The sequence below is a fragment of the Anopheles bellator genome, chromosome 1 (genome assembly GCF_943735745.2).
Source record: "Anopheles bellator chromosome 1, idAnoBellAS_SP24_06.2, whole genome shotgun sequence".
In the NCBI taxonomy this organism is placed as follows: domain Eukaryota; kingdom Metazoa; phylum Arthropoda; class Insecta; order Diptera; family Culicidae; genus Anopheles; species Anopheles bellator.
In genome coordinates, this window is record NC_071285.1 from 17,494,036 (window position 1) to 17,633,373 (window position 139,338).

General features: G+C 52.1%; 12 protein-coding genes across 14 annotated transcripts in view; 6 read left to right on the plus strand and 6 right to left on the minus strand.

Annotated features, from left to right (window-relative positions):
- The first annotated feature begins 4,938 nt into the window (after positions 1–4,938).
- LOC131214955 (transcription factor AP-2-epsilon) lies at positions 4,939–42,000 on the plus strand. The gene is made up of 9 exons (XM_058209307.1): positions 4,939–4,983; positions 28,519–28,548; positions 33,888–34,121; positions 34,200–34,364; positions 37,456–37,663; positions 40,940–41,138; positions 41,302–41,566; positions 41,651–41,818; positions 41,890–42,000. The coding sequence occupies exons 1-9, from the start codon at positions 4,939–4,941 to the stop codon at positions 41,998–42,000; spliced, it is 1,425 nt and encodes a 474-aa protein (XP_058065290.1).
- Positions 42,001–44,421: 2,421 nt separating this feature from the next.
- Positions 44,422–47,440, plus strand: LOC131216615 (dihydrolipoyl dehydrogenase, mitochondrial). Its single transcript, XM_058211151.1, has 4 exons — positions 44,422–44,617; positions 44,882–45,019; positions 45,632–46,804; positions 46,870–47,440. Exons 1-4 carry the CDS (start codon positions 44,573–44,575, stop codon positions 47,023–47,025), a joined length of 1,512 nt encoding a protein of 503 aa, XP_058067134.1. The 5' UTR covers positions 44,422–44,572; the 3' UTR covers positions 47,026–47,440.
- Positions 47,441–48,149: 709 nt separating this feature from the next.
- Positions 48,150–54,133, plus strand: LOC131206656 (uncharacterized). 3 transcript variants are annotated; one of them, XM_058199318.1, is made up of 9 exons: positions 48,150–48,986; positions 50,548–50,927; positions 51,446–51,967; positions 52,500–52,670; positions 52,744–52,959; positions 53,045–53,149; positions 53,215–53,374; positions 53,458–53,644; positions 53,720–54,133. In XM_058199318.1, exons 1-9 carry the CDS (start codon positions 48,917–48,919, stop codon positions 53,823–53,825), a joined length of 1,917 nt encoding a protein of 638 aa, XP_058055301.1. In that variant the 5' UTR covers positions 48,150–48,916; the 3' UTR covers positions 53,826–54,133. The 3 variants fall into 3 exon arrangements, with proteins under 3 accessions (XP_058055301.1, XP_058055310.1, XP_058055318.1); XM_058199327.1 differs by having other exon boundaries at positions 51,461–51,967; XM_058199335.1 differs by having other exon boundaries at positions 51,473–51,967.
- A 1,431-nt stretch (positions 54,134–55,564) lies between these two features.
- LOC131211560 (mediator of RNA polymerase II transcription subunit 19) lies at positions 55,565–58,386 on the minus strand. Its single transcript, XM_058205076.1, has 4 exons — positions 57,725–58,386; positions 57,493–57,641; positions 57,165–57,272; positions 55,565–57,085 (listed from the first exon to the last, which is right to left on the minus strand). The coding sequence occupies exons 1-4, from the start codon at positions 57,939–57,941 to the stop codon at positions 56,801–56,803; spliced, it is 759 nt and encodes a 252-aa protein (XP_058061059.1). The 5' UTR covers positions 57,942–58,386; the 3' UTR covers positions 55,565–56,800.
- Positions 58,387–60,172: 1,786 nt separating this feature from the next.
- On the minus strand, positions 60,173–99,099 carry LOC131208351 (dual specificity protein kinase splA-like). Its single transcript, XM_058201468.1, has 6 exons — positions 98,715–99,099; positions 63,504–63,558; positions 63,369–63,427; positions 63,022–63,307; positions 61,734–62,950; positions 60,173–61,640 (listed from the first exon to the last, which is right to left on the minus strand). The coding sequence occupies exons 1-6, from the start codon at positions 98,733–98,735 to the stop codon at positions 60,543–60,545; spliced, it is 2,736 nt and encodes a 911-aa protein (XP_058057451.1). The 5' UTR covers positions 98,736–99,099; the 3' UTR covers positions 60,173–60,542.
- LOC131209249 (probable salivary secreted peptide) lies at positions 73,744–74,308 on the plus strand. Its single transcript, XM_058202663.1, has one exon. The coding sequence runs from the start codon at positions 73,795–73,797 to the stop codon at positions 74,152–74,154; it is 360 nt and encodes a 119-aa protein (XP_058058646.1). The 5' UTR covers positions 73,744–73,794; the 3' UTR covers positions 74,155–74,308.
- Positions 99,100–131,805: 32,706 nt separating the features above from the next.
- LOC131215137 (odorant receptor 56a) lies at positions 131,806–133,315 on the minus strand. Its single transcript, XM_058209522.1, has 4 exons — positions 133,015–133,315; positions 132,162–132,946; positions 131,939–132,091; positions 131,806–131,883 (listed from the first exon to the last, which is right to left on the minus strand). Exons 1-4 carry the CDS (start codon positions 133,313–133,315, stop codon positions 131,806–131,808), a joined length of 1,317 nt encoding a protein of 438 aa, XP_058065505.1.
- An 889-nt stretch (positions 133,316–134,204) lies between these two features.
- Positions 134,205–135,707, minus strand: LOC131216403 (quinone oxidoreductase-like protein 2). Its single transcript, XM_058210886.1, has 3 exons — positions 135,493–135,707; positions 134,798–135,420; positions 134,205–134,736 (listed from the first exon to the last, which is right to left on the minus strand). Exons 1-3 carry the CDS (start codon positions 135,646–135,648, stop codon positions 134,277–134,279), a joined length of 1,239 nt encoding a protein of 412 aa, XP_058066869.1. The 5' UTR covers positions 135,649–135,707; the 3' UTR covers positions 134,205–134,276.
- Positions 135,708–136,280: 573 nt separating this feature from the next.
- Positions 136,281–137,603, plus strand: LOC131205802 (fumarylacetoacetate hydrolase domain-containing protein 2A-like). Its single transcript, XM_058198056.1, has 4 exons — positions 136,281–136,406; positions 136,481–136,880; positions 136,948–137,279; positions 137,350–137,603. The coding sequence occupies exons 1-4, from the start codon at positions 136,321–136,323 to the stop codon at positions 137,507–137,509; spliced, it is 978 nt and encodes a 325-aa protein (XP_058054039.1). The 5' UTR covers positions 136,281–136,320; the 3' UTR covers positions 137,510–137,603.
- On the minus strand, positions 137,504–138,306 carry LOC131205804 (large ribosomal subunit protein bL35m). The gene has a single exon (XM_058198058.1). The coding sequence runs from the start codon at positions 138,118–138,120 to the stop codon at positions 137,656–137,658; it is 465 nt and encodes a 154-aa protein (XP_058054041.1). The 5' UTR covers positions 138,121–138,306; the 3' UTR covers positions 137,504–137,655.
- A 100-nt stretch (positions 138,307–138,406) lies between these two features.
- LOC131205805 (uncharacterized) lies at positions 138,407–138,917 on the plus strand. The gene is made up of 2 exons (XM_058198060.1): positions 138,407–138,545; positions 138,602–138,917. Exons 1-2 carry the CDS (start codon positions 138,449–138,451, stop codon positions 138,817–138,819), a joined length of 315 nt encoding a protein of 104 aa, XP_058054043.1. The 5' UTR covers positions 138,407–138,448; the 3' UTR covers positions 138,820–138,917.
- LOC131205803 (U1 small nuclear ribonucleoprotein A) overlaps positions 138,867–139,338 on the minus strand; it is a 965-nt gene continuing 493 nt past the window's right edge. The window contains exon 1 of the mRNA XM_058198057.1: positions 138,867–139,338. This exon is cut by the window's right edge and continues 493 nt beyond it. Within this exon, the coding sequence (XP_058054040.1) occupies positions 139,096–139,338 (243 nt within the window). The 3' untranslated portion in view covers positions 138,867–139,095.

Sequence of the window (139,338 nt, forward strand, 5' to 3'; positions counted from 1 at the left end):
CGCTAGGGGTCTCTGGTCCCTCGGTCATGTACCTCTTTCTGCGACCCAAGCCATAATTAATAGGAGTTGGCGTAGGTTTCATTCAGAGTCTTAATTCGATTCTTTCATTGCGTCCATTATGGGCCGAGAGTCCCGCAAGTTGGATTCCGTTCCGTTTGTGGTCCTACTCCTGGAGCCTGGAGTCGTCGATCTATGGCCCTGGCGTTATGCTAATGCTATTCCCGTGGCAGCAACCAATGCAAAAACCTAATGACTTTCTGGAGCCATCCCGCATTATGGTGCATTGCTCGAGCCGGACTGACCACAAGATGGGTGCATAACTGCGCATTGTCGTGGCACGCGGCACGTTGTGACGAATTGAATATTAGTTTCTTTAACTGCCGGCAAAAAGGGCGTGTGGTTGCGAATAAAAATATCATCTAGCGGACTGCAAAGACCCCACGTTGGACAATGGAGAGAAAAATCCCGCGTCGCCGCGGTCGATTTTTCGCAAAGGACAACGCGCCCAGAGTGCAGAAGAAAATCCGCATCCGCTTGACCGAGTGGTTTTTCGGACCAATCCGACAACGGTAAAAGATCGGCTTCGATGGCTTGAAAACGGACCCAAAACGGTCGGTCAAACTCTGAAATGCTAAATGATTTGACCCACGTTCGCCTTCGGGCCATCAATACCCGGTATCTGCTAGTGGCCCCCAGGATATGCGAAGGCAAATAGGGAGTGATTTATGCGCTCCTGTGCCATACGCTCCGGCGCTCAATTTGAGTGAAAACGGTGCAATACATTTGTTTGCACAATGGTGTGGCCCGTTTGGGGCCGAGGTACGAAATTCGTTCCCGGTTCGTCGGTCGAATGCCCGGATGACCGATGCTTTCCAATCATGTTCCGTGTTCTTCACGGCCGAGCATAAATCATTTCTCGCACCTCCTCCGTTCCGGGGTGTACCGAGAGAAGATGAGTAGCACCCGGGTCAACGGGCTCAACGGCGTCGGTGTCGTCGTTGGCCAGCGAATCCATTACGAAGCCGGATCACCGGACCTTCCGAAGACGGCTTCACGGTGATCCTCATTCTGGCTTTCTTTCCGGTTCGCCTTCGTCTTGTTCGGTTCGGCCTTCAATTGCGGAGTGGGAAGCGGTTTATTTGCACCACTAAATGTGCCACGATCACGTTTCACGCTGTCTCGGCCCTGACGGCTTCCGGTTTTCGTCTTACGCCCCGCGATATTCCAGGTCAGCCACAGGATATTTTGACGGATGGTTGACTGCGATGCCCATTACCTTGTACACGAACATTACTGCTGTAAACTTGTGGAAAAGGAACTCTACCTAATATGTGCAGACTGAAATAACGACTAACGGTAGAAAGCTTACGTTTTGCTTAATTCCAACCCATGCGGTCACGATTAACCTCGAGTATTTTCAACATTTTACTACCCCAAACTACTAGTGCGCCATAACCGAAGAACTTGGTTCAACATAACAGAATGTCTGCGTAAGTAATTACCGGCAAACGCCAAAGGACACGTCGAATGAGGTCAAGATTTTGAAGCAGACGTGTCATGTCCCGGCGAAAACATAACCAGCAGAGGCTTGACTTCATTATCGCGGGCCTCGCTGACTTTAAATGTCCCGGTTAACGATTTGTGCATTGTTAAGCATAAATCGGCCGCGCTGCGACTTGGATGCTGCTGCTGCTATTCGAACTGAACATTAACGCCCCAACCGAACCGAAGGGACATTTCGCCGTAGTGGCCGTAAGCCAGCCGTAGTCTGGAGCGGGCATATCTTCCCGGGCCACTCTGCCTTCGCTTCTGCCCGGCCACTCGGCAGAATAAATTGAAAGAACAAGACACTAAAAAACAAAACTATTCAAAAATACAATTTCCTGTCCGAGTGCCGTGGCCGCCGCCGCAGGAGAAGGTGCAATGTTTTGAGTGCTGCGTGTCCATTCCGGGCGACTTCGTATTCATTCAACATTTTTCACCGACCGTCCTGGGCCGGGGCTGACCACCTGGACGCCCGCCTGGGCGTCCAAGGGCACAAGCCAAAAGTCCGGAGCACGGGCATCCCGTGTTTGGGGAGCCCACCGCGCGCAAAGTTATTAAATTGTGAAGTACGAAATTAATGACTTTTTTATTTTTTCACCAAAACCCAAAACAAAGCCAAGAGGGAAGCTGGCCAGAACACACCAGGGCATGGGTGTAGTTTGCATGGATAAGCGCGATAAATGGAGATCGCGTCCCGTTCGCTCAACCGATTTCGTAAAGCCGAAGACCCAAGGAGCCAACAGCTGAAATGGAAATGCCACATGAACACGGAACGAATCCATCTCGGCGCGCTGCGAGCCGCGACTTGCGACTTGTCCAAAGGACGTACGCGGCTTGCGCAGCCTCTTCGGAAACGGAACGGAAATGAAAACTCATTAAAATATAGATTAGAGAATGGCATCCCGGTGCAACGACGACGAATTTAAGCTGTTTTCGATTTTTGCATTCATTTTTCGCCCTTCGCCACCAACATTTGTTGCTGTCCGGGGCCATTTTTCGGGCCTGCGAGCACTTTGGAGCGACGCAAGGATCGGGTAACCGAGAACCGAGTTTCGGAGGGACCAAAACGCTGAAGGGTTTGGTGCGCTCCTGGGTACAGCGAAAACAGGAAAAAGGCCCATTCCTCAATCCGGGATCAATGCGCATCATCAGCTTCTCGCGAGAGCGCACGCGCAAACCGAGGGTGTCTAACCGAGATCCGTGGTCCCCCGTTTTAATGGCCGAATACCGATGGGCTTAGGTTTAATGGCCCGGGGTCCGGGCGCGCCGTTGTTTCGGTTCGGTTATGATTTATGTTTCGCTCTCCGCTCAGTCCACTTCCTTGGCTGCCTCGCCGGGCGCGAGTGCGAGCCTTCGACACCCTGGGATGGAAATTTAAACAATCAAATTTAAATTTACGAGCTCATTTGAGCACGAAAAACCATTAGTGGCCGAAAAGTTTCGAAATGTTTCGAGGGCAGTGAAATAAAGAAATCACCGAGCTTTAAAGCGCAGGGGTCTTGCTGTTTTACGAACCCGAGCTCGTATGCTTGATGCGTCTAGCTCCTGACGGAGGAATGCCATTTGCCATTAAACTCGGGCGTACCGTAAGACGTTCGTTGACGATGCCACGCCTCGACCTCGCAGAAGAAGACCCTGGCTGGACCCTGGTCACATTTTCCGTCGCGTGAATCGAACATTCCGCGCGCAAATGACACTGGGCGCGAAAGCGTCTATGTTGCGATTTAATGTCCATTCGGTCTCGCGTGTCTGGGGCTCCGTGCCACCGCAGTGCGCTGATGTGGCCCCGGCGTTGCGTTTCGCCCTTTGTTTTTACTGTTCCGTGCATTTTTAATCTCCATAAATTATACCTCGCATACGTCATGGGCATCCGTGGGTCAACTGCAGCGGCTCCGCGGTTAACAACGGGCTCCACCGCAAGGACTCCCGGGCTCCCGCTGCTTTTGCTTACCGTCTCTCGCTCGCTGGGGCTACAATCATAATTCCCTGTCAGGAGCGAGCCATCGGTACGCCCTTCTTGCTGCCCTTCGCGCACTCCAAGTACGCAGTGGCTCGCCGAGAGAGGAACGCGAATCAAAACACAGCTTCCCGGACGGACTCGGCCGGACGCCCAGTAAAGACCAGCAAGCAACAGTGAAACCGTGAATGAATCGACGGGGTGCAATTATGATATCCTTCCTTTGTGCCTGAAAATACGATCATGATCCAACCTGGCGGACGATCGTGGAGCCCGCCCGCCAGCACCGCCGGACCACAATCGGACTGTAAGTTCGGTAGCATCGCACTAATATGTTAGTTGAAAATTACAACCTGCCCGCGCTCGGTGGGCTGCCTCGTAATCCTTCAGAACCCATCCTTCAAAACCCCCGGCCAGCCACCCGGGGACCGCCAAGCCCGTGGCCATGGCGATAAAATGGGCGAATTACAGTGGCCCAATCAGACGTGTACGGCACGTACCAAAACGGAAGCACCGACAGAAGCCGGACCGGGGATAAAACAATTTATGCCTTCAGCCAGCGCCGGCCGGCGAATGTGCAATTTAACGGGAGCCAGCAGCAGCGGGAGGGTCAGCCTCACCGCGGGCTCAAATTCAATCTGTTTCGATTGGCCGGGAATTGGCTAATTGAGCTGTACGATCGATTTCGAGCATCATCAACATTCTTGGCGCGCCGGGTGCTTGGCAATTACCGGGTTGTAACTAGCACATTTGTCTTGCTTTGGTCTCCCATTGCTGCGGTTCGGATGTGGTCCTTTGGGAGGGTTTGAAAATTAATAACCACAAATAGTCCTTTTTGTTATCCGTTTCATCCTTGCTTTCTGCAAACGCTTTCGTCATCATCCGCAAACGATCCCACGAGCTAATAGCTCCTACTGGTACTGGTTCACTTGCTAACTAAGTGTTTTGTTTGTTCTAGGTAAGCCGGCAGTGAAAGCATAATTCTCGCCACGATCGGTCAAGAGGAGCTCACGCCTCCTAACGATCACGCCGCGGTGGCGCATGCCTAGCACGCGTGTGCGTGCGCAGAGGAAGAGCATAAATCGTGAGCAGCGGAACGAACCGAGGGGCACCGAGATTGTTGGCGGCGAAGGAAAAATCCCTTTACTGTGCGCACACTTCGCGTAATAACAGTAATTTATTGGGGGATTAATTTTGGCACAACAACAGCGCACAGACTGGGCGCACGTAAAATCCCAACACTCGAATGCTTAACACCTCGAACTGAGGTGTTTGGCAGTTAATTTTTTTTGTCAAATTACGTTTCAACCTGACGAAAGATTGCCACATTCAATTCCACGCCACCAACGGGGGCGCATAACAGCCGCCGCCGTTGCCGACGCAGCAGCATAAGAGCCGCCGCCGCCGAAAGGAAAAGCGAGGGAAAGCATAATGACATGGGATTTCGTTGTGTCCCTCCATACGACGCTAGCGCACAGTGGGTAAGTGTTGAGCTTGCGAACGACGTCCGTGCGGATATCCTCCCGTTCCCGGCAGGAAGAAATGCGTAGCTTTATCGCTGCGTTATTATAACAGGGAACAACTATGGGAAAAAGGAAAAAAAATAAATCAACATTACAAAGTGAGGATTTTAGTTAAATTTTCCCAACATAGATAAGTTAGCTATGAGCGATGCGAATAAGTTTGTATAAAATCTTACCTTTTGTGCAATTTTATGGCATTTCGATGCGCAGTATGGGTAATGAAAAGGTGTGGGGAATGTCTTCCAGAGAGAACAATTTAGAAAACACTTTCATTCGGGCAATACGTAGCAGTAACCTAAAATTTAGTTCTATTTCATTGGCAACATTTCATTGGCATTTTTATAGACCTCGTAAAAACCATAAGCTTAGTTTTCTTGATATAGTCAAATATATTTAATTCGTAGAGGAAAACATTAATGACGATGTATTTATTCAAGTTTACCTACTATTACCTACTACTATTATACCTACTATACCTACTATTTGGATAAAGAAATAGACTAATAAGTATTCTATCAAACGTTTAAATAATAGTTGATGGGCTGAGTACAATCATTTCATATCCTTTCTTACACTCATAAGCATTACTTTTACTAGCTGCCCCGACAGACTTCGTCTTTGAAATTCCTTTTTGGGGTCATTCCAAGTATACAACTTTCGCATTTATGAGTATTGCAGTGTTCGGGCGAAATTGTCACTCTGCCATGGATGACTAAAACTAGTCAAGGTTGTAGATGGTGGATGGAAAGCTCTTTGTAGCGCATTCTGTTCTGTGAAATATACTCTTTGGCCATTCTCTATGTGTACGGCCAAATGAACCACAGTGGGGTATCTTTCGTAAAAGGGGAAAGAAGAAATGCGCTAAATTACTATCTCTCTCTCTCACACTCGCTCTCTCTTGGTCTCTTTCTCTCTCTTTCTCTCTCTCGCTCTTTCTTTCTCTCCATCTCCCTCTCTTTCTCACCTTCTTCAAAAATTAAACGCAAACTATGCAGTTCCTCCCATCATTAAACTACTTCAAGATGGATGGAATGAGAGGATAGGTGGAAGAAGGAAGGAAAAGGCTTTTAAGTGGAACCAATCGATTTAGAGACCACCACCAACATCTAAGAAACGATACCCATATTGCCCTAGGACGTATTTTAAGGATTGGGGTTGTACGGGGACCACCTCTTCTCCTCGTCCTGCAAGGACCAAATTTTGGCACATGGATTCTCATTGTGCAAGTTTTTGCAAGTTCATAACTCGTGGAGTAAGTAATAGTAACAAAGTATGTCCTCCAAGTGCCAACAATTTCCCATAGTGCGGGACGTTTCTTCAACGTAGCCTTCGCTAGCCGAATGTAGATGTCTCTGGGGGTGCGAAAATTCGTTTTAATAATAATAATGCCGCAAGGAGCGCTGGTCGCCCATTAATCATTATGCAAAATCTGGCGAAAATCGAGTATTTGTAGTACCTGGCTCGTATTTTTAGTATCTGAGTATTTGTACTCTTGTTGTACTCCATATGTTGTTGAATGAAATGTACTTGCACTGATAGGAAGAAACCTTTTCAATGAAAGCCTTTTCAAGATAATCGTTAGAGAAAATAATTACATCTCAAACAAGTGTCCCGCAGGACCAAGTATTTGTTGCATAATGTAGTGATTGGACACGATACACAGTACCAATCTAAAGGGACAAAGCCAAACTAATACTCTTTCCAAAAGGCCACGCGATCCGGCCGTTCCCGGGATGCCAAAAATTGTCGTATAATGTGGGCCATAACAGTCACTTGCTCTGCGTGACACCGCGCCGCCGATGACGCTCGAAACAGGAATTTCCCTTCCGGTACCGCTCCGGCTCCGGGAAGCGAAACACACACAAACACTTCCCGTTGATAGCTGAATGAATCTTGCTCCCCTGTTCCCAGTTGGGTGAAACTTTTACGAGAATGGACATCTCGTTAGCGGCACCAAAGCACCGTTCGGCCCTGTTTTCGGGCGACCCGGCGGGTCGGTGCGGGTACTGGCCACGTTTCGGCCAGTGGGGGGCGCGGCGGTAGGACCCTTGTCACCGAGCTGGCCGAAGATCTTCATCAGCCGGAGTGAAACATAAATAAACGCGTGCTGCTGAACGGAGCCGAATTTTCGCATCACCGCGCCCGGCCGGTCCCGGCGATGAACGGCCCAATAAAAGCTAATTTACTGGCACATTCGAAATTATTTACAGCCCCACACAGTCGGTGGCAGCAGCAGTCGGTGCCGTTGCGCTGCCCTCATCATCATCATCTTCGGGGCCCCATTCACCGCATGACGGAACCCGTGGTTGGCCCCGGCCGACCGCCAGTCTGCCGGGGAAGCAGGTTTTTTTTTGCGAAAAATGTCGCGATCCTTTCTTTCGCTTCTTCCGACCGCCGACCAGGTGACTCGAGCGCGGATTTTGACATTTGTGTGATTGCGGTGCCGGGTCGATCGATCGATCGGCCGGCGAAATTGGCGCGACCCATAGCCACGAAGATAGCCAAAACCCACCGGCCCCAAAACGACTTAACTGTCTCCCAGGACGCACTCATACGCGAACCCGCGAACGATCGGAAGAAACGATTACCACGAACGCACAAATCCACCGAATGGGCGAAGTCCCGCTGGCTGGCAGCGGTTTACGGTCGTTGTTTCAATTCCGATTGATTACCCGCGGCCCGATCGCCGATTGGCAGTCGATAAATCACGCACAACCCTCGCCCTCTGACAAGTGGAACACCGTTTTTTTGGCGGGCGAGGCGGGCAGATCACTGACGCGAAGGTTCAAATTTAAATGTCCCAAACCCAGACCCAGCTCTCGGGGCTCGTAATTACCCGGTGTGTTTATTACATTTTCATCACTCGTCGCACGGCTTTCTGGGCCCGGCTTACACTTAACACTGTCTACGATTCGGAGGCGGGAACAAGCGGGAAACAAACCGTTCCCGATCCGGCAGTTCCGATCACTCGAGATCGCGCGATGTGCGTGCAAATATTGCGCCGGCCCATTGTATGTAGAAAATGACATTCAATGGTGCGGAACCTGAAGTCGGGCCACGGATAGGTGTGAACAGATTGTTTCATGCAAATTTTGTGCCGCCACAGGTTGCTCGAAAAGTAACTTACGCTGGAGATGGGCTTTAAATGCTGATGTAATGTTGGTCGGTGTCAACCGTCTCTGCTTCGAAACGGGATCCTCACCCGGTCTTCGCAATCTACTATTTATGTTCCCCCAAAAGAACCTCTCCTTTTATAAGGCAACTGTTCAACCGTCGCTGAAAGCTACCCAACCCGGGTCACAACGGTCGTCGACTGTGACTCCTAAAAACCAAAAATCATCCTCACGACGACCGCGCCGCGAGCAGAGCGTTCCAGGAGCCCCTGGGCCTGGGCTGGCCGGCCTCGAATGGTGGTTGAATACGAATCATAATTTATTATTCGGTTTACATTAATAGCAAATCAATAGCTAAACACAATAAACACACGGCACAGCGCAAGCGAGCCCTTGCTTCTTGACGCTTGAACGACGGCGGGCCACGGACCGGCACGCAGTGAAAAATGAATGAACCCCAAGAGAACCGAACGGAACGGAATGGTGTGAATGGGTCCCACCGCCGCCCCGGATCTTGAACGGGCTCGGCAGTGGGCGGAATACATGGGTCAAACATGGGTGCTGCGCTTTCGTTCGGCTGCTTGGCGAGTCTCGCGGTCATTTGGAGTGTACAAACGTTTAATAATAACGATGTTTTTCGCTCAATCTGCTTCCTGTATCCTGAGAAAATGATTGTTTTCCATCGGTAAACATTTAAACCACCGCTATAAATCTCTACACGTCCTCGTGTAGCCAGAACGTGGCTGCCGAAGGCAAAAATTAACCACCCATCTAATGAATTACGAAGTTTGTCAAACAATCAGCACCGGACACTGGGGACCCTCCCGCGAAAGCCCCGCGGAACGGCATCACCCCAGAGTGGAAGAGTGTGGGGTCGTAATGGGCTTTTAATTCGAGTGCACACACCTTCCTTTTAGGGATCATAAATTATTGCCCGCTGGCGGTGAGCCTGCGATAGAACGGAGGGCGGCCGCGTTGCAGAGCGCCAAAGATAGCGAATCGGTTTCTTTTCGTTTTTCTCTTCTCTCGATCGCTTCCTTGCACCACGAAGTGGCTCAAGATGCGCTACGACGATAGGGCAATTTTCGCACGACCGATGGCCATGCGCTGTCACCACGGCATTCTGCGTCGTCGCGTGCTTTGATTCTAGCCAAGGTGTGTGGTCAAGATCCAGTTTCAGAGGCAATTTCGTACTTTTTGTCATCGCGCGAAGATCGCGCGAGCTGGAGATCGTCCTTTTTTCTGCGCCACCCCCGGCCAGTCTGACAGTTCATTAAGCATAAACGGGGGACCCCTTTTGGGGGGGGGGGGGGGGTGCGATGTCTCCCGCTACAGAAAAGGGCGTGACGTGGGAATCGAAATGGTCATCGAAGGGAGAGCCCTAGAAATGTGGTGCCAAGAGTGAGGATCGAGTGGTGTGCGTCAGTGTAATTACACCCAGCTTAGCCAGCGTGTCCATGTTCACCTTCCGCGCCGGATGGTAATTAGGTTTTTCTTACACTCTAAGAGGAGCATAAATTACGGCTCAAATAAACAGCGGCAGGACCGCACGGTGCGTAAGGTTAGTTAGCGTCCTCTACAGTGCGGACCTGCGGACAGTTAAGTTTATTGGCCCACAGGCAGCTAACGAACAGCGAACCAAGCGCTAATCTAATTTTAAGCCCCTCGCTGATCACTTTCGTTTCAATTTACCCCCTTTTTCGTGGTTGAGCGTCACACCGGACAACCGCAAACCACGGATCGTTCTGTTTTTAATTAAAGAAAACCTAGACAAAGTCCGCGTTACAACGAAGCCTGCGCTCCACTCGGCTCCGCGTAATCGTTGCCTATTAAATGTGACAAGCGCGAAGAAAGTAAGGTGTATCATCATCAACCGACTCCACTCTCCGTCGGAACAAAACACACGAATATAAAGCCCCCAATAAACACATACTTAAAGACGAACATTACGGGTGAAATTTTGGCACTTTGTGCAAACAAAAACAGTGCCGTTTTGCGCCGTCGCCGTGGTCGAACATAAAAGAAACAGGAATGCGAGCGATTAAACGGGAAATGGTTCGCATAAATGGACAACCGGGCGAAGGGAACCGGCGACGGGCAGAAGAACATAAACTTTATGCACAGGAAAACGAACTCTCTTCACAGCTCTGGGCCTGGGCCCGTGTGTTTCTCGCGGTTTTTTTCTCCGCAAAGACTGGTCCAACGCCCAACGGGGTAAATTCTACAAATTTGCCCCAGCGCTGTAGAGGCGCCGCAGTGGATGATGATCCGCGATCGCGATCTCTGATGCGTGTGTGCACGTTGAACAGGCGCGCGATCGGTCCGTGTTCCTTTCTCTTTCCGGTCACTCCTTTCTTTCCTGTTGTAAACGCTCGATCGGTCGGTCGGTCGGTCCGGTGCGCTCGGTTTCGGACCATATTTCGGTTTCGGTGTGTCATATTTATGTTTCATCGCGGTGCGTTATTTTTTGGCCCTCCCTTTCTTTGGGTCCGCTGGTCCTGGGCTGGTGGGGCCCGTTTTTTTTCGCGCCCCGGCGCTCTTTTATGATTTTTTGATGTTGTTTCAGCAACACCAAACACAGTCCGCGGTTTGGGCGCGCTCGGAGCGGCGACTTCCGGCAACGGCCACGCGGGTGACGTTTACCTGTTATTAATTTGAGTTCTCGAGTCCCCGCGATCTCGGGCGACGATCTTCCCGGGGGCCAGCAAACGTGACCGTGAGGTGGTGGTGCGAAAAAGAAAGGAAAGAAAACGGGGCGCACGGTAATTGGTTGGGACGACGAATGATATGCACCGCGCAGCCCCGATCACCCTTGCAGGTGTGTGCGAGTTCCGAATATCGTGAGCGAATTTATGAATGAAAATGACCGGCCCACGACTTTGTTGCGATGACATCGGTCCTTCTGTGGGGGTTCGGAGGGTTCGTCGCCTTAGTTTTGTGGGCAAGTCTTTTGTTTTGCGTTGCGCTTGTTGAAACCTTTTTGAACCCGTAGGGGTTTGCCGATCGATCTAACGATCGCACCCGGTGGGGTTTATGGTGTGTGATACACATACATACACACATCATTTGGGCACAAAAAGAGCATAGGCACGCTCCTTTAGCAGCATCAGCACGCGCCCCGGCGCGCCGTGGAAGGCGATGTTGGCCAGCGGCTTCTAGCACCGCGTGACCCATTCCGCGCGGATCGTGCAAACCGGATCGTAGCTAAGCTGACCGACTAACTTGGCGGTTTTTGCGGGCGGCACAACGCTTTGCGACGCATTTAATGCATTCTTTTGTTGCACATCGGCGAGCGGCTTCCCCGATCGCCGGCGTACGATCGATTTGGAGTTGGCCCCGAGCTGACCGAGGGTTGGATTTTATTTATTTATTTTATTCCGTTGTGTCCGTTGTGGCTTTGTACAGGGGAACGCATGCGACAACCGACCGAGTCGGGTGGGCTATAATGGCCACTGTTCGAGCTTTATCATATCTAGCGCGCACTAGCTATCCGCAACATGCTAGCAGCATAATGCTGCCCGGGTAACGGAAAAGCACGACCCGGCGTAATGACTCGACACCGTTCACTGGACCTCACTATCGGGCTCCTAATTAAATTGAAATGTCATCCCCAAGCCAACACCCGTACGCCTCGGCCAAAGTGTTACCAAGATATTTCACTACCAAACTTATCTGCGGTGGGTGCGTTTTTATGCTGTTTGGCCTGCTTTCGGGGGCCCCGAAAAATGAGCCATACCCGTGCCGAGCCTTACCTAGCGATGAGCGGTACGCAAATCGCCGGCTTATCGCTGGCGATTTCGCGGGCCGTAAAATGCTTTATTTTCAGGACCGTCCACCGAGCGGTTGCTGCTGGTGCTGCCGTCTTTGAGCACTTAAATTTGACACTTTCCACTCGCGCTCCATTTGATGCGCGCCCGCTGTGGTGCTCGGACGTCGTCCCCCACTCGGACTCTGCCGACTGGCGGGAACGCTAACGAGTCGCCGTAAGAGCAAAGTCCCCGCAAAGCCTCGTGCGGCAGATAGCTGCTTTGGCCGGGTCCACGAGACTGCTACGGCAAACGAGCCGCTCGTACGATAATTAAGTTAAGGAAAAATGGAATGAACCGCGCGCCGTTGGTGGGGTACGAAATAAAGGCAACATAAACAGGCTTATCTGTGCTGTGGCCTCATGGCGCACCCGCCGACTGTACCGTTGCCCGATTCGACCGCGTCCCGGTGTGTGCGAAATAAATTAAAAAAAGGTCCGATTTTTATTTAATTGCACATCAGTATCACCTTTTAATTAATATAATTTCATTTCGCCAGTGGTGGACCTCTGCCCGACCGGGCCAAAGCGGCGGGCAAGCAGCGGCCTTAAGAGCGGTAGGTATGTGCATTTAAGGGTGCACTCGAGCGCTTGTTTCGATGTTTGGCTACCGTTTGTGCAGCTCGGCCCTCGGACAGCACGATCGGTCGGCTCTGCTGCGCGATCGAGCATCCCTCCGGAGAAACGGTGCTACTAATACTATCGACGCACCGTTCGCCTTGTTTAGGGCGCACATTTGCATCGAACATTGCGGGACAAGAGAAGCCCCTTTATCGTCTCCAAATTGGGCTGTTGGGTAGTGGTTCCTGAATATTTAACCCATTTTCAAAGCGTTGATCTATATAACACGAAGCTAACCGTTTATTGAAAACAGAAACCGATGAATGAAATTGCAGATGGGCTAATAAAAGTACACCAATGAAGTGAAAGGCTGAAAAAAATATATTTTAAAATAACTTTCCCATGAGTTCTGTTTTGTTTAAAATTAATGCTTTTTATTTGCATTTTTAGCGATCTTCATTTTTATATATTTCTTTTACTCATCTGTCGTACTGTTCAACATAAATATTTATGAGACTATGTATCGCAAACCTGAATTTGTTTAAATAACTAACACGAAAGACCGATTACTCATCGTCCCAACTTGTCGTGTTGCCCTTGTCATGGATTCATTGAAATTTCTACTAGACTATCGAGCAACTTGTTGTCCACAACAGTGTAACAACAGCATCGGCGAACGGAGACTCCTTGTTATTTTAACACACATTTTTCTGTCGCGCAAATCCCTCCACCCAGCCCAGCGGGTCCCACAGCAAAAGTGTGGCGGACTCTTCTAATACCCTCTTCGGTACAGAAATCGGTTTCAAGTATGCTTCACTCGAAAGCATCACTCGAATCCGACCAAACTTTTCGACGACGACGACGACGACGGGGCACGGATCGCCGAAAGATCTCGTATCTCGGGCACCCCACGCGCTATCAAAATCGTACTCCGCCTTCAATGGCTCCTCGAGAAATCCCCCAACACCTCACGCGAAACGGTGCGGTCTTCCGGGCAGCGGATAGAAGTACTCGCTCCGCATCGACACGGGTTCGCCGGGATCACAAAAACGCTGCCCGATCCCGGCACGTGTATGTGGGTCAGGCACAGAACGAAGTCCAAAAAACCTGGACCGTGAGCGGCCGATCCCGGACCGATCCTTTCGCGACCGCGCAAATCATACGGAGATTCCCACGATGCCCTCCCGCGCGCTCGCCGCGAGTCGCGAACAATCGAGTCAATTTGTCACAGGTGAACGATCGATCAAGTGTGTGTTTTATCGTACCGCGGCGCGTACACGCAGCATAATATGCGCTGCGCTCGCCGCGCGATCGCGACATGAATCGTGCGCCCAGAGGCTCGTGCGGCTCTTCGGGTTCGGCGCGATCGTAAGCCCCGACTCCGGATCAGGATAAGGATCGAGAGAGAAAGGGTGAGAGGAACAAGAGAGAGAGAGAGACGGAGAGCCGAATGAGAAACCGGCGATCTGGCCGGCAGAGAGCGTGTAGCGAGAGCGAGAATGGATCTTCGCACATTATGTGGCAACATAAGAGCACGCATGTGTGCGCGTGTGGTGCCAGAGAGAGAGAGAGAGAGAGACGTTCGAAATGAAGCCCACGAAATAGCATGAAAATAGCTCCGGGGCTTTGGCGGTGACCCGACGGCCACTAGTTTACATGCGATCTTCCGATCGTACGCATCGCGATCGGGTCTCGCGTTCGCGGCTGTCTTTTTTTGCACCTGTTTCGCTGTCCTGTCTTTGTTTTTTTTGCTCTCTTGCACTGTGCTTTACGTTAAATTGCGTGTTTCGTTAAAATGTTTCTACTTTCGACTATTTTTTGCTTCGGAACAAGAAACGATTCCCTTTTAAACGGACCGTTCGCTAGATCGGGTTCGTCGCTTGACTTTTGAGATCTTTCGTTGCGGTGCCTTAAGTTGGCGAACGCGCGTGTGCCATTTATTTAAACACTAGCCTAAGAACACGATGCATTTACGTGAAGCGTGCTCCGAGTGAATTACATGTGCCTTACGTCGAATAGTTAATGCCAGCAAAGCATATTATGTTACTTCCGTGCCCCGTTTATGTGCCACATATTAACGTTCCAAGTGCCAACTTCACGCGGGATCGATAGTCGGGAAGAAAGCTTCCCTTTTGATCCGATCCGAACAGAAACGAAAGCAAAAATGAAGAATAGTAGCGTGCACCAGCATGAGATTGCCGCAGCTCAGCAGCAGCAGCAGCAGCATGACCCGAGCCAGATACAAATCACCGATCTGCGGCACCATTCTTTGAACGAAATTCTTAAAAATAACATGGAAATCATGAAACCGTCCGGCCATCATCACGACCAGCACCATCCGCTGACACTGCACCACGTTTACAACGATCATCCGGGCGCGTCGGCGACGGCGATGGATTGCAGTGGAGATCTCGCGATCACCGGCCCGGACCCGTCGCTGGGTGGATCGTCCGCCCCAGCGGGCAACAGTGCGGACAACAATAACAATCACCAGCCTGGCGGTGGCCGGGGCGGAAGTAGAGGCAGCGACAGCAACAACAACCACGCACCGCCAGCAGCGGGACAGCTCGGTGTCCACCGTGTCACGGTTCACGGTGGCAGTCACGCACCGAGCACACCGGTCAGCTCGTCCGGAGCCGCCAGCGGGCACTGTGACGACGAGCTGAGCAAAGGCCAATTGATTTTGATTGATGATGAGCCCAGTTCCCTGCACAACGACGATGACGACGTAAGTTCGCGCCTCCGGTGCGCCGGTGAGGAGGCCAACGTCTTCATCGCGATCGATCGATGCTCGCGATCGTGGAATGAAGTTCAATTTCAAACTCAGCACAGTGACAACAGCCGCCGATCTTCGTTGGCTCGAATGACTAACGATCGCGAACGGCTCGAAGCTCCGGAGCATAATTGCTTCACCATAACGTCCCCTTCGTGCCACGCTGCGATGAGATCTTCTTGCGATGCGTCAAATTTTCTAAATAGGTTTTCCAAACCGCTACCGCCAGGGCATTGTTTCACGCTGCCGATGCCGGCGGATGATCGTTCCTCTGACGGGACGAGCCGATCGTCGTCACCCGTTTATCGGGTGGCCCCATCGCCCGCCCTTGCCCCCCCACCAGGGAGTCGATCGATTGTCGATGATTTTTAATTTCACTCCCCGGCCGGCCGGCCGTGCTGGGGCCCTAAAATAACAGCGACAGAATCTTGCAAGTAATCCGAGCTACGTCAATCACTCACAAGATTACTGAATTAATTATTACTCCCTCTCCTTTCGGGCCCCCCCCCCTGGGGGTCCAGATGGAGTCCCGCGGGGCCACGCCACGCAGATTTCACGCTGATGGGTATGCTCACCGTGCTGCGCCTGGGCCGCAGCGTCTAAGTCGAACAATTTACCACACCATTTTACGGTCCGTGCGGTCCCTTTGTCCGTCCGAAGGCACCCTGCCCTGATGGGGGCCGACAGCGCTCGAAATCGATCGATCGATCGCTCCCCACTCGTCGCACTACGCACTGACCTAATTCCGCAAAGCAGATTACATTTCGGTGGTCAGCGGCCAGCCGGGCCGGGCCTTCTCTGTTTGGCTGGGTTGACGAAGATCGCGCGTTTGACGACATCGGTTGGCGAAATCGAAAAACAAAACACTTGCGGCCGCCCCAATGCTCGCGTGTTCCGTGTCGAAGTCATATGTTTCCCACTCACCGAAAACAATTTGCTACTGGCTGGCTTTCGGTCTGGCCACCGGCACGATTCGACCGAATCATGACCGAACCGGCCTCACGAGACCGTGAACCGTGCTGCCTGAAGCCGAAGCCTCCGATGCTCACATGCCATGCATAAATTAATGTGGTCCTTGTGTCAAGAGCGCCACGGAGTGGGAAACAAAACGCGGCAGCCCGCGGGAACATAGGAAAAACACTTGTTCTCATGTCCATGTTGCATGAGTTCCGTGCGTTTTTGGGACCGCTTTTCTCGCCGCTCCCAGCGCCCCGGTCCGGACGGCCGAAGGGTCCCTTCGTGTTCGTGGGTTTTTCTTTCGAGCTTTTGACACTCGCCGCGCACAGGAAACACGTTTGTGTATTTCGTAGCCCGAGCTCAGGGAAGAAGGGAGTAAACTCTTCGCGCCCCGGGCCTTCGATCGCCAAAATTATGGATCCCACGAAAGCGAAGCCGCCGGAATCCGCCAATTTATGTGGCACCCAACATCGTGTCACCGGCCACCGGGCGTCGGGCACGATAATGGCCGGCCGCACACACAGATTGGCCCTCCCTTTTGGTGGCGCATTCGCGCGGATTCATTCCGGCCTCCCTTCGCCACCAGTGGCGGGTAATCTCATTGAACAATTTTGCCAATCTTAACGTTTGCGCACGTTGCGCCTGCGCAACGCATAATCGCATCGGGCGATAGATCGGAAACGCTTAGAAAGTTCGCCAGGCGGCGTACGCCAAAATCTTCGTCCCAGCAATCAACGAGTCGGGGAGGCGAGTGGCCAAAAAACGGGGGTGCCAAGTGCCTCCGGTTCGCTTCGAACGTAATCTTTATTTAAGGCCTGCGTCAGGTCAGCAAAGGTTCCGCCGCACACCCGACACATGCTATAGGTGGCCACTGGGCCCCAGCATTTAATCCGATAAGGCCACAGCGGAAACTTGCACACACAGGCACACAAAGCCAGGCCAGGTCCGTTTTCGGGCAATTCCTATTATGACGCTTAAATTGGTGCTGCGATCTGCGATCTCCCTCGGGGCCGTGCAAAGTGCATCACTAAACTAGATTTAAGGCACCCCGTTTACGTGGAGCTGCCGCCACTCGTGGTGGCAATAAAATGCCTTTAAATATGATGAAAACATTCAAATGGCGCACATTTACTTACTGGCCAATGCAAAACGAACGATCGATACGTGGGATTACCGTTCGAGGTGAAGGCGTTAACAGATCGGGGCTGTCGACACAGTGCCAAGTGCCAACAACTAGCCCCACCAGCAAATTCTTAAGACTTGAATTTGCAACAAAAAAAAACCCCATCTCGCATCGGGCGGGCCCTTATGCTCTCACGGCGGGGACAGGCGGACATCAAACGTGACGCTCGCAGCGAAAATTGGAAGTAATTTTTATTTCCTTTACGTTCCTCTACGACCGAAAAGCGGCCACAACCGAAAATCCCACATCATCGTGCCCTCCCGTGTGCATGTGTGCATGGCTGTATGTGACGCGCCCGCCCGCCAAGTCCTCGGTGACCCAAATTTCCGATGTGCCGATGTGCCGCCGACGGTCATTCTTTCGCGAATGCCACCGGGACGCGGCCCGGGAGCTCACACTCCAGACCGGTGCGGGGGGCTATGGGAGCTGCTCGGGGGGGTCAACCGCGTCGTCGTTTGCGGTGCTTTTAATGATGAGATTTTTTCCACAACCAACAAAAAAAGGAAAGAGGGAACCACACCGGCCGACAGGCTCCTGCGCCGATCGACGATGAAAGATTTCGGTGGAAAAATTCGCGATCCTCGTGTCGCGTCAGCTGATTTGGTTGCAAAGTGCTGCAGTTGGCTAATCAAAGTAGCCGAGGAGGAAGGGGCGCGAAAGGGTAATCAAGTCGCCGGCCAAAGTTATGACAGCCCAACCCAGTAGGGCCCGCAAGTTGGGGAAAGTGCTCGTTTCGGGGCGCAAGTGTCGGGACTGAAGAAAGCATTCCTGGGCCCAGGTTTTGCTTTGCATTCTTTATCTTAGCCACAGCTCGTGCCACCGTGATCGCACCGCCCGATCGCCACACGGTCATTAATTTGTTGGCTCGGCGGTGGTGGTGTGCAAATAAAACGAAATAAACAATAAAAATAATTACAAGTTAATAATAATTTATTAACCGTGCCCGGGGGGCGCGGTGTTTTTTGTGGTGTGCGGAGCGGCCACTTGGCGTGGACAAATAGTTCCTCCCGGTGGGCAAACGCACACACACATACGCACATGCGCGCTCCAAAAGGGGAGAAATTCCGAAACGAATTCCTTAAGAGCCGGCGTCCTGCTTCTTCAAGTTCTTGGCCGTCCGCACGGCATCGGCACTTTTTTGACATTTTCTATCTTCCGGCCGCGGTAAGAAAGGCTTTTGGGCGTCTCGGATTCTTCCTGGTGTTTTTTCTTTTTAGATCCAATCTTTTCAAAAACCCTCCGCGGAACGGCGTTGAGAGAACGCAAAAGATTTATCTTCCGTGAGCGTCGCTATTTAAACGATGCGAAAGAAATTGATTTAAACGCCTCGTCGACAGAAAGTGGCGGCTTTCGTGGCATTGAAGCCAATGGATGTTAATTTGTCTGCCGATATGGCACCGGTAAGGTCCTGGTCCAAGTGCGTCCAATAAGTGGGAAGTCGGCGCAAATACGATCCTTGATCACTTGTCCGTTCGTTGGCACTCGCTGTCGTGGTCAGGTGTCCTTGCTGCGTAAGAGACGTTTAAACATATTGCTGCTAGACGGCAAAAGATTGTACAAAACTAATTGGGGAATCAGTAATTTCGGCAACAGAGAGATAGGGTTGGCTTCCCAGTCATAAGGAACGCTTTCGTGGCCCTTTTTCGGCACTCACCAGTGATCCATTTATCGATTGTGTGACCTACTGAGATTTTTTGTTTGTCGATTCTCGCAATCCAAGCCGATGCACCGAACTTTCGATCGGCCAGAATGCCACAAAACGGTCAACTCACTTAAGTGGCCCGGTGGGATCGTTCCCGCGAGCGGCGAGAGCGACTCGAAGGCGGGTTCGTCGCCGTTGCCATCGTCGTCGTCTTTTGAGTTTTTGATTGATCTGCCATCCGGCAACACCTCCGAGGCTGCCGGAGAAGTTATGGTCGTTTGGTGGGCCACCGATCGCAGCCGTACGGGTACAGCTATCCTTCTTGCGGTTTCTGCTAGCGCTGGAGCGCTAAAGTGGAGAGAATGGCAAGCAATCGGACGCCCGGACGGCCCTATTCATCGGCCGGAATCCCTTTCAGGGCCCTGAAAGACCGCGCACAAAAAGGGCCACATTGGGTGGTTCTCCATTGGGCACACCACAATGGAGTTTTCCTTTATATTGGGAGGTCTTTTCTTTGGGGAGGCCGAATCTCGTCGGCTTCGTCGGCGGACCGCGAGAGTACTTGTTGATTGATTAACGCGTAAAGCATCGCACATTCAGCAGGCAGCTTTTTATCACACACAGGCACGTCCGAGGGCCACCGCCGTCGGTGAGCGAGTTAATCGATCCTCACACGCGAGAGATCACCGAAACGTAAACGAAGGAAGGAAAAAAGGAAATCGAACGCTCCCGAAACGATGGGGTCCGGCAAGCACAGTCGGTCACTAGGTCCATACCCGAATTCGCCTGAATCGATGTAAAATGAAGTGACCATTTTTCATCTCACCGACCCGATCGGTCGGTCCACGGTGGGGCGGTGTTAGGCCCCCTGTTTTTCTACCCTCAGACCACATTCACCGGCAGCCACCGCAGGTTGATTGTCTCCCGAAGTCTCCCGCTTCCCGAAACAGCAGTTCATCTCCGCCAACTTAATTACTCCGCCAGCTCCGAACGCCGGTGGACAATGTTCCGGATTGATCCGATCGCTTTTGGAGCACACGCCATGCCGTGCTGGGGGGCTAAGCATAAAAACAGAGAGCGAGAAAGCCCCTTTTTTATGATTTTCACTTGTTCGCGTTCCAATGTTTTGTTTTGCCTTTAATTGGTGTACAACACGGCCGCAACACATCCGTGCGCGTGGTGTGGGCACGAGCCACTCGAGGAGCAAGAAAAAACAGGCTCGGCCCGAACCAAACTTAAGACCGATCGCTTAAATCGATCTCTAAGGCGGTGAATGGCTCATCATCGCTCCCGGGTCGCTCCGCGATCGTCGCCGCAAAAGAAAAAGCATCAAACATCGCTTCGAAACGTTAGCCGCCGTTAGGTAAGAAGCGTTTTAATTGCTGACCACCGGCCCAATCCGATCCAATCCGATGCCCTACGTTTCGGTTGGAGTGTTAGTTGGTTCCCATTTTCTATCGGCCCTCTGTGATGAAAACGACTCCCCTCCGAGAGAGAGAGAGAGAGAGAGAGAGAGAGGTTGGAGAGTGGCACAAAAGGAGAGACAGAGAGCAGAGTTTCCGATTCGCTTTAATCATCGCCAATCATCGGGAACGTTAAATTATCATTCGAACGCAAACCGACCTCACCGGCGACGGCAACGGCGACGAGCCACGATAATTATAGCCATTAACGGGCCGCAAAGTTTTCGCCGCGTCGCCATCGTCGTAGTCGTTTCGTTGGAACTATTAATTTGGCCCCCAAAATCATAGCAATGAAAGGGAACGACAACCAAACACAAGACGCGCGCGTTCGCTTTAATCGACTGAAATTGTTTTATTGTAGTCTCGTCCTCGCACGTCCATCGTTTGGCGGTTTCGGGGGCTGTGGGGTTCGGATTGGGATTACATTGGGAGCGCGGTGTCTAGCCCGGTTTGAATGTTTCCTGGATCTGTAGCGTAAACGTTGAGTTTAAAATGGCGTGTGATAAACCACTTCTTCGATGTAAAGGAGGTCAGGCACACGCAAGGGTCAAGTAGGCCACATTCGCACCGTTCGCGTTTCGAATGTTCATTTCTAATAGGACCTATAATTATGCCTCCCCACTGTAGCTGTCAAACTCCGTCAAACGATTACCATTGGACAGTTTCGTAAATCAAAGCAAACATTAGCCGGTATTAGAGACAGAGTCTTCAGGGAAATCTTCCAGTTCAATTGACCAACGCGCACGGGGAGGAAGAAAGTTTTTCGGGGTATGTATTGTAAAGCATAAATATATCGCCCATCAATGGTCTCTTCCCGATATTCTTCTGCACACGTCACATCACACCGGATATTGTAGCCAAATTTTGAGCTAATGAAAATGCTCACCCAAAAACACCCAACCAGGTGGCAATTTCCTAATTCAATTCACCAAAACTCCGTCCCCGGACGACGACGCGTTCTCTCTCTGTCTCTCTCTCTCTCTCCGATTCGCCAGAAAACATTACTTTTAAATTCTAACTACCAGTCAAACGGCGACTCAGCCTCACTGTGCACTTCCGTCATGGCGTCAGCGCGTCTGGTGGCCGATGTTGATTTCCCGTGTCGGTTTTTTTTTTGTTTGTTTGGGCTCTCCGTTCCATCCTCCATTATGCTGCGTTGCTCGCGCGACTGTTGGGCCGTTCAAATGGTGGCCGCGAAAACGGTTCTCGGACCGGCCTTGGCCAGTAAATCCACTCACCGAAATTCGGTAACCGGCTCCGATTCCTGGAGGGGTCGCGCGCCCAACCCAGAACCCCTTCAGCTGGTGAGCCGGCTGGTGCCCGGGGGGCAAATAAAATTTAAAGAACCCTCCCCATTCTTTCTCGAACCACGGGAAGCTGCTGCATGAATGAAAGGGTGACCGGTTCTCGTATTCTGTGTTCGTTTGTTTTTTTTTTTTTGTCAGCAGCATCCTTTCAATTCCTTCTGTTTGCCTAGTTCACGGCGCCGGTACCGGAGCATAACCGAAACATATTGCTAATTGCCGCCGGGATGCTACTCAATGGGTTTGCCACTGCTCACCGGGAAATCCGGCCCGTTGTCCTCGGAGGGGGCTTGCATCGGTTTTCGCCACTTTAAAAGGCTCTTCCATCGCAGTCTTTGACAATCTGTTCACTTGAGCGCTTCGGTCGATGGGCACGGCCTACTCTTGCGATTGCCCCGAACGCCGCAACTGCGCTAATGTGATCGATTTGCTTGAGGTGGCCCGTTTTGGGGAGGTCTCACTCGTTCCACACTCTAATGAGGCACCCAATTTCCCAATCATTTTCTTCGCGCACCCGGATTAGCAATTATTTTGTGGCCAAACTCTAAATCCACCGATTGGCCGGTGCCAGTGCTAGCGGCGCACATTCTGCGCACTATATTCTCGCGTCCCGCGGGAGATTACCGTTTAGAAGAACATTAATCATCGACATCAGTGGCCTCGACTCGGTCGGTCGTGAAGCGTCTTCGCAGACGAACCGGAGTAAGACGAGACCCCTAACGAGAAAGCCGCCCCGTCCGAAGTGACCGTTAGCACGGTATGGCCGTCGGCAGTCGAATCGAATTCCTCCCGGGAACCTTCGGTTGACCCGGCTGGCGATCACCGTGGTCACGATCGATTTGAGTGACTGCCAACAAATTCCATGTCATCCGCCAACTAACAAGTACACATTCCGGTGGCGCGTGACACTCGAAGAAAATGCTCCGAAGGAATTCCAATCGCAATGTTTATTTTGGTCCACTTTTTGGGACACATTCCGTCGTGGGGTGCAGTACATAGTAACGGTGGAAAAAAACGCTCACTAACCGGCGCCTCTAACTGCGAGCTGCAATTAGCGTAAAGACTGAGCGCCAGGCGTTGGTTCCGTGGTCCGTCCTGTTCGACGGATCGGATATCGGCCCGATATCGGCTTAACCTCGTTCCGAAGTGAGCCGGGCCGGGCAGGTATCATAAAACTGCACCACGGAATCTGGACCGGAAACCACGACAGCCCGCGAGCCGCGAACGGGCGCGCGAGCTTCGGGAAACGCCAAATCAAAGCATAAAACCGGACCGCGCAGCACGAGCCGGTGGGCCGCAGCAGCAACATCGGCAGCATGATCATCATCGTGGCGAACGGAAGGCGCGACACCAGATATTAATAAATTATTTTATTTCAACGATCGCGTTTCGTAGGCTCATTCACAACCAAGTGCCAGTGCCACCGACGCCACCCTGCCGTCAGCAGCAGCTGGATCATGAATGGGGCCTCAATCTGTTTCGATACGGAAATAGCCAAGACCCGAGCGCCGACGACGACGGGCGTCTATCGGAAATCTTCCCAGAATCCCGTCGCTGTCCGGTCGCCGCCCGTCTAAAATAATCAACGGGCCGCGGTGGCCGCCGAATGCAAATGAAGCCCACTCCGCCGGCACCATCACCGGATATCCGAGAGCTATTTTTCATGACATTTTTCTGCCGGTTTCGTTTCGATCTTTCTTTCCGCACGGCGCGCGATCCGATGCGATCCGTTTCCTATCCGTGGAAGGCACTGTGTTTTGTGTTCGGAACAGAACACACCTCAACACAACCACACACCGGTCGGGACCCCCCGGTGCCCTGCCAAATGGCCCACAACCCCAATCCTAATCGATCGGGGCGCAAAGGCTTCGTTTTGACAGAAAACTGTTCGAAAACGGGATCGGCTTTTGGGCTGCTCTTTTTTTTTGGGCTTAGCTTTTATTTATCTTCCTTTCGCCGACCGATCGTACGTTATCGACACACACGCCCTATGGGAACCGCAGCATAAGCAGATGGGTTTCTGTCGGTCCTCTTGTCGGCCGCCGGTGGACGGTGAGCCAAGCCAAAGGGAAGAAACGAAAAGCTCTGTCAATTAATAAATTAATTGGTCACACATTAACATGGCGGCCCTGGGAACGCACCGACCTGCCGGCCCGCACCGGTCGGTACGGATCCGGAAGCTGAGCGGTGCTCGGTGCGTGACTCGTGATGGGAAAACGGTCGGCGACGATCACTGTCGGAGATATCGATGTGGTTCGATTCCTTTCGGACACCTCGTTTCGGGTGGGTCGCCTCGTTTGTCCGTTGGTTTTGTTTTTTCGGTAGCTTTCAAGTATGTTGCTTACATCGTCGTTAAAATATTCATCTGCCGTGTTGACCGAGATTTATGTTGATCGTTCCGACGTGGGCCCTTGATGGCCCACCTGTTCGCGATCGCCCTGGCGCGCGAGAGAGTGGCTCGAACATTAAATCATTTTTAATTGATCTCGTTTTCGGTCTCCGTCAGGCTTGAAATTGATTGCGCCGCACTCTAATGTCGGGCGCTCGGGGGTGATTTTTCAATCACCCCGAACACCGGCGGAACTTCGCTGGAACTTCGTCGCTTACGAACGCTTTTTCGGAATCCGTTGAAACCGCGTCGTTGGTCGGACCGACCGGTGGCCCATCTTCAGATCAGCGCCACTCGCGGTCCGGCGGCGAAGGGTGAAAATGATTAATGATGGAATTGTATCAAACATGATTTATATTCAAATCTCAAAATGGACTTAGTTGATTTGCTTTCGGTCCGGCTGCTGCTGCTGCTGCTGCTGCTGCTGCCGTCGAGCATACCTTTCGTTCGCGTTGCGCCGCGCCGCCTGCTGGCCGCGATATTTCGCTCCTTGCGCCCCAACACACACACGCGTGCGCCCGTTTTGGCCCCTGATTATCTTTGCTCATGTCACCATCGGGACCGGGGGGGCTGAAAGCGCGGACGATGATTCGAGCCTTTTTGCCGCCCCGAGATCGACCTATGTTTCAATTTATTTCACTTTGTAGAGCGCTGATTTCTGGTGCCTCAGCTGATCCCTCCGGCTGGCGGGCTGGCGGGCTGGCTGGCTGGCTGGCGGGGCCTAAATAAATTGGTCGATCAAACGCTCGAACCACAGCCCCACTGTGGTCAGCGGGCAGCAAAAGAAGTCATCATCGGTGTCAGGATTAAACTTCGGCCAGAGTTTGGGCCGGAGCGAGTGGCATTTCATTTTGTTTTCGATCGAAACTCGCCCGCCAGTCGAGTCGGGCGACGAACTTATGCTCCGCTGCGGCGACTACTGATCGTCTATGCTGCCACGCGCGCCTGGGCACGCTTCGTGGTGGTTGATCAAATTAAGTTATTATCCCCCACGAAACGAGATTGTTAATGCGTTTTTCGATTTAGTTTGCCCCTTGCCCGGTGCCGGCTTATGTTGCGACCGGTCAACATTTTCGTTTGCAATTTTTCACTGCCCACTGATCGGGTCGGGTCAGGTCGGGATATGCTAACGGGAACCGGTGGCCGCCCGGAATCGGTGTATTCATTTATCAAAAACAAAAGGCAAATAACAGTTTTACATCAACGGTTGTGCTGACAGGTTGCCGCTAGCCGGGCGACATGTTCCCTGTTTGACGCAGTCGATTGTTTTGTGTTACAAAAAATTCGCTTCGATCGTGTGGGCTATCGAAATGGCAACCAGCAAATAAATTGCTTCACACGCAAGGCCTTATCGCGTTCGTTCAAGCTTTCGTTGAACGTAACGTAGTGAGTGAGCCCGCGCCGCTGGCCCGCGAAGAAGCTTAATTATCAACCTCTGGTCGTTCCAATCAGGCGGGCGTCGCTCGATCGCCCGCCAGGGGAAGGAAGCATAAACAATCCGAATCCGACCACGCTGCCCGCAACGAGCGAACGCTGGGTGGTCGCGCAGCATCCCGGAGCGATCGACCGATCCGTTTCGGTTTTCGGAGCGAAATTTACGTGTGGGAAAAATCGATTGCACCACAGAGGAGCGCGCGCGCGCGCGATCGGTGGGAAATTTATGGACCGGTTCCGATCGGCGGGGGGGTGGGGCGGGTGAGCCGGTCTCTGGGTCATCTGAACACTGAATATTTATACGGCCCCGTCCCCGTTGGTCCCACCGCACAGGATCTGTTCGCGGTACCGGGTGCAGAAAAAGGATCGCTGGCTGCCGTAGTCCTAGGCCGCTGGAGTTTAGCTTTTGGTGGCTCCGGACACTCCGAAAGGGCATAGTCCAGAGTCTATTCCGGTGCTCAATTTCAACGCCCCGCGCAAGGGAGCGAAAAATGGGCCGCGAACGCCACAATAATTATGAATAATGTGTGTTGGATAATATTTTATGCTGAACCAGCCAGTTTTTTGGACCAGCCAAACAGCCGAAGCCCTGGCCACAGAAAGATGGTATAATTTTTGAATGCGAAAAAACCAAGGGGCGCTTTTTATCAATTAATTCTAATTCCGTAGCGCCATTTCCCCTTCCTGGGGGCCCAACGATCCCGGGAAGTGGCAGATCGGGGCAAACGCCAGTTGCAAATGTCAAAGCGGCACGATTTGGTTCTGGGCCGAAGCCCCCTTTTTCCGTGAGATCGACGAAATGGCAAGTCGGGGAGAAAATATTTACGAAAAACCCCGTTAACCGATTGGGTAATCCGGCCTGTCTGGACGAAGAAACCCGAAAACAATAAATTACACCTCATTTGTCTGCCCCCCACAAAAATCGATCGCTACATGTTAAACATTTATCAGTGGGTCCAATAAACCGTTCACAGTAACACCTACTGCTGTTGCTGCGTACTTTTGGGTACCGAGCCCATAGCGAGGAAGACGGAGACGGAGAGAGAAACTCCTTCGGCTCCTGAACGGCCCCATCTGATCAGAAAAACATCAAACAACCCATTAGTAGGGGCACCTGAAAAGGCACACGCTTGCGTCCTACACACCGACCGACCAATTACCCTAAACCGTTCCATCATCCCGAGTCGTCGTTATCTTTGACAATTTATCGATCGTTTCGAGTGCCAGCCAGCGGACGGGCCAGCCATCGGTTGGCCGGGCCTATGCTAAACGTGGCTAAGCCCAAAACAATGTAGAAAATTAATGTTGACCTCGCGCCGTGGTGGCGAACGGCTGTAGGAAGGCGTCGAATGCGATGCCCATTTTCAAAACAAGCTTCACTGGTGATCGTTTCGGATTCGGATCTCCTGAAACACAGATGGACTAGATGGACCACTTCGTAAACCCTGTGGCAGCCGTTCGCGTAGCCGTTAACATCCTCATGAGATCTACTTTTATTGGTATACTCGGGATCAAGCAGACCTTCCCGAAACGGAAAACTCCAAAATCAATGGCACGCACGTGATCCTCGCAATAAATGATCACCAAGCCTCCCGCGATGTTCTAAGACGAGCATTTTAGCGTTTTTGGCTACTTCAAGATCTATGCGCAGCGATCATCAGCACCGGGAACGGAACATTTATTGGCCACCTAAAACCGGGTGTCACGTCCATCCTCCTGCTGGAGCGTGCTCCCGAGCCGAAAGCACTCCCTCAGGAACGATAATCGAACGATCGTCAAATTCGTCGAAACGCAGCAATGGTGCCGCTTATCGCCAACGATGCGCCTGTGTTTTCGGGGAGTGTAAAATTGTCTTTAAATTACGCCCAATCTCCGCCGGCAGCGCCACATAGGCTCGCTCACGACGCGCGACGGTTGTAAAAACGCCACCACACAAAGGACCGCTTTATTGAACAGCAATCCATCATTTTAATGGCTTCCTCGATGGGCCATCGATCGACGATGGGCCGATTTCGTCAGCCGGCGTCGCCCGATGATGAGTCGTGTGTCACCCAACTCGACCCGGGCCCGAAACTCAACGGGTTGAGGATTCAGCCACCGGATCGCCCTTCGCATGTGTGGGTTGCTGGGTAGAAAGGCGTGCGGCGCTTATCGGCGATCTAAATGTCCTGCACGGGCATCCTGTGTGAGCAACCGCAAACGGAACCGCTTTTATCGGCCACCCCGTCCCAACACACAAACCCCGGCGTTTGGGGCGACACCATTTTTCAATCGCCCAACAAATAAAGCATAAGCAGTCGCCCACCGCCCATCGGAAGTACTGGCCACATAAATAGGAGAAGAGCGAAAAAAACCGGCGATTGAAAAAGCATAAATAAGTAAACAGTTTGAATGAAAGAGTGATGCTCCCGCCACGGCCCCTCTCCCGGTTAAGGATGTCCGCCCGATCCGGGCTGCGGTCGTTATCGTGTCACCTGTACGCGCTCATCGCTTCTGGAAGATTATTTATGGTGACCGGGATTCTTGAAGCTCTTGGAGCACGAGCTTCCTACCGGAGGCCCACCCTTGGCTTCGCGCCTTCCCGGTGTACTTCCGCTGTGCAATGTTCGTACCGTTCGTTCCCATTGTGGTGAGACCATCGCTCTGGCCCAACATCCGGCATTGGTCCCTTTTCAGTGGACTTTGCATCATTCTTTTTATACTTTCGCCTGAACTTCGTGCGGCGTCGGTCTTCGCGGAAAGAGCTGTGTCCTCGAAGGATATGTTTGGGGTGGATTAAAGCATACGATTACGAAATAATATGATGCAACTCACATTATGCTGATCGTTTCACTTATCTCTCTCTCTCTCTTTCTCTCTCTAATTCCAGACACTCACACCGTCCCTGCAATCACAGCTGGTAATTGAATTAATTAGTTCATATTTTTTGTGTAAATGCACCCTTCTTTTATTCACTTTTCTGTTACTTAGTTCTCCATTGGCCGTTTTTTCGTTCATCCTTTCGTTGGTTTCAGTGTTGGTGATGGCTTGCCTTTAAATCATCCCCCTTTAGGTTCGGTTGCCAATCCCGTGCCCCCTCTCCGTAAGAGGGTTCCATTCCGCTCGTTTCTATTGTTTACCCGATTTTATTAGAAAAGGAGTCACCACCAACAGGATTCGCAGGATTCGTTCCACTCAGCGGACAGCCGTTAGCGTTAGGCTCCTCCCTTCATTTGGCCTGAAGGTAGTTTCATCCCCTTACGCAAAACGCTTAATACAGAGCGCTAAGGGGTGTGACCTTGCCGAGGGCTTAAAAGGACCTCACGGTCCGGCTGGGGAACAAAGTAGAGCCCTCGTTTCGATGGAGGGTGCCCGATCTGGACAAGCAAATCTTCAACTGCACCCGGTTGCCGATGATTGACGGGCTCGGGCAAAGAACTCGCGCCGAAGAAAGTGACCCCGTTTACATAACATCTTCATACCACCCCGATTTGACCGTGGTCCGTGAAATTTGCTGTTACAAAACCACCGTTGGCACCGTAGAACCTGTGTCACTCGCGTCGACGGTTATTCAATGCTTTCTCCCGGACCGGACCGACCCATCCAACGGGCTAGCTTTCGAATCCGTCGACTTCGCTATCGGTGGCGATCCTCTTCGCCGGCATAACGCCTAGCGCACCTGCAAACCGGCGGCAACGCTCATTACGAACGCTCGCGGCACGAGGCCATGGCCACCAAATTAAGGGAGTAAGCCCATCCCGCCAGCCTAACAAGCACCGGCAGCACCTCCAAACGGCAACAAGTGCCAAGCCCGCGTATCCCGACCCAAGCGGCGTCTTCCCGTCAGAGTGCGGTGAAAAATGAGCCCCCGTTGGCCGGGGTCAACCGGCCGAACGGCCGAGCCTTCGAGGAGCACAGCCCACCACCCCCCTGCCTGGCCCTCTCGGCTCTACGCGGCTCTCTCCATTAACCCACAATTATATTCGCATTCATCAGCGGCGGCGGTTCGCGAAAAGCTGGCGGAGCCCGTCGGACCCCGGGACCACCGGGGCCAAGGAAAAGCAATTAGAGAAACTCGAACCTCGTTCGGCGGCCGGCCGAAAAGTTGATTTTTCGGCCCTTTTTTTCTCCTTTTGCGCCCGATTCTGGTGGCGAGCAGGTTTCGCTGCCACTCCGTGGCGTTCTGGTGGTCGGCAATCCAAGAACCGGGTGGCGAAGGTAACGTCCGCAAAACGAGGACGACTTTCTCTGCGTAATGCCTAATGCCATCGATCGCTGATCGCTTTTCGTTCACCGTGAGCGTGAGCGATTGCGAAAAGAAAACGAGAGTCGCCTTTATGTCACCTTAAGGCTGTCATTAAGTAACGGAATTAGGGAACAAGTATTTCCAAAATTGTTGAAATGGACTCACGATGCTTGGAATGTTACTCACAAGGTAAACCTGTCCTAGAAAACCTTCAAATTCCAGCTCGGAATGTTCAATATGTTTGCCGTCGGTCACTAGATCAAATGCGGACTGGTGCGTTGTTACGACATCCTAACTACCGAAAGGTCCGTCGGTAACTAGATCGCGGATGCGATCAAGATTATAGCCTCAGTTTGGTGAGCTTAAAAAAACATTAAACATCTTGAATCGCTACTCCGGTGTTTGGGTCCCCCCCTAAGGGCGATTATTAGCCAGCCGGCCAGGTAGTGTGCATTCCTCGCATAACTCAAAACCCCGACACGTCGTCGTCGTGTCCGCGAGACGCAAAAAAAACATCCCTGGAATGCATCTTCCGCTCGCGCGAGGAAAACCCCACCTGAGCCCGGGCTCATCAGCATAATTTCGGTGAAGGATCAATTGCATGGCCGCTCGAATCTCCACTGACTCACACAACGCACCAAAGGCGCAGGACACGGAGGGCATGAATTAAAATGCCTCATCTTTCATGTTTTTCATGTCGGCTCGGCCCCGTGTGTTTGTGTGGCTGTGTTCGCCCGTTCGCATGAATTAGTCCTGGCCGAGCGAGCAAGAGCGAGAGAGGCGATGGCCGGAGACAAAAGCAGGAGCACGGAAATTATGCTGCTGGCGGACATATCAAAATCATATGCTCGGGAGGGATGGAACAATCGGGCTCCTCGGGCGAACAGCCCGAAGGAGTGCCGCTCTCTCTCTCTCGCTCGCTCGCTCGTGCTGCTCTCTTTCTGACCCCTGCTTCCTATCTCACTCTCGCACGTGCTAATCATCGTCATAATGCATGCGTCGTCGTTGTCGTCGTCGTAGTCGTTTTGTCCCCCGGTTGGTTCAGCCCGATCGGCTGATTGATGAAAAGAGGAGGGCTGAAAATTCGCCACCAAAAAGGAAGCTCCCAGGGGCTTCACAGGAAGAGAGCAGCTCATCCGATGCGGCCGTCGGTTGAAGCGAGACCGACCGGCGCTTTGTGCGCAACGGGGAAAATGCAACAGCGCGAGGTGGCAGATCGATGAGCAACTGGCCGGGGGGCGCAAAGAGAACGGCCACGGTACGCAGGAGAAAGAATGTCAAATCTTTCGGCTTCGGGCAGCAAGCCGCCAGCACCAAGAAGCAGAAGAAGCGTGCGGCAGCACCCCCGGGGCATCCCGGAGCCCGAGCGAGAGAGAAAATATATGCTCAACATAATGCCATCCCCGTAGTCAGGCGAGAGCATAAGCGAGCAGCGGGTTTGCAATAGAGGAGAGCCGGGACCGGGGTCGGCGCTGGTGGTGGTGGTGGTGGTGGGGCGAGAGCGAAAGGGAGGGAAAAGCGACCTAAGCGGCACACGACGACGAAGGGGCAAACAAATCGTCGCTACCGATTTTATGCTCAGTTTGCGTTAGATCCTCCGCCCGTTATGATTGATTAGGCGGACGTAGTGCGCGCGCGAATCCTTTGGCCCTTTCCGTAGTGGCGTAGCGTGAAAACGGAGATCGGCGATGAGGATCGATGTGTGACACTCTCTCGACGGTGGATTCCCGTCCCGTGGATTTTTGGGCAGTGACGGAAACGATAAGCTCGAAGCCTTTTTGGCAGTGGCATAATCAGAGCTGCGACGATCGTTGCTGAGCTGTGCAGTATGCGCGTGTGTGTTGCTCCTCCTGTGCTCCTCCCGTCGGTCAAACCGATCCGTCACACACAGTGCGCCAGTTCGTGACCAGTTTAACCTACAACCTCCGGCCGGCCGATCGATCGCGATCGCCGCACGACAACAAGTAATAACAACTCCGATCGCACGTGTGCATCGGCGCGCATTGGCATCCTGCCGCGGGCTGGGCTTTTCGCAACCGCCAAGGCCTAGCAGCCTGTAGCTGCTCGCAGTGCTCGCTCAGTGATCCTCCGAACCGGGTTGACCCGGCGGGTGCAAGTGTCCGAAAAAAAAAGTATTTATGCGCCAGCCCCAACGAAACCCGACGGCGTTTGCGTTTGCGGGCGCAATTTCCATTATCCACTTAGTGAAAAGCGAGCAGCGAGTGGTTGCAGCGAGGGGAAAAGCAGGAAAACACCGAGCAATGATTGAGCATAATTGAAAAATAATTAGACCCGGGGGGCCCAGGGCGAGAGGCCCCCCATTATCGATGGCGCGGCATCGCCCCGAAACAGAATATTTTTCGGCAACCAAGCGCTCCTGAAGTGCAATCGAGCGGAAGCCCGAGCCCCCCGAAATGGGGTGCGAAGCGGTCCTTAACGTGGTGGATGGCCGTTTTTTTTTCTTTCGAGGACCGCTTCGAGGCGCCAGGAATCTGCCGGGGATCACTTGCCGATTCACTTGAAGCTTGTTCCGCGATCCGCGTTTGCGCATACCGTTACGGTTTGACGGACTAAACCGATTGGGTTGGCCGTACCGAATATAGATCGGCGTTAATGTTGTCCCGGTAGCCGTCGGCACCGCCGCCAGCGCCGATCCCAATGCCGTTCAAGGTGCAATTATCCGGCTACGGTCACAAATCACGAGGCTTCAGGACTCCATTCGGTCCATCGGTGGCGTACCACACCGATAATCACTTAATTGTCACAATTAATGCCATTCATCTTTAATTTCTCTAATTCCGCGTGGTAAATTGTTCAGCTTTTTCGCTTTCTTGCGGCAACGTTATATGACAAAGTTATGCAAATGGACAGTTTACAATCCTGCGGCAGGGTCCTATGCGTTCCGATAGCTCATTATCTAATTTGTGTGTTATGAAATCGATCCCCTGTCTTGTGGTTAATACCGTTTCCGTTTACTACACTCTCAGAAATTTAGAAACATTGAAAATGTGAATAATTGTGTAAAGGCAGTGTGACAGTGACAAGCGATCGAAAAATTTGCTACAAAATGCGGATGATAGTTGGAGAATCGAATTTGAAAAGCATTCATTTGCGGTGCCGAATGAATAATCGAAGCGATCTGACAATTTGTGGCTGATTCCGATCGCAGTGTGCGGTGCATTTTCAATAATTCGCGCTCGCGGTACGAATCGACATCCAAGTGGCCATTGGCGCCTAACAGCTGGTCGCTTCAGAAGCAGTCACCGAAAACATCGCGAACGAAATTGTTTGAATCAAAGAAAAAGGGCACAACGATTAAGAATTGAGACAACCGAAACCGATCAGCTGTGAGCACCGAGTGCAACATCAAGCGACCGACAAAATGGCGTTGGCATACGTGGACATGTCATCCGTTATCGAAGTGCAGGTAAAACCCGGAACACGGCTGCCCGAGTGATGCCCATTCCAAATGGATGCATTTTATCGAGGATAATTGTTTTAATTACGACGCTTCTTTCGAAAGAGGTTAGCAAAATCATTCCAAACTTTTCGCCACGATACGTGAAAGCGTAGACGACGCATAAGTTTTTATGCTGCTGACTCGGAAATGAAAATCGCTGCCATCTCGCCACTGCCAACTGTCCCGTTGATGAGGCTTTGATTACGCCGTTTTATGACGTCACGTGGCCTGCTCCGTTTATGTTTATTTTTTTTCGGTTGTTTTATACGCCGCTGTCAGCGGGCGAGCCGAGTTGGCCGTGAGCCGACAGAATGTAGATATAAAATAAGGCAACGGATTGACTGGCCATAAAGTTGGCGAATCGATAGCTGCCCTCGCTCTCTCCGCCCGTCTCTCGATAGATTCGGATCAAAACACGCGAAACTGAGCCGCCTTTGGAGCCGTTCCACGGGCTGGTTATCTGCCGGGTCCATCAGAGCTTAGCTTCGGATTCGGCGAATTTATCGGCTAAAGGTTGCTTATGAGTCATCCCGTTTGGCCTCTCTCCCAACAGGAGCGGCTTACTAGTCATGGAGGCATAGGACTGTCGAGCGGAAGTCCTGCTTACACAACGCACGCCGGCGGGCACACGGGGCGCAACGGACCAGCGAGTGGCCACGGCGCCAGTCACGGCGGTTCACACGGGCCCGGCCCAACGATGCATCACCAGACGCTGCAGTCGGACTTCCAGCCGCCCTACTTCCCGCCACCGTTCCACCACTCCACCCAAAGTCCACCGCAGCAGCAGGTAGGTCAGCCAGCGCCGGGAGCGGGGCGCCCGAACTAACTAACGCCGGATTTGGTCCCCTGCCCCCCTCCCCCACAGAACCACGGCCTGGATTATCTGAGCACGGATCCGTACGGGCAGCCGCTCTCCTCGCTGCACCACGCACCCCTGCACCACTACAACCAGCTGGCGGGGCTCAGACCGTCCCAGGAGCAGCTAGGACTCCACCGATCTCACCGCGAATCCGAGCTCCAGCAGCATGTGGTAAGTGGCGCGCGAGAAAATTCCAACTCACCACGGACCACGGCGGGATACCGTCCCCCCGCCGCGCACCCACGGCCCCCCCCCACCAAACCCAAAAATCAGCTCCCGTTATCGCAACCGGAGGCCACTTTCGATCGGTGAGCCAGCGCCCGTCGTAAAGTCGCGCGTTCTGTTTCCGTGGCTCCATTTGGCGTGCCAACGGCCGCCTTTCGGGGGGTGCCCGGAACCGGTCACCCGCCCGATCGGCACTCAATCAAAAGTCTTCCACCGTGCCCACCGCGCCCACCATCACCCAAAAAATGTGGTCCAAGCAATAAAACAAATCAACGTTGATTTCCTTCCTTCACCGTCGATCGATGATCGTTTCGCGGCCAAACCCTTCTCGCGTCTCCAGCGCCAGCGCGATGCGCCTTCCCACCCCGTCCCCCCGACAGACCACGACACGAACCACGGGGACGGTCCCGGAGACGGAGATAAATGAGAAATGGGAACGAAATCGACCAAATGAGATCACACATTTTTGTTAATTAATTTTTATAAACTGCGCCCCGGCCGAACTTTAACATCCGGCGCGTTAGAGGGGCCACCCGGGGGCCGGGGAGGGGGACGGCTCCTGGGCCTGCTCCGGGGTCGCTAGTGTCCATCACTCCAAATTGAGTCATTTGCACCGTGGCACCCCACCCGGGGCGACTGTCTGCGGGTCAGACCGGCCGCCGCTGACACCTCTTCAGGCGACCCGCGGTGCTTTCTTCGCTCCTTCGCTCCTGGCTACTAACATCATTATTTTGGTTTCCACCGAGCACCGATTCTTCGAGCCGGCGTACTGTCGCTTTCTCCGGGCGAGAGGAGCTGGCCGGGAGGTCACTCTACATTATTGAAAGTCATGTTGGGCTTGTTAGGGTCGAATTAATTTCCCGGGGACCCAAAACGGGACCGCTCGAGACAACGGCTCACGACGTGGCCAGTAACCTTGAGGAACCGTTCCCCAATCGTCCAGCGAAGGCACTGTGTGCGTTTATGTGTCTGTGTATGATGGCCAAGCATTCCAAGAGTCCGCCCGCCAAGAAACGCAAATAAACTTCTTGCAAAACTATTTCGGTGCTACTTTGGGGCCTTCCGCCACCGACAAAACCCGACTTCGGCGAAGATTGTCTGCGTGTCCCCGGGTCACGACGCTTTTGTGGCCGCTCTTCCAAGCCATGCTCCGAGGACGCTCCGGGACGCGAGCCCCGCCCGACGAGCCTTCCGACGGGAACCTTACCCGTTCCGCCAAATTTTAAAGGATAAATAGCTAACCCTCTTCTACGCCGTGCAGTGTGTCCCCGCACCCCACATCCGGCTGAGCAAATAACTTCTTAACTTTCACCCTTCCCGTGCCAAAGTTTGCCCAAAAGAACACGCTCGCGCTGCCGCGGGAAGGGCCCCGCAAGCGGAGCGGTCGGAAGAATGTCAACAATTTGGTATCATAAACGATGGAATATTTATCATCATCATCATGCCCATTCATACACGACGATGTAACTGGCGGCCACTGCGTCCGTGGCGTCCTTCGCCGTCGATCGATTACCGAGCGCTGCGCTGCGGCTCCTTGTGGGCGGTGGAGCAATTTAATAAAGTCGATTAACGCGCCCGCGCGCAAGGTGGCTTCGGTTGCGTAGGGAATATGTTTTATGCGAAGCGATTTTTTTCTTTTGTCGACTACTTCTCGGTACCGCGGCGCCGCTCGCACAGTTCCAGCCAATCTGGCCGGAAGGAATTTCCATAAATACTCGATTGACTCGCGGGATCGATATCTCGGGGCACGGTGCTTGAATGGCAGGGTTCGCGGAAACCCGGGGCGGTAAGGGGGCGCTCAAGATAACGGCCGGAGACGCGGGCAAAACCGAAAGAGTGCAGAAAATTCTTGCATAGTTCTCCAACTACTTTTCTGCAGCCAGCGAGTCGGGAGCGCCAAGAACTGCCGGCACATTTTCTTACGGGAAGGATCTGAGCGCTTGTGATGTTTCCCCTTTTTTTTCTGATCTGAGATTTTGGCCTTCGGTCGATAAGATTCATAGAAAAACAAAATTTTATTTCGAGAACCTAACAGGTTGGTTAGTATGAAACCAGATTTTTTCGTAGAAAATGTACGTTGTTTGTATTAGAATGAAAAACTGTACTTTATTAAATTTGACATCTTTCTGTGAATTTTTGGAGGACACGTCAAAATAGCTGTTCCTCTTGTGACGCAGATCTCAAACTTCATGCCATTTAGCCACATTTTCGTAAGAATTGAAGCGCTGTTCTGTAAGGCTGTAAGTCTGGTGAGTTAGCGGACTGTAAAAGTAATTCCGTACGAATCAATCGTTGTCGTTATCGATGTTCCAATATGTAACGGAACAGCAAAATCACTTTGTGATGCCTTTTTAGGTATTATGGCCTTTTTTCATCTAGAACTTCTAAACGATGTTGATAGTTTTCCTGGACTTACCCGAGATCTTTTACGTTTAAAATTCTCAAAATGAATCCATTTTTCATCGTCAGTTGCATGCAGAACCCTTTGCTTTCAATTGAAGAGAGATGGTTTCTTGAGTCACATCAAACTAATCCGTGAGTTTTCGGTTCGGTGTCCTTTTTCAAGAACATGTTCATCGTAGCACAAGCACTCGATGCGATTTTGCAGCAGATTTCTTCGAACAGTGACAGAAAACCGATGATATCTGCATTTCGTACTATTTAGACATAAATGCCGACATCTTCAAAGCCCTAAACACAAGTTACAGACCCAAACGGGATCCATTTTTTCTCAATTTACTCCCAAAAATACAATATTTCTTATTTTTATCTTTCCCTAAACGGAACAATTTATGTGTTGGGAGGCAAATTATACACCTTTTCACCAATCTTCACTACAAACTAATCTGCCATCGTTGAGACAGAAGACTGCTGCAAATAAAAACAGTATAATTCGGTTGACAAACAACGCCTACAAAAGGGTCATCAGGAATCGGCTTCCCCTGTGCAAACTCCCGATAAGCGATCTAAATCCCTCGTTCGGGCTAATTACTTATCACGCGCTAACATCTCTCGGTTTCTTTCTCTCCCATTGCAGACGCAACTGTCGCACGGTTTCCCGTACTCCGACCGGCGCAGCGACTACAGCGGGTCGATCGGTTCCGGTGCCGGTGCAACGCGGCTCGGTGCCCACGAACACGACCCACTGGCCCTGCACCAGGCCCTCCAGAGTGCCGTCGACGATGGTCAAAACCCGGTGATAGACGAAAACGCTGGCTTCATGAGCGATCTGCCGCTGCTCAAAAGTAAGTGCGATCGAACGAAAGACTCCAGCGCCACGGCAAGCGGCGAACCCCGGGTGGCGGCGGTCCCGAGCTGTAGCCAATAATTAGCCAGCCAGCCAGCCAGCCCGTTAATAACTCCATTGAGCACCCGTCGACGAGGAGCCCGTCGAACACAATCACCCTCCCGGGTCCCGGGTGTTGCGTTGCAGATGGGCCGTCCGGGATGCAAACAAAAACACGCCGCTCCCGAATCTGACACCTTCCGACCGATGCCGCTCCTAGGACCTCTCTCGATCCCGGCCGATCGCAGTGGGAAGCGGTGGGCAAACCGGGACACACCGGCCCGCTACAGTACACCTCTAATTCGCTCAGTGTGGAGCCTCATATTACAGCCTGACCCGACAGCGAGCCCGTTGACGGGCGTTGCGCTCCTGCTGCACCCCTGCCGGGCGCTAGGCGTCCATTGCGCCGACGGTTTTCGAGGTGGCGAACATGAACGTGACATGTTTTTGCGCCTCGCCAGCCATAATGGCGCACACAATGCCCAAGTATCCTCGTATCGATAATGCCCGCATCGAATGACGGCCAAAGCCGCCGTCGGTGTGGACCCCTGTCCGGGGTTTCTCTTTTTTCCCCGAAACCCGGCCTCCGAGAGCCGAGTACCGGGCCGTACACAATTTGGCACAAAGCCCTTTACGAGCGAACCGGGAGCGGTATGATGTCTACATTAACGACCCGAACTTGAACCGCGCGCGCCGCGCAGGACTACTTACGGCACGTTGAGGCCGGGTAATTAATGTTCGATTTGTGGGTTTCATTCGGCCACTCCTAAGTGTGGTGCGTGAGCGTGTTAATAGCCTGCGCCCTGCCGTTAGTGGTTAGCGAGGCCCTTTCCAATTTCTCCACTCTGATCCGCTGACCGTTGGTCCCCGAGCGCGTGTTCGGGACACCCATCGCCCGATCTTATCGGTCCCGATCTATGTCTCGACCGCACCGCCCCGCAGGAGCCATCAGTCGAACCCTGGCTGGCTGGCCCGGAGGAAGTGTCCACATATCGCGATCGAGCTCGATGACACCCGGTTGACAATATTAGTATGCTAATGAGCCCCCCTCACACTTGCCTCTGCCCGGGGGAGGATTTCGGTTTCCTCTTTCCGTGTTCCCACAGGCACGGGCCGGATCAAAAACCGGGACACTCGGAGCTGAGATTCCGGCGCGATACACCCATTCTAAACCGGAGCCATATATAATGCCACGCCAATGTGTCCACCGCCGGCCACCGGGACCGGGACCGGGACCGGGTCCGGGCTGCTGGCATGTTCCCTGTCAACCCTGTGTGCGCTCCAGTTAGGTCCGTACGGCAGCAACACTGAACTGACCGGACCTTCAATCGGTGCTGCCCAAGTTGGGACCTCGGGTGCATCTTGGGACACTCTTCCTTCCCAGTGCGAAGCCCGAAGTGATAATAGGACACTGGCCACCAGTGAGGAAAACCAGCGGGGCGGTAGGACACGCGGTTTCCGGGCCGGAACGCGCGTGAACGCGATCCGTTCAAACGCTACCAATATTTATGGCTGCGTTTATGGCGTTGTACTTATTAGCATTTTGCTGCTGGACGGGGATGCAGCGCGGCTGCAGACGGGGCTGCTGTGGAATCTGAAATCCCTATTTCCGGTAGCACGGAATGTCACGCGCTGCCCTACGGCCTACGGTGGCGATACTGCTACCGGGCACCGAATTCGGTATTCCGTGGAATGTTAAGCGGTTGCGGCAGCGGCCGGCGGGTATCTCTTTCTCCTTTTAAAGCGCTACACCGTCGGGGCCCAGTCAATTGTTTCGGCGACTAGCGGTGAAAGACGGAAGATAGCTCGGCGAATTCTAACGGCCTTTTTGGGGGTCGCCCGGGCTAATGGTGGTTTTTGCACCGGGCCTCTAATGCGCCTCGCAGGAGACCCTCTCGATTCCTGGTGCCTAGTTAACGCACTGACGCACAACTGAAGTCAACTGATTGCCCGAGCCCGAATTAACGCAATCGCCCGCGCCCGTCCCTTCGGCAGATCCCATTCGGAAGCCCGCCGATAGCGAAATATGTTTTCTCGGAACGCATCAAACGAAGAATCTCTTTGCATCTCGGCTCGCCTCCTATCGGCTTCCCGAATCTTCGAAACGGTTCGAAGGCCTGCCGCGGCAGGCCGGCAAGTAAGAGGTGAAGAATGGAATCGCGTGTATCAAACCACAGGCCGAAAGGCTAGCCTCGGCTAAGGTGTTCCGTGCACAACGACGGAATGGACACAACGAACGACAGGGCAGAAAAAAAACCGGCCAAACACTAGGAATAAAACACACAACGAAACCGAAACATAAACATTCGTTGTCGACGTCCGGCAGGCCGGCCGGCCAGTCGGTTGGTCGTACCGCAATAATCTCACCAAAGCGTTTAAATTAAAAGGCGTACGATAAGATCTTGCCCGTTTTTAGGCCTTTCATCTAGAATTGGCTAATCGCGGCGCGCCCGGTGGCTCGGGTCGGGAAGCCTGGTTTTATGTTGTGACCCTCCCTTTTTTCTCTCCCTCTCTGGCACTCGGTGGCCGGTGGGTGAGTCAACTAAATCCGTACCACCGAAAGGGAGGGAAAGGGATCAAATCAACCAACCAACAAAAAAAACGAGATATCTGCGGCGCGGCGAAAGACATGGCGGCTCCCTGGTACGCCCGGGCCGGACAATTGAACCCATTTGCGAAGCGCGCCAAAAAGGCTCACGGTGAGACTCCATTTCTGGGCACACAAAACGCACCCCGCGGGCCTGTCCTGGTGACCGACCGACGACGGCTTTCCGCTCCGGTCAAGTTCGCGGCGCGCGAAACTTTGTGCCCATTTCATTTATCATCGTTGGGCGCGCGAAAATCCTGTTACAAATCCGCTACGTTGACATTAAAGCGACCGACACTCAACATTTTCTATGGTTGCTATGATGTCGAATAAATTTGTACGATTTTTGGTACTTCAACAACTCACCCGACAGCAAGCAGGATGTTTTCATACGTCGGAGCGTGCTCCTAAATGCTCGTCCTCGTGGTACACTGTGACCCAAAAAGGCTCGCGTACCTTTATCCTTCGCCACATTCCCGGCTCGCCATCCTCGAACGGCGCATACCACAGGCATCGCAGCGCATTCGGGTTTAAAACCAAAGCACCAGTATAGCGGGTTCAATGTCACATCCCGGGGATGAATTCCCCTTGCCAAACACACCACAAACAGGAGCGGGAAAAATAACCTCCGGCATTCTTCCTCGGCAGATTTCCCCATCACCGACATCAAGAAGGACAGCAGCCAAATCAACATCGGGTCACCGAGCGACGTGTTCTGTTCCGTTCCCGGGCGACTCAGTCTCCTGTCGAGCACCTCGAAATACAAAGTGACGGTGGCGGAAGTGCAGCGCCGGCTGTCGCCGCCCGAGTGTCTCAACGCGTCGCTCCTCGGTGGTGTCTTGAGACGGTAAGTAATTCCTGTCGAATTCGATTCCCTCGGTTCCGTTTTTTTTGTATCCTTCCTTCCAAACGTGATTAATTGACTGCCGTCGGCGTCACGGTCACCGGTGAAGTTATAATTAATCCACCATTAACGATATCACGGTTTCCGATTCACGCGCGCGGCACAGGGCGAAGAGTAAAAACGGCGGTCGGCTGCTGAGGGAAAAGTTGGAAAAGATCGGCCTCAACCTGCCGGCCGGGCGGCGTAAGGCGGCGAACGTAACGCTACTGACGTCGCTGGTCGAGGGCGAAGCGATCCATCTGGCCCGCGACTTTGGGTACGTGTGCGAAACCGAGTTCCCGGCGCGCCAGGTTGCCGAATATCTGTCCCGCCAGTACTCGGAACCGCAGGAGTCGTACCGGAGGAAGGAGCTGCTGCTCAACACCAAGCAGGTGAGCGCCGTTTTGTGTCCCTTGGTGGAAAACCCGGTGGAAGAGACCCGCGTACAACATTTGGGTTCCCCTTTGTCCCCGCAGGTCACCAAGGAACTGATGGACTTGCTGAACCAAGACCGATCACCGCTCTGCAATACCAGACCGCAGCACATCCTGGACCCCTCGATACAGCGACATCTGACGCACTTTTCGCTGATCTCGCACGGGTTCGGATCGCCGGCCATCGTTGCGGCCCTAACCGCAATCCAGGTGAGTGGAGCAGCGCAGATCCCCCCCGCCGTCACAACCCTCTAACCCACGTTCTTCGCACCCGTCCGCAGAACTATCTGAACGAGTCCATCAAGCACCTGGACAAGATGTACCCTGGCAACGGTGGCAGCATGGTCACGTCGTCGCTAGACAAGAACAAAATGGACAGCGACAAGAAATGACAGTTATAAAATTATCTGTTCACTAAAATTGACCGATTTTAGTGGAGCCAGCGGCGACGGCCCAGCCGATGAACATAAGATATCTGCAACACCTCTGACGAACCAGCACTGCACCGAAACAAACTCACCCAACATTTAAGCGATATAAGCGACCACGCCAGCGGCAAGTTGGCACCACACAAAAGTAAAAGCTGAGAACGAGAGAGAGAGAGTTGATGAATGAAACAATCAATTTCCTTCGTTGTAAAGTATTAACAATGGTGTAACAATGGCACACTGCTCGTTTCTTTTCGCGTCGCGTTAAGCTAGGAAGGATAAAACAAATGTGATGTAAGCAAACAAAAAAATAAGCGTTAAAAACAACGGTTACAGTGTGAGATTTCAAAATGGCGAGCTACTCATATGCAGGCGCACAGGAATCGGCGAAGCGAATGCTTCGGGCTTCGGTGGTAAGGTGGCCCACACCTTCCAGCCTAGATAACATTAATTGCTAGTTCATAGGGCATCGGGTGCGATCCACCGATTCGAGTTTAGCGTTTAGTTGTTTTGTTTTCACCCCGTCACTGGACCCGGTCTCTCCGTAGCTCCGTACCCGTTAAGCCCGTAGCGTTAGTATCCAAGAACGATCAAGTATTATTTAGTGTCGTCGGGCGTCGTTGATAGTGCTTTCTTTCTTGTGATAAAGGTATTATTTAAATGTGTATCTAGACGAACCGAGAGAAGCTAGCGAAATGTTTTCCGCTCCGTTCACCGCAGCCATTGGGCATGTTTCATTTTCACCTCATTTCGGACCGCAGATTACAGTTTTGGAGCCACGTGTTTTGATATTATTTATTTTAGACTTACTTCGGAACGCCACCAAGATGATGCAGTGCTACAAAGTTACAAACGTGGATGTGCCAAAATTTATACAAAGTTCTCTACAACCACCACACAGCCACCCAGAACGTCTAATGCGCCATACTAGCCGATGCAAATTCGAGTGCCAAAATTGTTCTTCCGCAGCCATGCTACCGAAACGAAAAGAAGAGTCCCGTTTTCTGTCTCCATTGCCAACGGTCCAGGCTGCTACCAGCAACATCGTGAAGTGCCATCGGCGCGGTCCTGATCGTTTGGATGTGCTGATCAGCCTCAGTTTTGCCATAAGCACTTTCCCATCGACGACCCGGGTAACTTGCCAACCAAACAAATGGTGTAAGGTCTTAAGAGAGAGAGAGAGAGCAAAAATGCGCCAAACCGTCTATGTAAATTTGAACCACAAGAGGGAACCTCATCAGCGAATGTAACATTTCGAAAAAGCACTTCCACCACACTAATAATACCATCGCCCCCGGCGCCCCGGCGAACCGGGAGGATCTGTACAAAAATGCGAACACTACCACGGAAAGGCTCTAGCTTAATACCCCCTCGGGCAGCGCGCCCGAGTAGCACACAGAACAAAACCAATTACTAGTAAAATAGCGCACCCGTTCCCGAAGGATGGAGGGTAGCTTTGAGTAAACGTATATAAAAGATTGTAAGATTAGTGCAAAAGGTACGGATGAGGATTCGCAGAAATAAATTTGAATCATTTATTTCAAATTTGACATCATTCCATTTTACGGCATATATATAACGAGATCTGAAAGCATTACAAAATATATATAAAGCATATATGGGCGAAGTGAAGGGGATAAGTCCGCAGAGCTGAGCGATCGGAGGGGAGAGCGTTGAAACGCTGGAGGGTCCTGTGCCCAGGGCCGGCCGCGCCCGTTTCGAATTCGTTTTTCGAAATCATTTTTGAACCCATAACTCCCAAAGCCAAACCACGGGCCAATCCGCACTCAAAATGTCCACAGTGCACCAAATCCCTCGTGAACGGAATCCGTGTAATAAACTTCGTGACGTGAATGTCGAAGCACCGAACACTTAAATAAACACACACCCCATGACTTGGAGACACGTTAACCGTTTTTGAGTGTAATCCGCGCGTCGTGCGAAACAAATGTAAAAATACTGACGAACGCAGAACGCACGAACAGAACGAGATGCATTCTACACGGAGCTACGAGAAAAATAAAACTGTTTATGAAGTACATTTCTGAACTATTGAAAATTTAAATTAAATAAAATATATATTTTAAACTCAGCCGCACTTTGCTCCCCAATTACTCAACCGACCGGTGGAACCGATGGGACCGATCCTGCGATCCTTTGATCAGACGATCTCAGCTTTGTGGCAACTCGAAAGTCAGCTCGGTTGAGTCAGTTACGGAAATAATTTCTTGCACGGTTTGAATCCACAAAGCGAACCCAACGAATCGGCTTAACGAAACGAGCGGGCTGTCAAAGTGACACTTCCAACGGTGACGTTTTCTTTCTTTTTCGCCCCGAACTGTCACTTCCGACCCGCACGCTGGTGTGCGTGTTTCGCGAAAAGTACATATTTTAAGTACATATTGCGGCGCTTCGCAACATCCGAACTCGATCGAGGATCCGACAAGAAGAACCATTCCGCCGCCGTTCACCGGTTTCCAGTGTTTAGTTCTCAGCGAGCCAGGGATTCTGCAGTCCCCCCGCCGTGCGTGCCATCATGATGCGGTCCAACATTCGGTATTTGGTCAACGTTGCGGTCAAGGTGAGTGGGCTGGTGGTGGCGCGCTCCGTGCCGCTCTGCGCTGTTCCGAACCGCATAGAAAAAGGGAACCGATTATGCAATCCCCATCAAACTTCGTAATCGCCTGCGTGCACACACGCAGTGGCCAGTGGCGGGTTGGGGATCCCTTTGGGCCATGGACAGTGTTCCGGCACCCATCGTGGGGGCCTACCGTGAACATGATGCATGCGATAAAAATCCGCACGTCTTGATGGCTTAACCAGCTCTCGACCTCTTTTACCACAGGGCAACGCCAGCCTGCGGAACCACGGAGCGGTTCTGGGTCGCTGCTACTCGACGACGCACGATGCCGATCTGGTCGTGATCGGTTCCGGCCCCGGCGGATATGTGGCCTCCATCAAAGCAGCCCAGCTGGGAATGAAGGTAAGCCTTGTTCGCGCCCGTGTGACCACTGGAACGTAAGATTGGACCGCGGGCGATTAGACACCGACAACAACACGACTGATAAGAGAGGCGGATGATGATCCAGAAGTGATAATTGGGGGCCGCGGTTCGGACGAACTGATTTATTTGTGTTCACGAAGCGCGTCAAACGAACTCAAGGTCACCGCACGTTGCACCGGACAAGATGGACAAATTTGAAGTGAAAGTGAAGTTGCTGCGATTGGAGATACACAATGCGCAAAAGGAGGCCTAGCGCTGGACATTGGAACCGTCGAACATTCTCGGTTGAGATGAAGGCAAACATAATTCCATTAGTTTCGCGGCGTCAAATACATTGTTGCGTCGCGGGAGACGCGCTGACCATGTGTCCGGTGTTATTAATAAACACACCGCGCCTGAGTCAGCGTCAGCTGAGTGCGCGGTCAGTCCAGCCTGTCGTGGTACAATGTTGCCCCCCTGCGTACCCGTGACGCACGCACGATCTGTGTGCGGCGGGAGAATCGCAATTTACGTAACGCGCTTCGCCAATGTTTTTTAACGACTCTTCTCTCCTTATTTTTTGGCAAACAAAATGTGCACTTTGGCCGGCAGACCGTGTGTATCGAGAAGAATGACACCCTCGGCGGAACGTGCCTGAACGTGGGTTGCATCCCTTCGAAGGCACTCCTGAACAACTCGCACTACTACCACATGGCCCACTCGGGCGACCTGGCCAGCCGCGGCATTCTGGTCGACAATGTGCGGCTCGATTTGAGTGTGCTGATGGACCAGAAATCGAAGGCGGTCAAATCGCTGACCGGTGGTATCGCGCAGCTGTTCAAGAAGAACAAAATCACACACATCAACGGATTCGGCTCGATCACCGGCCCCAACACGGTGGTGGCGAAGAAGGCGGACGGTAGTGAGGAAACGGTCAACACGAAGAACATTCTTATCGCGACCGGCTCCGAAGTGACCCCGTTCCCGGGTATCGAGGTTGACGAGGAAACGATCGTGTCGTCAACCGGAGCCCTGAAGCTCAAAGAAGTGCCCCGTCGGCTCGGTCTAATCGGTGCCGGTGTGATCGGTCTCGAGCTGGGCTCGGTTTGGGGCCGACTCGGCGCCGAGGTGACGGCCATCGAGTTCCTCAGCACGATCGGCGGTGTTGGCATCGATCAGGAGGTTTCGAAAAACTTCCAGAAGATCCTCACCAAGCAGGGCATGAAGTTTATGCTCGGCACCAAGGTAATGAGTGCGGCCAAGACCGGCAGCGGGGTATCGGTTACGGTCGAGAACGTTAAGGATGGTTCGCAGCAGAATCTGGAGTTCGATGTGTTGCTCGTTTGCGTCGGACGTCGCCCGTACACGGAGTCGCTCGGACTGGAGAACGTTGGCATCGTGAAGGACGACCGAGGCCGCGTGCCGGTCAACAGCCAGTTCCAGACGATCGTGCCGAGTGTTTACGCCATCGGTGATTGCATTCACGGCCCGATGCTGGCCCATAAAGCGGAGGATGAGGGCATCGTGTGCGTTGAGGGTATGCTCGGGGGACACGTGCACATCGATTACAACTGTGTGCCGAGCGTGGTGTACACGCACCCGGAGGTTGCCTGGGTGGGCAAGAACGAGGAAGAGCTGAAGGCCGAAGGTGTCGCATACAACGTCGGCAAGTTCCCGTTCGCGGCGAATTCGCGTGCCAAAACGAACAACGACACCGATGGTTTCGTGAAGGTTCTGGCTGACAAGCAGACGGACCGCGTTCTCGGCGTGCACATCATTGGACCGGTAAGTTCCGCCGACCTGCCTCAACCAAGCAGCTGTCTCTGAACGCGCTCTTCTGTTCATTGCAGGCCGCCGGTGAACTAATCAACGAGTCTGTGCTGGCGATGGAATACGGTGCATCGGCTGAAGATGTGGCCCGTGTTTGCCATGCTCACCCAACCTGCGCCGAGGCCCTGCGAGAGGCGCATACGGCGGCCAGCTTCGGCAAACCGATCAACTTTTAATTTGTAAAAAATCAATATCATAAAGCCCCCTCTGCCAGCGGCCACTCAGAAGCAAATGTGTAAAAAGAGCACATACAAAACCAATCCCATGGAAAGTTCCAGTCAAAGATGAGAGGTGAAATACTGCCGGTTCTGAGACGGCAGGCTAACGGGAACCAGTAAGTTTTCTACGGACGACCGAGAACCGTAAGATGGTGCAAATCGTACTTTAAGTAGTTGCGCCACGAAACCAAAAGCAAACCCTACTTTTGAAAAACGTCGATAGTTTTTCCCCACCGTACGCGATCCCGGGCACTACGGGACGCGGAAGGCGGTTCGAATCTGGATTATTGGATAGAGATTTCTACTGGGAAAAAAGAGAACGCAAAAAAGCAAATAAAGCGAAACAGGAAAGCAACATTATTTATTAGTCATATTTCCGGCTTCGTTCTTTATTGATCCGATGACACTATGAGTCGCCTAACTCGTTTTTTCTAATTTCTGCGCTCAAGAGAATATTGGAGATCCGGAGATACCGACAAACGATTCAACCGATTGGCCCATCAGGTAAATCCGAATTCGGTTTTGCTGTTCGATATTGAAAGACGCACGGCCACCAAGAACACCAGCGGACCGGCCAAGTCACTTTCCATGAACCAATAATCTGGCGTGTCCTGAAAACTTCGAGCGTGGAACGGGTTGAGTACGTCGAGTGATTTTTCTAGGATTTTCGTCGGGGATAAATTTTCAGCTTGTCCAAGCTTCCCAGAAGAATCGATTCGATTGTTTTTCCATTAGTCAACGAGGCGCAGAAATTTTCTCAACTTTTGCACAACTGAAACTGAATGATTTCGCATTTAAAATCGAACAATCTCGCCGCCGCCGACGATGCGCAAAAGGTTACCGAATCAAAGTCATCGCCTACAGTTTGCCGTGTTTGAGTTCGTTTTGCCGGCAACCATCGGCCGCTTCTAACCGCATCGACCGAGCATGGGCATTCGTAGCCTGCTGCGGTAGCCACTGAACCTGCAACTATAAACCGTGCGTATAGCCCGCCGCCACGACAGACAGCGCAGCAACAAACGTCAGAGAAATTCTCGATTCTCGTGCTCGTGAAGAAGAATCCCCTTCGTGAGCGAATTCACGAACGTGTTTTTATTTCGCCTCGAAAGCCAGAATAAAGTGAAGTGAAACCCACATTTTGCCCCCGTTTGGCCAGAGTCTGTCGGAGGTTTTGCCGGTTTTCCATCTCTGGCTCGCTACGGGAAGCATAGCCGGAACTTCCTGAAAAGATAACACGCGAGTGTGTGTCCTCGAAACTTGACGGTGGGACGTTTTCGTTCGCGCGAGAGAAGAGCAGCAACCAACTAGGACCCCCGTGTTCCGTCGCCACGGTGCGCATTTCGGCGTCATTTTGGGCGAAGGTAACACAAGCGGATTGTGCAATTGTGCAGTGCGTGCCCGTGGGCAGTGAACGATTTCCGGACGTAGCGCCGCACCTTACACGACGACGAGGACACCGTCGCCGTGGAAATCTTCTTCCGCTTCCCAGCGCACAGGCCTGCTTTTCTTTGCCTTCTCATCATCTGCAAGAGCTGAAAATTGCTGTGTGCGGTTTTTTGCATAAAATTCCATTCTGCCTGTGATAGAGAGGAGAGGAGAGGAGAGGGTCAATACACTTTTCACCCCGGCAGTGATTTGGCGTGAGGCCGTGTACGCGCGTGTGTGTTGGCCAAGGCTTCCAAATCTCTTTCCTCGCGAAAAGGTTCGACATTGCCCTCGGCGACCGAAAACACAGCAGTCCGTGACGTACGTTTGTTTGTGCAGTGCGAAAATCCTTCGAAGACAGCGAGTGAGCCGAAAATTATCCGCGAAGAGGAGTGCGCTTGTGTGTGCTTGCAACGCATCAGCTATGGAGCCACAAAGCGGCGGCTGGCATCCGCAGGACGACGGATCCTACGAGCAGATGCGGGCCCCGAAAGGTTAGTCAAACGCTTCGGCGTGTCCTTTTTGTGTCCCTAGCGGTGTGTGCGTGCGTGCGTGTGTGTATCTCTCGGCACTTTGTTCGATCGTTCCTTTGGCCTTTTCACAGGTGAACACGCGCTGCGCCGAAGAAAAACACGTAGAACAGGAAGAATGCTTGAAGCAGAAAGAAAAATGGTAGACATGAAAATGGACACTCGCGCTCTGGATGCGAACCGACGGCTCTGTAAAAAAGGGCTGCAATCCTTTCGGGGCTGTAAAATGTAAAGTTGAAGCGCTGAACGGCACGGCAAAGTAGAATGTTGGCGCGTGTTGATAATTTTGCGACCATCAAGGCCAATTACTCTTCCACCAAACACATTTTTTTTTTTCGTACGTGCGTTAGCCAAATTGTTACAGATTGCAGAAACGTCCAACCACTAGGCCAGACAGATTGATAACGGAACAATCAAGGCAGTGATGTGTGCTGTGAAAATTAACCAAAACGAACTAAATGCAATGGCCATGGTCGAATTATCTGTAGCTCTCTGTCCCCTCTAGTCGGTTTGGTCGCTGGCCGGTAGTTGGCCACACTTTACATAGCCCCCACCCCCTCACCGGAGGTATGGATCGATTCATATAATTTGGAGAAAGTCCTGCGCAACTCTACAACGAAGCATGCGAAATTTGCATAGCTCACTTGATCATTCTTTTTCCATCTTCAACGCTTGCTGCGAACGGTTCTTCTTTCGATTCACGTTGGTAGATTCATCGTTCTCGCTCCGCGAGCGGATGATCGCTAATGCGTATGATCATCGGAGCATTTATTTGGGTACGAGTTTGTGAATTGCATCATTGTTTGTTTCTAGAATGATGTATGCTGAGTGTTCTGCCTAAGAAGTAAATCACGGGCGATGATTCACATGCATACTGTGCTGAAGCGGCGCTCGGCCAACCTGCCAGATGAGCCAAAAAAGGGGCCCAAGACCACCGCCCCGTCGACCGTTTGGCATTTGAAAATTGCAGTTCAATTTCTTTTTTGCCACTTCCTCTATTTTCGAACACGCAGACAGGCAGTGGCGGAAACACGGCGCAGCGGTGCCGCGCGATCTTGTTGTGGTTGTGTGGTGGTGTGGTTGCTGCGCGCAATCCTTTCGAAAACGCGTTCTTCGGTCGGTCGCGGTGTGACTGCGGTCATTGCCATGCCCCGATGCGCACTTTATGTGTGCCCCATGATTCGGCCAGTTCACGATCGTCCATTGTTTGTGTTTAGCATAAGCCCGTTGAGGCATAGTTTTACTACAGCACCGAATAGTAATTGAAAGATAACAATACCACGCAGAGTAACGAAAGAACGTTCTAAAAAACAACAGACGTATACGGGAACACACGTTAGAACGCACTCACACTAACACAAGGGAATAGGAAAGGTTTGGGACGCGGGTGCTGCGTCACGTCTAGCGCAAGGTAGTTCCGCGCTTGGCGCGTGTCACGCTTTCACTTAATTTCCTGCTCCCCCATGAAAGGAAGCCACACGTTTCAATCCCAAACTCACTCACAGCTGACCTTTTTCCATTGCAGCCGCAACCGTAGCCGCAACCGCAGCCTTCAGTCTGTCCGTGGCCGCACAGCCGTTTGTGCCAAGAGGGAAGCAAACGGTGCACAACCAGCCCCAACAGCAGCAACCGCAACCCCCATTCAGCACCTACGCAGCGCCGATGCAATCGCGGGCATCGCAACTGAATCAGCGGATGGAACAGGCCGCCTCCGGTGGCTCGGTAGTGGAACCCGTTGGTGGTGGCGGTGATTTTTCGGTCTATCCCGGAGGCGGTGGTTCCAACCACATGGGCAACTATCACGGAATGATGATGAACGGCAATGACGCGGTGAAGCAGTCGTCGGCACTGGTCAATCGGTTGAACCATCTAACCGTGCGAGATCGACCGGATCCGAAGCAGGAAGTAAGTGTCACGATCGCAGCCATTTGGGTCCTCGGGATCCACAGCGAGGGGGGATAGTGTTAAGAAAGCTAGCGATCCTCCGGAAGTGTTTTACCAGCGCTCGATCTGATCAGTCGAATCGAAGGACCTCGGTCCCGTCTGCGCCAAGGAATTGTGTTGTGTGCTGTGTCGCTGGATGGTTTCTTCATCACTTGTTTCTTTATCTATAGTTCTGTCTCTTTTTCTATCTTCTTTCCTCCCTCATATTGATATTGTTCACTCAAAATCAATCCCCTTTTTTCTTCGCTGCGCTGCTGCTGGTTTTCTATGCTTCGCACACACATGAACACACGAATTGCGCCTGACTTTTTGTTTGTAACATACGCACAACACGAACCAATAACCTCGGGATGCGCTCGCTCCTGTTGCACACACCCTCCGTGACCCCTAATGCACTTCCTCCGGTACACAACAACTCCTTCGAATGCACCGAACTTTGTTGTTGCACGTTGTGTAAATAGTTCCATAATTCTACGCAGTTTAATCACCATCAGCACCACCACCAGCAGCCACCGATGCACCACCAGCAGCATCATTTGCAGCATCAGCAGCCGCAGCAACGTCTTCAGCAGTATCAGCAGCAGCAGCTCCACCACCCCCATCACCACCACCATCAGCAGCAGCAGCAGCAGAACCACCACGGCCATTCGCAACTTCCGCAGCAGCTGCAGCAGCAGCAAGTCGCGTACGGCGTTCCGTACGGTGTCGGCCACTCGAACGCCATCAACAACCAACTGAACCATCCGATCCTTGGTGCCAATCTGGGAATGGGTGGTGAAAACCGTAAGCACAACGGCCCGGCAGGAGGACAGCAACACCGCTCCCGGCAGCAACAGCATCATCATCACCAGCAGGGCCACCAGCAGCATCACCACCATCCTCACCATCATCAGTCGATAGGTGGTGGTGGCGGTGGTGGCGGCGGCGGCGGCAATGGTATGATGGCCGGTGGCGGCATGGGTGGTAACGCCGGGATGGGAGAGTTCATCGATGACGTGCAGGTAGGAACACCGGGACCACGCCAAAGCTCATCCACAAGCGGTCATCCACTCTCCGTCACACATTTAGCTGTTGTGTTTGGTTGTCATCTCCTTTGTACTAGAACCAATAGCTGCCGGCTACGATCACGTGGCGATGGCGTGTGATCGTTGCCTCCTATGCGCTTTTATTGTATTGGGTTGGGTTTGTTCTCTGTATGTTTTGGTTTGAGCTTTTATTCTTTTTTTCCCCACTTTAACCCAAACTCTTTCTTTTTTATCGTTTCTTCCTGTGTTTAACAAACGTCTTTGCCTCTTGTGTTCCGCCTGTTGCAATCGTTTCCCATTGCGAGTTGTGATCCTGAGTTTGTTCTCCCGCTTTCGGTGTCGTGCATACTCTCATGCTTTCTGTCATCTTTCACACACCCAAAACGCAGACTTCCTGCCTTCTTGTGGACGGCCTTGTCACAGATGCGTGTTGTACGAGGTCGAACCGTGACCGTTTGATTTGGCCGGTAACTGTAACTGGGTCTTCTTTCGCTTCGCCCCTCTCTAGACTTCAGACGAGCAGGCGTACGTCCTGGACTATCTGACCGAGGTCATTGCCGAGCTGTACGACAATCCCGGCATGTTTGAGGACTTGAAGCAGAAGGTTCCGAAAATGTTTGCCGACTACCGTGAGGATCGCTACGTGCTGAGTAACGCCGTGGAGATGATTTTCGAGCAGGTGAGCTATTGTTGAGACGGGGATCCTGCACGCCGGGGGGATGTTAATCGCCAATCACATCGCCGCCCAACAGTCTATCAAGGAGTCGAACTTCCGCTACATGGGTGCCCGCTTGTGTCAACTGCTGGACAGTTTGGACGACAGCCCCAACAGTATACTGCGTATGATGTTCCAGCTCAAGATGGAGGACCAGCAGAACGAGCTGATGCAGCTGAAACACGATCAGGCCAAGGTTCGCGGCACCACGCTCTTCCTTGCCGAGCTGTACATGCAACTGCGGAATCCGCACGTGAGTATCTACGACGCGATCTGGCCCGTTTGGCACTGCCTTCGAAACAAGCCTACATTTCCCGCCCCGCTCGCTCTCTTCTCAGCATAACTTGACGAACGACGTCGCCGGGCGCATCATTGCCGCAATCGAAATTCTGCTCCAGAAGGGAGGCCCCGAAAACGTCAAGTGTGTTTGCCAATGTCTAAAGGTATGCGGCCTCTCCTCCCGGTGGTGTTTTGTGCTTCCCCTCATCTTCCGCTATTATGCTTCTAGCTCTGCGGTTTCGAGCTGGAACAAGACTGCCGTGAAGATGTGCTCAACATACTGGAAAAGTTGCGCGGCATGGAAAAGAAGGTCATGTCATCGGTCGTTCCGCTCATCCACTCGGTAATGAAACTGCAGCAACAATCCTGGGGACGCAGCGAAGAATTAGGTATAGTTTCTCGCGGAGGTCGCAAATGGGTGATGTGGGCAACACTCACTAACAAGCGGCTTTTCCTTTCCACAACAAAACAGTTCCCGTTGCTCCGGTGCCTACCATGCCGGATCCGATGGCGCCCGGTGTGGGGCTCCCGTTGGGCTTGGAGTTCCACGATAGCCCGGTGTTCTACGGTCCCGATGGGAAGGTGCTGTCGGAGGAGGAAAACTCGTTCCTGGAGACCAATCTCGCCAGCAAGCGATATGCCGCCCTCAATGGTTACGAGTAAGTTGCGATCACCGTGCCTTCGATCACCGATCAATGCGAGGCCCTCTTTTTAACCCTTCGTCCTTTCCGCAGCGACGACGATGATGCGTACGACGTGGTGGACGATCAGGATCCGGAGGTGCAGCTAGCCTTTGAGAATTTTGTCGCCGAAAGCAACAATCGGCAGCAGCACCATTAGTAGTTTGGTGCGCCCTCGGTGTCCGTCCTTCCACCGAACCCCCGGAGAACGCGGTACGGTCTCTGCTCTGCCCTCCCGACGAAGACGACGGAACACTTTCACTGCAGCGGAGATCCAGGGAGACAGAGCGAGGGTGGTGCATGTTGGCAGAAAGCGGCGGCGAGACGAAAAAACAAACGCCAGGAAAAAGTAAAACAAAACAAAAAAAACGGTAGCAAACAACAAACTATATCCAACGTAAAAAAAACTCAACACTTATACATTCAACTTCTCGATAGAATAGAGTGAAAAAAAAAGTTTAGAAAATCGTGAATTATGAAGCAGTAACAAGCAGATAAAAAAACAAAACCATGCAAAAAAAAACCAGTAAACAAGGGCGCACGTTTAGCGATAGAGACACCGAGCGAGAGTGTTTGTGTGCGCGTCTGTGTGTCGAAATTGCAAATAAGTCAAATGGCCAGCGGTCTAACGGAGCTGCGAAACGGAATGCATTTTTAATTTGTTTCTCGAAAAAGCTGTTTTCTACGAATTGTTTTGAATTTAATTGTTTTTTTAATATTTTGTTTTTGGATATTTTTTTCTTTTGAACAGTGTATAGAGTGCATTGTTAGAGGAAGTAGAGTGCGCTGTAGATGCGGCGTACATTTGAACTGATTATATGTGAACGAAATAAAGAGAAAATGTAAAAATGTTTCGTTTTCTTTCTCAACGTTGTGAAACATAAAAGGATACTTAACTCCAAGCAAATGAGCAATAAAGAAAGGGAGAGAAAAGAGAAGAAGTAGAAGATACAGATGCCCTGATGCCATGTTCGCTACTGTGAGGTTAGCGCGTTGTCCGGATAGGTGATATTCATTGGAAATGAATATTAACTATCGGGAAGAAGTTTTTCATTGATGAATCATTTTGCTTATTAAAGCCAGATCTCATACGCAAACGCGCCTTGCTTGTTACTTTTCGGATTTTAGAGCATACTTTCCGCTGACTCGAGCGTCAAACACCACGTAAAACGAACGATGTAATAATGCAATTTCGATGCTGTCCGAGTTTTTTCTTTTTTTGTGCCTCCATTTTTCTTAGGGGTTGCTTTTAGATGCACAAAGAGTGTTCTATGGAATAAGGAAAACAAAACAAAAATAAATGAAGTCTTAAAAAGTAACCGAAGCCCTCCTTTCTATTATTCGCTTTCGCGCCTTGGAGCGTCCTGGAACACAACCAGAGCAGAATATTTGGGGAACAAAAGGTAACTAAAATTCGGTTGCATCTAGTAACCAACGAACTTCTGATTGAACCGATGAGCTTTCAGTGTAACCATTGACAATCCTCTGTGCTGCCCGCAGGTTACCTAGATGCAATCCACTCCACAATCGGTTCCCCGTTGTTCTTTCAAAATAGACTCTTTCTACTCAACGACAAAGAATCCAGTGTAGTTAAATTTTTACTTTTCTTTTTATGTTTATTGCTAAAATATATTGAAATAATAAAAATTAAATAATTTCGCGCATTATAAGATTATAAATACAAACGGGGGCTGTGGGTGTGTAAGTGTTGTAGTTTAGGAGGCTTGTAAATTGATGTACCTTTCTGCTTTCACTAGAAATATGTTTTTGTCCCTAATTTGTAACATTGGTTTTGTGGTATTTTTGCTTGCTTGTCCGTTCTTTCCATTTGATCCATCGGTTGCTATCGTCATCCTTGTCATCGTTCCTTCGACACACAACGTTCCGTGTGTCTTGCCCCTTTATACCATCCTCTGGCTCCGGTCCCCGCCCTGCAGGTTGTCCTCCACCACTCTGGACCAACGTTCGGTGGGGTCTTCCAGGGGCACAGGGAGTGGGGCTCGTCTTTTCGCTTTCTCTTACGTATTCATTCGGCTTCCACACCCTCTCTCCCTCTCTCGCTATACATAGTTACAGATTGATTTAGTTCCGTCCAGGCACCTGATATTGCAACCACAGCGCGGTCCTGTGCTTGCGACACACGTTCATTGGCTCAGAGCCCAGAGGCCCAGAGCCGCGTTGGGCCGACGACGGACCAGAACCGTTTCGCATCGCTTCGCTATCCGCTTCGCGCTAATACGCACTCACCCGACAGGTCCTTATTAGCTAGTGGTTTTTTTATGTTGCACTTCTTACAGAGTAATTTACAGTAAACAAACGAAATTGTATATGCTATATGTTGGAACGCGGCCGTGCCAGGGGCAGAGGATTGTTTTGAGTTTGAAGAAACCGGAGGGGGTCTCAAGCGGTCCATGGCGCAGTGGTCTTAGCACTGTCACCGCCCAATGAATGGAGTTTTTGGCGAGGAGAGTGTTTCCCACCCCACACGGGGCAGCAAGGAAGGTTTTGGACTGAAGTTCGTAACATATTCAACAAAACAAACCTATAAACTATCTATATTCATACCTCGAGAGCATACTAACGCGTACACCACCCGGCGCTAGTTCTCCCGTGAGAGATTTTTCTTTATCAAGAAGAAACCTGATCCATCCCCACCGGGCCTCGGTGGTGGACATCGGTAGGTCGGACTGGAAGAAGGACGACCCCCCGGAACCAATCCATTCGTTGGCATACAACGGTCCGCCCGTTCCTTCTCTTGTGGCACTTGTGGATGGTGGTGAAGGGATCGGTGTGAAGCGTGGCCACTGCTTTCAGTGTGCTTCGCATTATGCGTGCTGCACGCTCAGCTGTTGAGAATTGCCTACGAAGGACGCGCTAGTGACGAAGAATGATTCAGAACCTGTCTTGGGCCCCGCATGCGGCCCACTAGAGAGAAAGGCAACCACCGGAAGCTGCACGTTACACGTTTCGTCACTCGCTTCCCAGCACCTCCGGACCGTGCGCCGGAGATCATTCCGCGTTTCTTTTTTGTTTTTTGCTTTTTGATTACCAAACACCTACGACCGGATGCAGAATTTTGGCGTATGGCCGATCCTCACACCGCCATGCGCCTGTCTGCCTGGGGTGATTTGATTTCTAATAGACCTGCGTTTGCGGCGGCACCGAAGCCGAACCGCCGCCCGGATGTTCCGGGCTGTGGCGCTGTTTTTTGCGCTTCTTCTCCTTTTTCCGTTTTTTGCGCTCCTTGTCGTCTTCGTGTCTTTTCTGCTTTTTGTGCTTCTTCTCGTGCGTATCGAGCCCGGCCGCTTCCAGCGCGGACTGCTCAGGTGGTGCCACACCGTCCTTGTGTTTGTGTTTCTTGTGCTTATTCTTATGCTTTCTCGTTGGTGTGGTTTTCAGCAGTTTGTACTGCTCCGGAAGCTGCAATGGCATAGCGGTAGCGAGTTAGAGAGCAGAAAGCGGTTAAATGGCGATCGAAAAGGACCCTCCATCGTCTTACCGGCCCCGGATGCAGGCGGAATCCAGCTAGCTGTACGCTGGTGAGTGGAAGCAGTTCTTTGCCCACGATCGGTGGTTTTTCGATCACACTCCGTAGGGAGCTATTATCCTACAAATAAAACGAAACCCGACGAACCATGAATATGTATCGCTTTTTTAAATAACCATTTTGCATTTCATTTCGAATCGCCGCCATGGGATGCGCAAAAACGAATGGCCAACGCGATTCCAGAGCCTACTGTTGGTAACGAGCGATCCAGAGAAAAAATGCATTATACACGAAGGAGGATCGCAGCAAACGGCGACCAATGGCTGTGGGGCATGCTTACCAGATGTCCTGGTCCATCGATGACGCCAGGTAAATTCGGCAAAAATGATGATAGCTGTTCCTTTACCTTTTTACCACTAAATTTACTATAAGAATGCTCCAGCCCGTAGTGGGCCATCAGATTCGTGGCCCCGGTCAGTTCGCCTTCGCCTGCAAGGAACGAAAACAGGCACACGCAGGGTGAGGACACGAGCAAAACAGTTAACGGCCGCGATAGAACCGATCGGTGGTACCTGGTGGTTCCTTCATTAAGTAAAATGGTCCACTGTGCAGTATCGAAGGATTTTTGCCCAGCTGTATGGTGGTTTTGAGCGTGCCGGAGGAATCCTGGCGGGCGACGACGGGTGATCGGCCGCCCGCTCCGCCAGCCCGCGGTGACGACTTGGGCGAGTACTGTTCCACCTTCCGGAACTGGTCCGTCGTCATCGCGTTTCCGTAGTTGTTGAACATTGTTGCTGTTTGTTGATGCCTTCTCCTGCTCTGTTTCGCCTACGTTGTCCCTTTCGCGCAACCTACGCAGAGCTCCGGTTGGCCAGCAACTTGGACCGTAAGAACAGCAGCAGCAACTGCACCACAAACTAGCCCCGGAAGGCAGCGAACGCATCCACGGGGACACGTACGGGTGCGGAGGCTGGGAAGGCCAGGTAGCCGAGACTCTTCGCACAAGGTCTCACCAATCGGGATGGCAATTTTTACTCCGTTTCGAACTGACCCCGGACCGTGGCCCGTGCCACGGATGTCGTAAACTCGCGATATCTCCGTCTATGACGACGAAAGCAGCACCCGCGAGTAAAGCACAGACGTAACCTATTAACGTATTATATTAACGTATTAACGTGTTATTATTATTATATTAACGTAGCGAGCAACGCGAAAAACGCTTTTCTTTTTGTCTTTTCTTTTCTCTTTTATTTGACAGATGTCACATCACGACGTATAAACCAAGGTGCCTAACGGTTGCTATATTCCAGCAGTCTCGCTTAAAAAAGGTGGTGAACGGTCATCATATTTTTTTTTAAGTGAGGATTTTAGTTACATTTTTCTAAAATAGATAAGTTTTTCAATCCGAATTTTTGGCCTTCCATGGCTCACGTATGCCAATGAGTCCAGCTAAAATGCCTGCCCTAATTTTGTTTCCCTCAATTGGTTTTGATTTTAGATACCCATTACTCTTCCATATGTTTATGTCCACAAATGGAAAATGGGCCGGTAATGCTGCAGCAGCTGATGTGCTTGCTGAGGCCATTTTTTCAACATCGCCGGGATAGTTGTTCTAAGATCTGTAATAGATCCGCTCTATTACCAAAGCTATTCCAAACTGCATTGGCCCATAGCCATTTGCAATCACAGGCAATTTGAACATTGTTTAGAATATGCAAGGCTATTGCTAAGAGATTTTGTAACAGAGTACCAGAATGAGGTCGGCTAAGGGACGTTACCGCAGAAAGGGATGACATCAACTCTTGGTTTTTGGTGCCGGGCCCTTTAAAAGACGGGCAAGTTGTCAGATTTGATAGAGCTACGAAAGACCCCTTAGCTGTTTTTAGATATCCCCTTGGTCAACAAAGGGCGCAAAGGGGATCAACAAGAGGCGTTTAGTACGAAGAACAAGTAGAAATTGGGAAAGGTAGAAAATATTATGTAAAAATGCTGTAATGCAAATATAACGTATAGTGTAATGTTGAAATATAATATAATTAATGTATAATTATACGAGCAAAATGTCGACTCAAAATAAATCCTTCTTCTTCAAAATGAAATATAATTCTTTTTATTCTTCATTTCTAAAATTCAAAGTTTTCTGAAAATCTATATTTTCTGACCGTTTGGTTTGTTTTTCTCCCATAGTTAACTTTTCTCTCATTTTTGCGTTCCCGGCCTCTAACAGTTTGTGTTTGACAGTTTGTTTCTGTTTTGTTTTGTTTCACGACATTAAAATTGGCGTTAGTTTGAAATAAAATAAAGTAATTCTGTTGTAGCCGGGTATAAAAAGACATTAAACATGAAACTAGTAATTAGTAACTGGTAACTAATAATCAAAAAACTCTCTCCAAAACAACTCTCTCTAACCTGACCAAATTGACAGCACTCAACTGACAGCATTTTGTTTTCCTCGCTTTGTGGAACAAGAACATTTAAACATTTTTAACAGAACAACAAGAACAGAACATTTTTTGAGGTTAATTTAAATGAACGTTTCTTTCGCAAAAGTGTTTAAATCTCAGCCCAAATCTCTTGCCAATTTAAAAGCATTCCTTCACTCCTCTTATCCTATCCCAAAAACATTCCTATCTTCTTCACAATAAAGTACAAATCTTTTCATTTCTTTATTTCAATTATAATAATTCCGAAACGAATCCGCGTTGTCATTTTACATCACGGATGTTCGGATGTTCGGATGTTTGCTGTTGTCCGAAAGAAAGTCCCACAGGCATGTACGAACAGTGCTGTACTCTTTATTTTTTACATGATCTCTTTGCTGAGTGGTATTTTATCGATCTACAGTGCCATTTCTCGGCGGCCCCGTTTGGCTTTGCTGGCCCCGGGAATGGCGGAACGAAGAGGTTGTAGAAAGAGTGTGAAAATCTACTGTTAATGTCACACGGTTGTTGAAACGAATAATTTCTGCTCCTCACTCCAAACGTTCGAACGGGAAGATTTTTCTGGACCTCGGATCCCTTCGCTACCTTCACGAGCGCAGTTGAGTAACGCCATTTCACTGTACAAACACACAACTGACGGCACACTCGCTCGGGGAATAAAGTTTAAATTAAAAAAGCCGACGATTGGACGTATTACATTAAATTAGCTAACCGTAGAAACCATCATCATGGAGTCCGGGTCCGTTTCAGGTCGGAAGGTGGTCGAAAGAGCCCGCGGGGAACGGAACGTACTTGAGTATTTGTCATCATTGCGAATCCATCCATCCATCCTTTTTTCCCGATTCGTTTCGTGCTGGACCAATATTTACAATCGCGAACCACGACCATTGGATGTCGCGCGGTTCCGGTCGATTCATCTGGGAGATACAGGGAGCTACAGGGAAGGGGGCTACATAAAGCGAGGAACGAGCAGGATGAACGAGCGCCTGCCGCGCGGCACGGCCGATGGCGATCTTCTGGTTCGGGCGACGTGCCCGGTACGCGGAACGTCCCGGAAGAACGGATCGCTCAGAACGTCTCGCTCGTCTTTGTACTCGTCGTAGCCCCTGGTGACTGGTTGCTGCTGCTGCTGCTGCGGGGACTGTGCGGGGCGGGACGTTGTGAGTGGGCCCGCTTCCGAGTGGCTGGCGGCGGTGCTGAAGCTTCCGCCGTTGCTGGTGATCGAGTAGTTGATCGTGCGACCGTGATTGTCGCGGATTGAGGTGCTCGTCGTGACGATCACCTTCGGACCCGCAGGCGGGCTGCGGGCCGAGGGCTGTACACGTGGCGCCGCACCACTGCTGCTACTTCCGACGGTGCCACTGCCGCCGCCGCTACCATGGCTCTTGTGGTGTTCGTTGTTAATGATAAACCTACTAGTGTTGCTGCCGCTACCGCTAGGGAGCTTCTTAGCGCTACGATCGTTACTATTACTATTACTACTGCTAGTGCTACCACTGTTACTGCTGCTGCTGTTGCTGTTACCACTTCTGCTATTGCTAGTACTATTCGGTCTACCATCACTTCGTCTGGCTGCCTCGCCAGGGTGCTCCGCCTCGTCGGAGCTGCCCCCGTTCGGAGGCCCGTTCTGGGCGATAACAAATTCACTATTGGTGTTGGACTTGGCGCTATCCAGCCCGTGGCTACCCGGCCTGGGCTCGTCCCCTTCGGAGCTGTAGTCCTCCTCCTCCTCGTCGTCGTACTCGTACTCTACCACGGGCTCCACTCCGGGAACGGTGCCAGGATCTGCACCGGGGGGCACGGCTTCCGATTGCACCGGACCGGACTTACGCTCGCTGGCCGGCTCCTTCGCGACCAGCGGGGGGGCCGGCGGTGGCGCCAGGCCAGGCGTGTGGTGGAACGGTGGGTCCGATCGCTTCAGCTCCTTGTGCTGCGGGATCTGCGTGAGGTCTTCGACTTCCGGGTCGAACTGGAGCGAGATGTCCTTCTGGTTGCGCAGGGGCTGCTCGAAGGGCAGGTGCAGCGGTACCTGAAAACGAACCGGATACTGTCCGGGGTCAGAAAACCGAGGGACCGGGACCGGTGTAAGCGGGCGTGCAATCGTGCAGGAGGTCGTGCAGGCGTGGCGGGGCGGACTCACCTGAGGCGGTGGCTGTCTTCGGTAGCCTTCGAAGCGCTCCTGCTCCGGGTGCTGCTGGTGGTGGTGATGCTGCTGCTGGTGTTGCTGCAGCTGCTGCTGCTGCTGGCGCAGGATATCCTGGCGCTGCTGGGTTGGTGGGGGCGCCACCGAGGGCGGCAGCTTGAAGCCTTGCGCCCGCAGCCGGAACGGGGTCAGTGGGGAGGACGGCGACGGCAGGACCAACGGGGACGCGGACGCCAGCAGCGGGATTCTCTTTGGTGCTTGGGTTTGCTGCTGCTGCTGTTGCGGACCGGAACCGAAGCCACTGCCACCGAGGAACGGGGAGCGCTGCGTGGGCGGGGGCGCTCCCGACGAGGAGGACGAGGACGACGGGATGGCCGGTTGCTTCTGCTGCGCCCGGTTGATCTTCTGCGTGTGCAGCAGCAACAGGGCCTGGTGGTTCTTGATCTCCGCCTCGTGCTGCTGGACCTGCTTCTGTTGCTGCTGCAGTGCCTTCTGCTGCTGCTTGACGGCGGCCTCCTGCTGGCGCTTCTGGAGCTCCTCGTGCTGTTTGGTGATGGCCTGCTGCTGCAGCAGCTGCTCCTGCTGCTGGCGCTTCTGGTGCTCAAATTGCTGCTTTTGCTTGTGTGTCAAAAGGATTTGCTGCGTCTGGACCTTCGGCTTGCTGGTCCCGTTGGACGGGGCCGCGTTTGGCGTGGGCGGCCCTCCCACGCCCGTCGTGTGCGTGGTGACCGTCACGTGCGAGTTGGTCACGGTCAGCGTGCCTCCGTTCTGGAAGTGTTGCTGCTGGAACGAGACGGCCGGCTTCACCGGGCTCTGGCCCGCCTTGGTCGGGGCTTCCGTTTTGGGTTGCTGCTGCTGCTGCTGCAGCGTGAACTGCTGCGGTGAGAAGGCTCCACCGTCCAACGAACCCGAGCCTCCCTGGTTGGCCGGCTTCTCCCCGGCACCGTACTCCACGTCGTCCTCGTATTCGTAGTCCTCGTCGTCCGCCGGTGACTTCGGTGTGCTCGAGAACGCGTGCATCGGCGAGGCCACCGTCGACGAGGAGATGGGCTGCGTGAATGGTCCCTTGTTGTTGTGGTTGTTGTTAAAAATGAACCTCCTCGAGGGGGTGGTGGTGGGTGGCTTCACCGTCGTCGTGCTGGTAGTCGTCGTCGTGGTCGAACTGGTCGTGGTCGACGACGCCCCATCGTTTCCGTCCTCCTCGGAGCTTCCTTCTAGAGCGTGGGGGCAAAGAGCAGTGGTCACATTAAAATTCGGCAACAGAACACAGCACCGTTAGCGTTACCCTCTGGCGATGGAATGATCGTGTTGCCGTACAGCTCCAGGTTCAGGTAGTAGAACTTCTCGGACTTGGAGCAATCGACCTCGTCGACCCGCTCGCAGACGCGCGTCTCCTGATCGAACACCGTCCCGTTGAGGCAGAGAAACTTGATGTCCATCGGTTCGTCGCCCTGGCCGATGGTGCAAACGTGGAACATCTGGCAGGACGCCTCCAGGTCGGCATAGTACCCACCGATCACTTTGCCCGCGCACGTGAAGTTCGTCTCCGGAAGGTTGTCAAAGTCGAGGTACTGTGGAAGAGCGTGGACATTAGACCCGGGCCGACCCGACCCAGCACGCCAAGCTACATACCCCGGGTTCACCCATACAGTTTACGCCGAACAGGAGTAGCATAAATGCTATGAATGTTCCTACGGGAGCGACAGAGAGAGAGAGAGAGAGAGCATTAGATTCGGGGGTATCAAGCGGAACGGCGATCGGGGTTACCTTGCGAAAACGACTGCAGTATCTTTAGAACCTTCATTCTGGATCGTCGCCGCATCTGGAAAGGTTCGAACGAGAAAGAGAAGGGAATTAGAGAAAGACCGTTCGACCGTAATTAACCCGGTTAGGCTGTGTCTTATGTGGAATTCCGATCGCGAGTGTGATCGATTGGATCAGAATCGAAGATTTAGCATTGCGTAAATGGAACGGGCCTCGCCGTAACGCAACATGTAAATTCCATTCTCGGGCAGGGCACGGAAACCGAGTCGAAACTCGTTAGTGGGTTCCATTAGGAGTATTGCACCTGCCCCCCATCAGGTTCCAGCTGTCCACGATGGTCGTTATTTAATTGAAACCCCCTCCGTCAGTGATACTCTCGGCTGGAGCGGCAATTGGCTGCGGTCTGGATGGGTTCCGATTCGGTTTTTTTTTCGGCCCCGCAATCCTACAGGTTCATGCCGCTCCCCCGATATTCTGCCTTGGCTGGCCATTCATTCAGACCTGGGCGGCCAGTGCAACCCGTTGGCTTCCTGTTGGGTGTGTTGATACGGCTTTTTTCCCACTGCGGTCAGGTTGCGTCGAATAAGTTGTCACTCTGCTGTTCGGGGGCCTGTTGCTGGTTTGTTTCCAGTTCTCAGTTCGCTCGAAATCATCGCGTCAAGTCCCACCGTGAAGGTGTGATTCGTCGTCGTCGTCGTCGTCGGGTAACTACGGTCCAATCTGCGTCCATAATCGATTGGATTCTGCGGTTTTGTCAGCCGCGGGCCCGAAAGTCACCGGCAGCTGCGGCTTCCGACTTAAAGTCCAACTTCTTTTTACTCGGCCCATTTGCCCTTGTTTCATGTTCGGTCGGCAATGGAACAGGTGACGCCTAACCTACCGTAACTTCCTGCCCGGTGGCCGGGAAGCGCCATCTAGCGTTCGGCTGGAGCGCTCCCTGGGACTGGGAAACTCCTGGGATTCCAACGACAGAGCAACGTTTCCCCCGGTTCCCGATAATCCCACCGAGTATGTGGGGCTCAACCGCGAAAACCACAACACCACCACGCGGATAGACAGAGCAAGCGAGAGAGAGAGGGAAAGAGCGGCACCCGTTTGAGTCCTTTTTTTGTAGCCGTTTTGTCGCGTTCCGTTTTTGAGCGTGTCCGTTCGCTTTGGTTCGCAGCTTCGCACGATTCCCCGGCTCGGAAGTTATGAATGAATCTCGATTGAACACCGCGGACGACACCGGAGGACTCCGGGAGCTTTGGGACGCTGGAGGGCCACTATTGTTCACCGTAGCATAGGCACGCTCCGAAGCAGGCACTCCCATCCCATCCCAGCCGTATGATAAACGATCGTGGCGTTCCGGACCATTGTTGGCGATTGTTGGCGTCGCACGTGCCAAAAGGTAGGCGCCTGCGCCCGCGACCAGCGCAACGCATACGCAAACGCCTCTCGCTGCACTTTTGTCGCGCGCGCCAACACAATTTATGAACCTTATGTTGGGTTCCACTGCCAACATAATCGCCCGCCAGTCCGTCCGTCCGGTGCAAGAAAGAAGGAAGTCCCGAATGCCGTTTGTACCCATTGGACGCGTTTTCGCTGTACTATTTCGTTCCCTTTTTTTTTCTTCGATCGAACCGCTGTGAAGCGGAGGCCTTTGTAGGACTCTGTCGCACCTGTTGCGCACCGTCGAAGGGCGAACTTACAATTTGTAAACAATTGAACGCAGACCAGTCCGGTGTCCCGTAGATCGTGTCGCGATCGTACTCTGGCTGGCTGTGTCGCCCGCGATAGCTGAATGCAATATTGGAGTTTAATGTTCAAATGGAGAATATCGCCCAAACGATCATTAATGATCGTACAAAAGCCGTTTAGAATTTTAATCATTTTTTATAACAAAATTAAATTATCCCGAAAGGAAAGCGATCGGGGGCCACCGGGACCTGTTCCGAAATGTTCCAGTGTTGCGGGGTCAAAAATGCTAATTCCTACTCCGCCAACATACTCCGCCCCTATACTGTTCGGTTCGGTCCGAGAAAAGTGATCGAGAAGGGTGATAAAGGGTCGCGCCGGTCAACGGCTTGGCGTAAGGACTTGGAAGGCGATATCCTTTCCCTTGGCCCTTTTCTATCCGTCGGTTGGCGTTTTTTTGTTGAAAAGGGGTGAAAAAAATTATATCAACCACCGATTGAACCGCTTCCTGGCTGTGGCCCTGGCCCCGGCCCGGCCCGGCCCGCCCTGCCGCACACTTTCACTGGCACTTGTTGGGCCCGTTTCAGTTTTTCCGGAGCGACTGTCGAATTCTTCCAGGTAGGGGGAGAATGACAAGTACATAACACCGGGGCAGACGCTGTGTCGCGGGCAGAGACCACAAAAAACAAGGGCGAGCGAATGAGCGAAGCGCTTTCCTCGACGGCTGTTCATGATAATCGACCTTCTGAGCCGTGTCTCTCGCTCTCTCTCTCTCTCTCTCTCGTTCCCCCTGTGTGCGTTGTGCTCGTTCCGCAAGGTAGCCAAGCGAGACCCTCCTGTCGGCCCCAAACCGGCATGGGAACGGTGGTCGGAATGTTAACAATCGCTAGCGCAGCACGCTGCCGGACTATACGAGTACCGGCGCCGGGCAGTTCGGCGGAGTTGCAATAGACAAAATGTAAGATCATCTCACTCCGATCTTCGATCGATCGCCTCGCCGTCCGACTGCGCCGTGTGCGTATCGATCGAATCGGATGCGGGAGTAATAATACATCCAATTTTTTTGAAAACCTTTCCCAGCAGAGAATTCAATTTCCTCGGCGAAAGGGTACCTCACCAAAATAAAATCCGAAACAAACGACTAGCCGACTCGAGTGAGATCGAGCTGTGCTAGGAGAAGATCGATCCGCGGTGAACGAATTTAAACCAAAAATCAGGGTGTGTTCTTTGAAATAGTGTTTAGTTCACTTGAGCATCGGATAAGGGTTAACCGTTAATTTTTGAAGAACAGTGTTCAGGTGCAAAGGTTCTCGTGACGTTGGCTAACGATCGAGCATAGTGTGTTTGCATTCTTATGGCGTTTGTGCACATTTTTGAAACAATTTGGCTCCGACTTTTCCGAGGTCTTATTTGTTTCACGTGAGACCGATCCTTCTCGCACTCTTTTATGCGAGTTGGTTGGCTGCATTTTTTTAAAATATTTTGAACCATTTTGGGATCATTTTACTGTAACGAAGATCGCATGGTTCCGTGGCATGGTGAGCCCTAATTTAGCTAAATTAAATTGGTGGCTTCCCCTTGAATTTTATCTTTATCAAACGAAGGCAACAAGCCCGTGTGGCACCGGAAGTGCGCGTGGGGGAACGATTGTAACTCGTCCGTACCGTTCGCACCGTGTCCTAGTTGCGGGACGTCGTCGGGGGCGAGGGCGACAGTCACCAAACACAATGGGATGACATTGGCCTTCACGGTCGGCTGAGCATCGGTCGATGGTCACGGTGGGAAAACCGATGCTCAATTGTTCGCCAACAACCGTCGTCGACATCGTCGTGTAGGGTTTGGCAGAATGTTTCAGAATGTTTTGCCGAAAAGCCGAAAGTTTCGCTGAAACTCTTGCCTGGTTTTGATCCGATAAGACGCTGGCCGGGTTGGCTCGGGGAGACACTCTGACGCTGATGAGTTGGCAAGCGAATCGAACCATAACCGAGCGTGATTTCGGTTAGTCAGCTCCCTCGGACTCGGAACACGGAACACGGAACACGGTGGCAGAGTAAAGCACCCCGCCGGTTCCGGCTCCGTGGCCACCCCGGCGTAGACACCGCACACAGTTTTGCAACGCTCTAAATAGTGCGCACTCACGCGTGTCACGTCGCTATGTGGTGGGCAGAAGCGAAGTTGAATCGTTTCACCGGCCCGGCCCAGAGTCCGGTGCTTCGGGGCCGGGCATTTGTAAGGTTCTGCCACAACCGATCGAATCCGAATGAATGGTCGACTGGCGCGTGCATCAGACAGAGAGGAAGCGAAAACGGGTGCACGAGAGTAGGAAAGAACCTCTCGTTTGGGGCGAACAGACCGCGAAAGAGAAAGAGGACACTGAACGAGACGCGAAGAGTTTTCCACCCGCGGGCTGGAATTAAGGACGACCCGTAGACACTTGTCTCTCGCTGTGGGTCACCGGAAGGACGTGTGAAGCGAAGGAGAACGCTACGTCCGTATCCACCTAGCGGATTGAGCAATCGGAAAATACATCGCTTTGTGTGTATACGGAACATGATCCGATGGCATTTGAAGTATCTTAAATTTTACAAAATTAAAATAATGCCACTTGAATTGAATTCGATAAATTTCGAAATAAATTCGAAAACTCCATCAATTCCAGCCCTTATCCACGCGTCGCGTTTTCCGCCGATTAAGGATCTAGTCATAGGTTCTTTCGACGCAGAGGTCCTTTCGATCGACACACACGCGACACGCGTAAATTTGACCGGCTCAAGGAGCGGCAGCAGAACATCTGTGGCCGCCGCGGTAGCAGCAGGTGAAAGGTCGCATGGTGTAATAGCGAAAGCGCAAGGACCCTAGAATCCTTTGCACCGCGCGCCGTTTAATTGACATCGCCGTTCCCGGAGCCCCGGACCGCGTACACCCGTCCCGGGCCGGCCATCCTCTATCATAGTACAAAACCGGACGGGGACGCACCTAAATTAACGCACACACTCAAGCGAGGTGCGTGTATGTCCACGTCCTTTTGGACGATCATAATTATCCTAGCACTGTCATTGTCCTTTCCGATAGCGACCATGCCGCTGCTGCCACTGCTGCTGCTGGTGGCTGTGTCTGCATATGCAATGTCCTTTTATCTTGTCCCACATCGCTAGGGTTGAACGAACAGCTGCTCGGTGTTGGTGGTGGCGGCGGCGGCGAAGTCGTTGTTCATTGTTTCACGACGATAATGATGACGATGACGATCAGGACGTCCTGACGCTCTCCGGAAGGAAGTCCTGCCAGCGAACCCCCGTTGGAATGTCTGGCGCACCCCAGCCAGAAAGAGGGTCGAAAGAGCAACGTTCGCCCGTAAGGAGGTCCACCATCGAGCATCGGAGTCCTCCTGCTGCTGCCGGTACCATCAAGGATCTCCCGCGCGCTGGTCCCACGCGAGCGGGGCCGTGCGTCATATGTTGTGCCTGGTCAGCGTAGATCCATTATCCTGGGGCCAGCATGAGTTGCGTGTTTGCCCGTTCCCTCGGCGTACGCCGGAGAACTGCATAAATTACAAACGTTTATGATCAACGGTATTTAACGTCATTTCCCACTCTCTTTCATTCGTTCGTTCCGTCCCGAGCAGCCCGGCCCGATCGTCCTTCCCTCCGTGTGTCCCTATAGTTTGGTTTATGTTTTGTTTGTGTTGCGCCAAGGGTTGGCTGCCCCGCATTGGGTCGGTGCCCCGCACATGATGCACAGACGCTGCATTTCACCTGTTGCCACCGACTCCGACCCGACGGCACGCACTTGCTGTCCGACGACGAGGACGACGCGGTCGAGTCGATTTAATTCCCGATTACTTACGCCTTTCAACGGCGTGTAATCGTCCCGCGATCGTCGTCATCGTGCCAGCGTTGCGAACAGCTGTGCGGTTGCACCGAGGCGCACCAAAAAAGCTTCGAAACGATGAACGTGATCGCACGAAGAGATGCAAACATTTGTAGGGTTCAAAGCTTTTCACCTTGGTGAACTTTGAAAGCTCCGTTCCAACGCGCGATCATCAAAGCTCGCTCTGTACCGATCGCTCATGTTGATGATCGTAACTAAATGAATGGAACTTAACTGAATTATTTTTGTTTTGTTGAACGACATTGTGAAATTGCAATCCTTTTTCCCAAATGCCAAGTAGTAATTTTTGATTTTGGTATAGTACAAAAATCAACCAACATTTCTTCAAACGCTTAAAGACTTAAACTCCGGGTGAAACGAGGAACCGGCACCGAAACCGATGTGTGGCGGAAGAGGCCGAAACAATGTACGGACCCACAGAGCCGGAACAACGGAAAAATCATAAACTAAATGAGTCAATTCGCGCCGATGATCGTTAGCCCCGGCAATCAGCGGCTAAGTACCGCCATCGTGGTGGTGCGCCACCAGCGACCAGCGAGGAGATTAGCAGCTATTACCGAGTTTACCGACTGCGAGTTGCAACCGCAGCAGGCAATTCACTCGCTAGGGTGTTAATGATGGACAGCTTTGGAAGAAAGCTAAGCAAAAACAAAAAAACACAAAACACTACCAATAGAGCGAGATCAAATAAATCAAAACAGCGAAAGTCGTTGGTGGGCAAAAATGGCCTCACTTGACGAAACGAGATTAAGGCGCGTCGGGAACCACCCGGTACGGGAGCTTTTCCGAGAGAAGATGCTTTTCAGAAGGCTCGTGAAGGGAGACAGAAAGGGAGCGCGCCGGAGCGAAAGTGAAAGAAGTGAATGCGGTCGGCACGGGAAAGAACTGGTTTACAGCAACCACCTTATGCTTATGTCTGGCTCCGGCATTTCGTTCTGCTCTGCATGGATGTTTGGCTTGCTCCATTCACGCTGCTTCGCTTCTCTTGCGTAAGGACGAGCGAGTGAGCGTGGCGCCAAGATATGATGGGGCGCCATTTATCGTCAAGGAGGAAACGTTAAGCCCAGCTAATCAGCTGATCAGCCGGTTTCGCGTTGCACTAGCGGCGTAAAGAGATTGCGTTCTTGTAGTGAACCGCAGCCCACTCGAAGCCTTTCCCTTTTCTGTTTATTGTTCTAGACCGTGAGAGAGCTACTTTCGGGCTGCGGATGCCCTTTTTTGGAAACTGGTAATCGGGAGCAGTGGAAGGACAAATATCAGGTTTGATTAGGTTGGGTGCGCGTGGCTTTAACTTTCAGATTTAAGCTTTAAAATTGATTCACATTAAAATGTGGTACCAGATGCCCCTTACTGATGGTTCGATTCCACATTCCACGACAAATACCTCGGATCCTTCGGCCTGAGATATCGGCGAACCACCAAATCACTCGATGGGTGGAATTTCACACTTCTCACTGCCGGCTCGCGAAAATCGGTTGCATGGACATTCCAACATGCTCAACATGCTCTCAGGTTCGTATCAGCCTGCCAGCAAATAGCAGAACCCTCCCCCCACCGAAAGCCGGTGGTAACAAGGCAGTGTCTATTAAATCTTCGTTAGTCGGCGTTCACTCCACCGCATCCATTACCCCCGGAGCCGGCCAGCCGAAGAATCTGCTCTCCGGAGCCCTGACACGGCAGAAATGGCCGTGTAATCGCGAACTGCATACATCTTCGGCAAATTTGCCACGCTGCACCGGCCGACCGACCGATTGCGAATTCGGCTCAGTCATCTTCGCACGGATCTAAACAGTCAGCCGCCGGCGACCGCGGGCCACGGTGTCGGGTCCCTGCGCCCCCACCCCCTCCGCCTGCAGTAGGTCAGTGGAGCTATGCGCGCCTTTACACCGAAAACGAGCTCTGGTATTTACGGTGTAATGAATGCTAATGATATTTCCTCTGCCTTCGCGCGGCCACGGAGGTGTGCATTTTTGTGTTTAATTTCATGTTTCTGTCCCTATTGGTGCGTGGTGCACCCGATCGGTCCGGGAGGGGACGCGAATTGACGCCAGTGGCCACCGGCAACGAAACGACCCGGGCTGGCCTGGCTTGGTGTAAACCTCAGGTCTCCGGGTGGGGAACGAGCGCCCACGGCAGAACCGTGCCGTCGAACCTTCGATGCATTCGCTGCGAAGATTTATGTGGGAAACTAATCTGAAAGGCATTACATACACTCACTCCCACCCACCCTGAAGGGAACTGCGAAACCCCTGAAGGGAGCATCGTGAAAGTGCTGGCCTGTTCGCAGAGGGCATCGCAGGATCAAAACTAAAAGTGAGATTTTAGTGCCAGCTCCAATCAGAGTTCAGTCGTATTTAGCGTTCTAGTCGAGTGGAGAGCCCTTCGAAGCGGCATCCCGTCAACTTTGCCCTTCCGCACGATTCCCCGTGAAGTATCATCAGTCACAATCAGTGTGGACGGTGTGCCGCGCCACCACCAGCGCCACCGCGATGGTCGTTTCTAAATGAGCTAAATGTCAGATGACCGATGGTATAAAGGCATTAAATTGGTTGCCGGTCTGAATCAGCTGGCCGTTCGGACTTTGGGGTCCCTTTTGGATCCGCTCAGGGGTTCAGACCATATCAAGAGACGGGGCCGGCAAATTGCGTCACCAGTCCTGTGCAAGTCCGTTCCCGGCCGATGTTATGATCCGTTCGAGCTCGAGTTCCATTTATTTCGGTGCCGTAGCATCCATTCAGCATGCGGCGCGGAAATCAATTCCTCGGCACGAATCCCGGCCATCCCGGTGATTCAACCTTTGACTCGCCAGCGCCGCCAGAGCTGGCTGCTCATCTGTTTTATGTTTACGCTTCTAGCTACGGCCGATGCGATTTATGTTGCAAGCTGCTGCTTGTCGTCGGTTTTATATGAAACATTCAATTTAATTTATCGTGCCGATGATATTTCGCAATCACACACTACATGCAGTGCGCGCCACTGCAACAATGATGTGCCGGGTCTGACCTTTCTTCATTTCCTCCTCGCAGACGGCATGTGCTCGTGCTCTTACCTATGGTGGCCCCGGCATCGGGAGAACAGCTGATCTTGCTTTGATGTTCATCCCGTGCCACGTGTAGGGGCTTCGGTGAGGTTATTAGCTCAAAGGCCGATTTGAATGTCGGTGGCTTGAAAGGGACATCTGCTTGTGGAGCGACAGCGTTGCCATAAAAGAGCGTAAATCATCGAGTTTCAGAAGAACAAATTCGTAAACTAAGTTTGAACTTGGAGTTCGAAGTGAAAAGGACTAATTGAAGATCTTTTTTCTTCATATTTAAACTTATTTTCAGCAGATTGTTTGATTTAAACAGCTTCTATCTGAATTGAATTTGACGTTTACGAGATTTGCCATTAAAATTGTACCCAAACAACTCACCAACTTGTTTGGGTTTTATGAAGCTTTCTTTGCTGTTTCAAAATATCCGCGGACGGTTCTAGAACTTTTTCCGGAGATTTTTCTTCAATATACGAACCCGAAATCCCAAAAACTGAAAAAAGAAGCTCTTATCTGCAGCTGTTGAATGGCAACTAGTCTCCTAAGGGTTCTTTGATATTTTTTCCCCTATCACAACTTCTCGATTAGTACATTTCTTAGTACAATTATTAGTACAAATTGGATTAAGAAAATGTGCACTTTGATTTGATTGCTTTGATCCGTAGACGGTGAAATCGGTCGTATCATAAACGTCAAAATATCACAACTGATACCAAGGCATCTGAAACGTTTGTGCCTTTTAATTTCGGTGGCTTTAAATTAGAACTTCAAATTACGGATTACGACAGTGTGCGTTGGAACGATTGTGTCACTTCGGATCGCTCGTGACGTTCGTTTCGTTTCGGTCGATCCAAGTTAGAGAGCGTTGTTATGTGTGGACAACTGTTTTGTCATGGTTCACGAAGTATTCAGTGGGTTCAAGGGATTCCCAAAAAGGTCGAACCCTTTCCGGTGATCGATAGACGGCCAGCATCTCTATCTGTTGTGCAAGGTAAGTGCGATAAACGTTTCCTGTGCACACGTTCTTTGTGATTCATTTGACACAAAAGACTACGGTAAATACGCCGTCGCTGATCCAAGGCGTTCTTTGTTTTAATCTTGGGTCCCACAATCGAAGAATAATGATCTCGCTCGCCCAACAAGGCCGTTTCACCTTTATAAAATGCCTGTCGATCAGCGCTGAGGAAGACACAGCGATCGTTATCGGGGTTCGGGATTCACTGAAAAATGTAGCAACGTTTTCTACTCAAAACGAACAACAAAAATAGGTGGAATATGGTGATTTACCCGTTTACCGAGTAACATGTTCTATGAGTAATACGCAAACAGGTGGGAACAAATAACGCGGGCAAACACAGCCGAACAGCAGCGGCACTCGAATGAAAGTGCGATTTCTATTCGTTGTGTTGTCAGTTTGTTTGAACGCCGAACACCATCAAGTTGTGCAACACGGGATGCGCGGGCCACAAGGAGAAAATGTCACCAACGGTCTGACGATGGCGACGCGATGATGGCGCTGGAGAAAGAAGAGCCCGTTTGTTGTTGCCCACCACCCGAAGTAATGGAGTGTGCAGATCGACGATAAGATAAGCGGACAGTACTGCGAGTATATACAGAACCCTGACCGTCTTGGGCGGCCACAGTGAGCGTTTCGCCGGACTCAAGAACGTTTCTGGATCGATACTAGAGCGTGCGAAAATGAAAGTCGCCATCGTGCTCACCGTTGTGGCCGTGCTCGGGTTCAGCTGTTTGGCAGTGGCCCAGAACCACAACTACTTCTTCGGGGCCCGAAAGCCGTACGATACGCTCGTCAACACGACGACCTACATCAGACCGGGTGGCTTCCTGCGAGTGAGGACCGACAACCTGGAGTACCCGCTGAAAGGGCAGCGGGGCCGTAACATTACCGCGATCTACGTGTACGATCGGATCGGTGGTGGCCGCGGAGGATACGCCAACATTGTGTGGGGTGGCATTGGCAAGAACTACACGCGCGTCCACCTGAAGAGCCAGCGAGGACTCGGCATGAACTTCCAGGTGGAAATCTACGGCCTGTAGACCGGGACCGGGCGGTTGAGCAGGTTGGGCGGAAAACGAAATATACATAAAATGCAAGTGTTTGGAACTTGAAACGACCGGTAGTGTTTTGTTGTGTCCACTAAAATGTCGTGAGAAAGAGACATTGGCCCCCGGGTCGGGCCAGGCTAGAGATGTCTGTTTTATCAGACTTCTGTCGTCAAGTTGTTTGCTGATTCTGAGACGGCGGAACCGTTTATCAGCACCGTAGCGCCAGTGATGCGCGTTTCTCCACGCACTTCAAGGTGGAGGTCGTGGTTGGTGGCCCACGATCGTGAGGAGCTGATAAAAGGCGTGTGACCATTAACAAAATTACAAACCGGCCGCCTCGGAAAACACAAGCGAACTGAATAAACATCAGCACGACGGCCGCCGAGTGCTACGGAGTGTGAAAAATGTGTTGACCATCGCGGGCATCATGAAGGTTTAGATACCAAAAAAAAAAAAATGCTCGAGCTTTAGCAGACGGCCCCGAGGGTCAATGGGCCGTTGTTGGGCGGTCTAGCGGAGCAACAAAGTTGTCGGAAAAAGCTCCTCCCAACAAATAGCTGGCTGGCCTTTTCCGGCGGACTAACGCGCCATTCACGCCGTGCTTTAATTGCTTTTATGGAAATCGGCACACTCCCGAGCCACTTCCTCGCCAGCCAGCCGAAAGCCGTAATCAAATGTCAGATCTTGGTGCTTCTTGGCTTTTGCGGGGCCCCGAGATGTGAGATCTCGGTGCCGAGATGCCGAGCACGGCAGAAATCACAGAAGCCGAAGTTCAACCGAACGCAGGGATCGGAGTGTCCGTGGCATCAGTAAATGGATCTTTGGCTGCTGAAGCAGAAGACGTTGCCGAAAGGTGAACTTCCAGCCGCTTGGATTAGGATCTACTGCCGGCCGCTTCGTGGCCTGAAAGTACCTAAAATTAATGCTTCCATTAAGTGAGTGGCAAAAAGCATCTGTGTGGCGCTTTCTGATAATGATTAAGGTATAAGGAATGCTCACCTGAAGCAGTCACCCGAAATGGTCACTCCAAAAAGCCAGATTTTAATTGAATAACATATAACTCACGTACGCGGGGCGTAATTAGTGAAAAGCGCATCGCCGCTCGTGGCTTTTATGCCTTTTCCGAATTACAAAACGTTGTCACAACACCCGCGCGATCATTAAACTCGATCCTCGCGCTGGTGCCCTGCGGCCCCAGCGGGAAGGATTAGGCCTCGAGCAGTGGGCTCCGATTTTGTAACGGTCCGCCGCCGCGCAACTCCGAGAAGGATTACCATCTTGGTGTGCCTTCGAAAGTGAATCAGATTAATTATCCACTTGTCCGCCCTGCCGAGCGGTACGGCCTGCCATAAAATGTCGGCCCAATCCGACACGGAAGCCGAAGCGCACCGCTGAAGATCGCTGATCGCTGTCCGCGGCACGGAGTCCGCCCTTTAGTGCGGTCGCTACCGTAGGGGATAATTAAGACGTTTGTGGGGTGCCTCTTTTTATTGGCCTCTGGTCTGCCTCTGATTGGATCGCCGTTTTGGAGACTTTGGAGACCTCCACATTCCTGCGCCAGAATGATCACGCCGAAGACGTGCTGTGTTGTGGTGGGCCCGCATTCGGATCAGGTGTAATCAAAGAATCGTAAGCCTTCCGTAAACCCACTCCGAAAGGTCGTTAGTGTGTCGCCTCGGGTTGCCTGCTTAATACTTTCGGTTGATTATGGCCAAATGCCGCCACTGTTGAGGCTGCCAGAACACCCAACCTCGGCGCATCGGTACTCGGCGATCGGGCAGATCCTTGTTAGCGCGGGCTGGCGCGATGTAGTTAATTTTCAATTCGTTACGCCCATAGACGCGAGGCGGTGTGGCCTCGGCGCGCCGGTATTGCGACAGATTGGAGCCTTCTGGGCGTCCTTTTAAATATCAATCCATCATTATCCTTTGCCACGGGCGGGTTCACGGTCGAGCGACGTAAAAACGCTAAGTAGCTCCAAATGTCAATTTCTATTGTGCGGCCGCCACACTCATACATACTCGTGAAAAGCCGTTCGCTGGACGGAATTCAAAAAATGTTAATACCCATTCTGTCAACATGGCTCGATGGCCCGATGGCCCACACCGATCACCGCGGTACGTTTACGGTTGGTTACACTTTTAATGGGGGGGGGGGGGCGAGGGGAGGCCCTTTGTCCGGGGTGCCTTTCGCGTTTCCGAGATGCCCCCCGTGAGGCGCCCACCTCACGGTGCCCAAATCGAGCCAAGCTTCACGCAACTCAGCGGCAGCATAATTATCATTCGCCACGCTCATTAGACGGCGATGTGGCGATTGAAACTTGCCCGGAGCAGGCCCGCCGTTTGGTGTCGGGGCGTAATTTTCAATTACGACCCCCGACCCGCCTCGCCTTCGGACCCCTTTCGGGTGGCCCAAAAGGGCCGATGCGCCCGAACCCCCCAGGGAGGGCTCCGTCCGAGGGATTCTGTTTGCCAACGAACAAATAACATAAATCATCGCTCCTGACGGAAGTGGCGCTGGGCGGGAATCGGACGGATTTTCATCGGCCATCGGCCATCGGTGGACGCTTGTCGCGTGCGGATCGATCGAAAGGGATCGTTTCAACATAAACCCCGGCGCTCGACTTCCATCAATCATCGTTAACGATCAACACCTTATGCGGAACACACAGAGGAGAGCGAATCCGCCGCGCACCAAACGTGACACACTGTGGACCAACCCGTTTCGCCCGGTTGCCCAACCTTTTCTCACCTTATTTAATAAATATTTGAAGTTTATCAATCAGTCAACTGGGCCCCGGAGGCCTTCTGCCAAATATGTATTAATGTTTTCGGCCGGCGGACACGAGCGTTTGTAACGAGCGCGATTGTGTTGTGCGAATATTGGCGACCCATTAAATCGTGTAAGCCAAGCCAATGATGATGATCCCGCCGGAGGCCAGGATTACCCGTTCAGTCGGGCCCGGGGGGGCCCACCTTGCTTACCGTCCGATTCATTTGTCGATGATGATGATGAATAGCACCCATCCGTAATGGGGCGATCAACGCACCGCAGCACCGCGAAGATCGCGATGAACCTGACCTAATGCCTTTCGTGGTGAACTTTTCGCAACAAACGCATCTCGGGGGGGGACTGCTGATTGCTCGTCAAAATGTCTGATCATCAAAATGTCAGAAAAATGCCCATCGTTTGCTGGGAGTGCGTGTCGAGGAAGCGACAAGGTCCAAGGTCGCTTCGGGTGCAGCCCCATCTGGTGGTGATCGAAATTACTCGATGACGAAACTTCCTTCTCTCGCTCGATCGCGCGCTCTCTCGGCTTGATTCGTGAACACTTTCACGGACCACGTACAGTAAACCCATTCACTGCTGCTGCTCGCTACCCACAAGGCAATTCGCCACCGATCGCGACCACGATTATGTAAAAAGTTGATCGCGAAACAGCGAAAGCTACTTGTCGGGTTAATCACGCACGCGTGCCGCCGGCCCCGCAAAATCCGTTTGTCAACCCGTTTGTTTGGTTTTTCGCCACCTGGGCCAGGCCACCCCAGGTTTTGGGGTGGTTTTTGCGGTAATGTTTGCCAACAGAAATCACTAACCATCGTAACCGGGCAAAGTAACGAATTACCGTGAGGTAAACAAACGGTGCGACCAAAACGGGCGAAATTACGGGCACGTTGTGTTCACCTTCGACCGGCATTCCAACCGAAGCCTCGGTGACCAATCCTTCGACCTTAATTGCTGGCATGTATTCATCGCGTTCCTCGGTGTGGATGTCACCCTAACGGCCGGGGTCGTCCATTCTTCGATCGAACAAGGATCTCGTCAGATCGCGCGAGGCGATCACGCGGCGACTGACAATTTGAGCGCCGCCGCTTGGTGGCCTCCAGGTGGCCATTCTTTCTAGAACGCTCCTAATGAGGACGATCGGGACGACGGTGTAAAAAATGCCACAAATTATTTACAACCATAAAGAGATGGCGTTTTAAAGTGACCTTACTGCCGACGGGGTTTGATGAATGTGTCTTATGCAAATCAGCCGACCCAACCGGAGATCAGATGCACCGATCCCCCCCCCCGATGGCCTACTAATGCTGCCGTCACCAATTTATCTTCCGATCCTGGGGTGCTAGGCATTATTGTAACACATCGCAGCCCTGCCGGTGATTGATCGGTGCCACGCTTCGGGATCTGCACCGGGACGAACCTTGCGCGTGCGTTTTCTAATGATGGTGCATCGCAGGCGCACCAATCGCAGCCGAGAGCATCGTTTCCAGTGGCCAAACCAGTTGGATGTCGAGCGCGCGAACTGAGCATACATCATGCCACGGGTGTCCGGACCGGACCGGGTGCCCCGTGGCGAGGATTTGCATTCACCGCGTGTGGGTCCTGCTGCGCGTCTCTACGGCTGGCCCAGCGGCGGAGTTGTCACGGAAAACGGAAGTGAACTGTTGCACTTTCACGGCCGGTTAGCAGCTTGAAGAATTTATTGTACCCGGCAGGACACGGGCAGGAGATGGTGTCCCTAAAGGCCCACACAGCACAACCGGATCCTGGGGGTGTCGAAAGCCAATTAGACTTCTGTTGCACCCCGGAAAGCGGAAGCGACTCGGATTCGGTAGTTGGTTTTTGCGTGAGTGCACATACGAAATGGTGGGCCTCAGGCTGCAAAATTGATGAATGTTTGATCTGTATAGTGAGCACACACACAGAGACACGGAAGAGGAAACGGTGGTGCATTTTAATCAGGTGTGAAAACTAACGATCATGTTGGCGGCATTTGCATATTCAATGCTCCTCAAACACGCAGCGCATTGGTTTCGTTAAGGCAAAATGGGATCGCTTTAAATCGCTTTTTGTGTAAAATGTTATTCCATTTTTTATTTCGCGCGTTACTTACAATTCACGCCGCCGCCGCCACAAGGACACGCGAATGACAGCACGCGGATCGCAGTCTGGTCTGGTATGGCCGCCGCCTTTTCAAAATCCCGTTTTAATGGCATCAATCTTCATCAACATATTTACCTGCGGACGGAGAGGACAGAAAATAAACATAAAATTATGTGATTAACTTTTAACTCACGTTCATTTGTGCGTCTCACTCGCTCCCGCTTTTATTGGTGCGGGCATAATTTATAAACGCACACCATTTAAGGAGATGCATCCCGTCCCGGGCCAGCCAGCGATCGAACTTAATTATGCTGAAATGTTATTATCATGCGCTGAGCGTAACGCGCCAGCCCCGGGAAGCCACCGAAGAGAGTTGTCACCGAGGTCTTTAGTGTAATTCGATTGGCCACCACCATCTTTCGGGATTAATTGATCATTAAACGGAATTTATTCACCGTGCCACCGGTGCACCGATGACGCCCGATTCGATTCGGGCGTAATTTATTGATTCATTGCAGTTGCACTTCCCGTTTTGTGACATAATTCCGTTCCGGTTGCTGCGGGGGGTAGTGCAACCATTACACAACCCAGCCGGAGCGGCAACATAAATTTCGGTGATCCGATGCTACCAACCCAGTCACGGTCATAAAAATGTTAAATTTTGCTCGCTCCGAAAGCGTGAACCGCGAATGGAATCGCGAACGGTCAGCAGGGGTCCGCGACATCGGAAAGGTCGAGGTTAGAGCAGTGCACGGCTGGCTGACCTTTATCGCGCTTTACGGTGCTTTACGGTGCCGCATTAATTCTTCATTCAACTCGAGGCCGTTTATGGCGAAAGCAATTGTTTCGGTGACCCACTGGCGGCCGGCTTCCTTGCGGTTCATTCCTCGGTGGCTTCTAGCGCATGATGACCATTTTAGGTGCACATGCGCCGGAGCAGCCGCAGGGTTTGATCGTTTGCGAGAATCTTCTCGAACACTCGAAGACCTCCGAGACCACTAAACCCGTCGGTCCGTGGCTCGGATCCCGGACAATGTATAGCGACTAATGGCCACACGTTGCAACCTGGCATCCAAGGCCTAGCGGACGAGGAGGAGGTCTTTCGCGCCAGCTGCGTGGCCGGGCTGGCAGCCCAAGGTGAAATTCCTCGGCATGCGGTTGGCGCACACCGGGGCAAGCCCCGATCGATCGATTCATCGAAGTGTGGCTTCAATCGGCGGTTGGTGCGCAGGTTGCACGCGTGTGTCCTGAGGCGTGCACTCGCGAAGGCGTGCTCGACTCGACTCGAACACAATACTTACCATCCGAAAAGTAAACAGTCGTCGCTCTTGCGATCGCGCCTTACGGACGGAGGTGCGTTCATTCTTTTTTTTTCGCTCACCGTCAAGATCCTGGTCAGTGGAATTGGAAACAGCGGTAGTGGCCGCGTCGTCCGCAGGGTACCTTGGAGACCTTCGTCGAGAACGCCGCGATTCGCACACCACATCATTAGACCGGCCCTCGTAAGCACTTCAAAGAGGCACCTGCACCCGTCGGTGGCCACCACCTGGCTGGCTGCCCTGGTGAGGGGCAAAACAAACCGTTTCATAATTAAAGTCGCGCTGGCCGCGGCGCTCTAATTGAATCATAACAGTAGATTATTGGTTCTGCCAGCCAGCGCCGGCCGGATCGGATTGGCCACGTGGCCACGGACGTCATGACGGGTACTTTGCTGACGGGGTAATCAGCATGTTTAGCACGGGCCGCCCGCGGCTAATGAGGTTAGTTCGAGATGATCGCACGGCACGGCACGGCACGGCACGGCACGGCACGGAACGGCGACAACAAGGATTCCGGGCCCGGCATCATTTTTCAATTGAACCCGCACAATCTGATTTGCCACAATGTGGACCATGTTGATTTAACCTCAATCGAGTTTTAACCTGAACGAAAGCAACAGCGAAGTGACACACATCGAGTCCCCTTCGTTCCACTGTTTTGCGGGTTCCCTTTTTCTTCCAAGTATCAATGCCATTAGCTAGGCGTTGGTCACCTTCCTACACCTTCCAAGGAATTATGTCACCCGCACCCGGGCCCCGAACGAACGGTAACGCACTGGCACACCCCATTTGTCCACCCATTTTGGGCCCTCACTACGGCCCGTTAATAGGTGGTCGCATGTGGTCACGTAAACGACTCCGACTCCGGAGATTATAACGACCCGCCGGCCATGTTTGGCTATCGGTCACACGTACACAGGAAACTGTTCCAAATCTTTCCACCGCCAGGCAAGCGGCCAGTGGGTCATTTGGGTGAGTGGGCGCAGTAACGGCTGTCCCACACCCACATCAGGCTGACCTTGATTGGGTGGAGTAGACTTTGGCCGTTCACGATCATTGGGACCGTACAACATAAGCTCGCCGAGTGTGGAGTGGCTTATCATATCAATCACAGCGGATTAGCGTGTTCGTAAGGCAAGATATCCTTTCTAATCATATCCCCACAAGCAAGGGATCACTGTCGATCGATCAGACGGCGGCCACTTGATTCCGAATCTCAGCATTCACGAGCGGCACCTTCCCTCACCTTCTCAGGAGAGGGATCTGCATCCTGGCCGTCCTTGGCCGAGCGAATGTCAAGATCTGCGGCAAAGGGTACAGTACTTTCGCAGTACTTTGTTTTTCTTGCTTTTTCTGCCACAACCCCCCTGGACCCCCCGCGTGACCAATTATCAGCAAATCGGCCACTGCCCCGGCGAAAGGCAGACGACACACACCGAAAACCGGCTCCCGAACGCATCGGAAAGGCCTCGGCGCGTGACCACAACAAGGAAGCGCGGACGATCGCGATTAGTCGTGTGTGGCCGGGCCGGACCAGCGAGCTGGGCGCCCGGGCAGGCGACGAACCTGTTCGCTCATCCGCGGTGCCCGTCAACGCGGCTTACCTTGACATCGGACCGGTGGTCAGAAGGCGCACGGCGATAAGGAAGCCTCGCTCGGACATGCCTGGTTGGCACTTTCCTGCGCCCTGCGCCGCGGTGGGTTAAAAGGCGCGACATCCTGATGCGCTACCCCACCATTACGCCCCACCATCGCCGGTTGCCAGTCCTGCCGGTGGCCACGGTGTTTCACGGTTCGTTGGCTTGTGACCGCATCTGAGAGTGCCGGCAAGCCTAGAAAGGTTGCTAGGTGTCGATGCGCAATTCCACTTACGAGCCCCGGGCTCCGGTCACGGTTCATTGACGGTTCATCGGAAATTGATTAAACTGTCGAGTACGTTGAACTTTGTGACCATCTTCACGGTGTCATTGAAGGTTTTTTTCAAAATCCGATTGGTTACGCTACGATTTTTTTCCTGTACAAAATTCGCCCTTTTTAGGCTCGAAGCGTATGGCCCTGAGGAGTGTACATACAGCCGGGTCGGTGGCATGATTCACCAACGGATTGCTCGATACCACCGGTGGCCCGGACCCCCCTTCGATCCGCGCCAAGGTTAGTGAACATTGCGTCAACGCGCCATTAGCGCCCATTACTGTCACCGAACGGAGCTGGCGGGTGGAGCGGCTGCGTTCCTGCGCCACCGGTTGGGCTGGAATTAATATTCTAGCCACCTTCTTTTCGCCCCGTTTACGGGCCTGCCTGTCCGCCGCCCACCCAAAGAATGGTCTTTTGCTCAATCGTAAACCCCGTAAACGCTCCAGCCAGCAGCCATCGTAACCCACAATGTTGCGGCCAACCTTCTTGTCCGGGGTGGCGTAAGCCACCCCGCCGAAGAAGCTGTTTCCGCCCCGAACGCGACGTGTGCTCCTGAGGGAGGCGCGTGCCGTGCGGGGGGTTCGTTGCGTTCGGATTCCGATGAAACATCCGCACATTATTCAATTCTCAAGCGCGCGCACCCACCGCTGGGCCGGGTCGGATCGATGCAACAGCTTTCCGGTCCGGCTGGTGGTGCATTTCGTGATTAATAACTCCATTACGTACCACCACCATCGCTCCACTCGCACCCGTCTGCACCGCATTATGCACTTGCGCTTCGTGGGGTTCGTCCTCACGGTTTTTTTTTTGGGGGGGGGGGGCGGTGGTTTCTTCCGATTTCCGCACAAATCGGTGCGATCGATCGGCAAACAAAACACTGGCTGGCCGTTGAAGGCTGGCAGGGTTTCGCCTGTCAGCGCGGTTTACTTGGCTCCGTACGTGAAACATGTTAATTGGATCCGCACGTGGTTCCATCCGAGCAAGCTTTGAGCAAGGCGTAAATCCGCTCGCGAAGGCGAAACTCTAGGCTTTTCATGGGCTTTTTTCGACACTACTTGGGGCCGGTATTTTTATTACGTTGGAACTTGCAAATTCGCGAATTGAAGATATTTTCTTGGAGTAGTTGCAATATTGGGGAATAATTGTGGGGCACTTCTTAACAAAATACTCTGTTACACGAGAGACTTCGAGCTGAACGTACGTCTTTTTTTTCCTCTTCGATTATGTGAAGCTGCTCGATTCTAATTAATAATCTAATTCAAACTATGTTGAAATGGGAAATTTTTCATTATATTTGGGACACTACACTCAACTAACTTAACGGGGCGAAAGTAAAGTTCCCATAGGTAACTTCGATTTAGTTAGCTGTCACCGCATAACTTCCTAATGCCCTGTCCACACGCTACAATGTATCGCTACGATGCATAGCTACGATCTATCAAAGTCATTTATCGTAGCTATCTGTGGAGCGTCCACACGCTACGACTTTTCATAACGATTTGCAACGGATCTACCGTTGTCAATATTATGGAAACAGCCATGGAAGCAACACTGTGTGGGTTTGCCTTAACATTGTGCTTTTCGGTTAAAAAGCAAAAAATAGAACGTGCGAAGAGGTTACAGTGGTCGAGGAAATGGCTTTCAAAGCAAAGCCATTATTCTCACGTTAAACTTTTGCGTGTATTGGAAGACGAACCAAACGATTGGAGGAACTATATGAGGATGACCCTCGGGGTCTCTTGATCCTGCAGAAAATGCAGCATATCAGGTGCATAGTGCAGGTGGAGTCGATATCCTTATATTTTTTAATTAAAGCATCGTATGCCTCCGCCTTTTTATTGCGATCACTATGTTCTTTATTTTTTACTAGCAAAAGACATGGCAGACTTTCGTAAATTTTTATTAATTCATTTGAACACTCTCGCGAACGTTGACGAAGGTATGCTATCTTGAATGAAGCATCCACAATATAAACAAGCAGCCAAAACAAAACATCAACATGTCAAACCGCCATCAACCGCCACATGTTTGAAAATTGGTCAGATATTGATGCTCGTTTGCTCAGATTTTCTAGATCTGCGTCGATTATTCAAAAGTGACGTCTGTGCAGTGAATATCGTAACGATTATCGTAGCGTGTGGACAGGGCTTAACGCTGAGAAGGAGTGCATTTGAATAGTTCAAAAATTGTCCAGTTGTCGCAGAATTTCTGTCACCAAAAAGAATGACCGTTACCTTCATTTCGAATTTTCAAAACACACACGCGCACGCACACACACGAAACAGTTGACTTGTGGCCGTTGCACCGCAATGATTCATTCGGTAGCGCGCACGGTAAAGAAAGGTGGGCCGACGACACGTCACATAAATTACGCTCCGGTGGAGAAACTCGGCGAGAATGCTAATGGCCGCCGGCGGGGTCCGAGTCCGGGTCCGGGTCCGTCACGCAACCGCCGCGGACCACGCCAAACCGCGCCGCGGCATCCTTCGCCGGTGGGCCCGGCGATCGCGACGTACCCACACCTGCCTTCTCTCACCTTTTACTGTTATTACGTTTCCGCGAAAACACGCGGAACTTGCGCGGTTACGCGGCCGAACCGGTGCGGCGCGCGCGTAATGTGGCCGGCGGTGGCGGGCCCCGCGGGTGTCGCGATTAGAATTCCGTACGGAGGAGCGAAGCTAGCGGGATCGGAATCCCGCGCTGATCCGTCGAACAGCTGATTTACAAGTGGGCCACCCGAGCGTCCTGTGCCTTACTCGACACCACGGCGGCTGCGGTTCCGTTTCGGGCTGTGGTCAAGTGAATGGCACCGGAAAGGTCCCCCGTAGTCGGAGAGTGGGAGACAAACTGCCTTCGCCTTCCGAAAGGATCGCCAGTTTGACGACGGCGATGGCGGGGAGATCGTTACACGCATTCTCGAGCGGAGGGAGTGAGCCTTCGGTGCTCGCGCCCTTGTCCGCCGCGCCGGAGTCTCTGTTACAAATTTTCGAGCTAATTTGTTGTAGCTCGACCGCCGACCGCAGACGCCAACGCAATGGGCCTTTCCAGCCTTTCGCCACCGCCGGGACTCGCGCAAGGAGCCCGCGCCATCGCCCGAACACTGAATGCGAATTATGTTAATTGAATCATGTTTCGCGAGGTGGGGGCCGTTTCCGAACCGAATAAGGTGCACAGGTTTTGAGAGCATGAATAGAAAATCGGTTCCTTGAAGGGCGCCAGCCGCCACGGCGGCAGCAGCAGGAAGCACGTTGAAAGAGAGAAGCACAACAAAAAATTTAAATGCCTTCAACATGCACCATCTATCTTCGCCACGGCCGGACACCCGCCGCGGGGGCGCGGGCACGCGGGTGGGTGGCGGGAATGAGTGCGAAACCGTGCCAAACCGTCGGGGGTTCCGACCGTGAAGGGGTGACTCGCTGTTGCTCGGTATCGCCGGCGCCGACGCCGACCACTTGAGCCGGCGACCGTGGCATACCGATCGCCGGCCATGCTGGCGTGGTCAGCGTGCGCAAGTGACGCACGCGGTGTGCATGAGTTGAATTGATTGACTTAATTTTCGGTAACCGACCAAACCCCTTCGGCCGGAATGCGGGAACGTTCCTTTCCCGTCCGCAGCGACCGCAGACTATTTCGCACTCTTGACCTGCCAGGAACGGCGAACGGATCGGAACGTACGGAACGCTTTGGCCCCGTCAAAAGATCGATAATCTCACACTCAATTTTCGATCGGTTTCGACCGGTGACTCATTCGTGTGCGTTCGGAAAGGGTTCGTCGCTTGCAGTCTTTCGTTTTATCGTACGAAACAAACGGGGCGTGCGAGGGCTTAGAATATCCTTGAAGAGCTTAATCATGGAGCCCCCGGGAGGGATACCGTTCACTGGACAACATGTCTCAATCGTGCCACAGGCCGCGCAGCGGATGCGAAGGATTTGACAAGGGTTGGTGAGCACCGAATCCGAACCGAAAGCGCTGCAGGGCGATGATCGTTTCGCTCGCTCGGACGGTGTGAGGCAGTTAACAAGCCAAATAAAGCTGCCATTTAGCTGCCACTTCATTCTTGACGCGCCTCGCCACGCTGCACTGTGTTGACAGTGCTTGCGTGCGTGCGGTACGCGGAGATCGTGCGTGCGATCGACGATCGCCGACGATTGGGACGTCAACGTCAGCCGCAGCAGGGGGTCCGATACCGATTTTTTTTTTTTTCGGCAAAGATTTATTAGCTGCCGTTGAGTAGCTGGAAGCCGAACAAGATGATTGGAATGTTACAATTCTACGAGAAGGACCCCGTTGACCTGCCAACAGCTCGCTTCTTGCCGACGACGACAGCCTTGAGCTGGATGCATCGCGGACCCCCGCCATGCTGCGTTGTATTGTGTTGTTTCTCTCGGAATAATTTGTCCACCAGGCTGATGCCGGGCGGAGCACCGTATGGATCGGTGAGAAGTTAATCTCGAGAAAATGACGGATTAGTTCGGCCTTTAACATAAGTTTATGGGCTGTGAATGTACAGCATTTCGTAAGATCGTTCGACGGCGCCAGCCAAATATAAGAACTTGGTTTCTGCCGGGTGGTACCGGTTTTGCGCAACGATCCCGAGAAACCGCCGTCGATAATGCTGCTCAATAAACCGATCATTGTAAGTGGGGCCACCCAAGGACTCCACTAGAGCCCTTTTTGTGTGCCGAAACTCCAGCACTCCGACAATTCCATCTCGCCGGCCTGGCCTGGCCATGCTCATAATTGTGTGCCCGGGCCACCTTATTATCGGCCCACGCATAGAGGTGTACTCGTGGACCCGCCGGAGCACCAAAACGCTTCCTACCTCGCCCGCTCGTGACCTCAATCCGCCAGCCGCATTCGCAAACGCAACCATTCGACCTGCCGTCGAGACCCAAGACTTGCCCAAGAACCTGGCCTGAAGACCGCCAATTTCCTTAAGGAAATCGTTGGCGACCGGGGCCGGGTCGCCTATTTTGCAATGACCCCTTTAAATGATAGTAAAAAGCCGCGGCGGTTAGTGTGGCGGGTTTCACCAGCGTCAAACTTCCTTTTTGCAGTGCCGGATTGATCAATCACAGGGCGCAACCGATCCGACCCCTTAACCTCACGGTGGAGAGACGCGAAATAATCGACATTAGCGATTCGATTTGCATACCTACGGCCGGGTAGAGTAGTAGCCACCGTGCCCGATGGGCTTCCCCGATCCACGCGAGGGTCGATAGAGACACTTAGCTAATTTGAGGTGTCTATTTAGGTGGCGGCCCTTCGACGCTCGACGCCCTCGAAGAGTCGAAAATGATCGTCGAAGGCACATGATTGCCACACACGGGGATCTGGCCCTCACGCTAACAAGCAGTTCCTATCAGCAACGGGGGATACGTTTCGCAAGCGGGGTTTAGGGTTAATTCGGTATGATTAGAGGCATTAGCTAATAAGTTCGAAGGAAAGATCATTTGCCGCGCGAAGACGATTGAGCATGAGGGGTGCATACGAAACTCTCTGTCTCTCTCGTCTCGTCTGCGATCGATCGGCAGTCAATTTCCGTGTGGTCTACATAATTAAATGGAAAAAAAGATGCAGGCCGCTAGGGGTACAAGTGTCCAATTTGAAAAATGGCGCCCTCATTTTTTCCCAAACGCGTATCGCAAATCAAACTTTGCGTTCTTATCGAGCCCGTGGGCTGGCTTTCTCGGGCCGCGATCCGGGCGGGCCCGACTGCTCACGATCGCGGGTGCGTAAGAAAATAGATTGCAAGAGAAAAAAAACACACACATGTACGTTAATAGCATATTTATGTAATGAGCACTTTTCCCACCTCCCGTCCCGGGCTCTGCGGGGCCACGTCGCGCCGATCGAAAGTGAGTGAAGTTGAAGTGAAAATATAAATAATATGAACGTGATTGTACATATTGATTGTGTGCGTCCCGCGCGGAAGGCTTCGCCGGGGCTTCGCGCTCAGCTGTTTAGCAGTTTGTCGCGCTTGTCACATGGCTTGTCCCTCGCTGGCCCCCATCGGACACCAATTGGTCTACAGGTTCGTATCGCCGAGCCACCGTTCGTTGATACACATTTGCGAACTCCTTGGTGGAAGCTGGACCTCCCAGTAGTTTGTTCCAGCGCCCTCAGTACAGAGACCTCCATACACTCAGAGGGTCTGAACCGTTTGCTATTTTCCTTATCCATTACGGCGCACTTTGAGGATTTCTAGCGCCGCCGTTTTCGTGAGGCGAGTTGATGTTTTCATTTTTCGATTCTCTTAGTCGAAGGAGAAAGAGAGGCGTGTACGTGTGCCCACTCACAGGACCGGCGTGAACCGCGAACATTCACTTACGCGAACCCCGTCCGCCCGATTGTGTCCCGAGTGGCCGGCGTGACAAACCCACGAGGGCCACGACGTATCCCCATATCGGACTGCCCGGCCGTCCGTCGATCGTGCACGATATTTGCAATCGCTGTACCAGTTTCTGCTGCCCTCGTTCGGCGGTCGAACTGCTTTCGCGCGAATACGAACCCAACCCGCCAACCATGGCCAACCTCAATAAGTAGCCCACAGGCCGGCGGCGGCGGCCGATCGCGGGGGTTCAGGTGCGGGGTTAGATAATGATAATACCGTGCCGTTTGACGCTTGACATATTTACCGTTTCGTGATGGTTTTGGTCCGATCGAGTTATAAAACTACTGTTTTTGAATTTAAAAAGGTGGCCGAACGCCTCTCCCGTGAAGACCAGTTGTCCGCCATCACGTGGCATTTCCGGACTCATTCCGCGGGCCGATAAATCACGCATCCTAATTACACCGGATTCTCGCAAAAGCTAGAGCACGAACGAAGGCCACACTAGTGACCTTTGCTATGCAAACGTAAATATGCGATCATGCGTGAGCCGCGAGCTGTTGACACTTGAAATGGGGGCTCTAAAGTAGCGAATAAAATTGTGCTTCGCGTGTGGCCATTAACACACCGTAATTTATTGGAGATCAGTTTAAGATCAGATCCTTCCCGAAACATAAATTACGCTCGTTCTCTCGCTCGAGCGATCGATCGGTTGATGTAAATAACAAGGAACTAGAATAAACTTTGCGAAACGGGTCAGCGAAAAACGGCTTCGATCAGCGATCACCACTCTGTTCGATCATCGATTTCACCGCGTCCAGCCATGCGTCCGGATGTCGATGCCGGCGTAACGAGAGAAAAGCTGCACCAATTGCGACCTATTACGGCACACCGCATCGCGATTAATTCGCTTAATCCCGAGCGAATAATAAAATCCGACATTTGCAGACATTTGGCGCATCGAATCGGCGCCGCCTGCGAGGAATTCGAACACCGAAGAAAGTTGGAGCCGTGTTGTTTTTTGCGCTGCCTGGTGCGTACATTGTAAAGCGACCACCTGATGGGTAGGTTTCATGCAATTTCTGTTTATTGTTTTTACCACCTGCCAATGGCAAACGATTTGGCAACTTCATTTGATTGCGTTTGCTTCGAGGCCCGATGGGGCGGGGGGCGCCCAGCAAAGTGAAAGTGATCGTATTGGATCGTAGCGGAACAAGAAACGAGAGATCCTCATCGAAATCATCCGAACCATATTGTGGCTGACTGACAATTAGACACAGTGGCACCTCGCTTGCGCCAATTTGTGCGCTCTTTATTTGGATGCCGAATGATGTCGAAAAACTCGGAAAATAGTTTAAGAAAACAACGACTCCGGACGAATGGCGGCGACGGTGGTGGCGGCGCCGTTTTCGCGTACGGTTTCACTTTCTACACCACTTCGGTGTGTGAACTGAGCATAATAACACGTTTACGGTGCGATCTGGCCCCTCAGCTAATATGGCCCCCACCAGCGATAGGGGTTTCAGTTTTGCCGGGCCGCAGGTTTTCCATCGACGCTAGGTTTTCCCATGGCAAACGTTCGCGACGCCGCCGTCGCCGCTTTCCATCCAGTCAAATGTCAATTATTTGAAAATTTATTTTTACAGACCAAACGGACGACGATCATTCGGTCCCGGAAGGTCCCCGGGAAGCTTGGCGATGGGTCGGCGATGGAACCAGGTGCATGTGGACCGCTTTGCTTCGTTTTCGATGCAAAAGAGCTTTCAACGAAAGGCGATCATTTTCCCTTGGAGCTGGGAAATTATTACCCGGATATTCGGTAAATTTTACCACAAACAGTACCACCGCCAGTAAGTTCCGAATCCTGCCGCTTACGTAATGGCGACGGGGAAAAGAAGCATATCTGCAACAATGTTTGTCGCTCCGATCGGCACCACGAAACGCACATCTGGGAACTGAAATTATCCATCACGCCGGTGGTGTATTATTACTCTGGCCTAGCCACCTTGAAGCAATGGCGATCGCAGGCGATCGGTGCTTTGTTGCGGATCGGAACTCCCCCCTGACTCCAGCCCATAGATCACTCGCCCTCGGTGGCTCCATATTTTCTATTACCCACTCGCGGCTAGAACCATCGATCACCGAGCGCGAGCCTCGTGCCAGCCGCGAGTACAAAAGCGAACATGCAGCATAACCCCTGCGACATAAGCACACAATGGCCGCTTCCCTGCACCGGTAATCGTGGCCAATAAATCTCGCCCGGCCCCGGTCCCGATATATAGATTGAAATGCGCCGCTAATTGAATTGTACCGATATTTTGTGGCAATTTTTCACCGGCACTTGATGATATAATAATATTTGAACAGCCAGCCAGCCAGCCAGGGCCCGGTCGGCCCCGCAGCCCTCTTAGCAGTCGGTTGATTTAGGGTTTTGGGGACGGGCCACCCCAAAAATGCCGCAAGTAGACTTTCCGGCTGTGTGTCGACTGACTGTTAATCCGTAACGTTGTTGCCGATTGCACTGTGCCGGGCGCACGGGCTAATAATTATCATATCATAGCTCCACATCGTTTAGACCCTGGGCCCGGGACAGACCTTCTAATTGGACTGGCCGCCAGTTCGCCAAATGCCAGCGCCCGGCCCGCCTTCGGTGAACGGGGCCTTTCGGGGCTTAGTGAAAGTTACCGGTGGACCCCGCAGATGTGGACTGTTTTCTGTGGCCGCGGCCCGAACAACATTCGTGCCTTATGTCCAACACCCGGCTGGCTGCCTCAAATTAGCCCATGGTCACTAGGGTCCGACTCGGGCTCCAGTGGGCAGTCGGTCGGCTCACGGAAATGGTGCCGCCGCCGCCCCAGCAGCGTCAATTAATGCAGACTTGACTACTGGACAATGGTGTCCGCACGCGTGAACACGACTTTGGCGTTCTGTCGGCGGCGACTTACAATTCTGTGCCGACCGGGACCGGGAGCGTTACAATTTAGCGCAATCGCCGAAAGAAAAGTGCACCTTTTTGCACATAACCACGACCATCGTGGACGCTGGATGTCACGCCTCGGCTCAAGCGACGCCTTATGCAACTCGAGGTTTGATCCCCCCGAATCGCCATTGAATTCTGGCCATCGACAGCCCCTCGGCGGGGCGTTGGAAAATGGGATTAATTTTGTACTTCAGCCAGCCAGCCAGTCAGCGGGGAACTGCGGAGCATAAGGACCCGGGCGCGCGCGCTCAAATCCGGTAGTCAATTATGCGCACGAATAGCGGTGAAGTGGGTAATTAAACGGTTGCTGCGGTTGCGCGGGCCACACGTTTGACGTCTCGATTCTCGCAACAACAACCGGGGCCGCGATCTCGCGGGCCGAGGCGGGCCACTTTTCAACTGCCGCCGTCGTAAAACGGTCACTGGCCGGCTGATTGACTGGAGCCGCCAGCCAGCCAGCCAGCCAGCTGGTGGCTGGTCACCCGGTGTGTGCTGGGAGTGTGTTGAGAGGCGCGGTTGACAGACAGACAGGCTGGTTAGGGGGCCGTGTGGCATGCCGAAAAGTAAACACGTCCCTCGGGCCGGCTGAGGCGTCTCCCGGTTGATCGGGAGGGGACCGGCACTGGGTCAAAGGTAGCCCAGGATGGTGGGCTGGGACTGGGACTGGGTCGTGCCGTGAGCGATCGTCGGAATCGTTCAGGGCACGGGATGGGCCCGAACGAGGACACACTGATTGATGTGATGCGTTGTGGGCCAATCGAGCCACGATTGGGCCACCTTGCTGAAAGGAAATTAAACAATTACCTTAAGTGGGCTCAAAGTGGTCGGCGTTGAGGGGGGCGGGGGGCCTTCGACGAGGTGACCTGACCCGTTAGAAACTGACTGCTGAGGAAGCACCTCACCGCCTCACTCGCGCTAGGTGCTAATGTCATTTACGGTTCTTGGACGGGCCGCGGGACAAATTTCATCACCATTAGCTTCGATCACTGTTAAACGCTTCGGCAGGACCTGAGCATAATTTATGGTATTTATGAGCTTCGCTAGAAGAACTTCACTTCGTGGCGGGTTAGACTGGCATACTGCGTGAGGCACAGGAATCTTTGATTGTTTCGAGTCGGTACCCGGTTTTAGCTATCTTGATTACTTGACTTTTAAAACGTCAAAGTTCATTCTGGAAACTGTAAACATTTGCTAAAAATTTTGACATTTACGAAATAGATCGTTTTCAGAAAATTGAGAAATTTTTAAAACTGATTTCCAAAGCGGTGTGTTTTCCCTCCAGAAATTTGAAAAGCTCATTTCCATCTCGGTGGTTATGTTAATAAGCAGAATTGTGGTATTTGGGGATCGGAAGCCACATACGAACTCTGTTGAAAAAGTAGTGATAATTCTAAATTTACAAAGGCTTTTCGATTTTTTTTGTGGCGTTAGGTTGCTACACATGTCAGTGACTTATGGTGAGAAGTTCGGCCATTTTGAGTTATTAGTCAATTTTTGACAGCAGTCTTGCTTGGACAAGATTTGGCTCATCCTCGATCCCGTCTTTATCTCCTAAATCGTAGCGTCGTCCTAAATCGAAATCCAATGCACTCACAACGAGTAAAAATGCTGTGGATTTCGGTCTGGCGCCATCATTGACCCATTTTTTTCGTAAATGTCGATGACGTACGCTACACAAAAATGTTGGCTGATTGGTTCTTTGGAGAAACTGGAGCCTAAAACTTGGACGACATTTGGTTTCAACAGGACGGTGTACTACGTGCCATACAGCGATAGCCACGATCGATAATCTGCGCCCTCAACTTCCAAACACTAGAAGGACCACCCATATACATTGAACTTCTGACCAGGTGACACTTGACATGCGCCTACTAGGATCGTAAATTAATAATATCGTAACCTGACGCACGCAAACTTACTTTAAATTTATAAATCAATAAAACTCCGCCAACCGACACTCGATGGGCGCGCTTTAGCGACTGCGGGAATAAAAATTCGCAATTTAAAACGATTCTCGCCCGCCATAAACAGTACATTCACTCATGGCACGGACCGCCAGCTCTCAGGCCTACTGCAGGACAATCGGCATGCGAGTCGTTTAAGTGGCGCCGTTACACACGGCGCCCAGCCCCGACGCGCCCCGCTGAGAAGCACGAGCTCCGGTGACCACGCCACCGCCCATAGGAACCTGCGGGCTCCCCGTGTGCGGCCTTGATCGACCACCTTCCACACGGAGATCGGCGGCAACTCCCGCTTCGGAACCATTACTTTCCCAGGAAACCCCGTTGCCTTGAACCGCAACGGCGACGGTGGCTGTTGCTACGCGGGGGCCACACTTTGCATCTCACGCTTGTCTCACCGGCCGGCCAGCACTAATTCCTGTTCTTAATCCCAAATGGAGGCCGGCGGTGGGGCTGCCGTGCAGGCTCCGTGCCCCGTACGGATCGAGGTTAACGCGGGGCTCCCAGATTACAAGCTGAACGGAATAATTCACCATTACCGGAGACAAAGCCGAAGAAGCAGAAAAAGAAGTAAAGCACCAGTGCAAACCTCAAATTCTTAAACCGTTCGTAGGTCTGGAAGGCCCCACCCAGAAGCGCGGCGTGAGATCGCGAAATCCGAGCATCGAGAATCTTTCGAATCGAGCGAGTCGGGGAACGGCACCGCGGGTGACAGAACAATCGCCAACACCTCCGACAGCGAGAGAGAAAGAGAGAGAGAGACAAGGGCGTTAGCAGCTGGCCGTAGTGAAGGACGCGAGGAGGAGCGCACCGCACTTGAGCTGACATTGAAGGCGAGCCGTGTGGAACGAGGAAGTGGCTTTGATTGGAGTTTGACACCGGACCGGATCCGAGGATCGAGGACTTTAACGAGGCCGGGCTCGTTTGTTTTGACATTGAATTCAACAAACTGTGGCGTCGGGCTGATTAACAACGGTCTCGATTAATCGATCTCGCAGCGCGGCCTCGGTCAGGAATCTCGAACTCCGACGTAGAAGAAGTTTTAGTTGAGATCTCTCGCTGTGAATTATAACGCCCCATGAACGGGCCAATCCGAAAGGCAATTGAACCATAGCAACGGCCTCATGGCAACGGCACTACAGTGATGTGATAAAAACCGCGCGAAACGATCGCTACCGACATCAACATAGGGGCGGTATCAACAGCATAAGACCGCCGCGGCGGCGGCCACCACCGGGGAAAGTAATTTCACTTGCCTACCACACAAACACGTCTGGGGGTCTGCAGGAGCCCACACGCCTTCTGGGCAATTTGAACTCGCGGACAGACAGTGCTCGGCGGTTATTGAAAAGCGCACCTGCGTCGAGCCAGTCCTTGTTTTGACGGGTGGCTACCATTGTCGGCCGATGTGTCAGCGATCTCTCAGCGGTGGTGAAATTTGCATCGCCAAATGCTAATAATGACCAAACCGTACGGGCCGAAACACCGAAGATACCCAAGCTAGCAGGCTGAGACCCGGGTCCACCCCGCACTCGGAGTGGAGCTTTGATTTCCGAAAACTCCACGCTCACACCGAACGGTGCGGGCCGTGCCGAATTTCGATTGAAGTGGCCGAGTGAATGTCTCCCGCCGAGGTTCGTCGCTTGCGGTGTCGGCCAAGTTTTTTGTGCCGCGCCGGTCGCCGGCTCGATTTTTGCTTCCTACTGTGGGCGAGAGGGGAGGGAACCGCCATTATAATGCGCAAGGACCCCGCCAGCCGGCTTCCGAGCGGCAACGGTAGCGCCCGAAATGATTTGTCATAAAAGTGTTGCGCTGCGTAAGGTGCGCCTGCACGTAAATGATACGCGAATGGTGTGCCCGCCGGCGTCCTTTGCAAAGGGGCAAACACCCAGTTCGTTACGTTTGACTTTTACGGCGCGCACCGATTTTACCATTTAAAAAATCAAACAACGTACAACGCGAGTGCGCGCCGGCTGATGGACAAGGAACAATAAGCGTGCCAACAAAACATCGGCATGGTCGGGTGGTGTTAGCGTGGTTATGGGAAACGCAAAACGGTTATCGCCTTGTAGTCGATTTTTTAACCGCCCCCCCTCGGGCTCGGGACAGTCTGGTCGTTACAAGAACCGTATTTTCGATCTTCGATCCGCGAGCCGGCTACCGATCGCGATCGCGATGTTTTCCGTATTCCGTCCGCAGGCTGTGGCAGGCAGGTGGCTGACGCTCCGTAATGGCCAGCTAAGTAGGTAAGAACACAAACACGTCGGGGGCCTTTTTTGCGGTGCCGCCGCCCGATGGCAAAGGTGAGCGCCTGTTGCGGTTCGGTACCGGCAACACCGCACCGGTTGTTTCGAAAGGGCTTGTCCAGGAAACGGCCAACGTGGATGTGGTTTGCGCGAATCGAATAAACATATAACACCGTATTTATGTTTCCCTTCGCTGACACGGCTTCGGCCGCGCTTGCGTTTCTCGGCCACGCTTGCGCTGGACCATTAGAAGCAATCGGGGTTTAATTGATGTTTTGTATTAAATATGAAATGCGCGAAGAGGCGTTACGAGTGCAGTATTGTGCAACAGGAAGCGAAGGATTTTCAGCACGGGGTACAGCTCAGAAATCTAGACGATCGGACGAAACAGCACCGGGCGGTGAGCATAACACCACGTAATCGGGTCGGTCGGGCGTGATTGAAACGGAAATGAGATTCAATTAGCCGATTCGATGCTTACGGGCGGTCCGAGACACGCGAACCGCTCATAACCGCTCGGGCTTTGCTGATCGCGCACCGAGGATACATTGTATCATTAAACCTGCTAATACCTTGTTGGTTTCTTCTCACAATTAGCACGTTCTGAGTGCACCTTAAAGGTCCTTAAAAACACACACAGAGCCCTCAAGTCGGCCACACTCTACACGACACTAGCGTGACTTCAGTATTCTTCGTCTTGAGAACCGCCCGGTGGCTGGCGTTCCTGCTGAGCCGGGTAACCAGTTCGGGTACGACGCCATTACGCCTTTTTTTTGCGCCTCCACTTTTTTGTCCTATACTACCGGGGTCTAAAAATAACGGGAAGCAGTTCGGCAATCGATCATTGTGGTTTGGGGTATTATGAATTATTTCTAACCGAGCTCCAGACTGTCAACAAAGAATACTTTTCGGGTGTTTCGTGATGTTTTAGGACCACATTTTTGTGATCATTTAGACATAAACTTGATCAAGATCATTCCGAAACCATCGCAGTGGCCTGACCGTCTGACTTCTGCATATTCGCTAAGTTCAAAAAGGTGCTCCGAGAACACATTTAATAGTCTTTATAGTTGAAATAGTAGTTGAAACGAATAATTCAATTCCTAAGAAGAACTTAGACTTGGCGGACCGTTTCAAAAATTGATTCCCGATTCCCGATTTTTTCTGGCCCCAGTAATACATCCTCTCAAATGTCAACCACAGTCCGGTAGGTCCGGTCGGTCGGGACGAGTTCCTGGGATCGGCCCGGGAGATGGTCCAGCCAGAGCACGACCAGATCGTCGCGCAGCTACGCAAAGTGAAAGGCTCCAGCCCGCGTGGTGCCAACAGGATGTGGTCTTGGCTGGTGAGTTCAAGGACTGGATGGTCTAGCAGGCCACCGCTTCGTTCCATTCTCCGACGGCTCCACGTCCAAGAATGACTGCGCAGAAAAGCGTTCGCTGCGTAGCTTACGCAAGCCAAGGTGCCGTGTCGTGAAGTTGAAGCGACGAACTCCAACGAATTCCGCGCGGCCCGAAAGATGAGTTCCATCTAATCGTGGCGCGACTCCCACAATCTCTCCCCGCGCGATGTCGGTCTCCGGCGGGCCGAAGAGATGATAAAAGCTGACCACGACCAAAACCAAAGCGGCACCCGCACCACGACTGGACCGAAATACAGATCGTGAGCTGGTAATAACTTACATAATTCGACGCTCGGTCCTGCGGAGATGGCTTCCCTCGGTCGATAGAGGGCCCGTGCGCGCTACGGGCTCTGCTCCGGGCTGCTCATCTCATATTTCATCTCTTCCCGGGCCCCCCCAATCTTCGGTCGGTCAGTCGGGGACTAAGGCACCGTCCTAAATCGCGTGTCGTGCTCCGGCCAGCTCGCGCACCTCTCACGCATGTGCGACCGACAGTTCGATCGATTGCATAAATCGCAGCATCGGCAGTGGCGCTTCTCACATTCCGGGCAGCCGGCGGGAAGAAAAAGGTCAGCCGGCCGGCCCACACCGGATGGATGCCGAGGGTGCGAAAATGGTAATCGGGAAACGTCCAGTGGCCGACGGAGCCTTTGCTTGCGCAAGAAAAGTCCGCGTCAGCGGGCGCCACCTTCAATTAGTGCCCACCGCCCGTTTTCGCAATTCGCGCCCGCTCACTGACCGTTCGGACATTGATCTGGCGGATCTCGCCACTCGACGCAACACAGGAAACAATCTGCGGGCCCAAAGTGCCCAACGAGGGATCGATTCGTTGACATTTCTGCCAACGCCCGCATTCCGCCGGCCATCAGAATCCCGGTTTCGGCGAAAGGTCAGCGAACCAGCCGCCCAGCCTGCGGGAATCCCTCTGCCCCTCACCGGGGGGCTCTAATCTTTTTTCTTTCTACGGCTCCCGGGTGCTGTGGCTCAAAAAGCGAGTTTTGTGCAAATATCTGCCCGGACAAACCGGTTCAACATCAAGACACTCTTTAGCAGGCTTTCCAAGAGCGACCGATCACTTAGCAGCCTGGAGGGGCACCAGAATGATTCGTCTGGACGAACCCGGATGTCTGGACTGGCCACAGAGCCCCCAATTGTTCTCCCCACAAATGTCAATTTGCGCTGCTCACACATATTGGCGAATCGGTGAATAAACTTCAGAATATATCGTCCCAAGGACGCGTGACCTTTAACGAGTGTTCTCGTTTCGTGGGTTGGATATTCTAGAATCCGGAGCAGACGGAATCAGTTCAGAAGGTCAGTAGAATGGAGAGGGACGCCATGGCATGCAGTTTTCGGGTTGTCCTTTCCGTCAGCCCGCCGTGGGTGACTTTTTCGAAAAGGTTGCCCACCGAACGCCGGTTCAGGGTTCTGGAACACATTTGGGCACCCCCCACCGAATCGGCTTTACCTCGAGGAAGGATCGTAAAAGTGATCCGGTTTTCTCGCTTACCTTTTTGCATACGTTGGCCATGAAGCGCCCGGCCCGGAGAGGCGGTCCGAGAAGATGATCTCCTTCACGCCGGCGGCGGCTTCGTTCGCTGGTTGGTTGGATCGTTGGCGCCTCCTGGCGCTCCTCCGCTCGCTTCACCTCGCTTCACCACTTCCGGTTCGGTGCGGACGACGCGGACGACACGGTGACTTTATTCCGATCGAACACACGACCATTTGCCTGTTTCATGATGGTCCTGGGCTGGGGGTCTGGGGTCCTTCACCGGAGTTCCGGCGGTGGCACCGGCAATCGGCAAAAATAAACTTTTCACACACGCGCGAAAGAGAGAGAGCACCACCGGATTTAGTTACGCAAATCGCACTGAGCAGGCTGGAGCAGGCAGGAGACTTGCGCGATCATGTAACGACGAACCGTGAATTCCCACTTTTCGGCTTTCGATCGTCGATTGCTGCGGATATCATAAGTTTAACAATTACATTTCGAAATCGATACTTTTCTCAACCTTGTTGTCCTTATTGTTCCACAGCCACAGACAGACAGTTCAATCCGCACGGCGTAATTTTTTGCAGCTCCTTCTCCGTGCTGCTTATCTTTACTCTTCACGTTCACGATCGCGTTCGGTCCACTGACTGGGTTAGTGGATCTCGGATGCTGGTGCCCCCAGCTAAGGTCGCATGCAGTGTTATGTGTTCACCCTGTCGCGAACGCAAAAAGGCTGCCACACATTTTGATAACACCGACGGCCGACTCGGCTGGCGTAACGTATGATCGTGGCGCTTTGGCGCATGATCGTACGGGGCTGCGTAAACGGGGCTACGATTATTTCTCCACCTTCTCGTCGCGCCGGTGCGCTATGTGCCAACAATCGCCCATGTGGTGCCAGTAGCGTGGGGTTGCCGCGGTGGGGTGAATTGATTTAAATTACGCACGTGCAACGCCCGCTCGCAAGGAGAGCGACGGCGGAAATGGGTCGAGGCCGGGCAAACGGTGGCCTTTTTCTCCGGACTCTCCCGCCCGATTGCTGACCCAATTGCGCCGATGGGAAAAATGGTACCAGCCAAGGACGCCCCAGGCAGAGCGAATGGCGTTCCTGCCGGCCGGCCCAGTTGCTGTCTTCCGTTGGGTGGCAACAGGCATTAAAATTTACATAATTGCAGTTATAAAATTGTTTGCCCCATTAAAAGTAACCGGAATCGCTGGACTTCGGCCGCAGCCCGTTTTTAACCCACCAGTCAGCCGAACGACCGTTTCGAAGACCGTGCCCGATTGATCTTCTTCTCCACCGAGAAACGGTCATCCTTTTCGCCAAGCTCTGCCACTCACTGTGATGTGATCTATCGTTTGACTGCCTCGAATCGTTGGTCTCCTCCGGAGCAGGACCGTGTTTGCGAATGCACGGTTCGTAAAAGGCCCTCGGTCATGCTCATCATCAATTCAAATGACTCTGCTCGACCACCGGACCACCGGATTCCGGGGCTGTGATCATAAGCCACGCAAGGTGTTCGCATCGCGTTCGGTGGTTGTGGTTGCTGTTGACGGCAAGATAATTACACGGATACACCAGACCTGGGCCCGGGCATTCAACAATCGAGCGACGCGCATGTGGTTCTATTTAATTGTTAATTGCTTTGACATTAATACCTTGTTTCGAGCCGCGCCGGTGCCGAGGGATCGAGGGGCTCTCAGAACGGGTTCTAGACGCGTGTCCTCATCCTAAGTTCCGCGCAGCGATCGATCGATCGATCTGATTTCAATGTCCCTACCTTACTTTCGATCGCGCTCACTCGCTGTCTCTCTCGCTGTCTCTCCCCCATGTACCGAATGTAGGGTGGTGACATAAGCGAATGCAAACGCGCAAAAAATGGCCACTGCACGTGGTGCCGTGGTGGTGGTGTCACGAGAAATTATAACGGTTCCTGTGTCACCGATTGCGTAATGATTGCGCGCGATCCGCACTTGACGAACGGTGGGTGCGCGCATGCACGAGGTTAGGTTTCGAATGACCGTGCACGCGACCGAGAGAGAGAGAGAGAGGAGAGAGAAGGCGCTTTTTTCGGAAAAAGAACCCGCTCATGGTGGGCACTTCCTGCTGCTACACACGGGCATTCCCCCCTCCGTTCAGCATGCGGAAATTACCGAACCGACCGGCAATCAATCATATGCAACGTCGAAGACGATCCGATGATGAGCGGGTCGCCGGTTCCTCGATGAGTGGCTGAGTGTGTGCAGATCGTTATCCGCCATACGTTGCGCCATAATTTATTCCCAGTCCTCCCAACCGTCCAAGCCGTGATCGTCGATGGTTCACGCTTGGACCGTATGCGGGTGATCACCAGGGACAAGGCTGATTCGGAGCCATAAAATCAATCGATCGGTTCGAGTGAAGGTGTTTTACCGCGCACTGCCCGCGTGGCCGATTAACCTGCTGGTCCTGGTCTCGGATATTGTTCACGAAAATCGTCCTGCTGACCATGCTGGTGGCCCGTGTGAGGCTTATAGCCAATTAACTAATTGAATAAATTTATGAAGCGAACAGCCCCGGCCCCTGAGGGTTGACATTTAACCGGCAATCGGATGCGGCACACTCCACACCGACACCTGATTTGGGTCCGGTCCGGGAAACCTGAATTCAAACAATATCCCGCGCTGCCGCATCATTCGGTGGCATTGAGCCCCCCGGCGTTGGGGCCTAAACTTTCATCCACGATCGGATTGGTCATCTTACGGTCCTTAATCGCGGTGCGTCAAGCTGTGCTCGCGAAGGTTCTGACATTTTCTCTCTCTCGCTCCCGATAACCTTTTCCGAACGGACGACGGACGCGTGCCTAGGACGACGGCTGGCCGGTTTTTTTACTGCTCGAGAGGATGGCTCGAGACTAATCTCGGTTCAACGATTCCGGATTTGGGTGCCACGGAATGAAATCATTCTCCGGTGAAGCATCCGGCATCCTGGAAGTAGAAGAAGGCAAAAAAGAACCGATTAGTCACAAACGCTCGAAATGGCAAGAAGCGAACGCCCAAAGAAAAAAAAGACCCACCCAGACGAAAGGTCGTAAAGACGACACCATAATTGCATCAATATTTGGCATATTTGGAGTCAAGAGGCGGAAGTGGAAGAGACCGGATCGGGCAGCAAACAACGACTCCTGGCCCAACCCAGCACGCGCCTCGATCATGTTTATCCTCCCGGCGAGGCTGACCTCGACACCGGCCAGGCCCGCTGGGCTTGTCGACCCTCGGACCTGCGCTGCGAAAATCAATCTTTTCGCTTCCGCAGCGCAGCCGGCGGTTGGTGTTCAGTTTTGCATACTGCGCAATTCGAGCCAGTGCACCGCTCGTGCCCTCTCCTGGTCCGGACTCCGGTGGCATCTGCGAGACAGGATTGATGATGGTTCCCAGTTAGAAACGCTCCCAGAGATAATGGTGCGAGGAATATGTAATCGGGCACATTCCTTGTCCGCTGGTCAGCTTGGCTTTGTATCTGCTACCGCTGCACCGTGCCCATTAACTGCTGGAGGGGAGCGCCCAAGCACACGTGGTCAACCGTCGGGCAGCTTTTTATCGCTGAGGGCTGAACAGTTGCCATTGATAGGTCAGCCCGGACCCCGGAGGCTATGATGACATCGGGCACAAAGATGAATGCTTTGCGGTGTTAATAGTTTTCTAATGGCTCCGTGGGGCTGAAGGTTAGCTCCGTCCTTCGCTCCACCAGGAGCCGTGTTGTTCTACGGTGCGATGGACAGTTCCGCAACAATCCGGGGGGGGTTTTGCCGGTCCTACTCCAGCTTCGAACGCTTTCGGGGGTTCGATGTTTCGACAGCGCTGCCCATTAATTTGGCGACTCAATGCCCCGCCAAGGTGTGAGCATAATTAACACATGGGCCGAAAAGTCCCGCGCCTAACGGGGAAAACATCAACGTTATCACCAACAAGAGCCACACTGTTACAAGTTCATTTCATACTTCTTGGAGAAGGTTTTTCGGAGACAAATAGGTTTTTTTGAGACGAACGGCCTTTATGACAATTTATGGTTAGCAAGTAAGTTAGCTCTTTTATTTTAGTGGTTCTCAAACATATGGCAACACAATCATTCCAGCAACATTTCTATACCACTTTTGTGGAACAATTTATTTTTTGCCTCAAAATAGGCTTAGTTTCAGTAATAACCTCTTCTTTTGAGAGAAATTTCTTACCGATGAGCATTTTTCAAAGGTTCTGGCGAATATGGTGGATGTACGAGTAATTCGAAATTGAAATCATGTACTTTTGCCATTAGTTAGTTTGACTTACGACACGGTGCATTGTCTTGATGAAACAGATAGAGAATGCTCGTGATCAACATAAAGCCAACAAGTGCTTTAAAATTCTTTACTTCACTTTTCCGTCGTTCAAAACGATTTTGTTCATTTTTAAAATGTTTTCTGATGTTTCCGCCTCATTTTAACGTCTCAGCGATCACGTTTGAAGTGACCAAACTAACGTTTCATTATTGTTTCTGATGGAGTACAGTTTTCTGATGGAGTATAACACTTTTCAAGCCATTTTTTCGGTTGAACAGTATTTTATCCCATCAAAAAGCAGTGTAAAGTTAAATCACGAAATTGTGTTTGATCTTTTGTTTTAAAAATAAAAAAAATGGTGTCACTATCAGTACCATAGCTCACCAAACTTATGAGTAGAATATTGTGAAACTTAAACTGTTTTCTTTTAATTTAAGACATTCTCTTCTATTACTAACTGAAAAAGCGATGAATGCAATAAGACTAGCGTAATTTCTTTATCGTCAGCGTAGGCTCGGGACTTTTCAGCCCATGTGTTATGGTAATCAAACTAATCGTCACCGCTGCTATCGCTGCTCACGCCGAACAAGGAAACTCTTTGTCACAAACAGAACCTAGAGCAGCTTGCTTGACTCACAGGCTGCCACAACAGAGCCATCGCGGAGAAAGGCATCGGAGACTCATCTGTTTCAACACAATGGCGAACAACGATTGTATTTGTGCGCGCCAAGTGCGCCATGTGCGCCAGGTTGAAATTTGCGGATTGCGCAGACCATGCGTTATCAAATCCAACACGCCGCGCTCATTTCAATGATCGGCACCGAAAACGGCCCCACCAATTGCCTCACACATGAGCACCAATTATATCCATTTTTATCACCCCCAGCATTGGCGTCATCATCGGCAATCGGTCTCGGAATGGAATCGATTGCAGATGCTGCTGGGGTCTCGTTTGTTTTTTCGCGCTTGCGCCTCAAACCGCTTATCTCCGCCTATGGATATTCTGGGCAGCATCTCGTTGGAGCCAAATTTAAGACAGTAGGTCAACCTCGCACGCACGTCGGTGGTAATCGATTTGAAACCATTCCGCCACTCTTCATTCCTTCTACCGCAACACACGCGCACGCGAACCGTGGCCCCAGCGTACGAGCATTCTCACCGACACGTGGGTTGGCATGATTTTTCCAAATTCCTCCCTCAATTACCGGCCGCCTGATGCAATCCGGAGCGACGCCCCGACACCGTCGCCCGCTGATAGAGTGATTATCGTGGCCACCGATAGCGCGGGTTCAGGCGCGCGCGCTCGCGCCAGGATTGGCCAATCCTGAGAGAGATAAATAATCGACCATAAACACCCATTCGGGGGGGGCTGTCGGGGGTTGAGCCATAAAACTATTTCCACCCGGCACCGAATCCATGGGCAGGGCCCTGGGAGTTCCCAAGCCACCCAGCGAGTCTTCACTTTCCAGAAGGAGGAAGCTGAATAGAGCGTCTGTCTGTCTGTCTGTGAACTCTGCGGGGTCGGTGGTGGCAGCGCATGAGGGCACTCATTGGGGTCGGAGTCACGAGGATTTCCCACGATATCGACACTCGCCCGTGGCGGCGAAGATGTGGAGGAGACCACATGTTGCATACTTCCAGCGGCCCAGCGGCTGGTCCGCTGGGAACTGGAGTACCGATATTGCAGGGCACCGCAGACACCCCAGACACACAGTGATCATAATTAATTCAAAGCACGTGATTGCACGAGGGCGGCTAAGAACTGCAGTCCCAGCCGTCGCCGCGGCCGCCACCACCCGGGGTCGCTGCAGTTCTTTTTATTGTTCTGCCTGTCGTCCGGCGAGATACTTTGTACGTGGCCGGGGATTGCATCGTTTCTTTATTACGAGCGCGACCGGTTGCACCTTAGGAGGTGGTTCTCGCTCTTTGTGATTTAACAGCCTCCAGATCGTTTTATTCACCGACGCCTCCGACGGTCCCGAACCGGTCGCCTCACTCATTCGTGTGCCCTCCCCGGGGTGTCACCAGGTGGTGTGTCTCGGTCGATCGGTGAAGGTACCGTATCCTTGGACTGTGGACCTCCAATGGGGGTGCGTGTCACCCACCGCTCTAGCGCTCTTATCAAACGTCTCGACTGCCCTTACATGTGGTCGTGTCAGTGGTGTTACCGAACGGAAACAATCACACGCAACGCCACGCACGCAATTGGCTCACGAGCGACGAATCACGGCTCGGTTCTGTGGGTCACACGACCCAACTGGCATAGCCTGGCTCCGACTCAGGAGGCTCTGCGGTCAGAACCCACACCGTGGTCAACCCCATCCCGTACGGCGAGCTGACCTTTTGGCCCACTGATGCTCAGCTGATGCTCCGTGGTTCGTGGATCGCGGCTCTGCTATTAATAGCGAAGCTGGGATTTCTCACGGCACCGCAAGGTGTCCTCTTCACACTCTGGCCACGCTGCCTATTTTTTGTGTGTGCATTTAGAGCCAAACACACACGTGCGCCGACGAGTGGCGCTGACGACGAACAAGAGACATCAACGACAGCGCCACCGACGAACCCCCCTAACAATCCCCGCCGACGGCACTGTTCGTCCTCGTGGCGCGATCGGCGGCTTAGCGCGCGCTCGCGGAACCGTGGCGCTGAAATCGAAAGTATTAACTCCCGCAAGCCAATTATGCCCCGCGTCCGCCAACCCGACCCCGGCCGTTCGACGAGTAGCACACGGTTTTAAGATTATGTTTTCGGGTTTTGTTTCTTTCTTCTTTTTTTCCCCATCCGCCGGGCTTCAAAGTTCAACCGACGACGACGACGACGACGACGACGACGACGATTATGACGGTGCTGTCGTCGGAGGAAAGATCTTCCTCCGACCGATCCACCGACGGGCTGCGGAGAGCGTTTGAAGCGTTTCGTTTAAATGTTAACCGGTTTTGCGCGGCCCATCCGCAGATGATGATGATCATCTGCTGCAGCAGCGGAATGCCCCGCGGCGTGTCCAGCCCGCCGCTTGACTTGCAGCGGATCGATCGGATGGATTAGGCATCTCACGAGGGCTGCGATAAGAAAAAGTAAAATGACACTCGATCGATGCTTGGCACGAACATTCCGAAACGAATATAGTTTTACCGAAAGGTGTCCTTCACAATGTGACGGTTCCAAAAATAGTCATCCGGATTGGCGCTTAGTCAGCGGTTCGGTATTCGGGATGCGCGATCGGCAGAAGCACCCGATCGCCAAAATTTATGCAAATCTTTTCGGCGTGCCCGGATATTCGATGCCGTTGTCAAATTGATTCATTATATCTGAACACCAGCTTTTGTTAGCCATTCCAGCGGGCTGAGGGCTATCATTTCGTGTGGCTGTCTGGTACCGGTTGTGGCGCTGGGTTGAAGGGTCGTAGCCTTTCCGTTTCTTCTCCGTTGCCCTATCGATTGCCGGGTTTAACAGATTCCATCGCCAGCGGAGTGTGAGAGACGAATAAGGAGTATCATCGCGCGTTTGACGCGAGCCGAGCCGCGTGATGTAAGATGTGAACGGTGCTTTGCTTGATGAGGGATGCTTCAGGGCGCCCCCAAAAACTCGAGACACGAACCGATGGAATTCAATCCCGCAGGGTTGAGGATTGCATTCGATGCATCCGAAAAGTGCGTCGCAATCTCTTGTGCGCTTAAACGCCTAACGCCACACTTTGAAGGACGCGAACCAGGACAGGCAAATAACGACAAGGATCGAGCAATCCGTCACATAAATTAGCCCACCCCGGTCTGAAGGTTAACGTGCCTCTTTTAGCGATGCATCGACGGGCTAGTTAGAAATGTCAACAAGCGCCATCAAGTTTTTGGCAAATGCCTCCTGCTTGGCGCCCGGACACAGTCCCCAAATTTCCTCATGCCCAGCCAGACGTCGGCACGTATGAATTTCGTCACACGTCACTTTGCTGTGTAGCTAACGGCCGGGGAACCGGGGAATTTTGTCATTCGGTAAACAGAACCACCCGGGGCCGGCCGTAGTGGAGTAGCGGCACTAATCTTATGGCGGCATTTCTCGGCTCGGTCATAAAATAAGCGTGCCATTTGCCGGTTTCTCATGGTCTAGGAGAGGGGGTGCGTCGGCGACGGGCGGGAAGTGAAAGGAATGATCTGTGACTAACGAGCAGATTAGTTCTCCTCTTCGCGACCGAGAGGATGTGATCCGATCCGCTCTTCGGGGTGGTGGCCCGGGACCGGGCATTTTATGTGTCTTTTATGACAGCTTCACATGCCAAAACTGTTCCGTTTTTTTTTTGTTGTTGCCGACGAGTTTTAAGCCCTTGGAACTGCTTCGCATTTCGAACGTATGCTGAACTCATTTCCGTTCGTCGAGACTTTCACATCATCGAAACAATGGAAATGCATCAATTATAGGACTTCAGGTGCAAAAGGAACACACAGATGGAACCGCAAACCCATCGGGGCAGATATGGAACCTTACGCAACGCGCGAAGGTCAGTCAGCCTAGCGGCTGACCACAGGCCCTAACCTTTCTTTCACCTTTCACAATGCGGCCTCGAAGGTGCTGCGAGAAGATATGCGAATTGGGCGACGAACGACTTGACGACAGACAAGACAAAATACTACTTTCACGTGACGGCCAATCGAATCCAGAATTCCCGAGCCGGGCCGACCGACCAATGGCAAGGTCGTCTGGTTTACATCCAGGGCCTCGGGCAGCTGATAACCATGCTCTCGACTTAAGAACCCGATCCAGATCACCTCCAGAGGTAAGCCACTTATTTCGGCACTTGGGACCAGAAAAAAACTAGCCCAAAAAGGATCATGCCACGGAACTCACACTAGCGGTTTGTCTTCTACCGTGCCCTAATGGCACAGATGCCTTTCTTCGGAGCCACTCAAATCCGGAGCAAAACCACACCGTACAGCATCCAGTGATCATGCTGCCGTAACCTTATGCAACCAGCTCGCTGGCCCGTACCGTTTCGCCTCCGTAACGCCTCGGCTGTGGCTTGTCATATTACCTGTCACGTTGGCTTACAATTTTCACTAGCGCAGCCTCCAGTAAACACGAACCCGAACCCGGCCGGCCGGCTGGCTGGTTGGCTGGCGCGGTGGTGGCGGACAGTTTCACTTTGCCGAGCTGGGATTTCCTTATATTTTCCTCAACCTCAAAACCCCGAAACCGACGGCCCCACGGCTGATGGCGTTGGCGACCAGTTATGAGCCGGGGACACTGCAGGGCCCGTGGGTACCTGCCATGCACCTGATGCAGCCGCCAGATGCAGGTGTGAATGAATTGAAGTGTTAGTGGAGAGATGCTTCGCGGGCGAAACTAGCTACGTGTTCGATGTGCGCAGCATACGATCGTGGATCGTGCCTCACGGGGATTCGGACATCACAGCCACCACCACAGTTTCGTAGTAATCAGCTGCAAAAACCTAAACTCGGGTTTTATGTGGCTTTCACTGCTCATGCATTCCTCTCTCTCTCTCTCTCTCTGCTTTGTGGCACTTGTTTCACCATTATGCTCACCTACGATCGGGCTCTCGGATTCGGATAAAACGCCGTTGGCGCTGGCTTTGCAACGCACCTACACTACACTTCCTGCCACAGCCAGCCCGCCCTGGCCAGGGACGGGTTCACCGGTCCTAGCCGACCAGCCGCCGACAGCCAACATCGTTCACATCGCCGCGTAACGTGTAGATCGGTGTAAATCAACCATAAAGAGCGACCGGGGAACCGAACGGTGGGTAATGGAAGGCTACTCCGCCGCTTTTTTTTGCGCGAGATTTTATAATCGGAATAAGGGTCGATTGGTAGGGCAGGCAGGCAACCAACCCGGGTGCTCGCTGATGCCGGGTGATAATTGAAATTATAGCTCTGTCTCCGATCTCATTCCCATTTGCTGCACGGTTCATTGAGTAAATGAGATAACCGGTGCCCAGGACTGATTTCTTTAAATCCTTCACGGAGAACCGCTCATCGGAGCGGGATGATTAAAAATAGTTCAAACACAGTATTACAAGAAATTCAAATTAATTCTTATGATCATTCAATGTTTGGTAAGTGTTTAGTAAGCGCCAACATCACTAATCACTAATCGGCACCCAAGCCACTTGGTTTCGCCGTGGTCCAAACGGGCCACAACATTAACGGGCAACATTGACCCCAAAAATGGAGACTTTAAACTCCCCTCCACGCGGTGGCCAACCAACCGACTTGTGGTCGTGTGCAGCTCGCTCCACCACTCTTCTCTATCTCTCTCTATGTAGCCGTTGGGGGGAGTTTATATTCACCCTGTGTCATCATCTCTCTCGCGTGGCCGTTATCGGTCGCCTAGGTGCAGCATACCATCATTAACAACATAACCGACCCCCCGACCGACCGACGGACCACTGTCGGACCAACGAAGGCAATTGCGTCGGTTCCGTCGTTGATGAGACGAGCGCCGTCGTAAACGCGGGAGGTTGTAAAGCGGATATTTATAGAACGGGGCATTATTTTTGGTGGTTTCAAGTGGTTAGCAGCAGTGAACGGCGAACAAAAAACTGAATCAACATTTAAATGCAAAAGAAGGTATAGAAAAAAACCGTGGCCGCGCAATGGTCGACAGACGTACCGAAGCATGATCGATCCGCTTGATGGTGCTGATGCATAGAACTTGCTAATTTTATCAATAAGGAAGCAACGCTCAAGATTGCGAGCAGCTGATAGTGAGGAAGCTTTTAAGAGGTGCGACTACAAATTGAGTTTGATTTCCGCGTTCGATGATTCCGTTCCGGAGTTCGCAATGACATGAACAAGTTTTGAGGGGTTGCATTTTAGGTCCAGTTTGTATCAACGATCCAATCTTAATTAAATCAGATAACGTATAAATGGATTAATACTAGGATGTTCAATAAGATCTTTGCCTCGATAACAAAGGGGCGTGCTAGGGGTCTATTTTTTTGTTATATTGGTACATTCTTCATATGAACGAATGAGAAGTTTCATTTCAATCGGTCACTTAATTTTTTTTAATAGTCGACATGTCGCAGTATTTTTTACAGCTGTTATGACGTCATCATTTGATGACGCCTTCCGCGTCAAATCTAGTGGATACGGCGGATACCCCAGCAATTCGAACTTTAATTCATGGATTTCTGCCATTATAAAAATGCTCTTATGACACGGTGCATTGCTTCGATGAGAAAGGATGTTTTTCTTTTGAAAACCGGCTTTTTTCACGAATTTTCACTTTCAGTAGGTTTTAAAGGTTACAACAATATTTGAAATTTATAATAGTAATAGCAAAACAAGTACTTGCTAGGCTAGGCTAGGCCTTATACTAAATTTCTTTAAGTGATTCGACGATTTTCCAATACGCTATCTTGTATATTTTTTACGATTTCAATTGCTGTGTCTGTTTCCTTCCTTTAAAAACCAAATTAAAGGTGAAGAGTTCTTATACACTTTCAAAATTCGTTTATAAATCTCCTTTGCTTTTAAACCTTCCAAAAATAAAAATTAAGTCACTGCACGATACTCGATTTTTCCGATTCTAAAAAATACTACGTCATGTCGATACTAAATGGCTAGTAGAAAATAAATTAAGTGACCAACTGAACTGAAACTTTACATACGTTCATATGACAAAAAAAAATTAGGCTCGTAGCACGCCCCTTTATTATCGAGGCAAAGAACTTATTGAACAGCCTAGCAACTTAGCGGCGTCAAAATAATCGTTTCAACACCCACGGCAAGGATTTTTTTAATCCTTTGTAATGATAATAAATTTCGTGACTTCTTGCCTTCGGCACGTAGCGTTACTAATTATGATGTCTCAGTTTTTCGCAACCACTGCGTTTTGCTCTGCACGGTGCGTGGTGTCTTCCCGGGTTGAAGTGCAATCCACTTCAGTCGCAGTACCCGTTGCCATGGCTACCGAATTGGCGGCGGGTGCAATTTTCTTTCTGCGGGGCGAGACGTTTGTCATCGTTCTGACTTCGGTCGTCCCGGAACTCGTCAAGTGTGGTGCGTGAAACGTGGATTCAGCGTTAATTAATTTCTCTTTTTAATGTGCCGCGGTTTGGTTACGGCGAGCGTGCGCTCGACAACGAAAACACGGCCGTGCTGTTGTCGCCTTGTTCAAGGCGAGACACCGGCCGACCCATACAATGAACGTGGTTCATATGGGGCAACGCAAAACTCAGTCCCCCGGCGGCCGAATGTCGGTGTCGAGCCGGGTTCAGTGCGTTATCAGCGATAACGAAGTAAACATCGAGCTCCCGCCGCCGGATGGGATGCGTTACGGTCGGTCCAACGAGGGTGAGCTGCTCGAATGACGTTCCTAAGTGAGGTAAAGCAATCGCAGTAAGTCAGTGTCGGTCGTTGTTCACCGAGTGGTCGGAGAGATTCTGTTCCCGCAAAGTCCCGGATGCCAGCCAAGGGCGTGCGGAGCGATGGGCGAGTGCGTTAAGTCGTGTTGCTTCTGCTGCGCATCGTGCTATCAGTCCGGTGTTTGTTTTGGAAGGCAAGTCCCCACGGCGGCCATTCGGCCTTGACATACTCGTTCGGACGGGAGGTGTCAAATAATCGTTTGATCAATTTGCAGCCTGTGCTGTGTATTGGTGCCACTGATCGGGCTGCTGGTGTTGTTGTTCGGCATTATCTTTGCGCTTACCGTCGGGCTCGCCTGGCTGGTGGAGAGCCAGGCCGAGCCAACGATAAACCGGATGCTCTACGTGCTGGCAAACAGCACCGTAGGCAGCCCGACTGCGGCCGATGACGAATCTCTCATAGTAGCTTGAAGTCCCCGTTGTTTATCAGCGACTGATGCTTACCGATAACGCACACACTTCTGCCAATTGCCACCGGGCCGTAAGCTGTCAAGCTGTTCTGTTCCATCCCGCGGTCTGCCTGAAGAATATCGAGAGCGGATCGTTCTGGCCGTAAAGGTAAGTGCGTGCCGCGATTTTAGCCAACCAATCACCTTGACACGTCTATTTTAGGTGGAAACCATCCCAATCGCGCCATGCCGAGTGGCCGGAGTTCCCAACGTTTAGCCGGCATGCACTTAAAGTGTGATGAGATTATCTAATGCAAAGCGGTTGCTTTGGCCAGTGGAACCGCCGTGCCATCAGGGTCGGGAGCTTTTTATGCGTACAAACAAACTCTGCTATGAGAAACTGGTCACTGGTCGTGATCGGATAAGAACACCGCGGCGAGGGCCCCCCCCCCCCCCTCCCGGCCCCCGAGACGCCATGATGAAATTCGTGTACCGTGCCCGAACCGGAGAAGAAGCCACCGTCGGACTGATGTGAATTTGTCGCGGTCACGCGGACCGCCGATGGGTCTGGACGATTAGATCTCTCGATACGCCCAAATTGCTGATTCTTGTCGCCATCGTCTTCATCGTCCCAAGCGTCAGCAAATATGGGTCATTGGCACCGAAGGGCCGCACATTTAATATGCAGATTGCAAATCGTAGCGCTACCGTAAGATTGATGACGCGTCGCGGTTCGAGGCCACGGCGCGTCGGCAAACTCGGTAGCCCCACAAAACCCGGAGAAGGCCTTAAAGGGGTCTGTCATTCCGATAAGGATCACACAGAAGCAGTTGAATGTGGGCCGCCTCCTCCTTCAGAAGGGGCTCGATTGAATCGGATCGGATCTTGCACTAGCCACGGTGGCCGCACCACATCGTAGTCGAACTCGTGTCAAACAGTAATTTCCTTCTTCTGCGCATTCTGCTGTCACTTTCTCGTGTCACACGAAGGCCGCGGCCTCTTGCATCTCTCCGCGTTACATAAATGGGCACTGCATTTCCAAATGCAACCACGAAATGGTTTAACTGAATCAGCTAAACAAACTGGCTTTGGCGTAACTTGCGCGCGCGTCCGTGCACACGCTCCGTTCCGTAATGGCTCCGATCGAATTGAGTAGCATAAAACTGCGGTGGGGGAAGAAATTAGGAAAACTCCATGAAAAGCCGCCGGAGGCTGCCACCGCGCTACGACCCATTTGTAGTCAGTTTCCATCTCCCTCATTATGTATTTTCGATTCGGATTGGCCGTGTTCCACGGCAGCCACGGGCAGAAAACTCTCACGCCCGTTGTGACCGCGGACAAGTGTCCGCGCCACACGCGGTCGGGTCGCTACGCAATGCGTGGCCCCCTTTGGGCCCCACGCACACCCCGCGTGTTGCCATTAATTTGTGTGCCCCATAATATTTACGCAAATTGGTACTTTCTTCGCGGCGCAACCGAAACCGATGGATTGACATGATTGATCGGTAAATTGGCTGGATGGACATCGTGTTGCTTGTAGTGCGGTCGCGCGCACCCTACTGCCCCGTCACCTAGTTTCTGTCACACGCGTTTCAATCAGTGTCCGCCACCGACTCGCATAACAGCCAGGAGCCCGCCTGAGTTCGGGTGTGGTTTTGTCGCGAAACGTAATTTTCATACGAAACTCACGAAAAACTTGCTGCTGACACAGCACTCGCTACATGGTGATTCGAAGTACAGACGAAATACCCAGGCGGACTCAATTATCCAATTAAACCTACAACCAATTCTGCAGCCCTTTGGCCCGGTTTTTGTTCGGTTCGGTCGATCGATGGCGAGCGTATCGTAAGGGAAAGTGATAAAATTTACAGCTCATTTACTATTTAAATAAAGTGCCCAACATTTTAAATCGTTTCGAGTTCAGTGTGCCGGGCGGTCCTTCAATTTCGATCCGTCACGAACGAGTAGGGTATCATTTGCAGCGACGACTGCATTCGGGCCGTTTGGTTTTTACATCACAATTACACCCAATTCCAACCTCCACAGAGTTCCAGAGAGAGCGAGAGCAGAGTAAAAACATTTTTAAACGTGTCTTAAATCAGACTCAGCATTTCTTTAATTCTGGGTGGCGGCACCTCTGTGGGAACACCGTGCGTAGGGGCCAACCACGGCCAGTGCCACACAGTGCGCAAGGAAGCGTAAAAACGTAGTGAATCATACCGGGTTCGATTACGGCGCTCGAACTGCACCGGGCTCGCGGGCAAAGTGCGTACTTAAAATTTAATACCAAAACGGCATCATAGCCCACCTCCACGACAGACCGTTGCGCAAAGGCACCATAGGGAGCCCTGCTGCTCCCCCTACACCTACATACGGCGGCGACGTGCGCCATAAGTGTTGCCATTAAAAACCAATTCCTAGAACACATCCAAACACCGCAGTGCCAAACCGAACAATCGTGTCCGTGGCCGTACGATGATGTGGGAACCACGTGGGGTTGCCATCTTGCGTTATGTGATCCTCCTGGTGCTTTGCTTTGCTTTTTATGGATGGAAAGTTTAAAAAATCATTTTGTCAAACGGAAAACAAAAACAAAGCACGGCCAGTAAAAGAGCTAAACACGTGTGCTTCGGTGCTTCCCACCGTTCGTTGCTCGTTAAGCCCCCGGTCGGGAGCTCCCTGCGTGGCGTGGCGTTGCCCACCACCATGCCATCCCCCGCTAAACAACCTACACCTTTCGGGAGCTGCACCGCAGTGGTTTGAGACGAAGTAGTTGAGAGACGAACCGGCGGCAGCTCCAAGCGACATGCTCCCGGAGGTTCGCTTCGCGCACAAACTGCCAAACAAACATTCGCGAAAATTGAAAAAAAAGAAACGAGAGGCCCGGCAGCCGGGCCTCTGCCATAAACTGTCGCGAACGAATTGTCCCAATTGGGATGGTTTGTCGCGGATGGGAAAAAAAGGAAAATAACTGGAACGGCCCGGTGAAGCCCGAGTCGGGCCCTTGGGGGCTTCGCTCGCTGATGAAACGATGCTTTGGTGCAGGAAAAGTGCAATGAAATGTGCACGGTGCAGCCGTGGCGCACGGTGCAAAGTGAAAGACGAACGACACGGTGCCCCTCAGAGATTGTATAACATCCTGGAACTCTGGGATCGGGCGGGAGATTGGCGTCAAACGGTAGCGTGTGACATGTGAAGCGCGCACGACCAAGCTCCAAGCTGGAGCACCGAAAATGCATGCACCGTGAGCCCCTGAGCATAGCAGATACGCACACCAGCGCGCGTTAGCATGGCGTTTACAATCGATTTGCTGCGGCCGATCGGACCACTAATGGCTGCGTGAAGGTCGTTTCGCTGTGGTAATCCCACTTGCCGGGGCCCTGATACCGATACGTGCCTTCAACTGATTAGGACAGCTCTGTGGATCTGTCTGAACAAGGTCCGCGCTTTGGAGTATTTTTTGGCAGCTCAATGTCCAATCAGATCTAGTAACCAACGGCCAGCTGACGGGAGGTAGCTATGGGGATGTGACAGTAAAACAATCTAGTAAACATTGCCAATAGCGACCGGTACTGTTGTGTGAATTGTCTAAAATAGTTCTATGCAAAAACTAACATTCGATACCATTCAGTGAAAGCCAACAGACAAGTGAATCAAGATATGGTAAGATCTGAGCCCATCTGTCAGAAGACCCACGCTTTGACGAACATCTTCTTCACAGTGCAAATCATCTATCGACATCCGATTTCCGATTCGCTCTCAGGGACGCAAATCTGGCACCACGAACCAATCCTTGGATTTATGTAAATGTGAAGCCAGCATGGCTGGGCCTCTATTCGAAGACAGTGTTCGTATCGCGATCGTCTCCCTCGTGGGTGAGTATTTTGGAGCACCTCGCGCACCATTTCGATGTGTTAGTTGCGGAGCCCACGAAGAGGGGCCCAGAAGAGCAGCAACCAGCCAACCATTCGAGAGAACCCCATCTTGAGATCGTCAATCGATCGACGGGCGTAGCGGGCTCTAGAGTGCTCGGGCTGCACTTTAGCCTTAGCACCCCCTCGACGGTGGGCTCCCGGCCACGGCGGCTCGTGATCTTCTTAGCACCCGGCTCGCGAACCGGACGGACGGACGGACGGACGGACGGGGTGTCCTGATGGGCTGGTGTGGCGTGCTATCCGAATCTATTGCCGCCTGCCAAATGCCAAATGTTGCGCATCTTCTCGAACGCATCACGGCGGCGGCCGTGGGATATCACCATCGGTTGGCCGATCGGCCCGGTCGGGTCGGGTCGGATGGCGGAGCGGGCGATGGCACATGATGTACGCGCGCACGAAACTTGCCCGGCAGGTTTTTCCCCGCGCACGCTGAAGAAACTGGATTTTTTGTTGTTGCCGTGGCCGCCGTTTTGCCCTAGTGGTACTCTAGAGAGAGAGACACTCTAGAGTTCGCGAAGCCGCCACTAGAGAGCGCGAGGCGCTACTTCGTGGTGTTGGTGAGTATTACCCGAATCGAAGCCGGTACACACGCTTTCGACACGTTTACACGGACCAGTGGCTGCGTCCGAAATAATTTAAACCATTTATACACCTAACGCTAATCTTTTTGTAGGCAGCTAATCAGTCAAGGACACCGCAGGCCACATAGCGATGGGTTGATTCATCGCTAGCATCGCATTCCGCGGATTCCCCAGACGCTGGACAGAATCGACGGACTCGTGAGGGAAAATGATCTCCCAGAATGGAGTTGATTGCGGGACTAAAATTGCTTTCGCCTTTTCCCTGTTAAGCGAACTGCGTTACATCTTCCTGTGTGGCCCGTTCGCAACGCTGAACGCTGATTTACTAACCCAATTCACACATCAACACGATGACGCAATATCGCGACTAGCAAAGGTTGGTTGGACTCTTGGGCTAATCCACCACCGCCAGATTGATCATGAACCGCGAGCGAGCATCATCAGGCGCTCTCGTTACGCATAATCGAGCACGCGCTCACGGTGATCGTGCTCCTAACGCCGCACACTTGCGTGTTGATCTTAAGATGAAACGGTAAACCCCAACATAGCGATCGTGATGAGCAATGGGCTAAAATTGTGCGACCCATCACCGTGTGGGGCAACGCCAAAAATGGGTGATCATAAAAACGGCTCACCGGGAGACCGACGGGATCGATTTGGCGGATCATCTCGTTTTGCTTTCCGGCCCTTCCCACCAGGGGGTGGTTCCCTGCGTGCGGGAGTGACATCAATTTGCTAACCAGATGGGCCAACGAGCAATGTCACCTCTCCGGAGCAACCTTGCCGTCACGGATGGGTTCGCCACGGGTGATGCAAATGCCCCGTTCGTGCCATCCGCGGCCCATTTCTGTGTGGCGGTGGCCCGGCTGTTTATTTTATGTGCCCGTTCGCCGTTTTCGGCAGACTCTGTTGCGAGAGGAGTTGCCTACCGACACCGCCGCCATACGCAGCCCATCTTGATTTCGACGGTCCCGGCGCGCGATCGATATCGAGCGAGTGAAGGGCTCCGGACTGGGCTGATGCAATGCTTTTGCGTGTCTGCCGGCAGACGCCTGCCAACCTCCGCACATTCTGGCCGCAGCCCGCGCTGTCAAGTGAGGAGCCTCTCCTCAAGAGCGTTTGGGGATTGCAAAAAAAGAGAGGTTCGCCAGAGTTCACCCGCCGGCACTCGCTCACTTTTGGGGGCCTAAGAAAGGTCCTACCTCGGGAGGAGGCGAGGTCTTCAGGGCACTATCCACCTGGCCTACCGTGGCAGGTCCGTCGGGCCGCGTGTGCCTCCGTTTGTTAGCTTCGCACCTTGCAGCGACAGAATAAATATGTAGGTAGTGTCAATATTGTTGCTAACACCCGGACCGAGCCGCCAGCGAGGGGGGCGGGCCAAGTCGTCGACAGTAACAGAAACACAATGGCGTCGGTTATTTGCTGGCCCAATGCTTGACAAATTCAAGATGCTTCCACACTTGGCGGGAGCCTCCTGATCTTCAAACCCTGAGAGCACGCGATAAACAACGTGCGGTTTTGGCCTTTGAACGATATGCGCGACCTCTTGCGAATATTATATCATCGGCTGCACACACCTTTCTAAAAACGGGGCCTATATCTGTGCCACCCGTCCCGACCCATCATCTCGGGCGAAGAGGCAGATCTCGGGCGTTTCGAGCTCATCTTGCGCGCCCGATCCGTGCCCGGGTTAGTTTACTTTCTGCGATCGTTCACAACGTTTGCACACACGCATACGCACGCACGGTTCCCACGGTACAAATTGTGTGTCCTCCCATCACCCGGCCCGGCAGTCTTCCGCGCGGGAGCGTGTAGGTGGACATTAGCCATTGTCCGGCAGTGCCGGGCCTCACGTACGTGAATTGGCGCTGGTCGGCGACAGAGCCCAGGGTTCAAAAACGACGAGACAAACCGCACGAGACCTTCGCCGGCGACCCAAACGACAAAACAAACAACGCGACTTGAACGCTCCGCGCCAAGCGACGAACCTCTTCGCCGACCGCGAGAGCGAAAACGGGAACGGGATGTTTTGCACGGCTTTAATTATGCAGTATGCTGATGCTGGACCAGCGTGGTTGCTTAATTATATCATTACCCTGCCCCGGACCGGCGGCCACGGCCGTTTTAAATGGCGGCAGAAAAACTGGCGACCGTGTCGTGTGGGTGAAAATTAGTTTTTACTCGGACAAAAAAGGGAAAAGAAAGCGCGAGCCGGTGCGAGCCCCCCCATTAGCGTCGCGTTCTGGTCAGAGAGAAATGTCCGGCCGAGGTTGCGTCATCGTTACGCGGGCTACACGCATTGTCAAACCCCCGGTCCGTTACGTGCATTGAGTGTTCCAATTTCGGTGCCCCAGGACCAACTCAATATTCAGGAGGGCTATCGATACCGAAAGGGATCACCAGCGAAGATGCAGCTCATCCGGCTCCGGAACTATTGATATTCCGAAACCAAATTAAGCCCTTTCTGTCGTTTAATTGGGCGACGGAATTGTTTATTGTGTGCGCCCGATGTTGGCCACATAACAGGGCGAGATGCCTTGCGTGTGCCGCGGTGCACATTCCAGCGCACGGTGGCTCATAAAAATGGGCTGCGTGGGGCCCGCGATTTCGCGTGGCCAGCCGAACAAATTGGCATTTCTCCGGGTGAAAACGCGCCAGACGTTCGTCGTTCGCTTTCCGTTCGATCACGCCGTTCCAAAGTGTTATCGAACTGTGCGCCTGCGTTGGCTCTGCTCGCGTCGGTGGAATGTATCGTTTCGGCCCGAATCATCCGCCCTGGTCCCGTCTCGGTCCGCGGTATGCAAATCGGGCCAGTCAGTGTTACGGCACGTGATAAACGCAACGCGCAGGGTGCCGATCCAAGGTCGAGACTAAACGAAAGATACTGTTTCGAGTGCCGTTTTGTTTATGTAAAGTGCAAATTTATGATCCTCACTCATCGGAGATAAACCCTTGTTGAAACTTACCCCCATCAAAAACCGGGTCCGCGGGAAGATTTTCGGAGTGCGTTATGCTGCCATCGGCCTCAACATCTCAATCCGATTTCTCGGCATTCCGCTCCCGCTTGTTCCGCTGGCCACACGGCCCGGCCCTCCCTAGTGCTGTATGTGAAAACCTGCTGCTGCTGGTGCTACTGCTCGACGAAAAACGCGCTAATTGGCGCAGGTGAAAAGCACTCTTTCTCCACGTTATGCACCGGCGCAATAACAATAAGCGGCAACATCTGGGGTTAGGTGGGGGGTGGGCAGTGGAGCCTTCCCCAACGACCGAATGCACCACCGCGACACCGCGTCGCATCGCTCACACAACGAAACGGAACCACCGCACCATCGCGACAGACACAAACACACACCGGACGGCAACATAAACGGCAAACGGATTTCCCGGAGGCCACCGCCTCCGGGTGGTGGCGAGGGGAGGAAGTGAAAGAAATGGACAGTGCCCTGGAGCGGGCGCGAGCCAGAGCCAGAGAAATGGTGAAAGAAAAGCAATATTCATAACAAAACTCCCAACTCCGACCGGAAGATGACCAACGCTGATGCTCGCTGTGGGATTGCTCCGGTGCCGGAAAAAGCGAATGACCCCGAAGGGATCCGGCAGTTCCCGGATCTCCGGCGTTGGGCAGAAAAGAAACAAACCCCAACCGCCTTGGTTCCGATTGTCTGTTCCGTCCCGAAAAGAATCACACGAGCCATAGGATCATTATTTATTGTTTCTCGATTAGCCCCCGAGGCGGGGGCCCCACCCGAGACCTAACCGATCATCGGATCGATCGATCGATCATCGGCAAACACAAATCGCTTCCTTTCCTGAGCTCCTTCCGTCTGTCTCTGTGTGCATGTCACCGCTTCGCGTTTCTTTTCTCGCATTCGCAGGCGGCAGCAAGGGTGGGCTTTCCCACAACCGCCCCCCCCCCGGAACGGCCATGTGCGTCACGCAAACGCACACAAACAGCTCCTGCGGGCGAGCAGCTCGGTAAATACGGGCCACAAATCGCACACACGACCACGAAACAGGAAGACACAAACCGGAGCCCCCCCCGGAGGAGTCAACAAGTTAAACAAGTCGCCCGCCACGCCACGCAGCCCGGTTAGTAGCCTCGGCAGCGGCCATCGGTAGCCATCGACGCGCTCCAAAACGGGCGATTAACGTAACATTTGTCCAGTCCGCACTGCAGCCGTCTTCGGATGCTTTCCTTGCCGGAGATGCCGAGTTTTTTTGCTCCGATCGCCACCGCGCGCTGTAAGTTTGCTTTCTTCAACCCATCACGGACACATGCACACACACCAGTCGAGGCCGGGTGGTGAGATTGTTATCCTTAGCGTTGCTGTTTTCACCACTCTCGCGACAATTGACCATTTTCTTCATTCACTGGTGGGCCTCCGCACAGGTGAAAAGAAATCAGCCTCGAAGGCGCAGTGCCGCTATCGGATCCATTTGGGTGTGATTTTCATGCACCATCATCATCATCGTCGGGGGGGGGGCCGCAACTTTCTTCGCGCCGTTGCAGACCCCCGTCCGATGCATTGCGCCCGTCGCCGTCGCGCTGTTCCAAATTTGTTATTCGCTGCTCCGATCCGATCCGAATCGACACGGGGTCGGGTGGCCCGGAAGGGTTTGACGATTTGGAGGACACACACCACATCACACACACACACACAGCACGCACAAACACTCGGGCACTCACCGAGTGACGGCTACCGATCGAAACGGTACATTCCGGTGGCCCGAAACCTATCGAAGGCCTATCGAAACAAGAAGCACGCACTTGTACGTGATCGAGCGATCGAACGGCCGCGGCACGGCACGGTAAGGTGGGAAACCCGGGAACGCAACGACAACGCAGACCTCTTCGCGCACGGACCGTGTAGCGTAGACTGATCGCAGGAGGCGAATGATCGTGCAGCGGGCAGCATAACACGGACCGCGCTCGGCTCGCACTCGGCGCGCGAAGCGATCGGCAATCTGCGCAATCAACAACGGCGGGCGGGCGGGCGATGGGCTGGGTGGGTGGTGGCGGTTGCTGCGGATCGGTGCGCGGAGAAAGGGTTACCCGAAGTCGGCGAGCGTTAAGGAACCGACCGATCAGCCGTTCCGAAGGGCACCCTGCAGCCACGGAGAGAGACTCGCGCAGAGTGTTACTCTCCATTCTCTCTCTCTCTCTCTGTTTGCGTGTGAGCAGCGCCAACGCGCAGCATATCGGGACTTGATCATGATCCCGATCCCGTGCTTACTATTTGTGCGCCATCGAACAGTTCCAGACACTTTTCAGTTCGTCAGTGAGCCGAGCATGTGATATCGAGGTGATCCTGTGGAACGCACACTCCTGCGCGCACTGACTCCGGTGAGTCAGGTGGGAGTCGAGTGCAGTGCTGCAGCACTTTCCCATTCGCCCTGCCCAGAGACCCTCTCTCGCTCTCTCTCTCTCTCTCTCTCTCGATCACGACTCACTCTCGATCGTGTGCGGTGGGCTTTGTGTGGGCCCAGGGCGATTGATGATTCGCAGTCGAGAGCAAGAGTTCACTGTCACCCTGTCAGAAGGGTCCTGCAGAAGGAACTCGCTGTGGCCACTTCCTGGACGCGCAACTATTTATTTGCATTGCTGTGCGCGCTCCCCCGTGGATCAAGTGGAAAAGAAATATTGATCGCCGGCTTCGGGCCCGAGTGCGCAACAATGTATGATCCGGACGGAGCGGCCGTGTTGCGATTAAGCGCACGGCGTCTCGGCGTCGGGCTTGAGGAGGACACAAAACATATGTGCGCCTTGTCAGAGAGTCCGGCCCCGGGGACAGAGAAACACATTCATTCAGTTACCTGCGCCCTGGTACGATCACGAAGACGAAGTTGGGACCACGCGAATGAATAATTTATCGCTGATCTGCCATGTTTTTGAAAAATCACATTTTAAATATCAATCACTCCCCGTATTCGCCGGATTTGGCACCTTGCGACTTCTACCTCTTCGGAAAAATGCATTTGCCCATGAAAGGCCAGCGATATACGGATGTAAATGCCATCCAAAATGCGTGTACCGACATCCTCAAAGCGATCCCTCTGAAGGACATAAAACACTCATTTGAAATGCTTTTAGACCGCGCAAAAAAGTGTATTGCATCCGAGGGAGATTATTTTGAATAAATAAAAAAGAATTAGCCCAAAAACATTTGTTTTTAACTTCATTTTTAAAAAGTCCTGTTTTCCGTGAAACGCACCTTGTATGTCATTACCTTTAAAATAATCCTTACTATATCTATGTCTTCATTTTTCCAATTTTCGAAACGATTCGAGAAGCTCTTTTTACATTTCCACTCATTCTTCGTTTAGTCTCCAATTTTAACTAATAGGGCACTGAAAGGAAACGGATCACGGCGAATACGGTGGTTGCGGATCGTTATGGGTCGAGTTTGTGATCGCAAAAATTTGATGAAAAAACATCACGAGGAAGTTAAACCAAGAATTGTCTCTCCATAAATCCGATCTATCTCAAATCCGACAAACGAAAATTTCTTTGTTTGGACGATTCGGCCACTTGGGAGGAATTCAAGATGTATCAGACCACGATAGTAAAGGAAAACTGTTTCCTGTTTGGTTTTGGTCACGTACATTTGGATTAGTACATTTTCTAGATTATCTCGATCTTCTCTTGATCGAGCGAGAAGAAGTATAAGAGATCTGCACATAACACTAGATGGTTTCAGTATTTTTTTTAACGGGTAGAGCCGTATTTAGCACCAACTTGAAGTTTTGCACTGGAAGTTGATGCACTGTCCGGTGTTCGAACTGACGTCTTTCGCTTAGAAACCGATTAATCGGTGCCGACGGATGATCGGACGGACGAGCCACGATGGTTTTCACGAGCGATAAATTTTGTTATTTTAGGAATTTCTTCTCCAAATTCCGCTCAAACCTGTTAGAAAAAAAACAAAACATTCCAATTCGAAGCCCACCGAAGCGGGTGCCTAACGAACCAAGAAAACCGATTCTCATTCACATCTGCTCCGATCCCCCGTAGGGTCCGTGTGGATCGCGAGCGTGTATGTGTGCGAACGGCCAGCGGCTGAAGATGTCAAGGTCAGGATGCTCACTGGCCGGCGAGAAGAGGTTTTCCTTGACGGTATGGAAATCGAAACTGCGGCTGCTGCTGCTGATGCTGCTGCCCGCTGCTCACCGCCGAGGCGACACATTTGAAAACCGTTAGCAAAAGTTAGCGCAGCGCTCCACAAAATCCCTCTGGCGATGATCCGATCTCTCGCGTGATGATCTAACGCCGCGATGGGAACGCCAACGGGGGGGCTCTCGGGTGTCCAGCTAACGGAACCGGCCAACTGTGTAGAATGTGTAGAATGTGACCTCGAAGTGCGCGCTTTCGACTCGGCACGAGCTTTCCTTGATATTTCAATCACGCCGTGTTATGGTGCGTGATTTTTCCCGCACGGCGCCATGTGGAGACGATTCGATTTCAACTGACCTTTTCCCCGGGGGAGACTCCATCTGGCCGAGTGAGTTCTGCTCGCAGTCAAGCGACGAACCCCACCGTCGTGGTGGGGTGGCCAATAACAATATAAACAAACGAACGTAATTGCACAAAACAATGCACAAAACGGTATCCCAAGTGCTGCCAGGGTACTGGGCTGGACGCTCATCCCTTGCATGTGATGAATAACCCACGGGGGGAGAGAATAGATGGCAAGTTGCTGGCGAGGATTTTTGAACTCGAAACAATTTATCATACGCTCGCAGGTGAACCACACGCGCGCGAAAGGGCATCGCGGAGCCATAATAAACCATCACCATCACCGTCGGATCAAACGATGACGTGCCGCGGTCCAGAACTGTTCGCGGTACCAGACAAAAAGGAAATTCAACTTCTCACCAATGTCGATAAATTGGCTTAATATATGCCAAGCTACGTCCTCGGTGGCCACTCGGAACGGGTCGCCGTTTATGATAAATCGAAAGAAAATTAGTCATTGGGCGCGGGTCGAGCATAAAGATCCGATCCGTCCGATAGAGTCGTGTCAGATCGTGGGTGACATTTGCCAAACAGTTATGATCACTCCGATCTGATCGTTCGATCGTTCGTAAAGCGATAGGCAAACAATCGATCGGTGCGCTTTTATTTGCTATTACTTCTTGCGCTTGACAAATTAGAACGCGTGGTTGTGCGCATTACGCTTTGTTGCGCAACTTGTGCAAGCCACAAGTAAAAGGCAGAGAAAAAGCCAAGATCGCGAATCGATCGCATACTTCCTGGCAGTGATAGACTTTTTACTGTTGCTTCCTTCGGTTTATTTTGCGTTACACAGCTCACGGGACAACGGCGACCTAAATCGTAACACTTTCTCAAGGCAACGCACGGCCATCACGTGCGCGACTGGTGAACCGTTGCGCGCACGCCAAACGGCACAGTTCCTGTCATTCTGCATTAAACAAGCAACCGTTCCGGAGATCGTCCCCTGTCAACCGCGGTACCTGAAGCCGATGCACCGATGCCTGAAACTCCACACGGTGGTGCCATGATGACCTCGCACCTTTCCGACCCGCCGGCTATTTGCCGTATTCGATTTGGGTCACCATAATCAAAAGCACCCTAAGGACGTGCGCAAGTCGGCGTTTTTACGCTAATGATCACCAAAACGAAGGTGTTGAGAGCGGCCGGAGCCAAAACCGATTGGCAATTAAACACGCACGATTAGCACCCGGCCCCCCGCGGGGTCCCCCCCCAGCCCCTCCGAGGCAGAAGGAATGGGGCGTAGAACTAATTCCGAAGGTCACGCCAACCCATCAACGCAGACCCGTTTATGATGATGATCGTTCGTTGGGGGGTGGGGGATCGTGTTCCTGTGTGGCCATCGTAAACCACACGTCCGACGAGGGGTGGTTCGGGGTGCTCCCAAACGGCGCCCGTTTAAGGAGGGAGCCTTTCTAAGATCGGGTGCGCCCACGTGTGTAAGGTGACCGCCGTTCCAGTCAGTTTGTTTGCTTCTGCGAATTTTTAAATAGTCGCCCCCGTGGGGCGATGTTTGTTGTGGTCCGTTACACTTTTATAGGCCGTTCGCTCGCTCCGGCTTTGGAACCGTACAGCTCGACCCAAGGTTGCCATTTGCCTCCTCTGGGAGTTTTTCTGGGAAGCTTACGCAAAATTAGCACCACATTACGTGGTGGCACTCGGATTCGTGTCGCAAATTGCGGGTGCCCTGCTCAGGCACCATAACGGCGAGAGCGCGGGAGATCAATTAGTCCCGACTAACGCGTGTGTAAACGGTGGATTGTTTTATTGCTAAATTTAAGCAAAACCACGAGCAAGAATGCCATTTTGGGTGCAACTCAATCGACAACCATTTAGAGAGCGAAGGCAAAACATTTCCTTGTCGAATATGTTCTCCTATTACTTTTGTAATATTTTCACCGTGATCATAACAACCGAATCAATTTGCTAATCAATCAAACGGTTGATATCGATTTCGGAAACAAGTTTTTTTCATTAATGAATCACTTACGAAACAGTTATTAATTTTCTTATCACGACGATGAAGAGCCACAAATTGAAAGTGATTTTATAACGGCATTTGCGCCCACCGAAGGGCGAGATCGTCGAGATCATTAAAAGCCTCACCCCAAAAAGGGGGCCATAGATAAGTGCGCCGGAAACGGCGGATTTTTCCTCTGCTTCCATTTTCAATTTATCACCCCTTCACGGGCCGGACCCAGCGAGTGGACAATCGACGAGAGCCGTGAACATATTAATTCATAACGCTAACCATGATGGATCCGAGCTGATTTAATTGGCAGCTGGGCGCGCGCGCTCTCGCATCCACTGGACGATGAAAACGTTCCGTTGTCGTTTTTTTTTTCTCGTACGGTGGACCGCGAATTCGTTTCGTTTCACTATTTGATGATGACGAGCGCGAGTTCGGCTAATGAGCCAACAGCCAACATTCCAGAGGCTCGCCTCGGCCCGTGGCGGTGTTATTTAACAACGGCGGCCCGAAATGTGTTCCCGAGGTGGGCCGCCCGTATGATGGAAGTTCCAGTTGGTGGCTGTCCATCAACACCCATCGTTTGCGGGTCGTGATTTCGGAAACCATAAAGCCACCCCGATCAACCGATCACATGGACCCGCATGCCTTTGCCAATGTTTGGTTCACTTTCGTCGGGAAGCGTCGGGCGTAAAACAAAAATCACGATCCCGGAGCCCTTGATGGAGGCGCTTCATAATGAGCCAACATAATAACATAATGTTCGGCCGGGGGCTTCGGGACGTTGCGTGACGTTATCTAATGTCTGTCAACCCTCGTCCGTCCGTCACAATCGGTGGAAAACTGCTGGTGTGTGCGGAAAATTTCGGGCACGGCCCTCGAAAGCACTCAGCCTCGGGTTTCGCACTCACTGTAATTGGCCCTCGATCGATCGTCAAACGGCTTAATTTTAATTCACATTCGATCGGATTGGCCGAACTGTTGCGCAGTCAGTCGGTGCTGGGTCTAACGCAGGGCAGCTAAACAGAAATAGAGCCGCCGAGCGACGGAATCCTTCAGACCTCGAAATGGGGGGTTCGGGTAGTTGGATTTCTGTGCCGTCTAAAGCGGATCGCTTTAGACGCAAGCGTCATTGAAACAATTGGCAAACCACTGCGGTGCTGCCACTGCTGCCCCAATCGACAGCAGTTCTTGCGCCATCCAGCCGGGGCAGGCAGCAAAGTGTTAAAAGACGATTAAACAATTTGCACCTCTACGTGGAGACACACCGGCCCTTGACGGCATATGCCACAGCGCCGGTGTCCGGTTTGGCTTGATTAGGCCCGCTGGCTTCTGGACCCTAAAATCTCGAGGACCACCGTTAATGCGCTCGCGAGCGGCACCAAAGCTTTGGGGAGGCTCCCGAGTCCGTTTGGGCTCCAGTTTTATGGCCTCGGATCGCGCTACCGAGATAGTGTTCGCTTCGCAGATCGTTCACCAGCTGACGCGATCGTTTGCGCGATTTTTTGCCTCAGCTGTCGGATGATTACTCTATTCTAACGCCGGCAACATAATGAGCACGCGCCGTCCTTCCTGCCCAGCGTGGGGAGGGTGCGCCTTTTCGTGTTCCCAACACTCACTCGGTACATGTTTATTTTCTGAAAACCACACTTTAATTAAGCTAAGGCCTTAGGCCCCCCGGTGTGGTGATCATAAAACTCTCGAGCTCAACATACAAAGCTGATCCTCGTATTAATCTCCCAGCCAGGCAGCCGACCATTTTTTATTATGTTGTGACAAAAAGAAAACCAAATTTAACAAGATTTATCCAGTGGCGACATTATGTTCGTTAATAAATTCCTCCATTAAAAAGCCATCACTGGTCGGTCGACGAGTGACAACGGGTGTTACGAACCATTTACGAGGGCAACATAATTCCGTGTGGCCTCGGCCCGGTCACAACACAATCGGTCCGGCGCTTCCCCCGGCCGGGGACACATGTCGGGATGTCGGGATTTAAATTGAAATGATTAAAATATTAAACCCAGAGTTTTGCATTTTGCCACGCCGTCCCAGTAGCCCGGGTTTCGGCATGTCGGACAAACGAATCTCAGCAACCAGCGCCCTGCTTATGCTGTCGGGCAAACGGCGCATGCTACGCCTGCTCATGTCCTTGCTCCAGTTACGACACGGCCCGCGCTCGTTGGTAATTTATCGGTGCGAAATTGTTTTTGTGGTCCACTGCGCCGATCGTGGCTTTCGCCAAGTCACTTCCTTTGCGTCGACCCCGCGTTCGTTGGGCGTTCTCCCACAGAGCGCTACTCCCCCCGAGGGCAGGGCAAAGGGACAGTGTGTCCCGAGTGTGAAAGAAAGAAGGTAGAACCGCACAATCTGGAATCAATTGCGTAACGGCACGACATGACCAACGCCCGGGCACCAGGCCGCTGTTCCCGGGCTGGTTTTTGCTTAATCTCAATTTCAGTGGTCGGCCATTCCCAGAGCCCTGGGACAGTTAATTTTCTTACAAGGCCCCGCGGATTCGAATGAACCCCATTTTTAAGGTGCATTTTGCGGGCCCATTCCTTCGTTCATGCGTCCATTTTTCAGAACGGCCTTCTCGGGGATCGCGGAAAGCAGGGGATACGGTGGATGCCGAAAGTTTCTGCCCTTGACTGGGCTCTCTGAACTCACTGATGTGCACGCATTTTTCAACATTTCATTTAGCAAGTAAGTAGAACAATCAATCTGCGATGAAAATCATATAACTAACAAAATATGATTTTACAACTTTGCGCCTTCTTTTCATTAATCTTATCGTGTTTATAAAAATCGCGAAACACGAAATTATGTATTAAATGTTTTTTTAGCTAAAGCATAAAATGCGTACCTGTTCGAATTCTTTTGACACTTCGTGTCCGGTATCATGTTCTGCATGTTGTGACCTCTTGATGGCCGACAAAAAATGGTACAGCGCACAAAACATAAATTAACATATTGTTTACGAGACCGTGATTACGAGGAAAAACCACGGCATGTGCGGCACTACATTTCTATCCCAACTGATTGATGAGGGGGGCACCGTCACAATTTGCGTTACAATTTTGACTCCGAAAACAATCGGCCCAGAGACGGACGGACGGCAAAAAAGCTTGCAAACATCATAATCATAAATCATTAATAGGTCCCACCATCGGCCGGTGGTCGGTTTTTCTTGACCTCGGGCGTGGTGGTGGCGACGGTGGTACCTGCAACGCCCCAGAACATCCATCACTCGCCCGCATCCAAAGTGCTTTGTTTCTCGTGCGGCACGCAAATCTCCGGGGCCTCCGGGTTTTGCGGACACCACGCGATCGCGATCGCGCTATCGGGCGCGATCTAGATCAGGAGGTTGGGGCGGGCGCGTGACAGTGACCTCATAAATCAGACATTCCTCCGTCATCGTGTTCCTTCGTTAATCTTGCCCACCACGGACCGGCCAAGGACTCTGGCCCAGAAGGGACCACGTCAGTTAGGTCATAAATTTGGCACACCTTTTCGGCCGGCCCAACCCAATTTCACCCTTCCATTCACAGGAACGGCCCGCACTCTCACCGATCGCCGATTGATCGATCGTTCTCAATCGCCGTTCGGGGCCTTATAATTCGATTACATATGCGGCGATCGTGTGGCCCCAATCGCCAGCTCGATCGAACGCTGATCGGAACGGATCGATCGGCTCGAGCGACGTAATCGACCAATTTAGCGTCATCGACAGCGTGGCGTGCGTGGCACATTTGACGGTGATTAAATAAAGATGCTCCGGACTCCGGACCCTTGGCCAATCTCCACGATGATACAATAACGAGCAGGGCGCCCGTGAAGATCGGGCCGTCAAGTGTCGTTCGGGTTCGGTTATGCTTTCGAAAAAACGGCACCTGTCCAGATCCTGGGACCTACTCTGCTTTAAAATTTGGTTGATCGAGCGCAAATTCGGTCGGTCGAAAAATAGTAATTGTGCCGCGGATTTTCTGTGCCAAAAGTGACCACGCACGCTCGCGACCTCGGCTCGGCTGCTGCTGGGGACTGGCGCTCTAACTCTAATCGACACCGATTAGAGTTGCGTACACGCAACGCACTCGAAACGCCACGCCCGGGCCCTTCACTCGCGCGAAACGGGGCGCGAAGAACCCCCGGCTAACGGGGTTCGGTTCGTCGATCGTCACCGTCAACGCACCTGCATCAGATGCTGTGCGCTGATCGCATTGGCCGCGGACGGGACGAAAATTGCAACCGATTGGTGGCCGGTGGCCGGTTAATGAAAACATAAATCAAACGCACGATCTCCGCACGGTCGCCACCGAACTGGCACTTTTTTGCGAGGACTTCTGTGCTGCGCTGGTGGTGCCACGCCAAGGAAAAACGAGGCCATTTTTGGGCCCCGACCACGACACTGCGACAACGACGCCCAACGTCGCACGGGGGCCTAATGAGGACAAAAGTCGCACAGGGAGGGCTGAGCGATCGTTCGGTTGATCTGATTTTACAGTTTCGACGAGAGGGCGTTCTTATGCGCTGGGAATTTTTTCGAACGACCCAAGTGGTTTGGATCGATGAACAGTCAAGTAAAGGTAGGAGAACTTCTTTTCTCACAATCTCTTAGTTTATTGGTAAACTAGCAGACCCGGTAAACTTTGTTCCGCCCCAGGGGCAATCAGTAAACAGATTTTGGATTTTATCTAGTTCGTGTTTTAATTAAGATAATTGAAAACATATAGTATATTAACAATTCTTTAATAGGTTTTTTGGGGTTTCTCTATTTCTTCAGTTAAGCACTTTGTGATACACTGTGATACATTTTTGTCTTGTTATCAGGCGCAAGAACAATCTGAGAAATTAAACAAACAACCTGAGATCTAAGATCTGTAACAACTGATCTCAGATCTAAGATTCTCAGATTCTCAGATTCTCAGATCTATTCAGTACTGGCTGTTCTCGGCGCGCGTCGCCACGCCTCATTTCATCCTCATTTTTCGATTATGTGGCGATTCAAAGGACTTCCCGATGACGTATCCGATCAGTTTCCCTTCTCATTTCCCGTTACTCCTACTTTTCAGACGATCGGGCTTCTCGGTGACGTATTTGTTCAGTTTCCCGTTTCCGCCTCCTGTTAGTCTGTTCCAAATGATAGGGCTTCCCGGTGATGTATCCGATTCGCTTTCCTTCCTGCTTCCCGTTGCATACATGGCAAAACTCGCACCAATTAAACTTTGACTCAAATTGTTTGAACGCTTTTGAATTTTGCTGAAATTTACCAAAATTTTGTATGGGACCCCCGTTTGTAAAGTGACGTGAGGTTTCAAACATTCACCAAACATTTCTGCTTCCCAAAAACTCCCACCTGCAGAATTTAGTTCGATTTGTTCAAAAACGACCCGAATTATGCTGAATTTTATGTTATATTTATGTGAAAGGTGTGAAATGTACTTTTTCTATTATATGATCCTAAATGAAATCTAGAAGGCTGTAGCAGTCAGTTTCTATCTCGCTCTCTTTCTCTCTCCATCTCTTTTTCTCTGTCTCTCTCTTTCGCTCTCTCTTTCTCTCTCCATCTCTCTTTCTATCTTTTTCTCTCTCCATCTGTCTCTCTCTCTCTGTCTCTCTCTCTCTCTTTAGTGACCACCGAAACCTAAGAAACGATACCCTTATTGCCCCAGGACCTATTTTAAGGATTGGGTTGTATGGGGACCGCACTTCCCCTCGTCCTGCAAGGACTAAATTTTGTCACATGGTTTTTCAGGTGACCATCAACAACTGTGAATGTTTTGATGAAATTCGATTCTTTATTTGTAGAGTAATTCATGTTTTTAACAGTCAGTTGTTAGGGAGGGGTTAGAACGAAGGGAGTGAGGGGTTTACAACCATAACTACGTCACATATTATTCATATTTTAAAAGTCGGTAAATGGTTCAGTGTCAGGCAACCCATTTTGGCAATATTTTGTGTATTAAAGGCCAAAGAAAATTATCATTAAATTTATTGTGGAGATCTATCGAACATGCAACGTCAATTGGTGACCCACCCGATGGTTACAATCACTGAACGCCACCTTCCTTGCTCTGAGTGGTCATCTGCTTCAGAAGCGTGAAGTAACTGTAAGATGCGCGTAGAATCTGAAACAAATAACGTTCTTAAACCGCAAACCAAAGAACCGGCCTAACCACTTACCCCTATGAAGGTGTCCAGTGACATCGAGATGAAAAAAGCTCTCATTTTCAGTGGCCTGTTGCTGTACATGATGAATATCTGCAGCAGCTTGTTGGTCCGCCGATCGTACCGGTACCAGTCACTTTCGTACGCCGCCATCGACAATCCGTCAGCCTACCGGAAGCGAAACTATCAATGCACCACCCCGAGCGGCCGAACCAAAACGACAAAAAGGACTACTTACGCACGCATTGATCTCGTTCGCGTGCCAATAGTACAGGAACAGGATCGTGGTCATCGTCGTGATGTAGCAAATGTCGATAAAAATCTGCACCCCGGACGTGGTCATCGAGGCCTCAAACAGCAGCGCACAGAGGAGTACCGAGAAGAGGACGAAATCGAAAAACACGGCCGCCCGGGTCAGCTGTTCCAGTTCTTTGGTGAACGCCACCAACCGGGACTGTCGCTTAACGCAATCGATTATCATCGAACGACGGGCGGAATTGTTTGCCGTGGCCAAGGATTGTTCCGGCGGACCGTTTATCCGATCACCGGCGGTTGACTGATAGCGGTCGAGGTACCGTAGTTTGTGCGCTAGAATGCTACACTCGGTCCGCCCGTAAACCATTAGTGTGACCATAAACATGTGCCACGAGGGTACGATCAGCTGACCGACCAGCATGGCGTATAGTTGGATGAGATAGATCGTCAGAAAGTGATCCGCCGGCGATGGGTACCACGAGCGAAGGATCGACGCAGGATACGTCTGCGTTTGGGTCGTGTTCATGACGTCGCGCAAAACATTCACCACCTCACTCCGGCCATCAGCAGGACTTTCGTATATAAAATACTGAACCAGCGCGTAAACGCACATCGTATTGGCCGTCACCAAGGCGCAGCTCCAGAACACCACCGTAAGGCGTTTCAGGTAGCGTATGTTGGTGGACAGTATGTCCCGTTCCGCCTGCCAATCGTCGTCCATTATCCGCACGATGCCTTCGTGGGCCACTCGAATGATGTTGTTGAATCCTGCGCGGAAAAAAGAACTCCAGCTTATCAATCCATTATTCAACTCCTGAATGGGACGAAACGCTCACGTGCTCGGTGGAAGTAGAAGAACAGGATCCGAAAGATGATCGTCGTGAAGAGGAGCGTGGTGGCCGCGTTGGCGGTCATGTCCGAAACGCGGCCCCAGACCTGTGCCAGATCGATGTACTGCGTAGCGTTGAACAGCAGCATCGTCAGGGTAAAGACCATGCCCCGGAAACAGTGCAGCTTCTTCATCGGTTGGCTTTCGTGTATCAGCAGCCCGTAGTACTTTAGTGCCCGCAGGGCTGGGCCGATCAGAGGGTTTTTGAACACGTCGTCTGCAAGAATCCATTCCTCTTTCAGTTTCATCGTTGCACGACGCTACAATTGTGTTGCGATGACTCTTGGAATCGAGGGCTTTGTGGGTGCTTTTAAGGACCCTTCTGTTTGTTTGCTTCGTTGCTTTGCGTTGGCTAATTATCGCCTCTAATCGTAACATAATTAGCCACTGGGTCGGTAATTGTAATCGAACCGAACCCAAGGCCGGTTGAATAATTAACGTAAGGAACTGCCAGCTGTTTGACGGCGTTTGGGAATAAGTATTCGTTGCGGGAACGAAAAGAAGCTTTAGAAATGCTTAGTTGTTTAAAAATTCCTGTTTTAAGCGTTGTGCAGTTTGCTGAAACGATAACGAAAAGCCCTATTGTTGTGTTCTGATTTTGAGGCTAAAATCGATGCGTATTTCGCTGGCTTAGTGCCACAGTTTGGACAAAAGGAGCCAAGTGGCGGTAAAATTTTTATTCGAGAAGCATAACCCCTTCTTGTAGCGTGAAAAAGCGTGTTTTTCCCCTCAAGCATTTTCCATTTGATCGCGGTTAAAAAGGTGACGTTAATAAATGTCTAATTTAAAAATGAAATATTTCAATTTTGAAACAGCCGAAAATATTTCGCAGTATGACAGATTTCACGTCGGCTTCAATTGAAAAACGCTTCACGCGCTCAACGCTTCGAATTGAAAACGCTTACCGGTGTGCTGTTTTTGTGCTACCCGTCAGCCGAACTAATCTCATGCTCCCCTGGTAGAAATTGGGCTAGTAAGAAGCGAAACGTTGCTGCTTTTTCGTTCCGCCGATATCGGTGGCAGGGTTGCCGGTATCAGGGTGCCAGACTCACAGTAGAGCTAATCGATTTCGGATTCGTAAAGTAAAACGTAGAATGGGTTTCAATTAAATAAGATCTTTGTGTTTATTAATGGAAAACAGGCGGATGACGAGAGTTTTAATAAATCAAGCAACAACAAAGGCCAACTGCTGATGGTTGCCTTCCCCCTTCAGTCTTTCGCTTTCTTCTTTCCTTCCGGCTCTTGCTTCGTTTTGCCTTGGACGCTTCCTTTTTTGTCCTCGCCCTCCGCGCAATCATCGTCCGCATCGGTACACTGCACGTCGATCAGCACCTTCCCAGTGCACTGTTTCTGCTGCACGAACTCGATCGCTTGCTGAATCTTGGCGAGCGGAAACATCTTACTGATGTGGCCGGCGATCATACCCTCGGAACGCATCTCGATCGTGTCGGATATCATCTGCCGGTACGTGTCGAGATCCGGATACTCGTACAGATCAAAGTGCTGCACGTTCTGAAGCAGAGCCGCTCGTAGTTCGTCCTCTTCCGGCTTCCGATCCTCTTTACCCTTTGACCGCTTCGGTCGCTCGAATTCGGGTGCTTCGGAGGCAAACTTTTGTGCGTTGTAGAACGGATCGACCGAAATGAGCTTGCCGGTGGTGGGGTCAACGCTGTAAGATTGGAGCAGGAGTTAGATGCAGTAATCGTGATACCTTCCCCGTTCGTACTTACAAATCCGCCAGCAGATGAAGCAACCCCTTGCCGACCGCGTCGTACACGACCTTCGCCTTCTTGTCCCCGAGGGCCTCGGCGATGTTTTTGTAAAGCTTCGAGTAGTTGTTTTTGGTTATACTGATCGATTTGTGTGCCCCCTTGGCTCGCACCAAGTCCGAGCTGCTTTCGGTGTCGCAGATGGCTATAACTTTGGCCTTGTACACACTGACGGCCAGATCGATCGCTGCCAGTCCCATTCCGGCGGCACCGGCCGTTATGAGGATGAGATCGTTCTCCTTGAGGTTACAGTGCAGGGCGAACGTTAACAGGGCCGTTCCGTGACCGTACGGTAGGACGGCCATCTCACGCAATGGCACCGACTGCGGGACGGTCCAAACATCCCGATTCTTTACCACCGCCTCCGAAATCAACCCACCGTTCGGGTCCTGTAGGTCATTCATCACCACAACACGATCCCCGCGGTTAAAAAAGTGCGGATTGTCCTTCCCGATCTCGACTATCTCGCCGGAAAACTCGTGCCCCGGTATGAATGGAAGTGGCACGTCCAGTTCCTTGTGTTTACCAGTGATGATTTTCACATCCGTCGTGTTCAGGCTGCAGTAGTGTACCTTCACGCGAACCTACGGATACAAGAAGAACCGGTAAAACGCGACCTTTCCACCTCAAGCTGAGTCACACCCGGTGCGGATTACCTCATCGTTTTTCAGTTTCTCAACCTTTTTCACCGTCTCGAGGACGATCGGTTTTCCAGGCTCACGTAGCACGGCCGCCCGGTGTGCGGCTCGGCACAAGAACACACTACGCTCCGAAAGTGTCCCGAGCGCGGGGAACAGTTTCGTCGTCAGCATTGCGGTCCGTTTCGGTGTTTTTCCCCCTAAAAACGGAACACAACCTCTCGGAACCACCCCGTTTCAGCAGTGTTCTCCGCACCGGTCTCGCGGGCCAATGTGACGTTGTCAGTGACATTATTGACAGTTCATTTCAAAACGGCTCCAAATCTGAAATCGAATAAAATAAGAGAAAATGTTTTAATGTTTAAGGAGAGGAAGTTCTGGCAAACCTTCTTAATATTAACACAAACTATTTTAATATCAAAATTTACCTTTAAAATGGAATCTGTTTGTCTGTTTCAATCTTTTGGCCAACTAGATTGTATCTGAACCTTGAGTCATAAACAAGAAGCATAAAAACAAACCCTCAACATAGCACCTGGCGCCCGCTTCACCCGCCAGGCCCCAACATAACCCACCCACCCTCTTCATCGTTGGTCACCTGCGTTGGTGTGCGTGCTCCAATCGGTTTGTTTTTATGCTGTAATCACCGTAGAGAAGCAAAAGGTGAATGTATTTTTCTTGCTGGAATTTGGTTTTAAAATAGGAACCGGCTATTTGAATACACCAATGCCAAACCACATGATCAGCATTGAATCGCGAAACGATCTGTCTCTTTCCGTCTTAGATAAGAGCATCGTCTTTGCGTGCACTTGAGCTGGTCCTTTTTTTGGAAAGTCACCCGCGACGATGGCGATTTCTGCTCTACGCACACTCTGCGCCAGTTATCGGTTGTCAGCCACAATTGCAAGTAGGAATTCCGCTTCATCTCGAAGGTATTGTGAAGTGCGTAGTGCAATTTAAGAGGCCATCTAAACATTCCGCTAATTGTCCTCTACAACGGTTATAGATTTTTCTCCAATTCACCGACCAACGCCATGCGCTTTGTTCAGTACCGCACGAGTGCCACGGGCGATAAGCAACTGCTCGGGGTGCTATCGGACGATGGTACGAAGGTGTCCAATGTTTCCGAACGATACGGAGGGGATCTGATCTCGTTCATACGATCGGGCTCGTCGTTGGATGAAGTAAAGGCTGTCGCTTCGAAGGTAGCACCCACCGCCATCGGGGACGTTGAATTGCTGGCACCGGTTACGAATCCGCAGAAGATACTCTGCGTCGGGCTCAACTACAGTGGTCACTGCGAGGAGCAGAACAAACCCATCCCTAAGGAACCGATGTTCTTCAGCAAATACGCCAGCACGATCGTCGGCCCATACGGGAACGTGATCGCTCATCGTATCAGTGACGTATGGCGGCTTAGGTTTTCTCTTCGTAAGACCCACTTTCATGGCCGACTCGCTTTTTGTTTCGCAGCAAATTGATTGGGAGGTCGAGCTGGCCGTGGTCATCGGCAAAACTGCCAAAGGGGTCAGCAAAGCCAACGCAATGGAGCACGTGTTTGGATACACTGTGGCGCAGGACATTTCTGCACGCGATTGGCAGAAGCAGCGCAATGGCGGGCAATTTTTGATCGGCAAATCGATGGACACTTTCTGTCCGCTGGGACCGGCCGTGGTGCACCGATCGCTCGTGGCCGATCCTCATCGATTGGCGATCAAATGCAGCGTAAATGGAGTGGAGAAGCAGAACGGTAGCACGGCCGAACTGATCTTCCGTATCGACGACATCATCCAGCGGGTCACGGAGTGAGTATCAGAGACCGGATTCGAGGTGCCATCCTGAAACAAAGCTTACACTTACGCTCGCGTTTTGTAGATCCATCACCCTTCTGCCGGGAGACGTTATCCTCACGGGGACACCAGCTGGAGTCGGTATGCACCGCAAGCCGGCCGAATTCCTGAAACCGGGCGACGTCATCGATAGTGAAATCGAAACGATTGGAAAAATCAAGAACAAAGTTATTGCCGATGCCTAGTCACTGCCCTAGGAATGCAACAGGGCCTTGTTACGGGTTTTTTGTTTTTGTTTTGGGGTTTGAAGATTAACAAATAAATCGATTATATTTCGAACCGGCGGTTTTGGTTTCACTACTTAGCACGCTTCCTGCAGAAAATTGCCTCTTCACGCCAAGGGTCTCCGTCTGGTGTGCAAAAACTCTTCCCGCGAGTGGTACGGAGCGTACGGGTCGTTTATGTAATATCGCGGCCGCTTCCAGTACTTTGTCACCATCTTATCGAGCAGGGTGGCCTGGGTACCGTTGACGAGAACGTGTTGCCGCAGACGCCGCTTGCGATTGGCCTTCTTTCGCCACAGCTTCTTGTGACGACCGGAAATGGTACGAATCCAACCGCCCCAGTCGAGGCGCTTGAATCGTTTCAGAACCGCCTTTACCGTCTTCCTTTTGCCTTTGCGTAACGAGAACTTGATCACTGTGCGGCAAGGTTGGGTCTGTAGCTGAGGACACGCTTGAACTGCATCGAGTAATCGTGGTGCGATCGACGGTTGAATGAGGCTGCCGATGGATGCAGCAGGACGTAGCGAGAGCTCGTGGTTCCGAACCAGAGTAGAAAAGTTCTTCGGTGCCATTGACCCAATGCTGGGAACAATCGGAGTGCGGCGGATGCCCGCCGTACCGGTTGCCACTGCACGGCGGATGGCTTTTTAGGGGAAACAGTCAATGTTATCACACAATAAGACAAGCAAGGGTTTCCTGTAACATTTTCTCACCCGACACAGCAATGGTTCTGAACATTTTCTTTCGATAACAGCAATTTTCTAACAAAATACACCTTCGTCCCGTTTTCCAAACATTGCCAACTGACGTAAGACCGGCGCCGGAATGACAGCTGTCATCAACGACACCATGCTTTTCGCTCGGGCTGCTTTGTTTTGATCACGTACAAGCTGCAAAAGAATGGCGCAGGGAAAGCTGAAAGTTAAATCGAAGCCTCCGCAGCAGCAAAAGAAAAATGCCGGCCAGAAAAAGGGCACAGCGTTCAGCAAACGAAAAAGTGAGTGAAACTATCTTTAAGCGAGCTTTCGGATAACCATTCCATCCCGTCCACAGATGCTCCGATTCAGTCGAAGAAACACAAGTTCCTGGAGGACCACAAATTGAAACAGGCCATCACGCGCACGGTGAACAAGAAAAACGAGGAGGATCTACGAAAAGTTGCCTACGAGGGGCAAACGAAACTAAGTGCGGCACAGATTGCGGTTCAGGAGCACCACCGCAAGCAGGCACAGAGTGCGGCATCATCCGAGGCGGGTTCATCAAAGAGCTAAAGTTGTTCTTTTGGGGAAACGATTGTACAGAATCAATGGGCAAAGGGTTAATAAAATTGAACTGTTTTATTGAGCAGTGAAATCGCTGTAAAAACGTGTCCGTTATGGAGGAAGGAAAAACCCCTGCTAGTTTAAGATTTAAATTAAGCAATTACCACCAAACCGACAATACCATGATAGCGGGAAGTGCAATGCTTAATGCATGGTTTATTGTTTCAGCTCGATTTGTACCGGATATATAAAATTTACCTTCCAAGGGAGCGGGTGAGCGGCCGTTTACTTTTTCGCAAACGAAATCTTCATCGCGTGCGTCGGGGTAATCTTGAAGCCCTGCAGCGCTTCCCGGGCGGCCCCGCTCTGCAGTTCGGTGGCAAACTCGACGAACGCAATATCGTGCCGGTTCGGCACTAACCGCACTTCCTTGAAGCCCGGGAACTGGTTGAACAGCATCGACAGCATCATCTCATTCGTTTCTTCCGGCAGGTTGGTGAGGAACAGAATCTGGTTCGGGGGCTGCTC

Coding starts and splice junctions, on each gene's coding strand:
- LOC131214955 (XM_058209307.1), top strand. CDS start 4,939: ATGGGATTTCGTTGTGTCCCTCCATACGACGCTAGCGCACAGTGG. Junction 34,122..34,199: donor AAAGTCCACCGCAGCAGCAG/GTAGGTCAGCCA, acceptor CCTCCCCCACAG/AACCACGGCCTGGATTATCT. Junction 37,664..40,939: donor CGATCTGCCGCTGCTCAAAA/GTAAGTGCGATC, acceptor CTTCCTCGGCAG/ATTTCCCCATCACCGACATC.
- LOC131216615 (XM_058211151.1), top strand. CDS start 44,573: ATGATGCGGTCCAACATTCGGTATTTGGTCAACGTTGCGGTCAAG. Junction 44,618..44,881: donor TGGTCAACGTTGCGGTCAAG/GTGAGTGGGCTG, acceptor CTTTTACCACAG/GGCAACGCCAGCCTGCGGAA. Junction 45,020..45,631: donor CAGCCCAGCTGGGAATGAAG/GTAAGCCTTGTT, acceptor TTTGGCCGGCAG/ACCGTGTGTATCGAGAAGAA.
- LOC131206656 (XM_058199318.1), top strand. CDS start 48,917: ATGGAGCCACAAAGCGGCGGCTGGCATCCGCAGGACGACGGATCCTAC. Junction 50,928..51,445: donor GACCGGATCCGAAGCAGGAA/GTAAGTGTCACG, acceptor AATTCTACGCAG/TTTAATCACCATCAGCACCA. Junction 53,150..53,214: donor GTGTTTGCCAATGTCTAAAG/GTATGCGGCCTC, acceptor TTATGCTTCTAG/CTCTGCGGTTTCGAGCTGGA.
- LOC131211560 (XM_058205076.1), bottom strand. CDS start 57,941: ATGTTCAACAACTACGGAAACGCGATGACGACGGACCAGTTCCGGAAG. Junction 57,273..57,492: donor TCGATGGACCAGGACATCTG/GTAAGCATGCCC, acceptor TTTTATTTGTAG/GATAATAGCTCCCTACGGAG. Junction 57,086..57,164: donor TCCGCCTGCATCCGGGGCCG/GTAAGACGATGG, acceptor ATGCCATTGCAG/CTTCCGGAGCAGTACAAACT.
- LOC131209249 (XM_058202663.1), top strand. CDS start 73,795: ATGAAAGTCGCCATCGTGCTCACCGTTGTGGCCGTGCTCGGGTTCAGC.
- LOC131208351 (XM_058201468.1), bottom strand. CDS start 98,735: ATGGCCAACGTATGCAAAAAG. Junction 63,559..98,714: donor TGGCCAACGTATGCAAAAAG/GTAAGCGAGAAA, acceptor GAACCTTTCCAG/ATGCGGCGACGATCCAGAAT. Junction 62,951..63,021: donor GATCATTCCATCGCCAGAGG/GTAACGCTAACG, acceptor CCCACGCTCTAG/AAGGAAGCTCCGAGGAGGAC.
- LOC131215137 (XM_058209522.1), bottom strand. CDS start 133,315: ATGAAACTGAAAGAGGAATGGATTCTTGCAGACGACGTGTTCAAAAAC. Junction 132,092..132,161: donor CGAACGAGATCAATGCGTGC/GTAAGTAGTCCT, acceptor CGCTTCCGGTAG/GCTGACGGATTGTCGATGGC. Junction 131,884..131,938: donor CACTGGACACCTTCATAGGG/GTAAGTGGTTAG, acceptor TATTTGTTTCAG/ATTCTACGCGCATCTTACAG.
- LOC131216403 (XM_058210886.1), bottom strand. CDS start 135,648: ATGCTGACGACGAAACTGTTCCCCGCGCTCGGGACACTTTCGGAGCGT. Junction 135,421..135,492: donor AGAAACTGAAAAACGATGAG/GTAATCCGCACC, acceptor TTGTATCCGTAG/GTTCGCGTGAAGGTACACTA. Junction 134,737..134,797: donor CTTCATCTGCTGGCGGATTT/GTAAGTACGAAC, acceptor CCAATCTTACAG/CGTTGACCCCACCACCGGCA.
- LOC131205802 (XM_058198056.1), top strand. CDS start 136,321: ATGGCGATTTCTGCTCTACGCACACTCTGCGCCAGTTATCGGTTGTCA. Junction 136,881..136,947: donor TCGCTCATCGTATCAGTGAC/GTATGGCGGCTT, acceptor TTTGTTTCGCAG/CAAATTGATTGGGAGGTCGA. Junction 137,280..137,349: donor ATCATCCAGCGGGTCACGGA/GTGAGTATCAGA, acceptor CGCGTTTTGTAG/ATCCATCACCCTTCTGCCGG.
- LOC131205804 (XM_058198058.1), bottom strand. CDS start 138,120: ATGGCACCGAAGAACTTTTCTACTCTGGTTCGGAACCACGAGCTCTCG.
- LOC131205805 (XM_058198060.1), top strand. CDS start 138,449: ATGGCGCAGGGAAAGCTGAAAGTTAAATCGAAGCCTCCGCAGCAGCAA. Junction 138,546..138,601: donor AGCGTTCAGCAAACGAAAAA/GTGAGTGAAACT, acceptor TCCCGTCCACAG/ATGCTCCGATTCAGTCGAAG.